Source organism: Ranitomeya imitator, chromosome 4 (assembly GCF_032444005.1).
Source record: "Ranitomeya imitator isolate aRanImi1 chromosome 4, aRanImi1.pri, whole genome shotgun sequence".
NCBI lineage: Eukaryota > Metazoa > Chordata > Amphibia > Anura > Dendrobatidae > Ranitomeya > Ranitomeya imitator.
The window spans coordinates 332,038,975-332,183,153 of NC_091285.1; the positions used below are offsets into that span (position 1 = coordinate 332,038,975).

At 46.3% G+C, this 144,179-nt stretch overlaps 1 protein-coding gene across 1 annotated transcript; it reads left to right on the forward strand.

The window, feature by feature from the left end:
* Positions 1-15,774: 15,774 nt before the first annotated feature.
* Positions 15,775-93,309, forward strand: LOC138676083 (transcriptional regulator QRICH1-like). Its single transcript, XM_069764944.1, has 10 exons — positions 15,775-16,071; positions 54,297-54,418; positions 56,660-57,675; positions 59,691-59,859; positions 63,614-63,768; positions 71,706-71,820; positions 71,906-72,014; positions 79,434-79,585; positions 83,331-83,421; positions 91,953-93,309. The coding sequence occupies exons 3-10, from the start codon at positions 56,671-56,673 to the stop codon at positions 92,140-92,142; spliced, it is 1,986 nt and encodes a 661-aa protein (XP_069621045.1). The 5' UTR covers positions 15,775-16,071; positions 54,297-54,418; positions 56,660-56,670; the 3' UTR covers positions 92,143-93,309.
* Positions 93,310-144,179: the final 50,870 nt, after the last annotated feature.

The window sequence follows — 144,179 nt, forward strand, 5'->3', positions numbered from 1 at the left end:
TCATTACCTGTAGTAATGGCACCTGTTTAAACTTGTTATCAGTATAAAAAAACACCTGTGCACACCCTCAAACAGTCTGACTCCAAACTCCACTATGGTGAAGACCAAAGAGCTGTCAAAGGACACCAGAAACAAAATTGTAGCCCTGCACCAGGCTGGGAAGACTGAATCTGCAATAGCCAACCAGCTTGGAATGAAGAAATCAACAGTGGGAGCAATAATTAGAAAATGGAAGACATACAAGACCACTGATAATCTCCCTCGATCTGGGGCTCCACGCAAAATCCCACCCCGTGGGGTCAGAATGATCACAAGAACGGTGAGCAAAAATCCCAGAACCACGCGGGGGGACCTAGTGAATGAACTGCAGAGAGCTGGGACCAATGTAACAAGGCCTACCATAAGTAACACACTACGCCACCATGGACTCAGATCCTGCAGTGCCAGACGTGTCCCACTGCTTAAGCCAGTACATGTCCGGGCCCATCTGAAGTTTGCTAGAGAGCATTTGGATGATCCAGAGGAGTTTTGGGAGAATGTCCTATGGTCTCATGAAAACCAAACTGGAACTGTTTGGTAGAAACACAACTTGTCGTGTTTGGAGGAAAAAGAATACTGAGTTGCATCCATCAAACACCATACCTACTGTAAAGCATGGTGGTGGAAACATCATGCTTTGGGGCTGTTTCTCTGCAAAGGGGCCAGGACGACTGATCCGGGTACATGAAAGAATGAATGGGGCCATGTATCGTGAGATTTTGAGTGCAAACCTCCTTCCATCAGCAAGGGCATTGAAGATGAAACGTGGCTGGGTCTTTCAACATGACAATGATCCAAAGCACACCGCCAGGGCAACGAAGGAGTGGCTTCGTAAGAAGCATTTCAAGGTCCTGGAGTGGCCTAGCCAGTCTCCAGATCTCAACCCTATAGAAAACCTTTGGAGGGAGTTGAAAGTCCGTGTTGCCAAGTGAAAAGCCAAAAACATCACTGCTCTAGAGGAGATCTGCATGGAGGAATGGGCCAACATACCAACAACAGTGTGTGGCAACCTTGTGAAGACTTACAGAAAACGTTTGACCTCTGTCATTGCCAACAAAGGATATATTACAAAGTATTGAGATGAAATTTTGTTTCTGACCAAATACTTATTTTCCACCATAATATGCAAATAAAATGTTAAAAAAACAGACAATGTGATTTTCTGGATTTTTTTTTCTCAGTTTGTCTCCCATAGTTGAGGTCTACCTATGATGTAAATTATAGACGCCTCTCATCTTTTTAAGTGGTGGAACTTGCACTATTGCTGACTGACTAAATACTTTTTTGCCCCACTGTACGTGTCTGTGCAATATACTAGCTCATAGAATAGACAGCTCATAGAATCCCACGGTTTGCAGTACCATCTCTATGCTGATGACACGCAGATCTACCTCTCCGGACCTGACCTCTCCTCCTTGCTTACCAAAATCCCGCACTGTCTGTCTGCCATTTCAGCCTTCTTTTCTGCTCGCTTTCTACAACTGAACATGGACAAAACAGAATTCATCATCTTTCCCCCATCTCACTCTACCCCTCCACCAGACCTATCCATCAATGTCAATGGCTGCTCACTATCCCCAGTCCCACACGCCCGGTGCCTCGGGGTGATCCTCGACTCTGCCCTCTCTTTCAAGCCACATATCCAAGCCCTTGCCTCCTCCTGTCATCTCAAACTCAAAAATATTTCCCGGATTCGTGCTTTCCTTGACCGCAACACTGCAAAAACGCTAGTGCATGCCCTTATCATCTCCCGCCTCGACTACTGCAACCTCCTACTCTCTGGACTCCCCTCTAGCACTCTGGCACCAATTCAATCCATCCTACACTCTGCTGCCCGACTAATGCACCTGTCCCCCCGCTATTCCCCAGCCTCTCCCCTGTGTCAAGCCCCTCACTGGCTTCCTATCGCCCAGAGACTCCAGTTCAAAACGCTCACACTGACATACAAAGCCATCCACAACCTGTCTCCTCCATACATCTTTGACATGGTCTCCCGTTACCTACCTACACGCAACCTCCGATCCTCCCAAGACCTCCTTCTCTACTCCCCTCTCATCTCTTCTTCCCATAACCGCATCCAAGACTTCTCCCGTACTTCCCCCATACTCTGGAACTTTCTACCCCAACACATCAGACTCGCGCCTACCATAGAAACCTTCAAAAAGAACCTGAAGACTCATCTCTTCCGACAAGCCTACAGCCTGCAGTGATCCTCAACCTACTGAACAGCCGCACAGCCAGCTCTTCCCTCTCCTAGTGTATCCTCACCCAACCCCTGCAGACTGTGAGCCCTCGCGGGCAGGGTCCTCCCTCCTTATGTACTCGTGTGCCTTGTTATCTGCTCATGTTTAATGTATTTGTCTATATTTGCCCCGTATTCACATGTAAAGCGCCATGGAATAAATGGCGCTATAAAAATGTATAATAATAATATACTACGTGGCTGTGCAATATACTACGTGACTGGGCAATATACTACGTGACTGGGCAATATACTACGTGACTGGGCAATATACTACGTCACTGTGCAATATACTACGTGGGCTGTGCAATATGCTACGTGAACATGCATATTCTAGAATACCCGATGCGTTAGAATCGGGCCACCATCTAGTATATATATATATATATATATATATGTGTGTGTGTCTCACTGACATATATATATATATGACAGTATATATGTTTTTACGATTATTTGAGCCCATGGATCCATTGTATGTCCGTATTGCAAGCCTGCGAGAAAATCTCGCAGTACGGATGCCATACGGAGGATGCCATGCGCAAAATACGCTGACACACCCTGCCAACGGATGACATACGAATCTTTATTTTGGGGACTTTTCTGCATATTACGGCCATAAATAACGGACCGTATTTTCATAGGCTGAGTGTGACGCCGGCCTGAGACCCCGCTGCCATGCCTCACTACAGAGCAGCCTGAGGAGATGCCGCCGCCGTGCCTCACTACAGAGCAGCCTGAGGGGAGCCCAGCGTGCCTCACTACAGAGCAGCCTGAGGGGAGTCCGCTGTGCCTCACTACAGAGCAGCCTGAGGGGAGCCCACCGTGCCTCACTACAGAGCAGCCTGAGGGTAGTCCGCTGTGCCTCACTACAGAGCAGCCTGAGGGGAGCGCACCGTGCCTCACTACAGAGCAGCCTGAGGGGAGCGCACCGTGCCTCACTACAGAGCAGCCTGAGGGGAGCCCGCCTCCATGCCTCGCTACAGAGCAGCCTGAGGGGAGCCCACCATGCCTCACTACAGAGCAGCCTGAGGGGAGCCCGCCGCCATGCCTCACTACAGAGCAGCCTGAGGGGAGCCCAGCGTGCCTCACTACAGAGCAGCCTGAGGGGAGTCCGCTGTGCCTCACTAAAGAGCAGCCTGAGGGGAGCCCACCGTGCCTCACTACAGAGCAGCCTGAGGGGAGTCCGCTGTGCCTCACTACAGAGCAGCCTGAGGGGAGCGCACCGTGCCTCACTACAGAGCAGCCTGAGGGGAGCCCGCCTCCATGCCTCGCTACAGAGCAGCCTGAGGGGAGCCCACCATGCCTCACTACAGAGCAGCCTGAGGGGAGCCCGCCGCCATGCCTCACTACAGAGCAGCCTGAGGGGAGCCCAGCGTGCCTCACTACAGAGCAGCCTGAGGGGAGTCCGCTGTGCCTCACTACAGAGCAGCCTGAGGGGAGCCCACCGTGCCTCACTACAGAGCAGCCTGAGGGGAGTCCGCTGTGCCTCACTACAGAGCAGCCTGAGGGGAGCGCACCGTGCCTCACTACAGAGCAGCCTGAGGGGAGCCCGCCTCCATGCCTCGCTACAGAGCAGCCTGAGGGGAGCCCACCATGCCTCACTACAGAGCAGCCTGAGGGGAGCCCGCCGCCATGCCTCACTACAGAGCAGCCTGAGGGGAGCCCAGCATGCCTCACTACAGAGCAGCCTGAGGGGAGTCCGCTGTGCCTCACTACAGAGCAGCCTGAGGGGAGCCCACCGTGCCTCACTACAGAGCAGCCTGAGGGGAGTCTGCTGTGCCTCACTACAGAGCAGCCTGAGGGGAGCCCGCCTCCATGCCTCGCTACAGAGCAGCCTGAGGGGAGCCCACCGTGCCTCACTACAGAGCAGCCTGAGGGGAGTCCGCTGTGCCTCACTACAGAGCAACCTGAGGGGAGCGCACCGTGCCTCACTACAGAGCAGCCTGAGGGGAGTCCGCTGTGCCTCACTACAGAGCAGCCTGAGGGGAGCGCACCGTGCCTCACTACAGAGCAGCCTGAGGGGAGCCCGCCGCCGTGCCTCTCTACAGTGCAGCTTGAGGGGAGCCCACCATGCCTCACTACAGAGCAGCCTGAGGGGAGCCCGCCGCCATGCCTCACTACAGAGCAGCCTGAGGGGAGCCCAGCGTGCCTCACTACAGAGCAGCCTGAGGGGAGTCCGCTGTGCCTCACTACAGAGCAGCCTGAGGGGAGCCCACCGTGCCTCACTACAGAGCAGCCTGAGGGGAGTCCGCTGTGCCTCACTACAGAGCAGCCTGAGGGGAGCGCACCGTGCCTCACTACAGAGCAGCCTGAGGGGAGCCCGCCTCCATGCCTCGCTACAGAGCAGCCTGAGGGGAGCCCGCCGCCATGCCTCACTACAGAGCAGCCTGAGGGGAGCCCGCCGCCATGCCTCACTACAGAGCAGCCTGAGGGGAGCCCAGCGTGCCTCACTACAGAGCAGCCTGAGGGGAGTCCGCTGTGCCTCACTACAGAGCAGCCTGAGGGGAGCCCACCGTGCCTCACTACAGAGCAGCCTGAGGGGAGTCTGCTGTGCCTCACTACAGAGCAGCCTGAGGGGAGCCCGCCGCCGTGCCTCACTACAGAGCAGCCTGAGGGGAGCCCGCCGCCGTGCCTCACTACAGAGCAGCCTGAGGGGAGCCCGCCGCCGTGCCTCACTACAGAGCAGCCTGAGGGGAGCCCACCGCCGTGCCTCTCTACAGTGCAGCCTGAGGGGAGCCCGCCGCCGTGCCTCACTACAGAGCAGCCTGAGGGGAGCCCACCATGCCTCACTACAGAGCAGCCTGAGGGGAGCCCGCCGCCATGCCTCACTACAGAGCAGCCTGAGGGGAGCCCGCCACCATGCCTCACTACAGAGCAGCCTGAGGGGAGCCCGCCGCCATGCCTCACTACAGAGCAGCCTGAGGGGAGGCCGCCGCCGTGCCTCACTACAGAGCAGCCTGAGGGGAGCCCACCATGCCTCACTACAGAGCAGCCTGAGGGGAGCCCACCATGCCTCACTACAGAGCAGCCTGAGGGGAGCCCGCCGCCGTGCCTCACTACAGAGCAGCCTGAGGGGAGCCCACCGCCGTGCCTCACTACAGAGCAGCCTGAGGGGAGCCCACCGCCGTGCCTCACTACAGAGCAGCCTGAGGAGAGCCCACCATGCCTCACTACAGAGCAGCCTGAGGGGAGCCCGACGCCGTGCCTCACTACAGAGCAGCCTGAGGGTAGCCCGCCGCCATGCCTCACTACAGAGCAGCCTGAGGGGAGCCCGCCGCCGTGCCTCACTACAGAGCAGCCTGAGGGGAGCCCGCCGCCGTGCCTCACTACAGAGCAGCCTGAGGGGAGCCCACCGCCGTGCCTCTCTACAGTGCAGCCTGAGGGGAGCCCGCCGCCGTGCCTCACTACAGAGCAGCCTGAGGGGAGCCCACCGCCGTGCCTCACTACAGAGCAGCCTGAGGGGAGCCCGCCGCCGTGCCTCACTACAGAGCAGCCTGAGGGGAGCCCACCATGCCTCACTACAGAGCAGCCTGAGGGGAGCCCGCCGCCGTGCCTCACTACAGAGCAGCCTGAGGGGAGCCCGCCGCCTTGCCTCACTACAGAGCAGCCTGAGGGGAGCCCGCCGCCATGCCTCACTACAGAGCAGCCTGAGGGGAGCCCACCATGCCTCACTACAGAGCAGCCTGAGGGGAGCCCACCATGCCTCACTACAGAGCAGCCTGAGGGGAGCCCACCGTGCCTCACTTCAGAGCAGCCTGAGGGGAGCCCACCGTGCCTCACTACAGAGCAGCCTGAGGGGAGCCCAGCATGCCTCACTACAGAGCAGCCTGAGGGGAGCCCACTATGCCTCACTACAGAGCAGCCTGAGGTGAGCCCACCGTGCCTCACTACAGAGCAGCCTGAGGGGAGCCCACCTCCATGCCTCACTACAGAGCAGCCTGAGGTGAGCCCACCGTGCCTCACTACAGAGCAGCCTGAGGGGAGCCTGCCGCCATGCCTCACTACAGAGCAGCCTGAGGTGAGCCCACCGTGCCTCACTACAGAGCAGCCTGAGGGGAGTCCGCTGTGCCTCACTACAGAGCAACCTGAGGGGAGCGCACCGTGCCTCACTACAGAGCAGCCTGAGGGGAGTCCGCTGTGCCTCACTACAGAGCAGCCTGAGGGGAGCGCACCGTGCCTCACTACAGAGCAGCCTGAGGGGAGCCCGCCGCCGTGCCTCTCTACAGTGCAGCTTGAGGGGAGCCCACCATGCCTCACTACAGAGCAGCCTGAGGGGAGCCCGCCGCCATGCCTCACTACAGAGCAGCCTGAGGGGAGCCCAGCGTGCCTCACTACAGAGCAGCCTGAGGGGAGTCCGCTGTGCCTCACTACAGAGCAGCCTGAGGGGAGCCCACCGTGCCTCACTACAGAGCAGCCTGAGGGGAGTCCGCTGTGCCTCACTACAGAGCAGCCTGAGGGGAGCGCACCGTGCCTCACTACAGAGCAGCCTGAGGGGAGCCCGCCTCCATGCCTCGCTACAGAGCAGCCTGAGGGGAGCCCGCCGCCATGCCTCACTACAGAGCAGCCTGAGGGGAGCCCGCCGCCATGCCTCACTACAGAGCAGCCTGAGGGGAGCCCAGCGTGCCTCACTACAGAGCAGCCTGAGGGGAGTCCGCTGTGCCTCACTACAGAGCAGCCTGAGGGGAGCCCACCGTGCCTCACTACAGAGCAGCCTGAGGGGAGTCTGCTGTGCCTCACTACAGAGCAGCCTGAGGGGAGCCCGCCTCCATGCCTCGCTACAGAGCAGCCTGAGGGGAGCCCACCGTGCCTCACTACAGAGCAGCCTGAGGGGAGTCCGTTGTGCCTCACTACAGAGCAACCTGAGGGGAGCGCACCGTGCCTCACTACAGAGCAGCCTGAGGGGAGTCCGCTGTGCCTCAATACAGAGCAGCCTGAGGGGAGCCCGCCGCCTTGCCTCACTACAGAGCAGCCTGAGGGGAGCCCGCCGCCGTGCCTCTCTACAGTGCAGCCTGAGGGGAGCCCGCCGCCGTGCCTCACTACAGAGCAGCCTGAGGGGAGCCCACCATGCCTCACTACAGAGCAGCCTGAGGGGAGCCCGCCGCCGTGCCTCACTACAGAGCAGCCTGAGGGGAGCCCACCGCCGTGCCTCACTACAGAGCAGCCTGAGGGGAGCCCGCCGCCATGCCTCACTACAGAGCAGCCTGAGGGGAGCCCGCCGCCTTGCCTCACTACAGAGCAGCCTGAGGGGAGCCCACCATGCCTCACTACAGAGCAGCCTGAGGGGAGCCCGCCGCCGTGCCTCACTACAGAGCAGCCTGAGGGGAGCCCACCGCCGTGCCTCACTACAGAGCAGCCTGAGGGGAGCCCGCCGCCATGCCTCACTACAGAGCAGCCTGAGGGGAGCCCGCCGCCGTGCCTCACTACAGAGCAGCCTGAGGGGAGCCCGCCGCCGTGCCTCTCTACAGTGCAGCCTGAGGGGAGCCCGCCGCCGTGCCTCACTACAGAGCAGCCTGAGGGGAGCCCACCATGCCTCACTACAGAGCAGCCTGAGGGGAGCCCGCCGCCATGCCTCACTACAGAGCAGCCTGAGGGGAGCCCGCCACCATGCCTCACTACAGAGCAGCCTGAGGGGAGCCCGCCGCCATGCCTCACTACAGAGCAGCCTGAGGGGAGGCCGCCGCCGTGCCTCACTACAGAGCAGCCTGAGGGGAGCCCACCATGCCTCACTACAGAGCAGCCTGAGGGGAGCCCACCATGCCTCACTACAGAGCAGCCTGAGGGGAGCCCGCCGCCGTGCCTCACTACAGAGCAGCCTGAGGGGAGCCCACCGCCGTGCCTCACTACAGAGCAGCCTGAGGGGAGCCCACCGCCGTGCCTCACTACAGAGCAGCCTGAGGAGAGCCCACCATGCCTCACTACAGAGCAGCCTGAGGGGAGCCCGACGCCGTGCCTCACTACAGAGCAGCCTGAGGGTAGCCCGCCGCCATGCCTCACTACAGAGCAGCCTGAGGGGAGCCCGCCGCCGTGCCTCACTACAGAGCAGCCTGAGGGGAGCCCGCCGCCGTGCCTCACTACAGAGCAGCCTGAGGGGAGCCCACCGCCGTGCCTCTCTACAGTGCAGCCTGAGGGGAGCCCGCCGCCGTGCCTCACTACAGAGCAGCCTGAGGGGAGCCCACCGCCGTGCCTCACTACAGAGCAGCCTGAGGGGAGCCCGCCGCCGTGCCTCACTACAGAGCAGCCTGAGGGGAGCCCACCATGCCTCACTACAGAGCAGCCTGAGGGGAGCCCGCCGCCGTGCCTCACTACAGAGCAGCCTGAGGGGAGCCCGCCGCCTTGCCTCACTACAGAGCAGCCTGAGGGGAGCCCGCCGCCATGCCTCACTACAGAGCAGCCTGAGGGGAGCCCACCATGCCTCACTACAGAGCAGCCTGAGGGGAGCCCACCATGCCTCACTACAGAGCAGCCTGAGGGGAGCCCACCGTGCCTCACTTCAGAGCAGCCTGAGGGGAGCCCACCGTGCCTCACTACAGAGCAGCCTGAGGGGAGCCCAGCATGCCTCACTACAGAGCAGCCTGAGGGGAGCCCACTATGCCTCACTACAGAGCAGCCTGAGGTGAGCCCACCGTGCCTCACTACAGAGCAGCCTGAGGGGAGCCCACCTCCATGCCTCACTACAGAGCAGCCTGAGGTGAGCCCACCGTGCCTCACTACAGAGCAGCCTGAGGGGAGCCTGCCGCCATGCCTCACTACAGAGCAGCCTGAGGTGAGCCCACCGTGCCTCACTACAGAGCAGCCTGAGGGGAGTCCGCTGTGCCTCACTACAGAGCAACCTGAGGGGAGCGCACCGTGCCTCACTACAGAGCAGCCTGAGGGGAGTCCGCTGTGCCTCACTACAGAGCAGCCTGAGGGGAGCGCACCGTGCCTCACTACAGAGCAGCCTGAGGGGAGCCCGCCGCCGTGCCTCTCTACAGTGCAGCTTGAGGGGAGCCCACCATGCCTCACTACAGAGCAGCCTGAGGGGAGCCCGCCGCCATGCCTCACTACAGAGCAGCCTGAGGGGAGCCCAGCGTGCCTCACTACAGAGCAGCCTGAGGGGAGTCCGCTGTGCCTCACTACAGAGCAGCCTGAGGGGAGCCCACCGTGCCTCACTACAGAGCAGCCTGAGGGGAGTCCGCTGTGCCTCACTACAGAGCAGCCTGAGGGGAGCGCACCGTGCCTCACTACAGAGCAGCCTGAGGGGAGCCCGCCTCCATGCCTCGCTACAGAGCAGCCTGAGGGGAGCCCGCCGCCATGCCTCACTACAGAGCAGCCTGAGGGGAGCCCGCCGCCATGCCTCACTACAGAGCAGCCTGAGGGGAGCCCAGCGTGCCTCACTACAGAGCAGCCTGAGGGGAGTCCGCTGTGCCTCACTACAGAGCAGCCTGAGGGGAGCCCACCGTGCCTCACTACAGAGCAGCCTGAGGGGAGTCTGCTGTGCCTCACTACAGAGCAGCCTGAGGGGAGCCCGCCTCCATGCCTCGCTACAGAGCAGCCTGAGGGGAGCCCACCGTGCCTCACTACAGAGCAGCCTGAGGGGAGTCCGTTGTGCCTCACTACAGAGCAACCTGAGGGGAGCGCACCGTGCCTCACTACAGAGCAGCCTGAGGGGAGTCCGCTGTGCCTCAATACAGAGCAGCCTGAGGGGAGCCCGCCGCCTTGCCTCACTACAGAGCAGCCTGAGGGGAGCCCGCCGCCGTGCCTCTCTACAGTGCAGCCTGAGGGGAGCCCGCCGCCGTGCCTCACTACAGAGCAGCCTGAGGGGAGCCCACCATGCCTCACTACAGAGCAGCCTGAGGGGAGCCCGCCGCCGTGCCTCACTACAGAGCAGCCTGAGGGGAGCCCACCGCCGTGCCTCACTACAGAGCAGCCTGAGGGGAGCCCGCCGCCATGCCTCACTACAGAGCAGCCTGAGGGGAGCCCGCCGCCTTGCCTCACTACAGAGCAGCCTGAGGGGAGCCCACCATGCCTCACTACAGAGCAGCCTGAGGGGAGCCCGCCGCCGTGCCTCACTACAGAGCAGCCTGAGGGGAGCCCACCGCCGTGCCTCACTACAGAGCAGCCTGAGGGGAGCCCGCCGCCATGCCTCACTACAGAGCAGCCTGAGGGGAGCCCGCCGCCGTGCCTCACTACAGAGCAGCCTGAGGGGAGCCCGCCGCCGTGCCTCTCTACAGTGCAGCCTGAGGGGAGCCCGCCGCCGTGCCTCACTACAGAGCAGCCTGAGGGGAGCCCACCATGCCTCACTACAGAGCAGCCTGAGGGGAGCCCGCCGCCATGCCTCACTACAGAGCAGCCTGAGGGGAGCCCGCCACCATGCCTCACTACAGAGCAGCCTGAGGGGAGCCCGCCGCCATGCCTCACTACAGAGCAGCCTGAGGGGAGGCCGCCGCCGTGCCTCACTACAGAGCAGCCTGAGGGGAGCCCACCATGCCTCACTACAGAGCAGCCTGAGGGGAGCCCACCATGCCTCACTACAGAGCAGCCTGAGGGGAGCCCGCCGCCGTGCCTCACTACAGAGCAGCCTGAGGGGAGCCCACCGCCGTGCCTCACTACAGAGCAGCCTGAGGGGAGCCCACCGCCGTGCCTCACTACAGAGCAGCCTGAGGAGAGCCCACCATGCCTCACTACAGAGCAGCCTGAGGGGAGCCCGACGCCGTGCCTCACTACAGAGCAGCCTGAGGGTAGCCCGCCGCCATGCCTCACTACAGAGCAGCCTGAGGGGAGCCCGCCGCCGTGCCTCACTACAGAGCAGCCTGAGGGGAGCCCGCCGCCGTGCCTCACTACAGAGCAGCCTGAGGGGAGCCCACCGCCGTGCCTCTCTACAGTGCAGCCTGAGGGGAGCCCGCCGCCGTGCCTCACTACAGAGCAGCCTGAGGGGAGCCCGCCGCCGTGCCTCACTACAGAGCAGCCTGAGGGGAGCCCGCCGCCGTGCCTCACTACAGAGCAGCCTGAGGGGAGCCCACCATGCCTCACTACAGAGCAGCCTGAGGGGAGCCCGCCGCCGTGCCTCACTACAGAGCAGCCTGAGGGGAGCCCGCCGCCTTGCCTCACTACAGAGCAGCCTGAGGGGAGCCCGCCGCCATGCCTCACTACAGAGCAGCCTGAGGGGAGCCCACCATGCCTCACTACAGAGCAGCCTGAGGGGAGCCCGCCGCCATGCCTCACTACAGAGCAGCCTGAGGGGAGCCCGCCGCCGTGCCTCACTACAGAGCAGCCTGAGGGGAGCCCGCCGCCGTGCCTCACTACAGAGCAGCCTGAGGGGAGCCCACCGCCGTGCCTCTCTACAGTGCAGCCTGAGGGGAGCCCGCCGCCGTGCCTCACTACAGAGCAGCCTGAGGGGAGCCCACCGCCGTGCCTCACTACAGAGCAGCCTGAGGGGAGCCCGCCGCCGTGCCTCACTACAGAGCAGCCTGAGGGGAGCCCACCATGCCTCACTACAGAGCAGCCTGAGGGGAGCCCGCCGCCGTGCCTCACTACAGAGCAGCCTGAGGGGAGCCCACCGCCTTGCCTCACTACAGAGCAGCCTGAGGGGAGCCCGCCGCCATGCCTCACTACAGAGCAGCCTGAGGGGAGCCCACCATGCCTCACTACAGAGCAGCCTGAGGGGAGCCCACCATGCCTCACTACAGAGCAGCCTGAGGGGAGCCCACCGTGCCTCACTTCAGAGCAGCCTGAGGGGAGCCCACCGTGCCTCACTACAGAGCAGCCTGAGGGGAGCCCAGCATGCCTCACTACAGAGCAGCCTGAGGGGAGCCCACTATGCCTCACTACAGAGCAGCCTGAGGTGAGCCCACCGTGCCTCACTACAGAGCAGCCTGAGGGGAGCCCACCTCCATGCCTCACTACAGAGCAGCCTGAGGTGAGCCCACCGTGCCTCACTACAGAGCAGCCTGAGGGGAGCCTGCCGCCATGCCTCACTACAGAGCAGCCTGAGGTGAGCCCACCGTGCCTCACTACAGAGCAGCCTGAGGGGAGTCCGCTGTGCCTCACTACAGAGCAACCTGAGGGGAGCGCACCGTGCCTCACTACAGAGCAGCCTGAGGGGAGTCCGCTGTGCCTCACTACAGAGCAGCCTGAGGGGAGCGCACCGTGCCTCACTACAGAGCAGCCTGAGGGGAGCCCGCCGCCGTGCCTCTCTACAGTGCAGCTTGAGGGGAGCCCACCATGCCTCACTACAGAGCAGCCTGAGGGGAGCCCGCCGCCATGCCTCACTACAGAGCAGCCTGAGGGGAGCCCAGCGTGCCTCACTACAGAGCAGCCTGAGGGGAGTCCGCTGTGCCTCACTACAGAGCAGCCTGAGGGGAGCCCACCGTGCCTCACTACAGAGCAGCCTGAGGGGAGTCCGCTGTGCCTCACTACAGAGCAGCCTGAGGGGAGCGCACCGTGCCTCACTACAGAGCAGCCTGAGGGGAGCCCGCCTCCATGCCTCGCTACAGAGCAGCCTGAGGGGAGCCCGCCGCCATGCCTCACTACAGAGCAGCCTGAGGGGAGCCCGCCGCCATGCCTCACTACAGAGCAGCCTGAGGGGAGCCCAGCGTGCCTCACTACAGAGCAGCCTGAGGGGAGTCCGCTGTGCCTCACTACAGAGCAGCCTGAGGGGAGCCCACCGTGCCTCACTACAGAGCAGCCTGAGGGGAGTCTGCTGTGCCTCACTACAGAGCAGCCTGAGGGGAGCCCGCCTCCATGCCTCGCTACAGAGCAGCCTGAGGGGAGCCCACCGTGCCTCACTACAGAGCAGCCTGAGGGGAGTCCGTTGTGCCTCACTACAGAGCAACCTGAGGGGAGCGCACCGTGCCTCACTACAGAGCAGCCTGAGGGGAGTCCGCTGTGCCTCAATACAGAGCAGCCTGAGGGGAGCCCGCCGCCGTGCCTCACTACAGAGCAGCCTGAGGGGAGCCCGCCGCCGTGCCTCTCTACAGTGCAGCCTGAGGGGAGCCCGCCGCCGTGCCTCACTACAGAGCAGCCTGAGGGGAGCCCACCATGCCTCACTACAGAGCAGCCTGAGGGGAGCCCGCCGCCGTGCCTCACTACAGAGCAGCCTGAGGGGAGCCCACCGCCGTGCCTCACTACAGAGCAGCCTGAGGGGAGCCCGCCGCCATGCCTCACTACAGAGCAGCCTGAGGGGAGCCCGCCGCCTTGCCTCACTACAGAGCAGCCTGAGGGGAGCCCACCATGCCTCACTACAGAGCAGCCTGAGGGGAGCCCGCCGCCGTGCCTCACTACAGAGCAGCCTGAGGGGAGCCCACCGCCGTGCCTCACTACAGAGCAGCCTGAGGGGAGCCCGCCGCCATGCCTCACTACAGAGCAGCCTGAGGGGAGCCCGCCGCCGTGCCTCACTACAGAGCAGCCTGAGGGGAGCCCGCCGCCGTGCCTCTCTACAGTGCAGCCTGAGGGGAGCCCGCCGCCGTGCCTCACTACAGAGCAGCCTGAGGGGAGCCCACCATGCCTCACTACAGAGCAGCCTGAGGGGAGCCCGCCGCCATGCCTCACTACAGAGCAGCCTGAGGGGAGCCCGCCACCATGCCTCACTACAGAGCAGCCTGAGGGGAGCCCGCCGCCATGCCTCACTACAGAGCAGCCTGAGGGGAGGCCGCCGCCGTGCCTCACTACAGAGCAGCCTGAGGGGAGCCCACCATGCCTCACTACAGAGCAGCCTGAGGGGAGCCCACCATGCCTCACTACAGAGCAGCCTGAGGGGAGCCCGCCGCCGTGCCTCACTACAGAGCAGCCTGAGGGGAGCCCACCGCCGTGCCTCACTACAGAGCAGCCTGAGGGGAGCCCACCGCCGTGCCTCACTACAGAGCAGCCTGAGGAGAGCCCACCATGCCTCACTACAGAGCAGCCTGAGGGGAGCCCGACGCCGTGCCTCACTACAGAGCAGCCTGAGGGTAGCCCGCCGCCATGCCTCACTACAGAGCAGCCTGAGGGGAGCCCGCCGCCGTGCCTCACTACAGAGCAGCCTGAGGGGAGCCCGCCGCCGTGCCTCACTACAGAGCAGCCTGAGGGGAGCCCACCGCCGTGCCTCTCTACAGTGCAGCCTGAGGGGAGCCCGCCGCCGTGCCTCACTACAGAGCAGCCTGAGGGGAGCCCACCGCCGTGCCTCACTACAGAGCAGCCTGAGGGGAGCCCGCCGCCGTGCCTCACTACAGAGCAGCCTGAGGGGAGCCCACCATGCCTCACTACAGAGCAGCCTGAGGGGAGCCCGCCGCCGTGCCTCACTACAGAGCAGCCTGAGGGGAGCCCGCCGCCTTGCCTCACTACAGAGCAGCCTGAGGGGAGCCCGCCGCCATGCCTCACTACAGAGCAGCCTGAGGGGAGCCCACCATGCCTCACTACAGAGCAGCCTGAGGGGAGCCCACCATGCCTCACTACAGAGCAGCCTGAGGGGAGCCCACCGTGCCTCACTTCAGAGCAGCCTGAGGGGAGCCCACCGTGCCTCACTACAGAGCAGCCTGAGGGGAGCCCAGCATGCCTCACTACAGAGCAGCCTGAGGGGAGCCCACTATGCCTCACTACAGAGCAGCCTGAGGTGAGCCCACCGTGCCTCACTACAGAGCAGCCTGAGGGGAGCCCACCTCCATGCCTCACTACAGAGCAGCCTGAGGTGAGCCCACCGTGCCTCACTACAGAGCAGCCTGAGGGGAGCCTGCCGCCATGCCTCACTACAGAGCAGCCTGAGGGGAGCCCGCGGCCATGCCTCACTACAGAGCAGCCTGAGGGGAGCCCGCCGTGCCTCACTACAGAGCAGCCTGAGGGGAGCCCGAGGCCATGCCTCACTACAGAGCAGCCTGAGGGGAGCCCGCCGTGCCTCACTACAGAGCAGCCTGAGGGGAGCCCACCATGCCTCACTACAGAGCAGCCTGAGGGGAGCCCACCATGCCTCACTACAGAGCAGCCTGAGGGGAGCCCACCGTGCCTCACTTCAGAGCAGCCTGAGGGGAGCCCACCGTGCCTCACTACAGAGCAGCCTGAGGGGAGCCCAGCATGCCTCACTACAGAGCAGCCTGAGGGGAGCCCACTATGCCTCACTACAGAGCAGCCTGAGGTGAGCCCACCGTGCCTCACTACAGAGCAGCCTGAGGGGAGCCCACCTCCATGCCTCACTACAGAGCAGCCTGAGGTGAGCCCACCGTGCCTCACTACAGAGCAGCCTGAGGGGAGCCTGCCGCCATGCCTCACTACAGAGCAGCCTGAGGGGAGCCCGCGGCCATGCCTCACTACAGAGCAGCCTGAGGGGAGCCCGCCGTGCCTCACTACAGAGCAGCCTGAGGGGAGCCCGAGGCCATGCCTCACTACAGAGCAGCCTGAGGGGAGCCCGCCGTGCCATAGACTACAATGAGCGGTCACTTCTAGTCAGGTGCTACAATACACTAGCTGTGCTCACACTGCTCAGCAGTCACCAGCGCTCCCTCCCGACAGAGCTGGCTGCTGCATGTGTCGGGAGCGCGCATTGTACCGTTGTGTGATGTAGTGACGTTAGGCGCGTCCACCGCACACTCGGGCTAAGGCCTAAGGAATACTGTGTATTCGGGGTCGAAGTTCGTGGGTAAATGCAAGATGGCTGCCGGCGCGCCCCGGACCGCCCGCCGCCGCCTCTGACAGCGGTGACTGTGCGTGTGTGCGAGGCAGCTGCGGGAGGAGGCGGATCTCGGGCACTGCTCGTACAACCGTCCTCCGTGCCCCCTCCTCGGATGTAGATGAGGCTGCTCACACTCCCGGGAAGCTGCAGCCACCCCGGAAACAACAAAGAGGTAAATGAGGAATGTCCCGGAGCGGGCAGCCGTGATTCAGCGGATTGTAGCATCTTCTCCAGTCCCAGCAGCGGCTCCGCTGCCCCGTGCACGCTGCGCTCACAGCAGAGGCCCCTTTAAAAGGAAGGGGTTAAACAGCTAATTTGGGGGGGAGAGGGAACATCCACCGTGGCCATTCGCGGTCCTCCAGGCAAAAGGCGACGTCCGCAAAGTTTCCTCATAAAATGGAAATCCGCCATCCGCTCCATTTTGGGCAGAGCTTGTTTGTTCTGCTGGGAAATGAATAAAATGGGACGTGGCGAGCAGTGCGGGAGCCGCATGGTGTGCATGTGGCCGAGGGGGCACCAGGGGAAGGGCTGCTGGCACCTCTGGTACTACTGGGGCGTGTGGAGCGGGCTACCTGGCTGCATGGCCTCACCTGCGGGGTGTAGGAAGTCAGGACTACTAAAAGTGTGTGTATATATATATATATTTCTGTATTCTTATAGTAGTACTAGTTATTACGGTAAGTCAGGCTTTGTCCGTAGTATATAGTACCAGTTATATTATGGTAAGTCAGTACTATTTATATTTTATAAAGTATGTTATATTATTATTATTTATTGTTATAGCGCCATTTATTCCATGGCGCTTTACATGTGAGGAGGGGTATACATAATAAAAACAAGTACAATAATCTTGAACAATACAAGTCATAACTGGTACAGGAGGAGAGAAGACCCTGCCCGCGAGGGCTCACAATCTATAAGGGATGGGTGAGGATACAGTAGGTGAGGGATTATGGGGATTTATTACTATTTATATCTAGTATAATTGTACCAGTTACATTACGGTAAGTCAGTATTTTTACATGCATCTGTAGTATAGTATTGCACGCTGTATTATGTGCGTGGTCTGTGGCATAGTAGAACCAGTTATATTATGGTAAGTCAGTACTATTTATATGCTCTGTATTAGGCTGTGTGCGCATGTTGTGTATTTGATGCGTTTATCCACGGATAAATGGTCCAAAAATGCAATGGAGTACTTACGCAAGGTAATTCAATGACAGTCCTGAAGTGCTGTGCACATGATCAGTACATTTCTGTCCGTATCTGCAACATGTCAATTTATTGTGCGTTTGTGCGCGATTTTGACCCATTGAATGCACAGGGAAAAAATGCACCAAAAGCACAGCGTATTTTTCCGCATCGTTTTTTCTGCCAAGAGAGGCAGACACCTTGCGGAAATCAATGCAAGCAAATACACAACTTGCGCCTGTATCCTTACAGTATTGCAAGTTATATTACGGTATGAGTACTATTTGTCTATAGTTTAGTAGTGCTAGTTATTATAGTAAGTCAGTACTAGTTATATGTTCTGTTGTATAGTAGTACCAGTTTTGTTACGGGAAGTCAGTACTATTTACAGCGGCAGGTAAACATTTGGGCACCCCTGGTAAAATTATTTAAGCAAGTTGCAGATGAAATTATTTCTAAAAGGCCTTAAGTTAAAGATGACAAATTTCCTTTGTATTTTAGGCAAAAAAATGTATTTTCATTTTTTACATTTTTCCGCGCTATATTTTCCGCAGCATGGGCACCTTGGATTTGGTTTTCCATAGGTTTACATGGTACTGTACAACACATGTAAAACTGCTGTAAGTCCGCAGCTGCCGATCCACAGGCAAATCCGCAACGTGTGCACATACCCTCAACCATTTTTCATTGGAAAATTCTTCCAGTTGTGTGAGATTCCTGGGTTGTTTTGCGTGCACTGCTATTTTGAGGTCTAGCCACACATTTTCAATGATGTTCAGATTGGGGGACTGTGAGGCCCATTGCGGAAGCTTCAGCCTGCCCCTTGAGTTAGTCTGTTGTGGATTTTGACGTGTTTAGGATCATTATCCATTTGTAAAAGTCAGCTTTTTTTCAGATGGTGTTATGTTTGCATCAAGAATTTGTTGAAATGTCATTGAATCCATTCTTTCCTGTAGCTGTGAAATGTTCCCTGTGCCATTGTCTGCAACACAACCCCCAAAGCATGATTGATCCACCTCCATGCTTAAAGGGAACCTGTCACCCCCAAAATGGAAGTTGAGCTAAGCCCACCGGTATCAGGGGCTTATCTACAGCATTCTGTAATGCTGTAGATAAGCCGCCAATGTTACCTGAAAGATGAGAAAAAGAGGTTAGATTATACTCACCCAGGAGCGGTCCGGTTCTGGTCCGATGGGCGTCGCGGTCTGGGGCCTCCCATCTTACGATCATGTCTTCTTCTTGTTTTCACGCTGCAGCTTCGGCGCAGGCGTACTTTATCTGTCCTGTTGAGGGCAGAGCAAAGTACTGCAGTGCGCAGGCTGCGGGAAAGGTCAGAGAGGCCCTGCGCAGTGCAGTACTTTGCTCTGCCCTCAACAGGACAGACAAAGTACGCCTGAGCCGCAGCATGAAGACAAGAAGAGGACGTCATCCTATGAAGATAGGAGGCCCTGAACTGCGACGCCCATCGGACCAGACCGCAGCGGGAACGCCCCTTGGTGAGTATAATCTAACCTCTTTTTCTCATCTTTCAGGATACATCGGGGGCTTATCTACAGCATTACAGAATGCTGTAGATAAGCCCCTGATGCCGGTGGGCTTAGCTCAACTTCCATTTTGGGGGTGACAGGTTCCCTTTAATGGTTGGTGAGATGTTATTTTCCTGAAATTCTGTGTCCTTTTTTTTTCTCTCCACGCATACCTCATTTTGGCCAAAGAGTTCTGTTTTAACCTCATTGGTCCACAGCACAGGTCTTGTTTCCAAAATGCACCAGGCTTGTTTAGATAATAATATAAACAGAATCCACCTATACATATTTAAAGTCAATTAGGGTATAATACCTCTATGACAAGGACATGATCATATTGATCACGGACACTCCCAAATACATATTTCCTACAAAGACTCATGGAGTAATGTCCACATTGAATGAATGAATGATAGAAATAGCTTTATTCACAGAATTAACAAAATCAAAAAATCCAACAAACTAGTAACACAAAAAAATAACATGTTAAAACAGCTTATCATGGACAAAGTACACACAAAGGGGGTCTTCATGCGTTAAGCCACATGAACAGGCAAACACTGAGTATATGTAAGGCTAGCAAACAGGAAATGATGTATCCAGTAGTATCGCTAAAGTGCATTGTGCATTAAAATAAAGAGCCAAAGTAAACATTTGGTTCTGATAACCATAACCTAGCGTACCACAAAATATATCTAGAGGGCAAGCGGGTGGGACAGGAGGAAGTGTGCACAAATCTGCTGTTCAGAGCATTCCGCCCCCTGATCACATAGTATACCCACCGTGTCACCAGACCAGAAAAATCAAATCCTGCTTACCCATATAAGGCTGTCAGTGAATGCATCCAGACAGTCCCGACGCTCGTTTCGCGTGGGCTTCCTTGGGGGGACCATGGCTGTGTGTGACACAAAAACCCTCCACCCTTATAACTACATTCTTCATGTGTCCAGCATCAGCGGCGCAATTAGACGGCGCATGCGCACTGGATCCCGAGTCCCATATGGGCACCACTCCCCCAAGCCTCCCATGTGACACAGATGGTCAGAGGGAAATCCCTCGTGACGTCACAGACCGGCCGCGTCACTGACGGATGCCGGAAAGATGCGCCAAGGACACGGGCACAGCAGGCATGCGCACACGCCCGGTTATGCCATGGAAGACAAAACAAAAGGGAAATAGAAAGAAATCCTATATGTAAGGGAGGAGCTCTGCATTCCGGTGTTAGTCATGTGATAGCAAATGCGGGAGCAGATGCATACAGTCCGCAGATTTCAAAATTTCCGGCACTGTGCTTCTCTGCACTGGCTGTGAGCGCCGGCCAGCCGGAAAGCACAGCGGTGACGTCACCGCTCTGCTTTCCGGCCGCTGTGCTTACAGTCAGTGCAGGAAAGCACAGCACCGGGGACAGACAGCGGAATGTAAGTATGTAGTGTTTGTTTTTTTTACTTTTACGATGGTAACCAGGGTAAACATCGGGTTACTAATCGCGGCCGATGTTTACCCTGGTTACCGGCATCGTTGGTCGCTGGAGAGCTGTCTGTGTGACAGCTCTCCAGCGATCGACATCGTTGTCGGTATCGCTGCAGCGTCGCTGAGTGTGAAGGTGCCTTAAGAATTGACCAGTGTCTACTCATGATGCTACGTATGGTTTCCCATTGATGGTTATAGGTAGTGATTTATCTTAGATTGTTCCTGTGGTTTATTAAATCTTTCTTCCTTTTTCCCCACAAGGAGATCATGTCTCCTTGAGTTCCTGGCACAGGCATAGCCACGCTTTATGCTTCTCTTACTATATCCCCGTGCCCGGAACCTCTCCCCAAGGTCCACGGACTGTCTCTCAAACGCTTCCTCAGATGTGCAAATTCTCCTCGCACGTAAAATTTGACCAATGGGGATGGCCCCAATTGTTCAGCTGGTATGAGAGGAGGATGCATGAAGAAGGGCATTTACCGATGTTTCCTTTCGGAAAACATCAGTATGTATAGCCCCATCTTCCTGAACAAGCAACCTAATGTCGAGAAACGTAATAGCCCAGAACCTGGGGGATGGAGCGTGCGCCTTCCTGAAACACACCCCTCTCCCAGAACCCCAGAAAAAGATTGGCATAAGAGGGTGCACACGTCGGCCCCATGGCAGTGCCACGTTCTGGAATGCTGCATTCTGACAAGGTGGCTCTTTTAGTTCTGGGTACTGTAACTGCCGAAATAATCAGTTTTGTAATTTGTCCTAAATACCTTTTCTTCAGTCAAGGAGGCAGGCCTTTCCCCCCTGCTGCAGACTCCACACAGCCGTCACTCAAATCTTCTTGGCGCCGCCTCCTCAGCGCTGTTTTGAAATCAGCCGGCGCCTGCTCTCTTTTGTTATGCCTTGGGCAGGCGCAGTGAGCGCTGCCCGTCCTTTGGCCTCATATGCAGTCCAGCTGACTCTAGTACAATAGTGCAAGTTATGACACTTAAGTCAGTACTATTTACAACCATAATTCCAAAAAAGTTGTGATTCTGCATATAATGTAAAGAAAATATGAATGTAGTAATTTAGAAATCTGTTTTATTCATAGCAGACCATAGAGCACATACCAAAAGTAGTAAACAATTTTATTCCCATTTTAAACAACTCATTCTAAGATGACCACCATACAGGTCCTAGAGGAGAGATACAGTTGTGTGAAAGTGTTCGCCTCTTCCTGATTTCTTATTCTTTTGCATGTTTGGCACAATTAAGTGTATAAGGTCTCCAACGAATATGAATATTAGACAAATATAATAACACAACTAAACACAAAATGCAGTTTTTAAATGAAAGTCTTTATTATTAAGGGAAAAGGAAATCCAAACCTACAGGACCCTGTGTGAAAAAAATTATGGCCCCCTAAATCTAATAACTGGTTGGGCCACCCTTGGCAGCAACAGCTGCAATCAAGTGTAATGCGATAACGTTCAATCGGTATTTTATAACGTTCTGCAGGAATTTTGACCCACTCATCTTTGCAGAATTGTTGTAATTCAGCCACATTGGAGGGTTTCAGAGCATTAACTGTCTTTTTCTTAAGTCATTCAGAGGTAGACTTGCTGGTGTGTTTTGGATCGATGTCCTGCTGCATATCCCAAGTATGCTTCAGCTTGAGGTCAAGAACAAATAGCAGGACATGATCTTTGCTAGACAGCAGAATTCATGGTTCCATTTACCACAAGCAAGTCTTCCAAGTCCTGAAGCAGAAAAACAGCCGCAGACCATCACACTACCACCACCATATTTTATTGTTGTTCCCTAGTGTTTGATTCCCTTTCCCTTATCCCTTAATGTTGCACTTAGCCTTTCCTATATTGTGGTGACAATTTTACCGTTGGTATGATGCTCCTTTTCTGAAATGCTGTGTTACTTTTACATCAGATATAATGGGACACACAGCTTCCCAAAAGTTCAACTTTTGTCTAGTCAGTCCACAGAGTATTCTCCCAAAAGTCTTGGGATTCATCAAGATGGTTTCTGGCAAAACAGAGACAAGCCTTTGTTTTTATTGCTCAGCAGTGGTTTTTGTCTTGGCACTCTGGGCAAAAATGGTCTGCATGGCAGTCTTTCTTATGGTGGAGTCATGAACACTGACCTTAACTGAAGCAGGTGAGGCCTGCAGTTCTTTAGATGTTGTTGTGGGGTCTATCGTTACCTCTTGGATGAGTCAGTGCTGCACTCTTGGGGTAATTTTGGTCAGCAGGCCACTCCTGGGAAGGTTCACCACTGTTCCATGTTTTCAGCATTTGTGGATAATAGCGCTCACTGTGGTTTGCTGGAGTGCCAAAGCTTTAGAAATGGCTTTATAACCTTTTTCAGACTGGTGGATCTCCAATTAATTTTCTCATTTGTTCCAAAATTCCTTTGGGTCACGGCATGATGTCTAGCTTTTGAGGATCTTTTGGTCTTCGCTTTCAGTCAGGTCCTATTTAAATTATTTCTTGGTTGAGAACAGGTGTGGTAGTAATCAGACCTGGGTGTGGCTAGGGAATTTTAAGTCTACTTCCCAAAGATGTGATAAACCACAGTTAACCCCTTCATGACCCAGCCTATTTTGACCTTAACGACCTGGGCGTTTTTTGCAATTCTGACCAGTGTCCCTTTATGAGGTAGTAACTCAGGAACGCTTCAACGGATCCTAGCGGTTCTGAGATTGTTTTTTCGTGACATATTGGGCTTCATGTTAGTGGTAAATTTAGGTCAATAAATTATGTGTTTATTTGTGATAAAAACGGAAATTTGGCGAAAATTTCGAAATTTTCACAAAAAGCTGCACCCCTCAAGGTACACAAAACCACATTCAAGAAGTTTATTAACCCTTCAGGTGCTTCACAGCAGCAGAAGCAACATGGAAGGAAAAAATGAACATTTAACTTTTCAGTCACAAAAATTATATTTTAGCAACAATTTTTTTGATTTCACAATGGTAAAAGGAGAAACTGAACCACGACAGTTGTTGTCCAATTTGTCCTGAGTACGCTGATACCTCATATGTAGGGGTAAACCACTGTTTGGGCGCAGGGCTTGGAAGGGAAGGAGCGCCATTTGACTTTTTGAATGAAAAATTGGCTCCACTCTTTAGCGGACACCATGTCACGTTTGGAGAGCCCCCGTGTGCCTAAAAATTGGAGCTCCCCCACAAGTGATCCCATTTTGGAAACTAGACACCCCAAGGAACTTATCTAGATGCATAGTGAGCACTTTGAACCCCCAGGTGCTTCACAAATTGATCCGTAAAAATGAAAAAGTACTTTTTTTTTCACAAAAAAATTCTTTTAGCCTCATTTTTTTCATTTTCACATGGGCAATAGGATAAAATGGATCCTAAAATTTGTTGGACAATTTCTCCCGAGTACGCCGATACCTCATATGTGGGGGTAAACCACTGTTTGGGCACACGGCAGGGCTCTGAAGGGAAGGCGCGCCATTTGACTTTTTGAATGGAAAATTAGCTCCAATTGTTAGCGGACACCATGTCGCGTTTGGAGAGCCCCTGTGTGCCTAAACATTGGAGCTCCCCCACAAGTGACCCCATTTTGGAAACTAGACCCCCCAAGGAACTTATCTAGATGCATATTGAGCACTTTAAACCCCCAGGTGCTTCACAGAAGTTTATAACGCAGAGCCATGAAAATAAAAAAAAAATTATTTTCTCAAAAATGATCTTTTAGCCTGCAATTTTTTATTTTCCCAAGGGTAACAGGAGAAATTTGACCCCAAAATTTGTTGTCCAGTTTCTCCTGAGTACGGTGATACCCCATATGTGGGGGTAAACTACTGTTTGGGCACATCCCGGGGCTTGGAAGTGAAGTAGTGACGTTTTGAAATGCAGACTTTGATGGAATGCTCTGCGGGCGTCACGTTGCGTTTGCAGAGCCCTTGATGTGGCTAAACAGTAGAAACCCCCCACAAGTGACCCCATTTTGGAAACTAGACCCCGAAAGGAACTTATCTAGATGTGTGGTGAGCACTTTGAACCCCCAAGTGCTTCACAGACGTTTACAACGCAGAGCCTGTAAAAATAAAAAATCATTTTTCTTTCCTCAAAAATGATGTTTTAGCACGCATTTGTTTATTTTCACAAGGGTAACAGGAGAAATTGGACCCCAGTAATTGTTGCGCAGTTTGTCCTGAGTATGCTGGTACCCCATATGTGGGGGTAAACCACTGTTTGGGCACACGTCGGGGCTCGGAAGTGAAGGAGCACCATTTGACTTTTTGAATACAAGATTGGCTGGAATCAATGGTGGCGCCATGTTGCGTTTGGAGACCCCTGATGTGCCTAAACAGTGGAAACCCCTCAATTCTACCTCCAACACTAACTCCAACACACCCCTAACCCTAATCCCAACTGTAGCCATAACCCTAATCACAACCCTAACCCTGACCACAACCCTAATTCCAACCTAACCCTAACCGTAAGGCTATGTGCCCACGTTGCGGATTCGTGTGAGATTTTTCAGCATCATTTTTGAAAAATCCGCGGGTAAAAGGCACTGCGTTTTACCTGCGGATTTACCGTGGATTTCCAGTGTTTTTTTGTGCCGATTTCACCTGCGGATTCCTATTGATGAACAGGTGTAAAACGCCGCGGAATCCGCACAAAGAATTGACATGCTGCGGAAAATACAACGCAGCGTTTCCGCGTGGTATTTTCCGCACCATGGGCACAGCGGATTTGGTTTTCCATAGGTATACTTGGTACTGTAAACCTGATGGAACACTGCTGCGGATCTGCAGCCAAATCCGCACCGTGTGCACATGGCCTAATTCTAAAGGTATGTGCACACGCTGCGGAAAACGCTGCGGATCCGCATTAGTTTCCCATGAGTTTACAGTTCAATGTAAACCTATGGAAAACAAAAATCGCTGTACACATGCTGCAGAAAAACTGCACGGAAATGCAGCGGTTTACATTCCGCAGCATGTCGCTTCTTTCTGCGGATTCCACAGCGGTTTTACAACTGCTCTAATAGAAAATCGCAGTTGTAAAACTGCAGTGAAATGCGCAGAAAAACCGCGGTAAATCTGCCATAAATCCGCAGTGGTTTAGCACTGCGGATTTATCAAATCCGCAGCGGAAAAATCCGCAGAGGACCAGAATACGTGTGCACATACCGAAACCCTAACCCTAGTTCTTACCCCAACCTTAGTGGAAGAAAAAAAAAAATCTTTATTTTATTATTGTCCCTACCTATGGGGGTGACAAAGGGGGGGGGGGTCATTCAGTATTTTTTTTATTTTGATCACTGCGATAGGTTTTATCGCAGTGATCAAAATGCACTTGAAACGAATCTGCCGGCCGGCAGATTCGGCGGGCGCACTGCGCATGTGCCCGCCATTTTGGAAGATGGCGGCGCCCAGGAAAGAAGACGGACGGACAACGGGAGGCTCGGTAAGTATGATGGGGTGGGGGGGGGAACACGGGGGGTGGATCGGAGCATGGGGGGGTAAATCGGAGCACGGGGGGTGGATCGGAGCACGGGGGTGTGCATTGGAGCATCGGGGGTGGATCGGACTGCAGGGGGGGTGGATCGGAGTGCAGGGGGGGTGGTTGGAGCACGGGGGGGTGATTGGAGCACGGGGGTGAGCGGACAAGAGCACGGGGGGGAGCGGACAGGAGGACGGAGGGGAGCGGAGCAGTGTAAAGGACAGATCGGAGGGCTGGGGGGGCGATCGGTGGGGTGGGGGCACATCAGTGTTTCCAACCATGGCCGATGATATTGCAGCATCGGCGATGGCTGGATTGTAATATTTCACCAGTTATAATAGGTGAAATATTACAAATCGCTCTGATTGGCAGTTTCACTTTCAACAGCCAATCAGGGCGATCGTAGCCACGGGGGGGTGAAGCCACCCCCCCTGGGCTAAACTACCACTCCCCGTGTCCCTGCAGATCGGGTGAAATGGGAGTTAACCCTTTCACCGAATCTGCAGGGACGCGATCATTCTGTGACTCAGCATATGCGTCACAGGTCGGATTGGCACCGACTTTCATGACGCATACGTTGTGTCACAGGTCGGGAAGGGGTTAATTTATGTTTTAAGGGGGTGGAGGGCAAACACTTTTTCACACAGCAAGACCTTGTAGGTTTGGATTTTTCTCCCTTTATAGATACCCTCATTTAAATACTGCATTTTGTGTTATCTTTGTCTAATATTTAAATTTCTTTGTTGATCTGAAATATTTAGGTGTGGCAACATGCAAAAGAATAGGAAATCGGGAAGTGAGCAAGCACTATTTCACACAACTCTATGTATCATCCAGGTTGGTAGCCTCGGTGATATAAGCCCGGAAATGCAGACTCCAGCAGGTATAGTGCTGACAGAGTTAATAGGGCGTGTCAGGTCCTGGTTTACGAGCACTCCGAAACATGGGTGGGACTAGCTGCTCACATATCCCCATCGGGGCAGGGTATGGCAGATAAAAAGGAGACTAGTTGTCTCATTTAATGCATGTGAGTGGAGGTGAACAGACCTCCAGTGTTGTTTGTCTTTGCCAAGGACTAAAGAGCTGGACACTTGGCCGAGCGGGCGAACACACACTATGGTATGGATTATTTACCGTATATACTCGAGTATAAGCTGAGATTTTCAGCCCAAATTTTTGGGCTGAAAGTGCCCCTCTCGGCTTATACTCGAGTCACGGTGCGCGGCAGGGTCAGCAGGTGAGGGGGAGAGGGCGCTGAGGCATACTCACTCACCTAGTCCCGGCGCTCCTGACGCTCCCCCTGCCCTTCCCACGGTCTCCGGGTGCCGCAGCTCTTCCCCTGTTCAGTGGTCACGTGGGACCGCTCATTAGAGAAATGAATATAGACTCCACTCCCATAGGGGTGGAGCCACATATTCATTCCTCTGAGCGGTGCCAGTGACCGCTGACAGGAAGAGCTGCGGCACCCGAAGACAGTGTGACAGGCAGGGGCAGCGTCAGGAGCGCCGGGACTAGGTGAGTATTTTATATTCACCTGTCCGCGTTCCACACGCCGGGCGCCGCTCTGTCTTCGCGTCCTCTTGCACTGACTGTTCAGGTCAAAGGGCGCGATGACGCATATAGTGTGCGCGCCGCCCTCTGCCTGATCAGTCAGTGCAGAGAGACGTCGGGACGGGACGCTGAGGAGCTTCAAGCAAGAGAGTATGGCATTTTTTTATTATTGCAGCAGCAGCAATGGCACAGCTTTATACGGAACATCTATGGGGCAAAAATGAACGGTGCAGAGCACTATATGGCACAGCTATGGGGCAAGAATGAACGGTGCAGAGCACTATATGGCACAGCTATGGGGCAAGAATGAACGGTGCAGAGCACTATATGGCACAGTTATGGGGCAATAATGAACGGTGCAGAGCACTATATGGCACAGCTATGGGGCAATAATGAACGGTGCAGAGCACTATATGGCACAGCTATGGGGCAATAATGAACGGTGCAGAGCACTATATGGCACAGCTATGGGGCAATAATGAACGGTGCAGAGCACTATATGGCACACCTTTCTATGGGGCAATAATGAACGCTGCAGAGCACTATATGGCACAGCTATGGGGCAATAATGAACGGTGCAGAGCACTATATGGCACAGCTATGGGGCAATAATGAACGGTGCAGAGCACTATATGGCACACCTTTCTATGGGGCAATAATGAACGCTGCAGAGCACTTTATGGCACAGCTATGGGGCAATAATGAACGGTGCAGAGCACTATATGGCACAGCTATTGGGCCAATAATGAACGGTGCAGAGCACTATATGGCACAGCTATGGGGCAATAATGAACTGTGCAGAGCACTATATGGCACAGCTATGGGGCAATAATGAACGGTGCAGAGCACTGTATGGCACACCTTTCTATGGTACATCTATGGGGCAATAATGAACAGTGCAGAGAACTTTATGGCACAGCTATGGGGCAATAATGAACGGTGCAGAGCACTATATGGCACAGCTATGGGGCAATAATGAACGGTGCAGAGCACTATATGGCACAGCTATGGGGCAATAATGAACGGTGCAGAGCACTATATGGCACAGCTATGGGGCAATAATGAACGGTGCAGAGCACTATATGGCACAGCTATGGGGCAATAATGAACGGTGCAGAGCACTATATGGCACACCTTTCTATGGTACATCTATGGGGCAATAATGAACGGTGCAGAGCACTATATGGCACACCTTTACATTTCAAACAATTCTCCACATGGTTAACAAAAGGCTGGAAAAGTAACTAATACTAATACATTTTCAACTTAGTTACATACTGTGTATAAAAATAGCATGTTGGTGAGGCAGTTTTTCAGAAACAAACATGGTCAACGTCAGGAAAACATACAATTGCAAAAACTTTTAATATTCCACCATCTACAGTACATAATATCAAAAAAATTAAGAGATTCTGAGGAAATGATGTGTACAAGGGAAAAGGTTGATGGATAAAGATTTTCGGGATAATGAACGGCCTAGATCTACTACGGGACTTTATGAACCGTGAAACCCACCTATTTGATGCTAGACTGCAGTTATATAGGGCCCCAAAGGCTGAAACTTGAACCTTAAGGGTGCTAGTTGCTAACCCGAGCTGCAACCCTGCTTGCAGAAATTCATATCCCCAACGGTTCACCCAGGAAGTCGAGAAACTTCTTCCATGTTCTACCATAGATTCTAGATGTTATCCCGAAAATCCCTACCTGGGATCTGAATCTAGTCTTAGAGTCCTTAACCAGAGACCCCTTTGAGCCTTTGTAGGAATTGTCACCAAAGTTACTCTTAAAACAGTGCTACTGGTAGCCTTAACAACAGCCCGTAGGGTGGGTGATTTACAGGCCCTGTCTATATGCCCTCCATATACTCAAATTTTTGAAGACTGAATAGTTCTAAGACCAGATCCGGCTTATTATTATTGTTATTATTTATTGTTATAGCGCTATTTATTCCATGGCGCTTTACATGAGAGGAGGGGTATACATAATGAAAACAAGTACAATAATCTTAAACAATACAAGTCATAACTGGTACAGGAGGAATGAGGACCCTGCCCGCGAAGGCTCACAATCTACAAGGGATGGGTGAGAATACAGTAGGTTAGGGTAGAGATGGTCATGCAGCGGTTTGGTCGATCGGTGGTAGCTGCAGGTTGTAGGCTTGTCTGAAGAGGTGGGTCTTCAGGTTCTTTTTGAAGGTTTCGATGGTAGGCGAGAGTCTGATGTGTTGTGGTAGAGGGTTCCAGAGTAGGGGTGATACGCGAGAGAAATCTTGTATACGATTGTGGGAAGAGGAGATAAGAGGGAAGTAGAGTAGGAGATCTTGTGAGGATCGGAGGTTGCGGGTAGGTAAGTACCGGGAGACGAGGTCACAGATGTATGGAGGAGACAGGTTGTGGATGGCTTTGTACGTCATGGTTAGGGTTTTGTAGTGGAGTCTCTGGGCAATGGGGAGCCAGTGAAGGGATTGACAGAGGGGAGATGCCGGGGAATAGCGGGGGGACAGGTGGATTAGTCGGGCAGCAGAGTTTAGAATAGATTGGAGGGGTGCGAGAGTGTTAGAGGGGAGGCCACAGAGCAGGAGGTTGCAGTAGTCAAGGCGAGAGATGATGAGGGCATGGACTAGGGTTTTTGCAGATTCATGGTTGAGGAATGAACGGATTCGTGAAATATTTTTGAGTTGAAGTCGGCAGGAAGTGGAAAGGGCTTGGATATGTGGTTTGAAGGAGAGATCAGCGTCAAGGATTACCCCGAGGCAGCGAGCTTGTGGGACTGGGGAGAGTGGGCAGCCATTTACTGTAATGGATAGGTTCATTGGGGGGGTCGCGTGAGATGGGGGAAAGATGATGAATTCTGTTTTGTCCATGTTAAGTTTCAGAAATCTAGCGGAGAAGAAGGATGAAATAGTGGACAGACATTGAGGGATTCTTGTTAGAAGGGAGGTGATATCTGGTCCAGAGATGTAGATCTGTGTGTCGTCAGCATAGAGGTGATACTGAAAGCCATGAGATTCTATGAGCTGTCCCAGGCCAAAGGTGTAAATGGAGAAGAGCAAGGGCCCAAGGACTGAACCTTGTGGGACTCCGACAGATAGAGGGCGAGGTGAGGAGGTGGTGTGTGAGTGGGAGACGCTGAAAGTCCGGTCTGTTAGGTATGATGAGATCCAGGATAGGGCCAAGTCTGCGATGCCAAGGGATGAGAGGGTTTGTAATAATAGGGAATGGTCCAATGTGTCAAAGGCAGCCGACAGGTCGAGGAGGAGGAGGAGGACAGAGTAGTGTCGCTTGCTCTTGGCGGTTAAGAGGTCATTGGTGACTTTAGTTAGGGCAGTTTCGGTGGAATGGTGTGACCGGAAGCCAGATTGTAGGCGGTCAAAGAGGGAGCAAGAAGAGAGATGGGAGGACAGTTCAAGGTAGACGTGTTGTTCCAGTAGTTTGGAGGCATAGGGGAGAAGTGATATAGGGCGATAGCTAGATACAGAGGATGGGTCAAGTCCCCTAGGTAGTCCTTAAATTCCATTGGAGTCAGGAGATTACTTTACCATCATTCTGTAATAATCCTTGGAATCTTGGGGAACAAAAGTTCCATACGTTAGACGTAAGGAGGTCCATGTTACAATACAGATCCATAACCAGTCAGTAAAGGAAATACCAGATCCTTTTCGTAGCCTTTCAGGGTAGCAGAAGAGGGTGCAGGGTAGCTAAAAGTACCATTGCCAGATTGATCAGGGAGGCCATTAGTTTATCCTACTCTGCGAGTGGCACTCTGGTTCCTGAAGGCATCAACGCTCAATCCACCAGAGCCGTGGCTACCTCCTGGGCAGAAAAAGCTGGGGTATCAATTGATCAAATTTGTAAGGCTGCTACCTGGTCCTCACCCTCAACTTTTTTCAAACACTACCGGCTAGATCTATCCTCCACTGCTGACCTAACCTTTGGTAGAAGGGTGCTGCAAGCGGTGATCCCTCCCTAAGGTGTTTCATTCTACAAAAGTCTCTCAGATGTGCTGTCATAGGGGGAACGGAAAACACCAAGGTTACTTACCGGTAGCCAGTTTTTACGGAACCAATGATGGCACCCGTATATCTCCCCCCTCCGACCCCCCCCATGATCATCCATTCGGTGTGCACTATAGTTTTCAGTGTTTTTTAGTTCATATGATGTGGTGATGGTTTTGCCATGAGTACTAACCAGGCGGGCCTCTCATGCTCTGTAAATCAACTGAAGCGACTGAGAGGTACCGCCCTCTTATTTTCAGTAGGGTTCCTGTCCTGACTGACTGATCCCCTCTCTCAGGTGTGCTGTCATGGGTTCTGGATAAACTGGCTACCGGTAAGTAACCTTGATGTTTTGCTATCTTAGATAGGTCCATCAGGGTCTTCCTTACCTTGACCGTTATCTCGATAATATCAAGACTTTGGGTTTCTGGTCTCCCTCTTCACCGTGTTCTTTTATTCTTCCAACTATGATGTCCTTCTTTAGTGATTAGCTTCTCGTATGATGTGTCCAAAGTAGGCAAGTCGTAGCTTAGTGATCCTTTCTTCGAATTACTTGTCTGGCTTGATATTTTTTTTTTTTCCCCAAAAATTAATTTTTGTTTTTCTTAACCCCTTACCGGCATCGGACGTACTATACCGTCCGATGCCGGCTCCCCTGCTTTGATGCAGGGCTCCGCGGTGAGCCCGCACCAAAGCCGGGACATGTCAGCTGTTTTGAACAGCTGACATGTGCCCGTAATAGGCGCGGGCAGAATCGCGATCTGCCCGCACCTATTAACTAGTTAAATGCCGCTGTCAAACGCAGACAGCGGCATTTAACTACCGCTTCCGGCCGGGCGGCCGGAAATGACGTCATCGCCGACCCCCGTCACATGTCCGGGGGTCGGCGATGCGTCTCCATTGTAGCCATAGAGGTCCTTGAGACCTCTATGGTTACTGATTGCCCGTCGCTGTGAGCGCCACCCTGTGGTCGGCGCTCACAGCACACGTGCAATTCTGCTACATAGCAGCGATCAGCAGATCGCTGCTATGTAGCAGAGCCGATCGTGCTGTCCCTGCTTCTAGCCTCCCATGGAGGCTATTGAAGCATGGCAAAAGTTAAAAAAAAAAAAGTTTAAAAAAATGTGAAAAAAATAAAAAAAACATAAAAGTTTAAATCACCCCCCTTTCGCCCCAATCAAAATAAATCAATAAAAAAAATATCAAATCTACGCATATTTGGTATCGCCGCGCTCAGAATTGCCCGATCTATCAAATAAAAAAAAGTATTAACCTGATCGCTAAACAGCGTAGCGGGAAAAAAACTCGAAACGCCAGGATTAAGTTTTTTTGGTCGCCGCGACATTGCATTAAAATGCAATAACGGGCGATCAAAAGAACGTATCTGCACCGAAATGCTATCATTAAAAACGTCATCTCGGCACGCAAAAAATAAGCCCTCAACCGACCCCAGATCACGAAAAATGGAGACGCTACGAGTATCGGAAAATGGCGCAATTTTTTTTTTTTTTTTTTTAGCAAAGTTTGGAATTTTTTTTCACCACTTAGATAAAAAATAACCTAGTCATGTTTGGTGTCTATGAACTCGTAATGACCTGGAGAATCATAATGGCAGGTCATTTTTAGCATTTAGTGAACCTAGCAAAAAAGCCAAACAAAAAACCAATGTGGGATTGCACTTTTTTTGCAATTTCACCGCACTTGGAATTTTTTTCCCGTTTTCTAGTACACGACATGCTAAAACCAATGATGTCGTTCAAAAGTACAACTCGTCCCGCAAAAAATAAGCCCTCACATGGCCAAATTGACGGAAAAATAAAAAAGTTATGGCTCTGGGAAGGAGGGGAGCGAAAAACGAACACGGAAAAACGAAAAATCCCCTGGTCATGAAGGGGTTAACATCCGTAGTATTTTTAACATTCTTCTCAAGTATTACATTTCAAAGGCTTCGATACTTCTTATTTCTTGGTTCTTTATTGTCCAGGTTTTGCATCTGTTTGTTACCACAGAAAAGACCAATGTTATAGCCGTGTGTCTTCATCGCCAGTAAAATGATCCTTGATATTTATTATACGTTTTTTTATTTTCCATGGCAATTTACATGTGAAAAGTTGGCAAATATAGACACATACAATAAACATGAGCAATAACAATGCACCAACAGGTACAGAAGGAGAGAGGACCCTGCACACGAGTCTACAGGGGATGGGTGAGGATACACTAGGAGAGGGTAGAGCTGGTTGTGTAGGTTGAGGATCACTGCTGGTTGTGATATAATGTGAAGACTTTGTCCAGTTGTTGATTTGCACATAGCCATTCTCCTATTGACTTCCAGTGTCGTCTCTTCTTATGTTATCATCAAACTGAGTAAAGGTATGTTCACACTGGGCATTTTTGCTGCGTTTTTTAATGCAAATTTTTAGCTGCTTTTTACAGTACCAGCAAAGCCTATGATATTTTAGAAATCTCATGCACACACATTGGTTTTTTGTGTCATCAGGATTTTGTGCTTTGCTACTTTTTTTGGACATGGAGCATGTTACTTCTTTCAGCGTTTTTGCAGCGTTTTTCACCCATTGGCTTGAATGGGTGTTTAAAAAACGCTGCAAAAACGCAGGTATCATTATTTGCAGAATTTTTTTCTGCAGAAAAGTCAATGGACATTAGTATGGACAGAGACACAAAAACGCACCAAAAATGCACCTTAACCTGCGTTTTTGCCACTGCTTCTTTGCTGCCAAGAAATCCGGTTTTGCAGCAAAAAAAGCAGCAAAAACGCCCAGTGTGAACTTACCCTTAGTTTTTAACTTCCAGTTCGTCGCCATCCATCTCATATCTGTCCTGATCGCACCTGGCAGTAGTCCTGTAGTAATCCTTGTCGTCTTTTTATTGAGTAACAGTTCATAATCTCCCAAAACTCCAGCAATTGGGCTCCTCATTTCCCAGACATTTGCAGCCTGGGCTAAGCCCGTCCCAATTTTTTTGAGATTTGTTGCTGCCATCTGTTTTTAAATCTGTTAATAATTTCAAATGAAATGGAAAAATGTCTATTTTTTTTATCTTCTGATATGTGGTGTATGCTCTGTTGTGAATAAAATATGGCTATACTATTTACAACGTATTGCATACTTGTTTTCTTTTCATCTTATTCAGTGTCCCAACTTTTTGGGAATTGGGTTTGTATATGCATCTGTAGTATATTGGTAAAAATTGCAATGTGGAAAATTAAAGGGGACTTGTGCCCCCACCCTCCCAGGCATTTTTAACTAAAAGACCCACACTAATGCTGCATTCTGTCAAGGTGGCTCTTTTAGTTCGGGTCCCTGCAAGTGCTGAAATACTCGCTTTTTATAATTTGTCCCTGATACCTTGAAATAGACTTGGGCCATGTCTTTTCTCCTGGACAGAAACACCTCACAGCCGTCACTCAATACTCTGCGCGCCGGGCTCCGCCTCCTCTGCCTTCATTAACGTTCCACTGGAGCTCCCGGATTTACCGCCTTGTCAGTGACCACCGTGGTGTGTCCCTCATTTCCCAGACGACCTTCCGCGGTCGGAGCAGCAACCGCAACAGCGACCACTTTGAGGAAGTCAACAAACAGCAGTCGCCCGTGTGTTCTGCTGCGGCGCCTGCGCTGTAAGTTCGAAGGGCAGCGCAAACTGTGCATGCCCGAAAAAAACTTTTGCAGGGACCCAAACTAAAAGAGCCATCTTGACAGAATGCAGCATTAGTGCTGCACAAGGTGGCTTTTAGTTAAAAACGCCTGGGGGGTGACAGGTTCCCTTTAAGTATTTGATACACTGACAATTTTGCAAGTTTTTCCACTTACAAAGAATGAAAGAGGTCTGTAATTCTTATCGTAGGTACAGTTCAACTGCGAGAGACAAAAACTTAAAAAAAAAAAATAAATCTCACTGTATGATTTTTACATAATTTAATTTTCATTTTATTGCATGAAATAATTATTTTATACAATAGAAAAACAACTTAATATTTGGTACAGAATCCTTTGTTTAGAATTAGGTCAGACATGTCCTGTAGTTCTCGACCTACATTGCACACACTGCAGAAGGGATTTTGGCCCATTCCTCCATACAGATCTTCTCCAGATCTTTCAGGTTTCAGGACTGCTGCTGGGCAACATTGAATTTCAGTTCCCTCCAATGATTTCTATTGGTTTCAGATCTGGAAACTGTCTAGAACACTTCAGGATCTTGAAAGGCTTCTTAAGGAGTCACTCCTTAGTTGCCCTGGCTGTGTGTTTCGGGTTATTATTACGCTGGAAGCCCCAGCCACGACCATCTTCATTTCTCTTACTGAGGGAAGGAGGTTGTTTGTCACAATCTCGCGATACATGACCCTATCCATCCTCCCTTCAATACGGTGCAGTTGTCATGTTCCCTTTTAAGAAAAGCACCCCCAAAGTATGATGTTTCCACCACGGTTCACGGTTGGGACTGTGTTCTTGGGGTTTTACTCATCCTTCTCCTGCAAACACGGTGAGTGGAGTTGATTAGTGATGAGCGAACATGCTCGAATAACATCTTATCTGTGCACGCTTGGGTGTTATCCAAGCAGGTGGGCGTGCTCGTATATTATGTTCAAGCCTCTGCGGCTGCGTGATTTGTGGCTGCTAGATTCAACATACCGTATGTTGATATTACGTACTAGTCAATCCCCACATGTGTTTAAACCAACAGCTGCAAATCATGCAACCACAGAGAATTTGACATAATATTCCTGCACCCCCACGTGCTCAGATAAGACGTTATCCGAGCTTATTCGCTCATCACTAGAGATGATACCAAAAAGTTCTATTTTGGTCTCATCTGACCACATGACCTTCTCCCATGCCTTCTCTGGTTCATCCAGATGATCATTGGCCAACTTCAATGGGCCTGGACATGTACTGGCGTGACGAGGGGGACCTTGCGTGCCCTGCAGGATTTTAATCCATGACGGTGTAGTGTGTTACAAATGGTAATGTTTACTACTGTGGTCTCAGCTCTCTTCAGGCCAGTTACCTGGTCCTCCCTCGTAGTCCTGGACTGATTCCTGACCTTTCTCAGAATCCTCCTTTCCCCATGCGACGAGATCTTGCACAGAGCCCCAGACCGAGGAAGATTGACAGTCATCTTGTGTTTCTTCTATTTTCCAATAATTGTGCCAACAGTTGTTGCCTCCTCACCAAGCTGCTTTCCTATTGTCTTGTAGCCCATCCCAGCCTTGTGCAGGTGTACAATTTTGTCTCTGGTGTCCTTAGCTCTTTGATCTTGGCCATGGTGGACAGGCTGGAGTGTGATTGATTGTTTGGACAGGTGTCTTTTATACTGGTAACAAATTCAAACAGGTGCAATTAATACAGGAAATGAGTGCAGTGTATACTATGGTAAGTCAGTATCATTTCTTTATACACTGTGTGCAAAATTATTAGGCAAGTTGTATTTTGATCACATGATACTTGTTGTCCTACTCCAAGCTGTTCAGGCATGAGAGCCAACTACCAATTAAGTAAATCAGGTGCTGTGCATCTCTGTAATGAGGATGGGTGTTGTTTAATGACATCAAAACCTTATATAAGGTGTGCTTAATTATTAGGCAACTTCCTTTCTTTTGGCAAAATGGGTCAGAAGAGAGATTTGACGGGCTCTGAAAAGTCCAAAATTGTGAGATGTCTTGCAGAGGGATGCAGCAGTCTTGAAATTGCCAAACTTTTGAAGCGTGATCACCGAACAATCAAGCGTTTCATGGCAAATAGCCAACAGGGTCGCAAGAAGCGTGTTGGGCAAAAAGGTGTTAAATAATTGCCCATGAATTGAGGAAAATCAAGCATGATGCTGCCAAGATGCCATTTGCCACCAGTTTTGCCATATTTCAGAGCTGCAACGTTACTGGAGTAACAAAAAGCACAAGGTGTGCAATATTCAGGGACATAGCCAAGGTCAGGAAGGCTAAAAAACAACTACCTTTGAACAAGAAACATATGATAACACGTCAAGACTGGGCCATGAAATATCTTAAGACTGACTTTTCAAAGGTTTTATAGACTGATGAAATAAGAGTGACTCTTGATGGGCCAGAGGCTGGATCAGTAAAGGGCAGACAGCTCCACTCCGACTCCGATGCCAGCAAGGTGGAGGTGGGGTTCTGGTATGGGCTGGTATCATCAAAGATGAACTTGTGGGACCTTCTCGGGTTGAGGATGGAGTGAAGCTCAACTCCCAGACCCTACTGCCAGTTTCTGGAAGACAACTTCTTCAAGCAGTGGTACAGGAAGAAGTCTGTATCGTTCAAGAAAAACATGATTTTCATGCAGGACAATGCTCCGTCACATGCCTCCAACTACTCCACAGCGTGGCTGGCCAGTAAAGGTCTCAAAGGAGAAAAAATGACATGGCCCCCTTGTTCACCTGATCTGAACCCCATAGAGAACCTGTGGTCCCTCATAAAATGTGAGATCTACAGAGAGGGAAAACAGTACACCTCTCGAAACAGTGTCTGGGAGGCTGTGGGGGCGGCTGCTCGCAATGTTGATCGTAAGCAGATCAAGCAACTGACAGAATCTATGGATGGAAGGCTGTTAGTGTCATCATAAAGAAAGGTGGCTATATTGGTCACTAATTTTTGGGGGGTTTGTTTTTGCATGCCAGAAATGTTTTTCTAAATTTTGTGCAGTTATATTTGTTTACCTGGTGAAAATAAATACGTGAGATGGGAATATATTTGGTTTTTATTAAGTTGCCTAATAATTCTGCACAGTAATAGTTACCTGCACAAACAGAGATCCTCCTAAGATAGCCAAATCTAAAAAAAACCACTCCAAAAATATTAAGCTTTAATATTTGAGTCTTTTGGGTTGATTGAGAACAACTTGCCTAATAATTCTGCACACAGTGTATGTAGTTGTAACTTTGTATGAATTATGTTTGATGTTTTAGTTATAATGCGCTATAAATGTATTTTCAAGTGTTTTATTTGAAAGTAAACTAGCTTATCAATTTAGTAAAAGATAAGATTTGCACAATTCTTTTTGGTGTAGTCTGTATTAAAATCCACGTGTGGACCTATAAACAGAAAAGTATAAGGGTAAGTACACACAAGACGTTTTTTTCTGCTTTTTTTTTTCTGCAGCAAAACCTGATCATCTTGGCAGGAAAAAAGCTGCGTCAAAAACGCAGGTTTATGTGCGTTTTTGTTGCGCTTTTTGGTTTGTTTTGTTTTCTTAGTCCATGCTAATGTCCTTGAATTTTCAGCAGCAAAAACGCAGCAAATAATGATACCTGTGTTTTTGCTGCGTTTTTTCAACACCCATTCAAGTCAATAGGTGAAAAAAGCTGAAAGAAGTGACATGCTCTGTGTCCCAAAAATGCAGAGATGAACAAAATACTGATCACACAAAAAACCAATGTGTGTGCATGAGATTTCTGAAATCTCATAGACTTTGCTGGTACTGTAAAAAGCAGCTGAAAATTAGCATAAAAAAAACGCCGTGTGAACTTACCCTAAAGGTACCGTCACACTAAGTGACGCTGCAGCGATACCGACAACGATGTCGATCGCTGCAGTGTCGCTGTTTGGTCACTGGAGAGCTGTCAGACAGACAGCTGTCCAGCGACCAACGATCCTGAAGTCCCCGGGTAACCAGGGTAAATATCGGGTTACTAATCGCAGGGCCGCGCTTAGTAACCCGATGTTTACCCTGGTTACCGTTGTAAATGTAAAAAAACAAACACTACATACTTACATTCCCGGTGTCTGGTCAGGTCCCTCGCCTTCAGCTTCCAGCACTGACTGAGTGCCGGCCGTAAAGTACAGCGGTGATGTCACCGCTGTGCTGTGCTTTACGGCTGGCCGGCGCTCACCAGTCAGTGCGGGAAGCTGAAGGCGAGGGACCTGACCAGACACCGGGAATGTAAGTATGCAGTGTTTGTTTTTTTACATTTACAACGGTAACCAGGGTAAACATCGGGTTACTAAGCGCGGCCCTGCGCTTAGTAACCCGATGTTTACCCTGGTTACCAGTGACGACATCACTGACTCGGCGTCACACATGCCGATTCAGCGATGTCAGCGGGAGATCCAGCGACAAAATAAAGTGCTGGACTTTCCCCAGCGACCAACGATCTTCCAGCAGGGGCCTGTTCGTTGGTCGCTGTCACACATAACGATTTAGTTAACGATATCGTTGCTACGTCACAAAAAGCAACGATATCGTTAACGATATCGTTATGTGTGACGGTACCCTAAAGGAGAACCTGATACATCTCTTTTGAAGCTACAGTTCAGGTGATAAGTTTACCCATTCAGAGTCATGTTGTCTGACTTTGAAAAGGAAGCAAATGTTTCTTTATTAATTTCTTTGTTTGGGTACTTTCACATTGCATTTAGTTATGCGTTCAGGGTCATTTCGGATTTGGAAGTATGTGCTGACGGGGCTATAGACTATAAAGGTGGCCGTAGAGCGAACGTGTAACCTACTGGAGGCGGACACTGCGTGCTCATGCTCACAGAGCAAGAAGAGATTAAAGGGCTGCTGACCATCAAAATACAACTGCCGGCCAAGCATTGCAGTCCCTGGGAATCTGCCCGGTGGACGGAGAAAAGGTAATAGAGGGCTGTAAACAGCCAGCGGATCTGAGGTTACCCACCGCTGCCGTAGGCACTAATACAGTCCCATACCATCAGAGAGGCAGGATTTTGAACTTGAACTGTGCACTGATAACAAGCTGTCCCTGTACTTTTCCATTTTTCCTGAATTTTAATTTCTTTGGAACACAGAAGACAGCAGAGTTTCTGGTTTGGTGTTACCCGAGTGACTGTAAATCAAGAGCATCCAATGTTGTCCATCAACCTTTTCTCTTGTACACATGGATTTCTTCAGAATTTGTTTTTTGGTTTTTTTTGTTTTTTACCATCTACTGTATATGGTGGGGTATTTAAAAGTTTTTTTTCAATTAAATTGTAAAGGAAGTAGGGCTTCTACTTAGTCAGTTGCGTTTTGAGGTAGGCATGGGAAGCTGTTTCAATAAAATGTCCGGGCTGATTTATTAAGATTCCATAAAACGGTCAGGATAACACTCATTTGAGATAATTAACAGATTTAAAAATAGTTAGCAACATCTAGAAAAAAAAGGGGTGTCTGGGGCTTTGTCTGTCATTGTATAGCATTCCCCTCTTCTTTTTATAAGGCTGCTTTCACACATCAGTTTTTTGCCGTCATGCACAATCTGGCGAATTTTGAAAAAAAATCAGATCCGGCAAAAGTTGCAGCTGGATCCGTTTTTTTCTCATAGACTTGTATTAGCGACGGATTGCGACGCATGGCCTCCCGTTTCATCCATTTTTTGCCAGATCCGTCAAATTTATTTTCCAGCGGCCGGAGAAAATGGACATAGGAACTTTTTTTGTGTCCGTTGAAAAAACAGACAGCGACGGATTCATTGCTGTCCGTCGTTTGCTATAATGGAACACTATGGCGCCGGATCTGTCAAATGATGGAATCCGGCGCCGGATCTGTCAAATGATGGAATCCGGCGACGGATTACATTTTTTTTAATCTAAGCATGCATTTTCCATTCTGGGTCACTCGCGCGCTCTCTCTCTCTCACAGTTTGCAATTGTCTGGGAAATGAGGAGACTAATTACTGGAGTTTTGGATTATTATGCTACTCAATAAAAAGGCGACAAGGCTATTGACTACTGTCAGGTATGAACAGGCCACATTTGAGATGGATGGCGATGAACTGGAAGTTGTAAACCTAATCGGATTGATCTTTAAATTAAGATGAAGCGACTACATAGACTATAGGAAAAGGAAAGAATTTACTACGGCACTCCCATCCTGATAAAATGGTAACGTTTATTGATTCAAGTTTAAAAAAAACAAACACGAGATCTGATGTGTTTCTGGCACAAAGAAATGCACCTAGTCATAAGATAAGGAAAAAGAAATAAACATGAACATATAAAGAAAACTTTGACCAATCCTGGAAGCCCATTGATTAATTTGAAATGCAAATAGGTGAGACAAAAACACACTGACGGCAGTATCTGACAACCAGCAGTGATTTAAGAAAATCATATAGGGTTAGTAAATGTAATACAGATCGTTTCTAGAATTCATTCCGTTAGGCAACTTTGTATTTAGGCGTAAAATGAAATCTACTTCTCTAAGAGCAAGTTCCCTTTTCCAGTTACCCACCACGTTTATGACACGACACCTTTTCCATACCAAAAAAAAACGCAAAGTGGGACAGATCACTGTTGTGAACAAAGACAAAATGTTTACATGCCCCAGAATATGCCATGTTTTTATTATTGATGTTGGCTATGTGCTCTGCAATTCTCGGTTTCAATTTTCTAATTGTTTGTCCCACATAATAAACTTTGCAGGTTACACACGCAATGCAATAAACTACATATTTGTTGTTGCAGTTTATAGAAGAACCAATCGTATATGGGATATTCGGAATACAGCCTTCAAATGTACTTTGTCCATTTTACTACAGAAAGGCACCCGCCTTAGTATTATTTCCACTATGCTCCATAGATGGTTATTACCTGACCATCTAATGCTTCCAATTTTTCCATGGGCCCTCCAAAACCCACAATGGTACCTTCAATCAACCCACAATGGTACCTTCAATCGCCCTATCATCTCGGGGATAGGTTCCCTTAATGAAGATTGAAGCCAGTGGTTTGATGAGCACCTCCAGCCCTAATTGATAGGACCCCAGGATATCTCAGACATTACAACAGTGCAGGTTTTTGACACCTTTGAATGGCATGATAATTTTGTCCTTTGTAACTAGTGATTTCATAAATTTATACTCTACTATCCCCCATTCTCTAGCCCTAGCAGCTATCAAACACTATCTTGACATACAGTATATAGTGCATATTTCCTTTCCTTAAAATAGTTCTTTCTGGCCGCTCTAAATTTTCTTCAGCATAATTTTTTCAGTTTCAATGAAAAATTTTAGTTACAGGTATTAGGTGCCCCGATGGGTTTGACTTTTTCCCCCTCTTTAGAAATCCTTTGCATGTCTTGGTGGGAAGAAAAATATATTTTTACTGACCGCAATCTTTTTGGTTTGGCAGATATGTGGACGATTTGCTGTTGGTTTGGGAAGGTTCCACCAACACATTCGTGGGATTCCTATCATATATTCTAATGAATTAAATTCACGGTTCACTGTCAATACTCCTTCTTTTCAGACCCCCGTTCTTAGATATCATAATCAAGGGGAACCCTGTAACCAAAAGGGTGTAAACATCTTTTTACCACAAGAACGTCTCAAGTAACATTATTCTCCTCTCCAGTAGCTCCCATCCCCGTCATGTCACCTAAGCCATCCCCCAGGGGGGAATTTATTCTTCCCAAAATGACATAACAAGGTTTGCCAAAATTTGGCCCTCATAGGGGAGTTTCTATGTTGAAGGTAGAATTTATGATCAAAAAAGTAGCCAGCACCTTTAGCAGCTGCCATTTTAATGCATATCTGCGGTCGCTAAGGGGTTGTTCGGGCTTTTCACCAAACCCTGCAGTCCCTCTGAGACTGCAGGCTTGGAAATCCTGTGAAGTTTCTCCAGTGCCAGCATCCAGACTGAGCGATCATGTGACCCAAAGCATGCGGTATGTGTACTCCTGGCCTCTTTCTAACTAGGCATGTGCAGCCTCGCTCATTTTCCTTGTATTGAGTGAGGCCGCGCTTGGTCTCGCCGCTGGCATGGGAGAATCCTCACAGCGCGTGCTGCACGCAATATGAGGATTCATAACTCTGTAGTCACAAGTGACTGCAGACTTGTGATTAGCCTGGACAACCCCTTTTAAATAAGTCTTCAGCAATACTTTGTACCAAATATAGTCAGATATTCACTTCATATACGCATGCATTCACAAAGGCAGTATTTCTTATGTAGGTGTTTTAGAAACTGACAGCACACAGTATTTAAATGTTTTTTGTCAAGTTTTGAAGCTATTACCTATCACTCGTATTGAGGGTGTATTTACGATCGCTGGGGGTCAGACTACTTTCCCGCCCTCCGATTCCGACAAAGGAGCTGTGGAGAGCCCTGTCTTAATGGAACGGCATTTGAGCATGTACAACCCCACTTCATTCATATTCTATGGAACTACTGGAAATTGCAGAGTATACCTATCTAAGGCTAGGGTCACACGACCTTCCTCCTCCCCCCCCCCCCCCCTTTCATCCACGAAAATATGTCCTATTAATGCTAATTTAATTCTAATCGCATTCTGATCATAGACCGTGTGAGTTTCTCAGATGCGGAGGCGCAAAACAAAAAAAGTTTCCATCTTATGCTGTGTGTATGTCAAAATCCGAACTCTCTCGGATGTCATCCAAGTATGGTTCAATGTTTTCCACGGACTCATCGACATTCAGTATCATCAGGTTATCAGAGGCACCTCATTCATGCTGCAATTTTTTCCTTGAACTGAATCGGTGTGAGAAAAAAACTTGGACATTAGCACTGTCTCATTGAATAACTTGGGGACCACTGCTATTCATCAAAATGACGGATCACACTTTTCAGATTTTTACTGTCATGTGCACGAGCCCTTAAAAGGTGGTTCGAAAGATAAATTAATTTCATCCTAAATCCTCATTTTTTTTAGTGCCATAATCTAATCTATTTTCTAATATACTTTAATTAAAAATTCCCTATAATTCCCTAACTACACTGTGACATGCGAGGACAGTGGTAGTCTTTGCAAGCTAGATATGTCTTAGGCTTCTTTCACACTTCCGTCTTCCAAATCTTCACAGGATCCATCAAGATGTTGAAATGACGGATCCTGTGCAGATTGTGGAAAACGTGTGCACTGGGCCCGTCTTTCTGACGGACCCGTCGAGCCTATGTGCACCTGTTGTGTATGCGTCTTCGCAGCGGTTTTCAGCTGCGAAAACACATACACAACACAAACAAGGTTAAAAAATTTTCTTAAAAATCACAGTATTCTCACCTACCGACGTCCCGCGCAGCGATGCACCTAGCATTCCTAGTAATATATTGTGAAATCTTCTCGCGAGATTTTGCAATGTATTACTAGGAACGCTAGCTGCCGGGAGCATCGGTGACGCTGAGCGGGACGTTGGTAGATGAGAATATTGCGATTTTTTTTTTTTTTTTTTTTTTTTTTTTTAACATATCTTGTTACTATTGATGCTGCATCGGCAGCATCAATAGTAAAAAGAGAAAGCGAGCGAGAGAGGATTTCCCTGACGGGAAATTCTTTCAAGCATGCTCAGTTTGAAAAGGCGGGACCGTCGCTGGATTCCTGCTTTTCACAGTCAGCGACGCATCCTGCGCCCATAGGCTTCCATTGTAGCCAGTGACGGGCAACGCAGGATGCGTCACTGACCGATTTTCCGACGTGCAGAAAAAATGTTCCTCTGAACATTTTCTCTACCCGACGGACCATTTTTTTATGCAGGATACAGTGCATGACGGATGAAACGGATGGCCATCCGTCACAATCCATCACTAATACAAGTCTATGAGAAAATGCAGGACCCTGCAAATTATTTTGCTGGGTCCTGCATTCTCAAAAATCGACGGATTGTGATGGGAGCTGAAAGACGGAAGTGTGAAAGAGGCCTAAACAACATGCAGTGACAGTGCGCTATGTGGCCGACTCATTACTATTTATCTGAGCGCACTGTCTTTATGCACATTGCGCAGTCATGGAGCAGTGACTAGTTCAGCTACTGAAACAGAAGGTCACTAGTGACACAAAAAACAGAAAAAAAGTGTTTCAGCTGCGCAGCTACGCAATGTACTGTGTGGGCTGCGCAATGTACTGTGTGGGCTGCGCAATGTACTGTGTGGGCTGCGCAATGTACTGTGTGGGCTGCGCAATGTACTGTGTGGGCTGCGCAATGTACTGTGTGGGCTGCGCAATGTACTGTGTGGGCTGCGCAATGTACTGTGTGGGCTGCGCAATGTACTGTGTGGGCTGCGCAATGTACTGTGTGGGCTGCGCAATGTACTGTGTGGGCTGCGCAATGTACTGTGTGGGCTGCGCAATGTACTGTGTGGGCTGCGCAATGTACTGTGTGGGCTGCGCAATGTACTGTGTGGGCTGCGCAATGTACTGTGTGGGCTGCGCAATGTACTGTGTGGGCTGCGCAATGTACTGTGTGGGCTGCGCAATGTACTGTGTGGGCTGCGCAATGTTCCGCGTGGGCTGCGCAATGTTCCGCGTGGGCTGCGCAATGTTCCGCGTCGGCTGCGCAATGTTCCGCGTGGGCTGCGCAATGTACCGCGTGGGCTGCGCAATGTACCGCGTGGGCTGCGCAATGTACCGCGTGGGCTGCGCAATGTACCGCGTGGGCTGCGCAATGTACCGCGTGGGCTGCGCAATGTACCGCGTGGGCTGCGCAATGTACCCCCTGGGCTGCGCAATGTACCCCCTGGGCTGCGCAATGTACCCCCTGGGCTGCGCAATGTACCCCCTGGGCTGCGCAATGTACCCCCTGGGCTGCGCAATGTACCCCCTGGGCTGCGCAATGTACCCCCTGGGCTGCGCAATGTACCACCTGGGCTGCGCAATGTACCACCTGGGCTGCGCAATGTACCACCTGGGCTGCGCAATGTACCACCTGGGCTGCGCAATGTACCACCTGGGCTGCGCAATGTACCACCTGGGCTGCGCAATGTACTACGTTGCTGTGCTATATACTACGTGGGCCGTGTTACACACTGCGTACGTGGGCCGTGTTACACACTGCGTACGTGGGCCGTGTTACACACTGCGTACGTGGGCCGTGTTACACACTGCGTACGTGGGCCGTGTTACACACTGCGTACGTGGGCCGTGTTACACACTGCGTACGTGGGCCGTGTTACACACTGCGTACGTGGGCCGTGTTACACACTGCGTACGTGGGCCGTGTTACACACTGCGTACGTGGGCCGTGTTACACACTGCGTACGTGGGCCGTTTTACACACTGCGTACGTGGGCCGTGTTATACACTGCGTACGTGGGCCGTGCTATATACTCCGCGACAGGCCGCGAACAATCAGCGACAGGCGTAGTCCGGCCGCGAATTGGCGCGGGATTTGAACCACGCTTCGCTAATTGGTCACGGTTGGCCGAATCCTGTGTATTCAATGTATTCTAAAATCTTCATAAATAAACTACATACATATTCTAGAATACCCGATTCGTTAGAATCGGGCTACCATCTAGTATCTACATAATACACAAACTATTATAGTATTTTTTTATATACAATTCTTACTGTAACTGTGAAATTGCAACCCCTAGAAAGAAGAGGCATGGAATTATCAAAATCGCCTGTTAATGAACAAACGGAAAAATTCAAAAACATGCACTTGTGCTGTGAGCAACCTGCATGGTCTAAAAATGCTACCTTCGCCTGCAGTGTCTCTGGACTTGTCGCCCATCAAGCACATTCTAGACGTTGTTGAGCAGCAGTTAATAAAGAAAGCTGCCAGCAGCGGATCTTGATGATTTGCATACTTAAAGGGAACCTGTCACCCCGTTTTTTGAGATTGAGCTATAAATACTGTTTAATAGGGCCTGCGCTGTGTGTTCCTATAGTGTATGTAGTGTACCCCGATTCCCCATGTATGCTGAGAAATAACTTACCAAAGTCGCCGTTTTCGCCTGTCAATCAGGCTGGTCAGGTCGGGAGGGCGTGGTGACATCGCTGGTTCTTCCTCAGCTTTACGTTGGTGGCGTATGGGCAAACTCGGCTGGTTCTTCCTCAGCTTTACGTTGGGGGGGGGGAGATGCAAACTCGGCTTTGGGAAAATGGCCGCCGCGATCTCTAATGCGCACGCGCGGCATCCCGCGGCCATTTTCCTGAAGCCCCGTGCAGCAGAGCACTCGATCTGCGCACGCGCGGCCCCAGGAAGATGCGCGGCCCCACCGACGAAAGGGATGACAGCGCAGATCGCGCGCTGTGTCTTCACCACTACGCCACCAACGTAAAGCTGAGGAAGAACCAGCGATGTCATCACGCCCTCCCGACCTGACCAGCCTGATTGACAGGCGAAAACGGCGACTTTGGTAAGTTATTTCTCAGCATACATGGGGAATCGGGGTACACTACGTACACTATAGGAACACACAGCGCAGGCCCTATTTAACAGTATTTATAGCTCAATCTCAAAAAACGGGGTGACAGGTTCCCTTTAAGTGCATTCAGGGTGGCAGAACATTCCTCCGACAACCAATAAAGGGAACCCGACAGATGATACCTGATTCCTGCCATGTGTATGAGACACTGGCTACGTAATTTTAGCCAGGTGTGTTTGAAAAACATACTTTTAAAGCCATTTGGGACCAAGCTGTACAGAGGACTAGTTGGACAGGCATGTCCCAGACTGCTTCATCCCACCCACTCCCCTGTAGCTGGAGTGACAGTTGTCTCCCTATACATGTATGCAGTGAGAAGCCATTGGGGATCTGCCTGTCTGACAAGCCTCCCTTTTGGATCTGCTTTTAAAGTATGTTTTTACGCCACATCCTTTCAGATTCAAACATTACTGATGAAATCATGTATCCAGTGTCTGATACACGCTGCCTGTGGATGAGGCTGTATGTATTAGCCGTATGGTTCCCTTTTAATACCCTCACGCTAAGCATGCAAAGGAATGTGTATGTTTGCGTGCGGCTCTCCTGCTTGATAGTGAATAAGAAAATTTTAACATTTTGGTTTTCATCATTACGTATTACGTGTCTATTGATCTTGTGATTTCTATAATTCCACAAATTTTCCTTCATGGTGTTTTTTAATTTCAGTGTTGAGAAATGTATGAACAATAGTTTCTAATCAATGCTAGATCGTTATTTTTTTTTTTCACTTTTACACTGGGCAAATATTGTTTTGATTGCAAGAAACTTTTGTTACAGGTTCAGAGATACATACCAGCAGGATAGGATAAGTTTGTATTAAAATATCCTGTTGAGGCTCCTTTATTAAATTTACATGCAGATTATATTAATGTATTGAATCCATTCCCTTTTCAAGTGTTTCCATAAAACATCATGACATAGTAAGAATAAATATTGCTGGGCTCCTACTTAGTGCACATGAAAGAAATCAATATATATAATTACGTGAAGAGGTTTCTTTCCTCATAGCACATGCTGGCTAGGCAGAACGACTGCTCAACTTAATGGTGTGCAGCTTCATCATAACTCCTCGTTGCTTCTTTTATTATTTACTAATGTTAGTCTCCAGCTTAAAGATTGCATGCATTTGCTTAGAATGCTGACTTTAGTAGTATTTAGCCAATTTCATGTTGTGTAATTAAAACTTGCTCTAAAAATGGATTCCTGAATACTTATTGAGTATTGAAACCAACTGTGTATCCAATGACAGCTTTCATGTGTCGGAATTCGTCATCTTTCTTTTTATAAGGAATTCGAGAATATTCGGGTATGCGCATATGTCGTTCTCTTTACAGAATTGTTTCCGGTGTATATTTTTTTCTACTAATGGAATGAATATATTTACAACAAGGTCTGTGTGACTTTGAATTTTCTTTATACACATTGTGTGCTCATTAGGGGGAAAGCAGGGATAAGGGTATGTGCAAATATTTCTATTGCAAAAACAAGACTCGTTTTTGGACGCGCGGAATTGCTTTAAATCCGCAGTGTAGTGCACAGCCAATGTTAATCAATGGGAAATCTAGAATTAGTGCGCACATGCTACGGAAAAATCCATTTGGATTTGCAGCGTTTTATTTTTCGCAGCATGTCAATTCTTTTTGCGGATCTGCAGCGTTTCTGCACCCATTGACTTTCATTGAGTTAGTCAAAACCGCAGATGTAAAAAGATTTGCAGTTTTGCTGCATAGTTGCTTGCGAAAAACACTGCAGATGGGGAGGAGGAAGGGTGGTGGGCGGAGACTGCGTGGGGAAGAGATGTGCGTGTGTGTGTGTTCGGGGGTGTGATCGGGGGTCTGCGGGTGTGTGTGTAGATGAACAATATTGGCGCTCTAGGGACTTTCCCTTAGCTTCTCAGTAATGTCTTCAGCAGATAGTCGCTGATTGGCCATTTGGCAGCTTGCGGGCTGCTCTGAATAATGATGTCAGCGGTCAGTGTGTTAACAGATGACAGACCTGAGTGGGGACTTGATTTTTTATGGATTGAGTTGAAACTTTTATTAGGAATATATTTTCAGAACATTTATCCTGCGCTGAGCTCTAACATCGGGATTTCCATTTAAATCTCTGAGTGACGTGATTCAGCTGAAACCCCTGAGGAATCCATTCACTGTAGTGAAACAGCAGAGTTACTCTGGACTCTGTCTGGCCTCTGTTCAGAGTTGTTTTTTACAGCAGTGCACAAAATTAGTCGACTGCGCTTATATGCATACCTTTAAAGGGAATCTGTCACCACATTTTGCCGCTATAAACTACGGCCACTGCCATTAGGGGCTTATCTACAGCATTCTGTAATGCTGTATATAAGCCCCCGATGTAACCTGACAGATAAGAAAAACAGAGACAAGACAGATCAATATCAGGTGAAGAACTGTTGTTTTTTTTTTGTTTTGTTTTTTTGCCGTTCCTCATGCGGTATAAGTGATTAGACAAATTTAATCTTCGGGTCGGTGCGATTACAGGGATGTCCAATTAATGCTTTTTTTTTTTTTTTTTTTTTTTTTAGGTTAGACAGCTCTAACTAAAAGACATGTTTGGGTTTTTTGTTTTTTTTTTTGCAAAAAAACGCTGCGGAATCCGCACAAAGAATTGACATGCTGCGGAAAATACAACGCAGCGTGTCCGCGCTGTGTTTTCCGCAGCATGGGCACAGCGGATTTGGTTTTCCATATGTTTACATGGTACTGTAAAAGTGATGGAAAACTGCTACAAATCCGCAGTGGCCAATCCGCACCGTGTGCACATAGCCTAATTCTAACCCTAATTCTGACCATAACCCTAATTATAACCCCAACCCTAACCCTAATTGCAACCCTAAACCTAGTTCTAACCCTAACCCTAGTGGAAAAATAAAAATAAATATATTTTCTTTATTTTATTATTTTCCCTACCTATGGGGGTGATAAAGGGGGGGGTTATTTACTATTTTTTTTATCTTTTTATTTTGATCACTGTGATGGGATGTATCACAGTGATCAAAATGAATGAACGAATCTGCCGGCCGACAGATTCGGCGGGCGCACTGCGCATGCGCCCACCATTTTGGAAGATGGCGGCGCCCATCCTAACAGAAGGACGGACACCGGGAGGGACCACAGGACTCCGGAGGTACGAGGGGATGGGATCGGACAGCGGGAGGGGCGCCAGACAGGATGGAGGGGATACGAGGGCGCGGAGGACAGGACGGAGGGGTAGGAAACACTGGCGGTGGCTGCAGATCGCCGCCGTCAGTCGGTGGCGGGGGTGGATCGAGGTCTCCAGCTGTGGCCGATGATATTGCATCATCAACCATGGCTGGATTGTAATATTTCACCAAGTTGCATTGGTGAAATATTACAAATTGCTCTGATTGGCTGTTTCAACAGCCAATCAGAGATCGTAGCCATGTGGGGGCAAAGCCACCCCCCATGGGCTGAAGTACCACTCCCCCTGTCCCTGCTGGTCGGGTGAAATTGAAGTTAACCCTTTCACCCGATCTGCAGGAACGCGATCATTCTGTTACACAGCATATGGGTCACAGGTCGGATTGGCACCGACTTTCATGACGCATACGCTGTGTCACAGGTCGGGAAGGGGTTAAGCGAGGGCGCCATTGTTGTATCTTTGGATGCCAATCTCCCTGGTTAAAGGGAACCTGTCACCCCGTTTTTTGAGATTGAGATATAAATACTGTTAAATAGGGCCTGTGCTGTGCGTTACTATAGTGTATGTAGTGTACCCTGATTCCCCATGTATGCTGAGAAATACATTACCAAAGTCGCCGTTTTCGCCTGTCAATCAGGCTGGTCTGGTCAGATGGGCGTGTTCACAGCGCTCTTTTCTTCCCCAGCTTTCCGTTGGTGGTGTAGTGGTGTGCGCATGTCCAAGGTCCGGATTCCCTGCGCCAACGTGAAGACACAGCGCGCGATCTGCGCTGTCATCCCTTTCATCGGTGGGGGCGGCCATCTTCCTGGGGCCGCGCGTGCGCAGATGTAGTGCTCTGCTGCACGGGGCTTCAGGAAAATGGCCGCGGGATGCCGCGCGTGCGCAGAAGAGATCGCGGCGGCCATTTTCCCAAAGCCACCGATGAAAGGGATGACAGCGCAGATCGCGCGCTGTGTCTTCACGTGGGCGTAGGGAATCCGGACCTTGGACATGCGCACACCACTACACCACCAACGGAAAGCTGGGGAAGAAAAGAGCGCTGTGAACACGCCCATCTGACCAGACCAGCCTGATTGACAGGCGAAAACGGCGACTTTGGTAATGTATTTCTCAGCATACATGGGGAATCAGGGTACAATACATACACTATAGTAACGCACAGCACAGGCCCTATTTAACAGTATTTATATCTCAATCTCAAAAAACGGGGGTGACAGGTTCCCTTTAAATAGGGATAGACATTAGGGAAATTCCAGGGCCCCTGTAAAAACTCTGTCACCCTACCATTATAAAAATGTATTTTACTGTGTCCTGTAGAGTGTAGAAGACCTAATTTAGGTAAAAAAATGGGGGGGAAAAGCAAACAAATAGGCAAAGGTATGTAGTACCTTATCTTATATAGTAATATATTGTGGCATGATACTAATATCAAGAGAAGCATGGTGGTATTGAAATGAAGCCACTGAGCAGTCATTATGTAAGTATAGGCTAATGAGAGATGATTTTAAAGCTTGTTACCAGATTATACAACAAAACTGCATAAATTATGAAATAGATTTCTTATACTTGGTGAAGCTGGTGTATTTACTTTGAAAATTCCATGTCAGAATGGCTGTATACGTCTGATATTGATATAAGCATTTTACGAGTCCAGCTGGAGTTAAAATGAAATGATCTTTTCAATATTAGGAGATTTTAGACCAGATCTAATCATCCATTCTGTCAAAAAAATTTAAAGTAGTTACACCAATCTCATCAGATCAGATGTGAGAAATCTATGTAATGTATGCAGTTTATAATGTGAAAGCTGATGATGGGTCTTTCTTAAGATATGTAAAGCTGAGTTGATAAAACTTGTAGAATGGATGTGAGATCTTGGTTGCCAGTGCCTGATACATGCAGCCTGTGGGTCGGGCAGCATGTATCCGCTGTCAGGTTCATTTAAGGGCAATGCAAATGACAAGCAATTAATTGTTCTGCTGAATTATTCTTTAATTTCTTGTTGAAAATTCCAGTATTCATATGCGATGGTAAAAGAAATCCACTCTGATTTTAATGTGATTGTCAGATTTGTTCATCGTCTTTCAGCTGTGTTAGGATTTGTACCAGAGGCTCCTTGAGGAATTTCTGGTGCAGAGTTGTTCAGAAAGCCCAACCTTATGATGGAAACTTGATGGAACCTCATTATTGTAGCAGTAGTAGTAGTTTTTTGTAGACTTGGTTTATAAAGGCTTGGTTTTTGGTGGGTGAGTTGTATAATAAGTTTCTTACTGGTTAAGTTCTTCTTTTTGTAATAAAAAATTTTTTAAAAGAAAATATTTTTTTTGTAATGTATTATGCCAGTCAGTGTTATACTAATAGAATAATGTATTCTGCATTATCCCTCATTCTGTAACACTACTGAGCTGCCATGGTTGGTTTTGGCAATGGCATTTAAGTGCATTTTTGCCTGATCAGCAAATAAGATCTGTACAACTATCAGTATAAAATAGCAGTTGTCTGGAGTTTTATAAAACATAGTTAATATTGAATAACATTTTGTAAGGTCCCCATATACATTAGATTCAGCTTAAAGGGCCTCTGTCACCCCCCTCCAGCCGTTATAAACTAAAAGAGCCACCTTGTGCAGCAGTAATGCTGCATTCTAACAAGGTGGCTCTTTTAGTGGACCTGTGGAGCGTCTGACAAGCGCAGTGCGCATGCCCAGGAATCCCAGCCCCGCACTGTGCATACTGCATAACACAGTGCGGGGCGGGGATTCAGTAACAGGCTGGCCGCACTGACCGCACAGGCGCAGAAAGGAACCCGGCACCAGCGCTCGGACGGATAATGCTCTATGCGCCTGCGCAAGGCAGAAGAGCAGAGCGCAGGCGCCGGATTTCACACAATAATAGCGCTCAGGGGGCGGCGAAAATCAACCCAACAGATGACTGACGGCAGTTGGGCGCTTCTAAGAGGAGGCTTCAGTCCCGCCTCCAGGTACAAAGATAGGTATTTCAGCCTAATTATAAATACATTTATTGGGGCAATAACAGAGACAAAAACTAAAAGAGCCACCTTGTTAGAATGCAGCATTACTGCTGCACAAGGTGGCTCTTTTAGTTTATAACGGCTGGAGGAGGGTGACAGTGGCCCTTTAACTCCGGATATCCGTGTGTGTTTCGGGCGCATGCTGACTGATGATTAGGCGAGCTGTCGAACACACATGTCCGTTTTGGGACTGACAATTTAAGCTGCCAGTCTACGTGTCAGTCGTTGGCTTTCTCATAGGCCATGTTCACACATTCAGTATTTGATCAGTATTTTACATCAGTATTTGTAGCCAAAACCAGGAGAGAGTGATAAATACAGAAGTGGTGCATATGTTTCTATTATACTTTTCCTCTGATTGTTCCAATCCTGATTTTTGGCTTAGAAATACTGATGTAAAATACTGACCATGTGGACATGGCCTTGGAGTACACCGTAGTGCTCAGATGAGCGAGCGCTCCTGTGTATGGGAGTGTCATCTACCAGCCATCTAATGTGTATGGCTCACCTTATTGTTCTAGTCCTGGGAGGGGATGGAGATGAGGGTTGATTGACTAAAAGAAATGATGAGAAAAAGGCGCCGCATATGAACCAGACTATATAAGTCAATGTAGAAGAAAAGATGGTTCAGTATAGCTTGACATTTGATCATAATAAGATTAAATAATCATTCATGTGACTTGTAGGGAAAAAAAGGAATCCTGATGCTAATTTTATCAGAGCCCAACTATACACAATTTACCTCCTTTATTAAATAAGAATTTGAAAAATGCCTAATAATCTAGTTTGGTTTAACACACCCTAATGTGCTTAAAATAGTTCAACATCTTCTTTTTCTTCCTCTTAGATTAGAGCCGAGGATAAAGCAGAAAATTTGAATCTGCCCCTGATCTGCTAATCCTTCCGACTTCCCTGGACAGTGGTGGACATGAGGACAGCAGATTTCAATATTTCAAATGCCACAATAAGGTATAGAAACCTTTTTTGCTTGAGGTTTTTTTTCTTTGAAAGTGAATATACATGTACATTTACTCAGTCATGCCAAGTTATATTTGTACAATTTTAGGAAAATGGCATCATGTTAAATTAAAAGTATTTTGCATGTGGTATTCCTGGCTCCACACAGGTTTTGTACTTTTTTACATTAAGCAAAAACCAAATAATTGAGGTATCTCCAATACAAGTAGTACCAGATTATGTGTAAGAATCATCTCTGCACATGATTATATAGCGTCATTCTGCAAAAATCAGATATACCGTATTTTCCGCTTTGTAAGACGCACTTTATTTCCCCCAAATTTGGGGGGGAAATGGGGGTGCGTCTTACAAAGCGGATATACCACTTACAGGCTGGGATGAGGGGGTGTCCGCCGCTGCGGCCTGCCGCCCGCTACCACTGTCACCGGTGCTGCAGGGGGCTCTGGCGACATTTTGTGAAAGACCAGAGCCCCCCGGCACTTCTTCCATGCGTTCCTGTATGACTGACTCCGGGAAAATGGCCGCCGGAATCTCAGGAGCGTGGCCATTTTCCCGGAGTCAGTCATACAGGAATGAATGGAAGATCTCATCTCCTGAGGTTACGGCGGCCATTTTCCCGGAGTCAGTCATACAGGAACGCATGGAAGAAGTGCTGGGGGGCTCTGATCTTTCGCAAAATGTCGCCAGAGCCCCCCGCAGCACCGGAGACAGCCCTGCAGCACCGGAGCCCCCCTGCAGACCCTCTCATCCCAGCCTGCAGCACAGGAGCCCCCTGCAGACCCCCTCATCCCAGCCTGCAGCAATGCTCCACTCCTGCCTCCAGCAACGACCCTGGGACCCTGATCCACCGCAGCCACAACCCCTGGTAAGTAATAAGACGCATGGATTATAAGACACCCCACCAATTTATTAAAAAAAAGTTTTTTCCTATTTTTCTCCTCAAAATTTGGGGTGCGTCTTATAATCCGTAGCGTCTTACAAAGCGAAAAATACCCATAGGGCCAAAATGAAAAGCTTTGACAAAGTCGTGGGCCAACCTTGATATTTATTTAAAAAGTCTATACCGTAATTGAGGAACTTTTTTCTTATTAAATATAATGATGAACTTTTTGATATGGAAACAAACTTAAAGGGAACCTGTCGCCTGTTTTGGCCACAATAAGATGCAGCCACTGCCTTTTCAGGGCTTATATACAGCATCCTGTAATGCTGTAGATAAGCCCCGACCTGCAAGTGAGCAAGTTTTATTATACTCACTGGGGGGGGGGGGGGTCGATCCGGTCCGATGGGTGTCTCTCCCCTTGGTCCAGTCCATTTTAGAATGCCGTAGATAAGCCTTAAAAGGCAGTGGCCGTATCTTATAGCGGCCAAAACTGCTGACAGGTGCACTTTAAAACTTATCACACAAGCAAAGTATATTTTAATGAATTGATTTTTGCAATAATATAATGGTATGTATGACTATTAAAAATAATATGACCCAGTGGCTTAATTTAAATGTGATGTCAAAGAATAAAAAATCTTTCATAATACAGATTGTAGGATACCTCCACAGTAAATTCCTCTACGAGCTTGGTAGGATGACCCCACTGAACCCCCCTCCTACAATCCTTCCAACATGAATCTCCAACTGTAATTCGCACACTGCGCCCCTAACGGTAGAATGGACACAAAGTGTTCCTTACAGTATAATGGGCCGCTCATAGCCATCCACACGTTACAATGGCCCCACATAGCGCTCCATGCAGTATATTGGGCCCACATTGAAAACAAAAAACTACTCGCTGCTTCACTGGTCTCTTCATGGTATCTTCAGATCCTCTGCACAACAGGCATATTATAATGATGACATAGCTCCCGCTGCACTGAGATGTCAGACGCAGAGGGGGGAATGATATGAGAGGTAGCATCAGCTGACGCTCCCTCCTCCACCATTGCTTTCAACTGTATCGGCATCCAGGATGTTGATATAGTTGAAAGTGTGATTCCAATCGGGGGACTGACTCCCCCCAATCACTTCACCCCACACACACCCCTGCTCCCCCACCCTGGTGTCGTGGGCCAAATATACCCGGGGGACCCGCCTGGTGTCGAAGATCAAATATACTCACCCTGCTGGCCAGAGTTTGACATGGTCTGTACATGGAAAGTATCTCATCTTTTATTTCTTGTAATTTTGTGTTCCCAGCTTTCTGTAATAAAATGTTTGCTTTCGACTTTGATTTTTTCCAGTTGCCAGAAGGATGAGCCATTCCTTGGAAAACTCCATTCCGTATGAAGACTATCTGAGAATGAAAGCCCAGACTATTCCTCCTCACCGCATGAAAGATTTTTTAGATTCACTCAATGGGAAGGGAGCAGAGGAAATGCAACAGTTTGTTCATTCTCCAATTTCCGTATATCAACAAAGAAATCATTACTTTTACATGGACAATACCGATGTGGCTGGTTCGTTGCTGGAGCTAGCTAGGCCAATCGCTTCTCCTCTGCAACACTCTGTTAGTCCTGGCATCCCTCTTGATCAGCATCATGTCCCTGTGCATCATGTCCATTTGCGACAGGGCCACAATATTGATGTTCAGCCAGGCCAACCAAATAAGACTCTCCAGCAACAGGTTGATGGGCAATCTGTTTCTGATGGCCAGAATGCCAGCATTGTTGGTACATCTGCTTCTCAAGATCGAAGAGCTTGTTCTTCAGGATTATCCCAGCCAGTTAAAAAGAGAAAATTTGATGTGCCCATTGAGGACAGCTACACTATTAACCACACATCTTTACAAAACACTCCTGCTACAGTTGTGGCACTGCCTTTGCAAAGTCAGCAACAGGCTTACATTCCTCTTCGACAGGAGCTGCTCACTGTGGATAGTAGTCAGCTGTATGGACTCGTACCTGCCAGTACTTCACCATCAGGACAACTGCCCAATGTTGAATCTTGGGCAATATTCTCTGCCCATGCTACCTGTCCTGATTCTCAGACTCTAATAAACACTTCTGTACCTCAGGACAGCTGTGGACTAGTTCCAATGGGGGAGAGTCCAATGCACAGTAGTAGTGTTAAACTAGAAGAGAGCAAAGAGAGCTTTGATGTGAAAAAGAGCATCTCCGACAAAACAATGCATGCTGCTGGTACGTCTGGGTTTCCCATGCAATTGTTAAACATGAATGGTAACATTCAAATTCCCTTATCCCTACAAACAGGTGGACGTGTCTACCAGTCTTCAAAATACTGGGATCAGCATGTACAGGTAATCATTTTGTTACTTTCCTTATGCATTGCAGAAGACCATGTCTGAAATTACTGCTTGTTTCAGTCTCCATTTCAGTTACAGGTTATCCTACTCTTGGGACCGCCAATAATTGGCTCCCCTGCAGCATCACTACAGGCAAAATAAAGCATTATATGGTAGCCATTGAAGTTGCTATACCAGTTGCATAATGCATGGACTTGTTCAGTTGTTAATAGACAGAGGTGCTTTTTTTTCCCAAATACTCCACTATGATGAATGGTTGGGCTCCATTTTAAACAGATGAGTTTCCTCTGCCTCTAGTATATACCATTTAGCTCGTATATTTCTTGTAACTAAAGACAAAATGCGTGTATTTATACAGTTTATCTTACCACGTAAGGTGGCTGTACATAACAGGTAGAGGTTAGTCAAGAGGTGAGTCTGTTGAGACTCGCCCATACACTACACTAAGCTAAGCATACAGTTTGCTAATCATGCGTGTTCTTTCATTGGAAAGCTGGAGTAAGCTGCTGGCAGACATCTTTGGCAACAGCTTATCAGCTGTGGAAAGAAAAGGATTTAAGGTTGTAATTCAACATGCCTCTTTCTTTTTTTCTACTCACATCACGTGCCAGAAGGCCACCATATATAGCACATTCTGCTGACTTTATTCTGTATGATGCCCATTAGCCTGTTCACATAGTTTTCCAGTATTGAAACCAAAAAAATCACTCAGAAATCTTTCACACTATTGCCACAATACAATCATGATTTCTTCATGAAGTGCAATTAATTTTTGTAACTACCACTAGATGAAAGTAATCAATATTAGATGGGCAGACCTGGCACCCCTGCTAATCAGCTCTTTTAAATGGTTACAGCACTCTTGCATCTGCAGACTCTACCCTCTGTTTTCTAGTCATCAGCTTTGTATTTTAATATCGTCTCTAAAATGGTGTTACAGTTCAGTCCCCTTCATTAGAGATGGGCGAATCCGAACTGTAAAGTTCAGCGTCTGTACCAAACACCTACTGTTCGGGCACGCACGCCAAACACTGACTTCACCAGGAAGTCAGTGTTACTGTTTGGGTTCAGCCCCCCGAACATTGTGTGTTTGTCTCACAGTCATGTGCACAGACATCGCGGCAAACACCGCTTCTGATCAATGGTAAAATCATTACTGCCGGTCAGACAACGGCGGTTCTCATGCTGTCAAATGACATCACAAGCCTGAAGCTATGATCGGAGGTATAAAGTTCACCTCCTGCTACTGTCATCTGCTGATGGGACTACTGCACCTATCAGCCTTCGCCTGCTGCTGTTAATAACAGCGTCTTATAGAGCTTGATGTCACCGGACAATACAAAGATGACATCAAACAAATACTGCCTATCAGAGGCAGTGTTTGCCGTGCTGTCATGCACATGGCGTGTTCACTCTGTCATTTGACATTGTGGGAACTGCAGTTCTCTAACCGGCAGTAATGATTTTACACCTATCAGAGGCAGTGTTTGCCGTGCTGGCATGCACATAATAACTTGGCAAATACTGGATGTTCTGGCCCCCCGATTCAAGTGAATGGGGTCCGGGTTCAGGCTTGGGTACTGTGAAGGTACTAGAACTGAACCTTTTTTAAACTGTTCAACACTGTGCATCATAAGATCATGGTGCATGTCTTGACTTAGCAATATTAAAACACACAATGACTTTGGAGGCCTAGATGCAGATATGTGGCGCACAATAACTGATTAGGTGGGTATTTATTTTAATTAAAAAAAAAAAAAAAATCTCTTAACGTTCATAAAGAGTCATACGTAAGTCAAATGTTTTGTAAGTCAGGGACTGCCTGAATTCATAATGAAGGCGTCAATGGGGATATTGCATCTGTTGCTTAAAATCAAATAGGTCTGTGATTAAGTACTCCTGATGTTAAAAGCAAAAATGATGCATGTTTGTTTTGGATCTAAAATATTCTGCTACTCTTACAACTCCAGAATGTTTAATATTTGTGTTTTGTTCCCTTTGTTTTTAAGCCTCAAGGTGTACAGTGTCCGCCATCTGAGCCACAGCTGCGGTTACAAAATACAGATTTTCCCTGCTCCCTTAGGCCAGAAGAAGGAGCTTTGTTTTGGAAGACTTGGGCACAGGTTAAGAATGCAGAGATTGTAAAAGAAGCTGAGAACAAACCATCGTGGTTAGGAAGTACGCATACATATTAAGATTTTGGCAGCATATTTCAGAAACCTTTACAGAAATGTAATAATACATGATGATGTTGAAACACATGCAGGTTTATGGTATATTTAATGTGGCAATAGAATAGTGTTGCTCACTAGACAGCGTCGGACTGGAGCACCATGGGCCCACCAGAGAAAATCATTCTTTGGGCCCACTATGTAGCTACGTAGAAATAAATACAAGACCACCGATTGTACCGTAAAACACGTTAATATCAGGGTATAATATAAGGTTGTACGCGTTTTAATCATATAGCAGGGGTTGGGGTAGCCCCCCTCATAGAATATAATGTAGCTCCCTCATAGAGTATAATTCCCCCCCATAGAATATAATGCAGCCCTCATATAGTATAATGCAGCCCCCACATAGAATATAATGCAGCCCACCTCACAGGGTATAATGCAACCCACCTCATAGAGTATAATGCAGCCCCCCTATAGAATATAATGCAGCCCCCCAAAGAATATAATACAGCCCACCTCGTATAGTATAACACAGCTCTCCCCCATAGAATATAATGCAGCCCCTCATAGAATATAATACAGCCCACCTCATAGAATATAATACAGCCCACCTCATAGAATATAACGGAGTCCTACAGAATTATGGCCACCACGTTGGGGATAGGACAGTGGCCTGTCTCCTAATGTTGTTGCAAATGTGGTGAAACATGTTGGGGGAACTAGTGTGATAAATTTGTATGTCCTATTCTGCCAAATAAGTGTTAGCACTCCATGGTGTTACCCATTAAGTATAAGAAATCGAGCACTTTACTGACAACAAATTTAGGCAGATTAGGGACCTCAATTTTTAGACCCTAAAGCAATTTTTAACATTTAATATAATAAAAGTTAAATTTTTATAGTTGGCGTTTATTTGAGTTCTCCCCAATTTGTTAATAATGCACCCCTCCAAAACCTTTTTCTATCCTCAAATAAGAAAAATAGATACGGTATGTGTCTGTGAATTTTGCACAGACACACGGTCTGTGAAAATATGAGACAATTGAACAGCCCCATAGGCTATAATAGATTTTGAAAAAAAATAGGGACCTGTTGTATCTGAGAAAACCACAGACAGAACATGTACATGCAACATGGATGTCTGAATGAGGTCTAAACACTGATGCTGCAGTTCATCACTTACACCGCTGCAGCTGATGCCGATACAACTAAAGGAGCCGTCTGGTCAAAACACAGTGATGAGCTATTCATCAATATTATGTTGTTTGTGGTCAGATTCCCATGCCGACCAACTGTTGGCGGCAGTATGTAAACACTTTCCATAGAATTGCAAAATGCGAGAGCTGCTGTGTAGCAGGCGCTGCAGAACGGCTGCACTGTAAGAGCTGGTCTGTTGTACCCAGCAGTGGCTGCTACACATTCAATGGAATGACTATTGCAGCTACATTCATCACTATAGCTGACCCAAATAACAGCAGATCAGTGGTGTGGGGGCTGGATGTTGGACACCAATAACCGCATTATTATAATTGGACCCCTGGATAGGTTATCAATCAAGTTTTGACTGTCCAACACCAATAAATTATACAATTTCTCACATAGAAGTTAGATAGTGAACACAATCACCCTTTAGAAAACTTTCCATTGAATCCATGGCAATTTTGCTGTTCTGGAAGCGATTGGACAAAGCTTCCTGGCCACATGTTCTGCTTATCTGAGAGACGGGTGAAGGATTTATGGCTCCCTCCCTCTGTCTGAACATAGCTGCCCTCCTCCTCAGGGCACTGCAGTGTAGTGAGGGGCTGCCAGACACAGGAGGGACAGAAACAAACATGGTTTCCTTACAGCAGGTCTGTACTTTTCCTACTGCTAGTGAGGCTAGTAATGGTGCACAGGCACCAGTCTGCTCTCCACCAGTAATAGACGTCATGAACTACATCAGCCTATCACCACTGACGAGCAGTCTCCCTGCCTGTGCGGCCATTACTACCACTGACTATGAAAGCAGTGGATATAGGAACACTTTAGCAGTTTTCTCACCTCTTTAGTCTGCTGCTCCCAGTTACTGCTCTACTGGTATGTTAGTGATCCTGATGGCTCCCAGGCGCTCCTCTCATGCCGGCAGTGTGAGAGAGGCCTGTCTTCTGTATAGGAATGAAGCCCGATTTAAAGGAGCAGCATGTCTAAAGCATGAGACAGCCCAAAACTGCCTCAAAGACCAGCCTGGGTGGCATTAAGTCTTCTTCTTCTTTAATAGCAGGCAGTGATAGCCGGCTTCTTAAGGCTGATCAGGTGTGCTGCTTCGAAAGAGAAATGGGCGTGGAAAGCAGTGAATATTCATTTCTCTTTAGCAGCGGGCACAGGGTTAGCCTCAGCAGCCGCTCCTGCCTCTGTAACCCGCTGCTCCCCCTTCCCTCACTCATGGGTTTCTTAGTGTGCCGTTGGGGCACTTAAGGCAGCAGGGGCCCAAGGTAGCTGCCAACCCTGTGTGCCAGCAGGTGTCAGTGCCTGGGCCCACCTGAGGATCCTCCGGTTCTCCGGTGGGCCAGTCCGACCCTGTCACTAGGTTGAATGGTCATTTCCTGTGAATTGAGATAGGAACAGACCAGGAGGGACCCACCAAGTGTCAGAACAGCTGCTTGACATCAGTGACATATTGCTTCTTTTTCCAGCGGTGTAAAATAAAAATCACTTTAGTGTGGCTGTACACAATTTGTCCAGCCACAGCTGCCCAAGAATTAGATCTGGTATTACAGTTCAGCTCCACCAATGAGACTGAACACCGATACCACACACAACCTGTGGACGGGTCAGCACTGTTTTTGAAGTAAAACAGCTTTGTTTTTCTAATCTATAAAACCATTTAATCAAATAACTGTCCACATAGACATGTCAGGGCTTGTTTTTTGCAGGATGAGTTGCACTTTTGAATGATGTAATTTGTTTTACCACACATTGTACTGAAAAACGAAAAAAAAAAAATCCAAGTGTGGTGAAATTGTGAAAAAAAAAATCCTGCAATTCTGACTGTTTTTGTGGTGTACTAATTTTTGTGTTCCATCGCCATTTTCCTGAGACCCGTGTCATTTTTATTTTTCAGGCGATGGAGCTGTCTAATGGCGGAGAGAATGATGCGCAAGCATGTTGGCGCTTGGTAAAAGCTGCTGTCAGAGATTGACAGCTGCATTTTTAGCAGACTAAAAAAATTGTGTTGAGCAGGTGCTGGATGTAATACAGAGCCATCACCTGCCGGTAGGGGGCGAGCTCGCTGCGAGAACCCACCCCGTACACCCGCTTCTGATATGCACCGTACATGTACGGCGGATGTGGTGAAGGTGATAATCCCTTCAGGGCCTCAAATTAAAAAAAAAAACAATTCATGCTCCTCTCCCACAGGGACACCATTCTTGTGATGTTGGAAATGCTTTTCTCGGTGGGTCAAAATACCTTATTGAGCCACTTGACCACTGCAACCCATCAGTGAATGCTGATTGGCTGCAGCCTTTACGATGCTTGTGGAACAGATGTCCGCTCTGGCAGAATACTGAAGGGCAGCAACTAATCGGTGGTCGCTGATTGGCTCCAGTGTTCATGTGACTCAATAATGTCACATGACTTGCTGAGACTAGCCGTGCAAACATCGCAGGAATGGTGACGCACTGGGAGACATGTATTAATTTAGTTTGTTTTTGTTTTTTTGTACCTCACACACTTCTATTTATAATGAAACAATGTTGTTTTATTTACTTTTGCAGAAAGAAGACCTTTAATTTTTAAAGAAGATGTGCTCTCTGTTCCAATCGCTGAATTAAATTATGGATTATGTTTAATAACCAAAGAAGCCAAGAGGCATGATGGTTCTCCATATGATGCAGATATGATGTTTTATTTGCTCCTTTGTGTACAGAAGGTATGACTGCTCTTTTATTCTAGCTTTAGCGGTGTAAGTCTTGATTACTAGTGTTAACGGTAAATCAGTGTCTTTCTACATTTCTGATCATTGAAATTGCAGCATCAACAAGGAAAGGTTGTGGTATGGAAATCACAGGATTTACAGGCATATTAACCCCTTTACCCCCAAGGGTGGTTTGCACGTCAATGACCAGGCCAATTTTTACAATTCTGACCACTGTCCCTTTATGAGGTTATAACTCCGAAACGCTTCAACGGATCCTGGTGATTCTGACATTGTTTTCTCGTGACATATTGTACTTCATGATAGTGGTAAAATTTCTTTGATAGTACCTGCGTTTATTTGTGAAAAAAACGGAAATTTGGCGAAAATTTTGAAAATTTCGCAATTTTCAAACTTTGAATTTTTATGCAATTAAATCACAGAGATATGTCACACAAAATACTTAATAAGTAACATTTCCCACATGTCTACTTTACATCAGCATAATTTTGGAACCAATTTTTTTTTTTTGTTAGGGAGTTATAAGGGTTAAAAGTTGACCAGCAATTTCTCATTTTTACAACACCATTTTTTTTTAGGGACCACGTCTCATTTGAAGTCATTTTGAGGGGTCTATATGATAGAAAATGCCCAAGTGTGACACCATTCTAAAAACTGCACCCCTCAAGGTGCTCAAAACCACATTCAAGAAGTTTATTAAACCTGCAGGTGTTTAATAGGAATTTTTGGAATGTTTAAATAAAAATGAACATTTAACTTTTTTACACAAAAAATTTACTTCAGCTCCAATTTGTTTTATTTTACCAAGGGTAATAGGAGAAAATGGACCCCAAAAGTTGTTGTCCAATTTGTCCTGAGTACGCTGATACTCCATATGTGGCAGTAAACCACTGTTTGGGCGCATGGGAGAGCTCGGAAGGGAAGGAGCGCCGTTTGACTTTTCAATGCAATAATGACAGGAATTGAGATGGGACGCCATGTTGCGTTTGGAGAGCCACTGATGTGCCTAAACATTGAAACCCCCCACAAGTGACACCATTTTGGAAAGTAGACCCCCTAAGGAACTTATCTGGATGTGTGGTGAGCACTTTGACCCACCAAGTGCTTCACAGAAGTTTATAATGCAGAACCGTAAAAATAAAAAATCATATTTTTTCACAAAAATTATATTTTTGCCCCCAATTTTTTATTTTTCCAAGGGTAAGAGAAGAAATTGGACCTCAAAAGTTGTTGTCCAATTTGTCCTGAGTACGCTGATACCCCATATGTGGCAGTAAACCACTGTTTGGGCGCATGGGAGAGCTCGGAAGGGAAGGAGCGCCGTTTGACTTTTCAATGCAAAATTGACAGGAATTGAGATGGGACGCCATGTTGCGTTTGGAGAGCCACTGATGTGCCTAAACATTGAAACCCCCCACAAGTGACACCATTTTGGAAAGTAGACCCCCTAAGGAACTTATCTGGATGTGTGGTGAGCACTTTGACCCACCAAGGGCTTCACAGAAGTTTATAATGCAGAGCCATAAAAATAAAACAAAATTTTTTTCCCACAAAAATTATTTTTTAGCCCCCAGTTTTGTATTTTCCCTAGGGTAACAGGAGAAATTGGACCCCAAAAGTTGTTGTCCAATTTGTCCTGAGTACGCTGATACCCCATATGTGGGGGGGAACCACCGTTTGGGCGCATGGGAGAGCTCGGAAGGGAAGGAGCGCCATTTGGAATGCAGACTTAGATGGAATGGTCTGCAGGCGTCACATTGCGTTTGCAGAGCCCCTAATGTACCTAAACAGTAGAAACTCCCCACAAGTGACACCATTTTGGAAAGTAGACCCCCTAAGGAACTCATCTTGATGTGTTGTGAGAGCTTTGAACCCCCAAGTATTTCACTACAGTTTATAACGCAGAGCCATGCAAATAAAAAATATTTTTTTTTCCACAAAAATTATATTTTAGCCCCCAGTTTTGTATTTTTCCAAGGTTAGCAGGAGAAATTGGACCCTAAATGTTGTTGTCCAATTTGTCCTGAGTACGCTGATACCCGATATGTGGGGGGGAACCACCGTTTGGGCGCATGGGAGGGCTCGGAAGGGAAGGAGCATCATTTGGAATGCAGACTTAGATGGATTGGTCTGCAGGCGTCACATTGCGTTTGCAGAGCCCCTAATGTACCTAAACAGTAGAAACCCCCCACAAGTGACTCCATATTGGAAACTAGACCCCTCAATGAACTTATCTAGATGTGTTGTGAGAACTTTGAACCCCCAAGTGTTTCACTACAGTTTATAACGCAGAGCCGTGAAAATAAAAAATCTTTTTGTTTTCCCACAAAAATTATTTTTTAGCCCCCAGTTTTGTATTTTCCCAAGGGTAACAGGAGAAATTGGTCCACAAAAGTTGTTGTCCAATTTGTCCTGAGTACGCTGATACCCCATATGTGAGGGTAAACCCCTGTTTGGGCACACAGGAGAGCTCGGAAGGGAAGGAGCACTGTTTTACTTTTTCAACGCAGAATTGGCTGGAATTGAGATCGGACGCCATGTCGTGTTTGGAGAGCCCCTGATGTGCCGAAACAGTGGAAACCCCCCAATTATAACTGAAACCCTAATCTAAACACACCCCTAACCCTAATTCCAACGGTAACCCTAACCACACCTCTAACCCTGACACACCCCTAACCCTAATCCCAACCCTATTCCCAACTGTAAATGTAATCTAAACCCTAACCCTAACTTTAGCCCCAACCCTAACTGTAGCCCTAACCCTAGCCCTAACCCTAGCCCTAATGGGAAAATGGAAATAAATACATTTTTTTTTATTTTTCCCTAACTAAGGGGGTGATGAAGGGGGGTTTGATTTACTTTTATAGCGAGTTTTTTAGCGGATTTTTATGATTGGCAGCCGTCACACACTGAAAGACCCTTTTTATTGCAAAAAATATTTTTTGCAATACCACATTTTGAGAGCTATAATTTTTCCATATTTTGGTCCACAGAGTCATGTGAGGTCTTGTTTTTTGCGGGACGAGTTGACGTTTTTATTGAAAACATTTTTGGGCACGTGACATTTTTTGATCGCTTTTTATTCCGATTTTTGTGAGGAAGAATGACCAAAAGCCAGCTATTCATGAATTTCTATTGGGGAAGGCGTTTATACCGTTCCGCGTTTGGTAAAATTGATAAATCAGTTTTATTCTTCGGGTCAGTACGATTACAGCGATACCTCATTTATATCATTTTTTTATGGTTTGGCGCTTTTATACGATAAAAACTATTTTACAGAAAAAATAATTATTTTTGCATCGCTTTATTCTCAGGACTATAACTTTTTTATTTTTTTGCTGATGATGCTGTATGGCGGCTCGTTTTTTGCGGGACAATATGACGCTTTCAGCGGTACCATGGTTATTTATATCTGTCTGTTTTATAGGTCGGGTCGTTACGGACGCGGCGATACTAAATATGTGTACTTTTATTGGTTTTTTTTTTTTATTTAGATGAAGAAATGTATTTATGGGAATAATTTTTTTTTTTTTTTTCATTATTTTGGAATATTTTTTTTAATTCTTTTTTACACATTTGGAAAAATTTTTTTTAACTTTTTTACTTTGTCCCAGGGGGGGACATCACAGATCAGTGATCTGACAGTTTGCACAGCACTCTGTCAGATCACTGATCTGACATGCAGCGCTGCAGCCTTCACAGTGCCTGCTCTGAGCAGGCTCTGTGAAGCCACCTCCCTCCCTGCAGGACCCGGATCCGCGGCCATCTTGGATCCGGGGCTGGAGGGAGCAGGGAGGGAGGTGAGACCCTCGCAGCAACGCGATCACATCGCGTTGCTCCGGGGGTCTCAGGGAAGCCCACAGGGAGCCCCCTCCCTGCGCGGTGCTTCCCTGCACCGCCGGCACATCGCGATCATCTTTGATCGCGGTGTGCCAGGGGTTAATGTGCCGGGGGCGGTCCGTGACCGCTCCTGGCACATAGTGCCGGATGTCAGCTGCGATAAGCAGCTGACACCCGGCCGCGATCGGCCGCGCTCCCCCCGTGAGCGCGGCCGATCGACTATGACGTACTATCCCGTCCAGGGTCAGATAAGCCCAGGGCACCTCGACGGGATTGTACGTCTAAGGTCACAGAGGGGTTAATGATATGCAAGGATGTAAAAATTGAAAGTCTTCAAAATGTATTCCGTATTGAGCATGGGTGCCATGTACAGAAATACACTCACTTACACACCTTGGCATGCTCTCAGTGAAGTTATTAATGTTTCTTTGAGGAATGTTCTTCCACACTGAATTCTCTTTGGCACACAAATAATCAAGATCTGCTGCTGGCAGTTCCCTTTGCAATTGCTGTTTTCTAATGATGTCCTATATGTGCTCATAGAGACAAGTCCACAGACATAGCACGTTTGGGTCATGCAGACTGCTCACAGTAACAAGAGCAACATTCAGGCTGATGTTGAAATGTGGCTGTACCACCATCACCAATCAATGTAACACCAAGCTGTTAGTCTACCTGGAATGAAAATTAACGGGGCTTGACTACCATACATTATGGCACCACACACTATAGAATGTGTGAAAATGTTGTCTTGGATGCATTGATAGCCTGAGATTGGTCTGAGACCACATGGGCAGCCCCAGGAAGAGGCTCCCAGGAAAGAACATAAACTCCTACCACTCCTGGGGCTGAGGTGTGGGATGACACATTGTATGGACCCCTCTAGTTTTCACTCCAGGCACTCACAGTTCAGCGTTACATTGATTTGGTGCTAGAACCAGTGGTATGGCCAGTTCTCTAAAGTGTGCTAGGAGACTCTTTTTTTTTTTTTTTTTTCTTCATTCAACCTGAACAGTGGCACTGAGAAAAGACACATAGGGGTCGAGTCATTAACCCCTTCATGACCTTGGGATTTTTCGTTTTTCCGTGTTCGTTTTTCACTCCCCTCCTTCCCAGAGCCATAACTTTTTTATTTTTCCGTCAATTTGGCCATGTGAGGGCTTATTTTTTGCGGGACGAGTTGTACTTTTGAACGACCTCATTGGTTTTAGCATGTCGTGTACTAGAAAATGGGAAAAAAATTCCAAGTGCGGTGAAATTGCAAAAAAAGTGCAATCCCACACTTGTTTTTTGTTTGGCGTTTTTTCTATGTTCACTAAATGCTAAAACTGACCTGACATTTTGATTCTCCAGGTCATTACGAGTTCATAGACACCTAACATGACTAGGTTATTTTTTACCTAAGTGGTGAAAAAAAATTCCAAACTTTGCTAAAAAAAAAAATTGCGCCATTTTCCGATACCCGTAGCGTCTCCATTTTTCATGATCTGGGGTCGGTTGAGGGCTTATTTTTTGCGTGCCGAAATGACGTTTTTAATGATAGCATTTTGGTGCAGATACGTTCTTTTGATCGCCTGTTATTGCATTTTAATGCAATGTCGCGGCGACCAAAAAAATGTAATTCTGGCGTTTCGAATTTTTTTCTTGCTACGCCGTTTAGCGATCAGGTTAATGCTTTTTTTAGTTGATAGATCGGGCGATTCTGAGCGCGGCGATACCAAATATGCATAGATTTGATATTTTTTTTAATTGATTTATTTTGATTGGGGCGAAAGGGGTGTGATTTGAATTTTTATATTTTTTTTATTTTTTTCACATTTTTTTAACTTTTTTTTTTTTTTTTACTTTTGCCATGCTTCAATAGCCTCCATCGGAGGCTAGAAGCAGGCACAGCACGATCGCCTATGCTACATAGCAGCGATCTAATGTTCGCTACTCCGTATTAGAAATGCAGGTGTGCTGTGAGCGCCGACCACTGGGTGGCGCTCACAGCCACCGGCGATCAGTAACCATAGAGGTCTCAAGGACCTCTATGGTTACAATTCTGAAGCATCGCCGACCCCCGATCATGTGACGGGGGTCGGCGATGACGTCATTTCCGGCCGGTAGCGGTAGTTAAATGCCGCTGTCTGCGTTTGACAGCGGCATTTAACTAGTTAATAGGCTCGGGCAGATCGCGATTCTGCTCGCGCCTATTACGGGCACATGTCAGCTGTTCAAAACAGCTGACATGTCCCGGCTTTGATGCGGGCTCACTGCCGGAGCCCTACATCAAAGCAGGGGATCTGACCTCGGACGTACTATCCCGTCCGAGGTCCCAAAGGGGTTAAGACTGGTGTTGTGCACGCCACTCTAAATGAAGAGCTTGCTGGAGCACGATGCACCAAATTCATTAAAAAGCAAGAGCTACTTATTGAATTCGGTGCATCTTCTCAGTAGAGTGAGCCTTTTCAGAAATGGTTACGCAGTCTGGGACTGGCGTAGCATGTATGGCGTAAAAACTCAGTATCTGTGGACGAATGTAACGGGCATAGCCATGCCCTCTTCTGCTCCTGTTTTTCGCTAGCTATGCCTGTTTTGGCAAAGCTGCTTGAAAACACCAAAAGTCATTGCCTAAAGGATTTGTTACTTATCAAAGTATTTTACATCGGTTTTCTGATGTAAAGTCTGAATGGGTGCCAAGAGGTGTATTAACAAATATAGTACCCACTGAGGCTGATTAACTAAAGCTACCTAATTTAGCCAAGAGAGTCTTAATATACGCCAGATTTCTCAAAATAACTCTTCAGCTATGCAATCTAAAGAAGCCCCAAATCAAAGTTTACATCCTTTAGTTGGCTTACTTTGGTTAACTAAGTTACTCCAAATTTCAGTGCACAGGAACAAAATTTAAGATCTACTCAATGCAGAATTCACTAAATCATCCCAGACAGATGTCTTTCCAGCCTCTGTTTGAAGACTTCCATGGAAGGAGAAATCACCACCTCTCGTGGCAGCCTGTTCCACTCAGTGGTCACCCTCACTGTTAAAAAGTTTTTCTAATATCTAATCTGTATCCTCTCCCTATCAGTTTCATTCCATTGCTTCTCGTGATTCCATGTGCAAATGAGAATAATGATGATCCTCCTACATACTGACATCCCTTCAGATATTTGTAGAATTGTATTAAGTCTCCTCTTAGCCTTCTTTTTTGCAAGTTAAAAATTGCCAGATCCTTTATCCGTTCCTCACAGTACATACTCTGCAGGTCTACTCACCATCCTGGTCGCTCTTCTCTGAACTTGCTCCAGTTTTTCAATGTCGTTTTTTAAAATGTTCTGCCCAGAACTGGACACAGTATTCCAGATGAGGCCTGACCAAAGAGTAGAGGGGGATAATTACTTAATGTGATCTAGACTCTTCTCTTAATGCATCCTAGAACCGTTTGCCTTTTTTGCTGCTGCATCACAGTGTTGACTCATGTTAGTTCCTTTTTTTTGTATTTTTTGTTAAACATTTTTCCTGATTTATGGGTTAAGCTCCTATTGCTGCTGACATTTAAGAGAGTTAGATAGTGTCCGAGGAAAGCGGTAGGCAACACTGTTTTTGACCTGTTGTCAAGCCTCCTAATAGCAGGGTGTATACCCACTCTTCTGTATTGCCCAATTAATTCAGCTAGAAAGCGATTTTATGTTAAGTATAAAATCCAATTTTTGCATAGTGGTAGAAGAATTGTGTAGTTGTACCCATCAAAAGTGGTCTGAGGAAGAAGGGGAACCGGTAAGTTGGCACAAATTGCTAAAAAAGGTAGCGGTATTCCCCTTTCAGCCTACATTATTGTATAGGGAGTGTGGATTTTGCCAATGGAAGGACCTGTATCTGTTTAAACAATCGGGCCCTGACACTTGCCACTGTCAATGGCGAAGGTAGTCTGAATTCATATTCATTTGTTTTCATATGCTATAAAAATAACTTCTGATTCCTAATACTGATAATATGCAAGATTAATCATCTTCTCTTCTCTTTGAATTTCGAGATAGTTTTTAGGTGAAATTTAAAGTAACTTTAGGCTTATACCAGGAGAATAATGATATCTTTTATTCCATTTCCAGCACATGTTTGACAACAATCGGATTGATAACATATTTGCCGATCTTTATTATTCTAAGTTTCTGGAAAAACTTCATGAAGTGCTGAAGGGATATTGCCCTCGTGTAAATCCATTTGGTAGGTTTATTTTATTGTTGGTTCATTTATTGCTGTATTTCTGACTTAGTTTTGTTAGTGATTTATGGAAATTTCTCCTCCACAGGTTATGTAATATCCAGCTGCATTTCGGAAGAAATGTTGTGGGACTGTAAGCAATTGGGTGCCCATTCACCTACTACTCTTCTTTTTACACTAATGTATTTCAACACCAAGTAAGCACATAATGGAAATGTATGTTTTCATAGTCCAGTGTCAGTGTCTGCTTTAATCATTTCTATTTTACGAAGAAATGGTCTACACTTCCCTAGTATTTTTGTACCCATTAGTTTGTCACGCTAGTCACCAAAATTGTATAGGTATATTTAACAGAATGTACTGTCTTTAAAATATGATTTGGCTTTCGGCTAAAATTCTGGCATGTTTTTATGAGTTGACTTTCAACTTTCTAATTTTTTATTGCTCGAGAAAATGTTTCGGGTCTGTTAAATAAAATTCATAACCCCATCATCTAGTTTGTGCTGAGAAATCAAATGTATCTTAAATATGTGATTCTAGGCCACCATAAGATAATTAAACCCACCACAGTAATGTTTCAGTGAAGAAACAAATCTTAAATCCAAGAATCTTTTAAATAACACAACATTTATAGATTGATTATAGATTGTGAATCCTTGTGTCCAGCTTCTTATATCCCCAGCAAACTGCTGATTCCAACATTTCCGTTTGCAGCCATTGCAGGAATTGAGCAAAAAAATGCAAATAAAGCTCATAAATAGTGATGAGCGAGTATACTCGTTACTTGGGGGTCTCCGAGTATTTGTGAGTGCTCGGAGAGTTAGTTTGCCGCAGCTGCATAATTTGCGACTTCTAGACAGCTTGAATACATGTGGAGGTTGCCTGTTTGTTAGGGAATGCCCACATGTATTCAGGCTGTCTAGCAGTCGCAAATCATGCAGCTATGGAGACAAAAACTAAATCTCCTAACATCCAAATACTCAGAGATGACCTGAGCATGCTCGGGAGAACCCGAGTGACAAGTATACCCCCTCATCACTGCTCATAACAAGTGAGAAAGGAACCCCTTCCTTTCTCTATTTTACTAAGATCCCCAATTTGTAATTGCAATTTCCCATACAGTATATACTTTTTTTTTTTTCCCTGCTATGTGAAACAACCTATCCTGTTAGTGGTTTTCCATTACTTTTTGAAAATTTAACAGAAGGAAGGGATCCGTATGGAAAGAAAGAAGCAATGCTTTGTACTGGAATCCACACTATTTCCATTCACAATGCTTCTAATGTAGTACGCAGCGTTTTGGACCCAGCGCAGATGAGCTACGTCCAAAACAGTGCTCTTCCGGATCATGGGCACGTGTACCTTTATGATTTGTGGTTCTGTCGCCTGAAAAATGAAAGGTTATGGTGCTCAAAATATGCAAAATATTTTGGTTTTAGTGTGTAAAAGTAGCAAAACATTTAAAAAAAAAAAAACAACATACAAATGTGCAATCGCTGTAATTGTACTGACCCGAGAAAGAAAATAAAAATAATTTTTTTTTTTTATTATTTAAACTGGACCAGCACGATGGCTCAGTCCTTAGCACTATTGCTTTGCATCTCTGTGGTCCCGGGTTCAAATTCCACCAAAATACAACATTACAACATTTGCAGGAAGTTTGTTTGCTCTCTCCATATTTGTGTAAGCTTTCCCCACACTCCAAAGACTGATAAGGAATTTAGATGGAGCCCCAATGGAGAAACTTGATGATGGTGTCTGTAAGACACGGTGGAATATGATCTACTATATAATTGTCTAAGGGTATGTTTCCACGTTCAGGAAGCGCTGCATTTTTGACGCTGCGTTGAGCCGCAGCGTAAAAAACGCAGCGTCCAGATGTTACAGCATAGTGGAGGGGATTTCATGAAATCCCGTCTCCACTATGCATTAAAAGACGCATGCGGCAGACCCACGGAAACGGACATGTGGCACATCTTTTAAGAACGCAGCATGTCCTTACATTGCAGAAAAAACGCAAGGACAACGCAGGTGACCTGCAAGTGACCTCAGGTGCAGATTTGGTCAGGATTTTACCTGCATAAAATCTTGACCAAATCCTGACACATACCCTAAGGGTCACTTCCTTCTTTCTGTCATGGATATTCATTGGTCGCGGCCTCTGTCTTTCATGGAAATCCAAGTCGCTGATTGGTCGCGGCAAAAGAGCCACGACCAATCAGCGACGGGCACAGTCCGGAAGAAAATAGCTGCTCCTTACTCCCCGCAGTCAGTGCCCTCATACCCCCCTCCAGTCACCGCTCACACAAAGTTAATGCCGGCGGTAACGGACCGCGTTATGCCGCGGGTAACGCACTCCGTAACCAGGCCAGATAAATTTCTTGAGGGGTGTAGTTTTCAAAATGCGGTCAATTGTGGGAGGTTTCTGCTTTTTTGGCGCCTCAGGAACTCTGCAGATGTGATATGGCTCTCGCAATCTGGTGAAGCCAAATTTGCAATTCTGAGCCTGGCCGTGTGTATAAACGGCACTTTTTTTGCCAAATGTTATACTAGATGGTGACCCGATTCTAACGCATCGGGTATTCTAGAATATGTATGTAGTTTATTTATGAAGATTTCAGAATAATGCAATGATTACACAGGATTCGGCCGGCCGGGCGCGACCAATTAGCGAAGCATGGTTCAAATCCCGCGTCAATTTGTGGCCTTACTGCATCTGTCGCTGATTAATCAGTGAAGCCAGGGCCAGCTCCAGGTTTTTGAGGGCCTCGGGCGAAAGAGTCTCACAGCCCACGTAGCATATAACACAGCCCATGTAGTATATAGCACAGCTACATAGTATATAGCACGGCCCACGCAGTATATAGCACGGCCCGCGCAGTATATAGCATGGCCCGCGCAGTATATAGCACGGCCCGCGCAGTATATAGCATGGCCCGCGCAGTATATAGCACGGCCCGCGCAGTATATAGCACGGCCCGCGCAGTATATAGCACGGCCCGCGCAGTATATAGCACGGCCCGCGCAGTATATAGCACGGCCCGCGCAGTATATAGCACGGCCCATGCAGTATATAGAGGAAATAATGGTGTGCACTCAGGACAGAGGTAAGTAGGTGCTGATAAAACAGACCGTGTGGTCCAAAACAGTCCAATATCAAAAATTACCGCACACTTGAAGCTGGTATGATGCAAATATATAGCAAGTTTATTGTGTTCACAAAACAGGTTGCTACAAAAAGGAAACAAAAAGTGCAGATAGAAACCCAACGTTTCGACCCTCCCGGGCCTTATTCATGGGGTTACTTAACCTGGAACAGGCTGGGAATATGCTGTTTTGTAATGCAAAGCGATAGTGGCACACAGAGGCTGTGACATCCGTAGTGGGCCTGTGTATAGCTGGATGACCCGTGTGGGCAGCACTCCTGAGGCTTGTAGTGACGTGAATGGAGGGTGCTGGATGAGTGGCGCTCCTGCGCCCTGCTGCTGCGGCAAAACAGCATATTCCCAGCCTGTTCCAGGTTAAGTAACTCCATGAATAAGGCCCGGGGGCAACCTGTTTTGTGAACACAATAAACTTGTTATATATTTGCATCATACCAGCTTCGTGTGCGGTAATTTTTGATATTGCACACAGTATATAGCACGGCCCACGCAGTATATAGCATGGCCCACGCAGTATATAGCACGGCCCACGCAGTATATAGCATGGCCCACGCAGTATATAGCACGGCCCACGCAGTATATAGCACGGCCCACACAGTATATAGCAGGGCCCACGTAGTATATAGCAATGTGGGCACCATATCCCGCTAAAAAAAGAATTAAAATAAAAAATAGTTATATACTCCCCTTCTGGCGGCCGCCGGATCCAGCCCAGGCCTTTAGCGATGCTCGTCGCAACTCTCCGTTCCCAGTGATGCCTTGCGGCAATAACACGTGATGATGTAGCGTTCTCTCGAGACCGCTACGTCATCTGGAGTCATTGCCGCAATGCATTCTTGGGACCGGAGCATCGCGAGGGGTGGGAAAGGCTGCCGCGGACGCCGGAAGGTGAGAATATAATTTTTTTTTTTTTTTAATTATTTTTAACATTATATGTTTTTACTATTCATGCTGCATAGGCAGCATCAGTAGTAAAAAGTAGGTAACACTTACAGGGGTAATGGCAGCCGCGGTGTAACGCAGTCCGTTTAACGGACTGCTAACGTTATGTGGGCGCTGACTGGAGGGGAGTATGGAGGGGGCACTGACTGACCAAAGGTGGTTTGCACGTTAATGACCAAGCCAATTTTTACAATTTTGACCACTGTCCCTTTATGAGGTTATAACTCTGGAACGCTTCAACTTATCCCGGTGATTCTGACAGTTTTTCTGAGACATATTGTACTTCATGATAGTGGTAACATTTATTTGATATTACCTGCGCTTATTTGTGAAAAAAAACGGAAATTTGGCGAAAATTTTGCAATTTTCCAACTTTAAATTTTTATGCCCTTAACCCCTTAGTGACGGAGCCAATTTTTTTTTAAATCTGACCAGTGTCACTTTATGTGGTAATAACTCTCATTCTTCAACAAATCCCAGTGCTTTTGAGACTGTTTTTTCGTGACACATTATACTTTATGATAATGGTAAATTTAGGTTATGTTTTGTTTATTTATAAAAAATATCAGAAATTTGAGAAAAATGTAAAAAAATTTAGCAATTTTCAAACTTTGAATGATTATCCCTTTAATCCAGATAGTCATACCACAGAAATACATTAATGAAAAACATTTCCCACATGTCGGCTTTACATCAGCACCATTTGTAAAATGTTCTTTTATTTTGTTAGCATTTTAGGAGGTTTAAAAATGTAGCAGTAATTTTTCATTTTTTTTCAAGGAAATTTACAAAAGTTATTTTTTAGGGACCTATCCATGTTTGAACTAACTTTAGGGGTCCCATATATTGGGAAAACCCCCAAAGTTATACCATTTTAAAAAAAGCACCCCCTGACATATTGAAAACTGCTGTCAGGTAGTTTATTAACCCTTCAGGTGCTTTACAGGAATTAATGTAAAGTGGCATAACAGAAATGAAAATGTGCATTTTTACTACCTAAATGTCGGTAAATTCTGAACAGATTACAACAGCCGTCAGACTCTAAGGCCGCTATTTGGTCATGAATTGCCATGGCAAACACCAGGACCACAAAATCATGATCTGAGGGCACCAATTGGGATAAAAAGGAAGCCCCCACACTCTGTTAACCATTTATATGATGTAGTCACTATTGACAGCAGCATCTAAGGAGTTAAAGAAAGTTGGGCGGGGCAAACACTGATCGTGGCTGATACAGCAAGTTATCAGCTATAGTGGACAACAGACAGCTTCTGGATTGTCACCTGTATGGGGAAGCTATGCTCTTATATCTCAGGTCAGTTAAAAGACGTATTGGCTGTCATTAAGGGGTTAAATGACAGATATGTCACACAAAATACTTAATAAGTAACATTCCTCACATGTCGGCACAATTTTGGAAACAAAATTTTTTTTGTTAGGGAGTTATAAGGGTTAAAAGTTGACCATCAATTTCTCATTTTTACAACACCATTGTTTTTCAGGGACCACGTCACATTTGAAGTCATTTTGAGGGGTCTATATGATAGAAAATACCCAAGTGTGACACCATTCTAAAAACTGCACCCCTCAAGGTGCTCAAAACCACATTCAAGAAGTTTATTAACCCTTCAGGTGTTTCACAGGAATTTTTGGAATGTTTAAAAAAACAAAAAAAAAAAAAACTTTCAGCTCCAATTTGTTTTATTTTACCAAGGGTAACAGGAGAAAATGGACCCCAAAAGTTGTTGTACAATTTGTCCTTGGTACCCGGTAAACCACTGTTTGGGCGCATGGGAGAGCTCGGAAGGGAAGGAGCGCCGTTTGACTTTTCAATGCAAAATTGGCTGGAATTGAGATGGGACGCCATGTTGCGTTTGGAGAGCCCCTGATGTGCCTAAACATTGAAACCCCCCACAAGTGACACCATTTTGGAAAGTAGACCCCCTAAGGATCTTATCTAGATGTGTTGTGAGAGCTGTGAACCCCCAAGTGTTTCACTACAGTTTATTACGCAGAGCCGTGAAAATAAAAATTTCACAGTAAAGTGACAGATCGCTGAGCAGGTGCTTGGAAGCCACCTCCCTGCAGCCCCGTAGCCATTTTGGATCCAGGTCCTGCAGGGGGAAGAGGTAGGAGACCCTCAGAGCAGCGCGATCACATCACGTTGCTCCGAGGGTCTCGGGGAAGCAGGCAGGGAGCCCCCTATACCGCCGTAACACTGCGATTATGTTTGATCGCAGTGTGCCAGGGGTTAGGGGGCGGTTCTTGACCGCTCCTGGCACACAGTGCCAGATGTCAGCTGCGATAGTCAGCTGACACTCAGCCGCGTTCCCCCCCGTGAGCGCAGCCGATTGCTATGACGTACTATTCCGTCGGTGGGCATACGGGCCCACCCCACCTCGACGGGATAGTACGTTTAATGTCAGAAAAGGGATATAGATTGCCATGTTCAGGAAAAATGACAAAACAAATTTTGGGGTTCATCTTCTATTTACCTCTTGTGAAAAATTAAAATTTAAACTAAAGTAGCATTTTTTGGAAAATTATTTTACTTTTTACTTTCCTATGTTATAAACTTTGATTAAACATTTATGGATCCAAAATGGTCACTCCACTTCTAGATTAATTTATTGAGGGGTATAGTTTCTAAAATGTGGTCACTTGTGGGGGAGGTTCTGCTATTTTGGCACCTTTTAGGAGCTCTGCAGTTTGTCATTTCGACTCTTAATTGATTCCAGCCAAAATTTTTCTTCAAAAGTCAAATGGTGCTCATTGACTCCCAAGCTCTGTTGTCAATAACATATGGGCCATTGCTGCGTTTGGGAGAAATGTAATAATAAATTGCGGGGTTCATTTTCCCCTATTACCCCTTATGAAAATAAAAAAGTGGGGCTAAAGCAACATTTTAGTGGGAAAAAATGTGACTTCTCTTTTTTCATGTAATCCACTTTGTTTTTGTTTCAATGCAGCACCTGAACAGTTAATATGCTTTCTGGCAGCAGTTTTGATTAGATTGAGGGGGTGCAATTTTTAAAATGGTATTACTTTGGAGTGGGTGGGGAGAGGCGTTAACCAGAAACTAGGCCCCTCATAGTTCCTTCACACCTGATTAGCTCTGTAAAAAAATAAAATTTGTAAATTCACCAGGGGGGAGAAAAAATATTGCTGCAACATTTTTTTAACCCTTCAAACATCCTACCAAAATAAACCATAATTGGAAGAATGATGGTGATGTAAAGTATTTATATGGGAAATGTTATTTATGAAATTTTGTGTGGTATGACTATGCAATAAGGATAGGAAAAATTTAAATTAAAAAATTCAGAATTTATGCAAGTTTGTCAAATTTCATGTATTTTCCTAAACGCAAATTTTATTAGCCCGATGATACTACTACCATGAAATACAAATCTCAGCAGCACTAGAATATGTAGTTTAATTAGTTATTGCAACTTAGTGACACATGACAAGTAATGATTGCTGATGATTTGCATATTTGCTTTCTTTTAGGTACTTTATTTTGAAAACTGTAGAGCAACATTCACAGTTGGCTTTTTCCAAGATCACAAAACAGACGAGAAAAAGCCCAGGAATAGGAAAAGACAAGAACTGTACAATTCGCTTTTTGCGCCTGTATGGACAAGTTCAGAGTGGCTTGAAAGGTGAAGAACCGTAATAGTTGGTAACTTTTAATGAAAGGGTTTGGCCACTACTTTTTTTTATTGATCATGGAGGTGTGATACTCTGCACTCTTGCCGATCTGCTATTACTTGCCTCTGCCGGATGTCCTAAGATGGTGTAGATCCACCCTATATTAAAATTAATAGGGGTAGATTTCTAGTACACGGCTGCTGCCTCTATAGTTTTCATGGAGCTGCTGTGTTTCCGGCAGCACCTGAGAACTTCCTGCTGGCATTGGTAACAGGTGATTGGTGGAAGTACCAGGTTTCACAACCCCACCTTTAAAGGGAATCTGTCAGCAGGTTTTTGCCACTTCATCTGATAGCAGCATAATGTAGCTAAAGAGACACTGAATCCAACAATGTATCACTTAGATTCCTGGGTGCAGCCGATCTGACACAATCAGAGCTTTTAGATTTAGAATGAAGCAGAGCTGAGAAAGATAACCCCGCCCACACCAGGCTCTCTGTGTACAATGTCTATAGACAGTGAGGTGATTATCACAGGATGGGACATTGCAGGACTAGTTAATCTCAGTGATAAATCCTTCACAGTTACTAGACAACAGCACACGCCTTGACAAGTGACACATCTCTAAATTCTGTCTTTCAGCCTCTATTGCCTGTTGTCTTCAGATTACATAGCAAAAACCTGCTGACCGATTTTCTTTAACCCCTTACCGACCTCTGCCGTACTATTACTGCGGAGGTTGGATCCCCTGCTTTGATGTGGGGTCCGGCGCTGAGCCCACCTCAAAGCCGGGACATGTCAGCTGTTTTGAACAGCTGACATGTGCCCGCAATAGCGGCAGGTGAAATCGCGATTCACCCGCCGCTATTAACTAGTTAAATGCCGCTGTCAAATAAGCCCGTTTTAGCAAAGTTTGGAATTTTTTTTTACCACTTAGATAAAACGTAACCTAGACATGTTTGGTGTCTATGAACTCGTAATGACCTGGACAATCACAATGGCAGGTCAGTTTTAGCATTTGGTGAACCTAGCAAAAAAGCCAAACAAAAAACAAGTGTGGGATTGCACTTTTTTTGCAATTTCACCGCACTTGGAATTTTTTTCCCGTTTTCTAGTACACGACATGGTAAAACCAATGATGTTGTTCAAAAGTACAACTCGTCCCGCAAAAAATAAGCCCTCACATGGCCATATTGATGGAAAAATAAAAAAGGTATGGCTCTGGGAAGGAGGGGAGTGAAAAACGAGAACGCAAAAACGAAAAAGGGCAAGGTCGTGAAGGGGTTAAAGACCAGTCTGGTACTATGTACAAAGTTTATTTAATGCTGTACAAGGGGAGTTTTTTTTCCGGTGACTGTAACAGGCAAATGTTGCAATAAAGCTTGATGCACACTGAAAATCTAACGTTTCAACAAAAGAATGAGCCTCACTGATCACAAGAATGCGTGCTGAGTCCGCTGTTAGTGAGGCTGCAGTTGAGCATGCCCACAGCGGGTCAATTTAAATGACTGCTCAAACCAAAAGCAGATACTTGTTTGTGTGGCTAAACACTTCGGTGATCATACCTGTTATGTGTATATCATCACTAGTGTTGAGCATTCCGATACCGCAAGTATCGGGTATCGGCCGATACTTGCGGTATCGGAATTCCGATACCGAGATCCGATACTTTTGTGGTATCGGGTATCGGTATCGGATACATAGAGATGTGTAAAATAAAGAATTAAAATAAAAAATATTGATATATTTACCTCTCCGGCGGCCCCTGGACTCAGCGCGGGTAACCGGCAGGCTTCGTTGTTCAAAATCAGCGCTTTTAGGACCTGAGAATCACGTCCCGGCTTCTGATTGGTCGTGGGCCGCCCATGTGACCGCCACGCGACCAATCACAAGCCGCGACGTCACCGCAAGCTATTAACGCGCTCATTTTTAAAAATGAGCGCGGTAATGACTTTCAAAGACGTAGCGGCTTGTGATTGGTCGCGGCCACGCGACCAATCACAAGCCACGACGTCACCGCAAGCTATTAACGCGCTCATTTTTAAAAATGAGCGCGGTAATGACTTTCAAATACGTAGCGGCTTGGTCGCGGCCACGTCACAAGCCGCTACGTCTTTGAAAGTCATTACCGCGCTTATTTTTAAAAATGAGCGCGTTAATAGCTTGCGGTGATGTCGCGGCTTGTGATTGGTCGCGTGGCGGTCACATGGGCGGCCCGCGACCAATCAGAAGCCGGGACGTGATTCTCAGGTCCTAAAAGCGCTGATTTTGAACAACGAAGCCTGCCGGTTACCCGCGCTGAGTTCAGGGGCCGCCGGAGAGGTAAATATATCAATATTTTTTATTTTAATTCTTTATTTTACACATCCCTATGGATCCCAGGGCCTGAAGGAGAGTTTCCTCTCCTTCAGACCCTGGGAACCATGAGAATACCTTCCGATACTTGATGTCCCATTGACTTGTATTGGTATCGGATATCGGTATCGGCGATATCCGATATTTTTTGGGTATCGGCCGATACTATCCGATACCGATACTTTCAAGTATCGGACGGTATCGCTCAACACTAATCATCACCCATCTCTGACTCCTGTAAAGCAGAAGCTGTCACGCAAGGAAGAGGAGATGGGTGAAGTGCATAGAACTGTATGGCCATGCCTAGGGTGCACTAAGCGCCTGTGCGTGGTTTGTAACCTGTCAGTAATGGCACCCCTGCATATGCCAAGGCTGTGCAGGAGAGATGGCAGTGTGACTCCTGACCAATACATATCCCAGAAGCATCCTCTGCTGTTACACTGAGATTCAGCTGTTATTGATGGGCATATTAGTGTGGCGAGTGCATTGGCCTATCTGTGCACTTAGCCTATGGCACTCTGTGTCTTCCTGCCAGGCACCAGCACTTCCACTTTTAGATTAACTGAGGTGCTGCTGCGTAATGGCACCTCTGCTCTCGTATGTCAGTCAAAGAGCAGTGAGAAGTGAGGACCCCAGCATTCAGAAATGTCACTTGCCATATGAGGGAACGCGAGTCACAAACGTTTCCACATTCTTGTCTTTAATATAGTAATTGTACATATTAGTGATGCTGCTTGAGAAGAAAACTGATGGATTATTTTACAGTCATTGTTGATATGATGAGCACTTTTGCTTTGTCATTCGGTTTTACTTACTTTACGGGCAAGCACGGTGGCTCAGTGGTTAACACTGCAGCCTGGAGTCCTGGGTTCAAATCCAACCAAGGACAACATCTGCAAGGAGTTTGTATGTTCTCCCCGTCTTTGTGTGGGATTCCTCCGGGTACTCTGGTTTCCTCCCACATTCCAAAGATATACTGATAGGGAATTCAGATTGTGAGCCCCATCGGGGACAGTGATGACAATGTGTGCAACCTGTAAAGCGTTGCGGAATATGTTAGCGCTATATAAAAATAAAGATTTTATTATTACTTCTCTGTTTTTGATGTATTTTTACGTAATGGAATATGCCCAAAGTTTGCTATTTTTGCTGCTCCTTCCATAAAGGAAGGAAAAAATTGTGAAATAAAAACACATATGTTTAAATATAATGACTTTCTTATTAGGCCTGAAATTCTATGATCAAACAACTTAAATAGATGAAGCAAAAAGAGATATGCCTAAAACAGAACCAATATTAAAGCCATGAATACGTAGGCATGACATCGCATGAATTAAAATGCTACATGAAATTGCTTTCTTTTTTTTTTTTTAATAAACATAACATTTCTTTTGTTTTTAGTTGCAGAAGAAACCTACGTGGAGCAACTTGAAAATCCAGATAACCCACTGCAGTGTCCAATAAAACTGTATGACTTCTATCGCTTTAAATGGTAGGTCCTAAACAACTTTTTGCAAATGAAAGTAATGGGTAGCCATTGCTCAGTGCCGCCATGTGGGTTAGAACCAGGTTCTGGGACATGTTATGTTGTGTTAAGATGGAAAGCGGCCTCAATAATAAGTGTTCTGTTCCAGTAGTGCAGCTGAAGCTGGAGAAGGAACGTGCTCCCCTCCTCTTAGCCGTGCTTGGATCCTCCTTGTAATTCAGAAAGACATAAATGATCATAAAGAGGCTTCATTTTCAAACATACTCTTGGAACATAACAGCAGAAGCATGGTTGCCATGGGCAACAGTGACACTTGTCGTAGAGCAGTCTTTGTGTTCCGGCATGTTGTTACTTTATTATAGCTCCTCAGACACCTTGTGTTGTGTTTAAGCCTTTCTCACAGCTTCTGTGTTTTATTCAATGTTTTCAGCATCACCCCAGAAAAACAGAAGGACAAAACGGAAGAGTGGAAAAAGAAAACCTTTTTTTTTTTACAATTGTCATCACTCTCTAAAAGAATGGCATGTTGCCCATCATACTGTTTTACGTTCAAAGAACATTTTGTATGATGTGTAATACATAACTCAATCCCTTCTGTTATAGTGACCTAATATGTGCTACATATTTATTGTAGAAATCATTTGTACAAGCTGCTGCGATAGTTACTAGTGATGAGCGAACGTGCTCGAATAAGGTGATATCTGAGCATGCTCGTGTGCTAACTGAGTGACTACTGCATGCTCAAGAAATATGTACAAGTCGCCGCGGCTGCATGTCTCGCAGCTGCTCAACAAGTGCAACACATGCCTGTTTTTTAGGCAAGCCCTGCAGTTGCAGGTACAACTTGACCCCCAAAAACAAGCCCTCACATGGCCATATTTTAAAAATAAAAAAGTTATGGCTCTGGGAAAAGGGGGAGCAAAAAACAGAAACTGAAAAACCCAAGGTCGTGAAGGGGATAACATATAAAGGGTCATCCCAGCTATTTCCAGAGACATTATTGGTTGAGCTAAGCGTTCCTGTGTATGGTTGTCGGGAGACATGGTTGTAGAATTACACAGTTGTACAAAAAGAAAAAAAAATTCCTGGGCCATGGTTTTTTGAAGGGATTTTGAGTATCTTGAGGGTGCCGAGTTCCAAAATCCCATTACTTCTGCTGAATTGGCTTTAGTTTTTTTTAGATAATTCATCCATTAAAAATAATGGACTCCTTCAATGCGACTTGTGTGTGATAACAAATGCAATCTATTTTGTTTTTTTGGTCTGTCTTTTGACTCTAACATTGTCTTAGGTAGCAATGAATTATCCCATATAATTGTTTTGTGTTTTAATTTGTTGGCTTACAGTGCTATAAAAGCAACTTTTTGAAGCCAGAATTACACTGTAATCAATTAACAATTAAAAATCTCAGAAACGAGAGCCAATCTGGCTAAGCAGTCATATATTCTTACAATCCGCTCCGTAAACTTAATATAAAACCATTCAGACATCGTTGGCACCAAAATCACTGTATACCAGTGTTAACGTTCAGATGACAGCTGCATGTGGTCAGCTGTAGTCATCTGGAGGTTTTTCCATCTGGTCTGCATTTTTCACAAGTACGGTAGATTAATTTTTTTGTTTGTTCCTCTTTTGTCTCTTGCATACTGGTATCTTGTGGCTTTGTGAAGTTTCTTTATACAGTCTTTCCCATGTTGAACATTTTCCTATAAGACCCACCTGCATTGACAACTAATCTGCCACTTTTACTTATTTGAGGTTTTGCTGGTGGATGAGTTTATACAGGAAAATAGGAAATAACCGTTTGTTCAGTTTTCAGACAATCCTTTAGGGTATGTTTCCACAGTCAGTCCACAGCGGCCAGATGTTACAGCATATTGGATGGTATTTTATGAAATCCCATCTCCACTATGGTTTCAAAGACGCAGGTGGCAGGCCTGCGTATACGCACATGTGGCGCGTCTTTCTAGACCGCAGCAAGATTAAATTACAGAGTCTATGTATAGGATGCAGTGAGTCCACCTGTGTTCAATGAACATATGCGGAATCTCCACACGTACAAAAGCCGGCAGCACTAAGGGCGAGCTGCGTCCAAAGCGCTGCATATACTTAATATGGAAACATACCCTTACAGTCCTTTACAATTCAAGAAAGCCATTGGTGAAGTGTTGTAACCACTTGAAACATTCTTGTATCTACATTACATGAAAACAACCATTTTTTGTATTTTTTTTACTTATTACCTCCACACTCTTTGCCTCTTCTACAACCATAATATCCAAAGATGTAGAGGAGAGATGGACTGTTTCAAAATGAACAGCTTATAACCTTGTGTAGAACGTTTCTGCTAGACAGGTCAAACATACGTTATATGTTGCTAACTGCAAAATGTGTATATATTAACAGGATGCCTCTATGGTTCAATCCTACAGCCATTGACTTCTATTATGAAAAAAAATTGAATTAAAGACCGTATGCATCTGTATATTGTTTTTTTTTCGACAGGACAGAAAAGTGCAGCTTGATGAGTTTTTCTCTGTCTGAAAAAGCCCCCAAATTTTTGCGACTTTTGTTTCCATGCCAGTCCCGGCCAGCTCCACCAAAATGAGCAGATCTGTGTTGGGATGGGGGCATGGCAACACCAGGTCATGTAATTCATTATCAGACGTGTCTTCCCTAAATGGAGTAACATTTGTGGCAAGGCGCACGTCGCTTGTAATATGTGCCTGATTCATCAAGTGACGGATGCCTCTAAATGAATCTGGGTCCTCTTACTCAGCTACAGCCCATCGTGAAGACTGGCGTGTAAAACAGGGCCATAGGTGTTTTTTTTTTTTTATCATAGCAGCATCATCAAACTGTCTATTTTATATACATCCTGTCCATTTTTTTTATGTTATTGGGGAAAAAAAATGCCTCGGCTACAATCATGCGAAGAACTAAGTGCTCCTTCTGTGTATTCTATGTTTTTTTATATCAGGACTAGTGTTGAGCATTCCGATACCGCAAGTATCGGGTATCGGCCGATACTTGCGGTATCGGAATTCCGATACCGAGATCCGATACTTTTGTGGTATCGGGTATCGGTATCGGATCCATAGGGATGTGTAAAATAAAGAATTAAAATAAAAAATATTGATATATTCACCTCTCCGGCGGCCCCTGGACATCACGCTGGTAACCGGCAGGCTTCTTTGTTTAAAATGAGCGCCTTTAGGACCTGCGAATGACGTCGCGGCTTCTGATTGGTCGCGTGCCGCTCATGTGACCGCCACGCGACCAATCAGAAGCCGCGACGTCATTCTCATTCACTAAACTCCTAATTCTAGGAATTAAGGACCTGCGAATGACGTCGCGGCTTCTGATTGGTCGCGTGGCGGTCACATGAGCGGCACGTGGCCAATCAGAAGCCGCGACGTCATTCGCAGGTCCTAAAGGCGCTCATTTTAAACAAAGAAGCCTGCCGGTTACCAGCGTGATGTCCAGGGGCCGCCGGAGAGGTGAATATATCAATATTTTTTATTTTAATTCTTTATTTTACACATTAATATGGATCCCAGGGCCTGAAGGAGAGTTTCCTCTCCTTCAGACCCTGGGAACCATCAGGATACCTTCCGATACTTGGTGTCCCATTGACTTGTATCGGATATCGGTATCGGCGATATCCGATATTTTTCGGGTATCGGCCGATACTATCCTATACCGATACTTTCAAGTATCGGACGGTATCGCTCAACACTAATCAAGACATAAAAAAAATGAAAGCATCTGATTCTTGGGGAGTCCTAAAATTAAGGAAATGCAACCTCAAATGAACAAAACATGACAAATTACATGGTCAACAAATGTTGTTAAAATGCAGAATTAGTGAGTGAAAAAAAATAAGTACCGTATATACTCGAGTATAAGCCGAGATTTTCAGCCCAAAATTTTGGGCTGAAAGTGCCCCTCTCGGCTTATACTCGAGTCAAGGTGGGTGGCAGGGTCGGCGGGTGAGGGCGCTGAGGCATACTTGCCTAGTCCCAGCGATCCTGGCGCTCCCCCTGCCGTCCCACGGTCTTCGGTGCTGCAGCTCTTCCCCTCTTCAGCGGTCACGTGGGACCGCTCATTAGAGAAATGAATAAGCGGCTCCACCTCCCATAGGGGTGGAGCCGCCTATTCATTTCTCTAATCAGCGGTGCCGGTGACCGCTGATAGAGGAAGAGGCTGCGGCACCGAAGACAGCTGTGACAGGCAGAGGGAGCCGGACGCCGGGAGCAGGTAAGTATATAATATTCACCTGCCCGCGTTCCAGCCGCCGGGCGCCGCTCCATCTTCCCGACGTCTCTCTGTCTTCGCGTCCTCTTGCTCTGACTGTTCAGGTCAGAGGGCGCGATGACGCATATAGTATGCGCGGCGCCCTCTGCCTGATCAGTCAGAGCAGAGAGACGCCGGGAGCTGCAAGCAAGAAAGGTGAGTGTGTTTTTTTTTTTTTTATTGCAGCAGCAGCAATGGCAGAGATATATGTGGAGCTCTATGGGGAAATATGAACTGTGCAGAGCACTATATGGCACAGCTATGGGGAAATATGAACGGTGCAGAGCACTATATGGGGCACAGATATGGGACAATATGAACAGTGCAGAGCACTATATGGGGCACAGCTATGGGACAATATGAACGGTGCAGAGCACTATATGGCAAAGATATGGGACAATATGAACAGTGCAGAGCACTATATGGGGCACAGCTATGGGACAATATGAACGGTGCAGAGCACTATATGTCACAGATTTATGTGGAGCTCTATGGGGAAATATGAACGGTGCAGAGCACTATATGGCACAGATTTATGTGGAGCTCTATGGGGAAATATGAACAGTGCAGAGCACTATATGGGGCAGAGCTATGGGGAAATATGAACGGTGCAGAGCACTATATGGCACAGCTATGGGGAAATATGAACGGTGCAGAGCACTATGTGGCAGAGCTATGGGGCAATAATGAACGGTGCAGAGCACTATATGGCACAGCTATGGGGCAATATGAACGGTGCAGAGCACTATATGGCACAGCTATGGGGCAATATGAACGGTGCAGAGCACTATATGGCACAGCTATGGGGAAATCTGAACGGTGCAGAGCACTATATGGCACAGCTATGGGGCAATAATGAACGGTGCAGAGCACTATATGGCAGCTATGGGGCAATAATGAACGGTACAGAGCACTATATGGCACAGCTATGGGGAAATATGAACGGTGCAGAGCACTATATGGCACAGCTATGGGGCAAGAATGATCTATTTTTATTTTTGAAATTCACCGGTAAATGCTGCATTTCCACCCTAGGCTTATACTCAAGTCAATAAGTTTTCCCAGTTTTTTGTGGCAAAATTAGGGGGTCGGCTTATACTCGGGTCGGCTTATACTCGAGTATATACGGTACATTCCTACTGCTTGCATAGGAATTAAGAGGGTAAGTAGGGTAACTGCCAGGAGCTGCTCATCAAATGCCCTTGATTGATTTTTCATCAACATGAGTGACCAACTCTATAAAATCAGAAGTTGTCGCTGAATGCTCCAGGCCAGCAAACTGGATTGTGTTAACACAATGCTAAAGAGGCAAGACTTCAGAAGTGATCTTAAATAAGCAATTGTTATTGCCTATCAATCTGGGAAGAGTTATAATGCTATTACCAAATAATTTAGAGCCCATTATTCTACAGTGAAAAAGATCATTCACAAGTGAAAAACATCCAAGAGCTACAGCTCAGAATCTAAAGGCATCATCATGCTACATGTTCAAGATCTTGACAGTTTACAGTCAAAAAACGACTAAAAAAGGTATGGCTACTTTAGAAAGAATGCTTTCTCCTGGCTACCCTTCAAAATAAAACATGGCAGCATGGCTAAATGTTACAAAATTGCATCTGAACAAACCACAAGAATTTGCAAAGTTCTTGTGTTTTTTGCAAACATCTCCTCTCTGGCCTCGTTTTGTCCAAACACAGCATCTCTGCAAACACATTATACTAACTCTATAGCACAGTGATGTAGGGGTGATGATTTGAGCTTTTTTTTTAAGCCTTTGTACTTGGACACTGAGTAGTCATTGAGTTGACGGTCAAGCAGCAGGACTTAGATCAGCGGCACACCAGCAAATCTACATCAGAATTGCTGAAAATGAAAAGAATAAAAGTACTGCAAGGGCTCTGTCAAAGTCCAGGTATCGCCAAAATTGAAGTGCTGTCGTGGGACCGTAAGAGAGCTGTGCATAAATAGATGCCCGCAAATATGAATTTACTTTACAACATTGATTAAAGTTAAGAGTCGGCCAAAATTCCTTCAGAATGACATGTGACTGATGAAGTAATTGTTTTCTGCGTAACCTAAAGTTGTTTTTGCTAAAGGTGGGTACTACATGCTATTGATTCATGCAGTGTACTTAATTTTTCGCACAAGCTGCTGCATTTTGGTCTAGTTTTTGTTAGATACTGCAATTTGTCATTTGTTGCTGCTCATCTGAGTTTGTGTTTTCCCTCATTTAAATGGAACCTGTCACTAGAAATAACGCTGTTAATATAAAAATATGAACATAGCCGTAATTTAACAAGTAGTAATAAGTAAATGTTGTGGAGAAAAAACAAACAAATTGGAACACTGAATACATAAAAATTGTCTGTAATTTGGTAATAAGTGTGTTGGATTCTTCATTGTAGGTTCCATCACATTTGATAGAAAAGTGTCTGTGGTTCAGGTGTAAACGCTTGCAAAATGGTGTGTGCCAATAGATTTGTGCATCTGATGCATTAGCTAGCAGAGCATTGCCTCTTTTAGATATAGTCCGAAAAATACGGTACAAGACAACACCGGACCATAAGACGCACCCCAAATTTTGGGGTGGAAAATAGAAAAAAGATTTTTATAAGATGGGGGTACGTTTTATTGTCTGAATTTAATGTATCTTACCTAAGAGCTGGCGGTGGTACAGAGGGGTCACAGAAGGCAGGGTCCCTTCCTCAGGAAGCCGGCGGCGGCAGAGTTGGGGCAGTGCTGCAGTCCCGGGTGCAATGCTGCGGGTCCAGTGTCAGCGGCGAGGCAGAGCTTAGAGCAGGGTCCCATCCTCTGGATGCCAGCTGCGGCAGAAGGGGAGCAATGCTTCAGTCTCCGGGTGCGATGCTGCAGATCATGGAGCAGAGTCACCTCTTCAGGATATCGGCAGCAGAAATGTGGTATTCCGGTGAGCAGAGCAGAGTGCATCACCGGTTTCCCTGCGGCCATCTTCTGGAAGCCGTGGGTTACCGGAAGCAGTGCTTGCGCAGATTGAGATCTCTGAGGCTTTTTTCCTGAGGCAGAGTGCCGCCGAGATTTCAATCTGCGCACGCGCGGCCTACGGTGGCCATTTTCCTGAAGCCTCAGGCGGCCCACGGCTTCAGGAAGATGGCCGCTTGGAAACCGGTGATACTCTGCTCACCATGGACACCGGGCTGTGGCGCCGCCACATTTCTGACACCGGCATCCTGAAGAAGGGACCCTTCTCAGGTGCACTCTGCACCGCCGCAGCATCGCCTCACGTCTGCCGCAACACCCCCTTCCCCCCCATAAGCCTACTTTTGCACTATAAGATGCACCCCCCCTCCCCCCCCCCCCATTTTTCTCCCAAATGTTTTGAGGAAAAAGTGCGTCTTATAGTCTGAAAAATACGGTAACTGTATTCTGATGTGTTGGAGTACACGATACGCAAGGCCTAGCATCTGCTCCCGGGCTCTAATAATCTAGTGGAAATTCATCTAGGAAGAGTGAAGGTTCCTGTATCCGCAAAGGTCGCAGAATCCATGTTCTTGCCCATGGAATGCAGTGGTCTATAAGCATATATAGATGTTATGTTATGTTATGAAGGTGCACTTCTACTTCTAGGCATGTTATGTTTCTTTGTTCCCTGAGAGAAAAAATTTTTGTAATGGGGTATTTTTATGTAATTTATTTTACATAAAGAGGAGAATATATAACCTATCAATTAGGTGATGTGCATTTTCTAATTATAGGAAAAATGATCTCTGCATTGTGAGTTCCAGATTCATCAGAGCAATTTTGTCAGAATTCTGGCATTAATTGCTTTGAAAAGCCGCAATTTTTTGCTCAATTCAGGGAAGTGAAAATTTTTTGTACTACTTGGTGTTTTCACACAAGTTTCTTCCCCACTCTGTCAAAACGTCTGGGTATGGCGGGGGCGCAACGCCCTAGTCCAATTCTTGCAGAGCTGCGGTGTTTCTCACGTGTGCGCCTCTTTTATGCTTAATATGTCAGGAGTATCTGATTCCACACACCTCAAGACCAGCGTCAACATCACTATTCTTCAAGAATCTGTTCCTTTGTCCCCATAATAGCTACTGGGGTCTCTTCAGCCGAGACGAGACCTTAGTAGTCTTGAGTTTGTAATCACCCTTTCAACCACTGATGAATCTCAACTTATTGTTCATGTAAATATTAGTAAGTTTTCGGTTTTATCATGTGCCTGATATGTTCCTTTTATTTACTGCTACTTTTCTTTTCAGTCCTCAGGGAGCCCGAGGACCCACAGATGCCTTCTATTTGGTCCCTGAGCCAGTAGTCGCACCTAATAGCCCCATTTGGTACTCTGGACAGCCTGTCAATGAGGAGGTGATGGAGCAAATGCTGACTCGTATTTTACTTGTCAAAGAAGTCCAGGAAGCACATGCTTCATCCCGCATTTCTGCATACTGACGAGCTGCTTGTACTGTATATCTGTACTTTCAACTACTTGTATATACAACTATTTGTAAAGCATGAAAAAGCTGTGTAGCCTCATTACTGTAGTGTACTTTATTCCACAGGAAAAGCGATTGCTTTACACAAAACATTTACTGACCACAATCTGATATGTTTGCAATGTACAAAAAGCACATTCTGCATTTTTTTTTACATATAATTTATGCTGACACTACATTGCGCACTCTAAAACACTGTATATGCAGTGCGTTAATCACTTGTATGGAGTAAATTTCCACTCCAATTTACTTATGATTTTGTAATGTAAATATTTTATTTTGTTAATTTCCCTTTTGTGTGCATTTAAGCAAATACATATAAGATAAATTCTTATCTGAAGTCTTATGATTGAGAAAGATGTACTACATGAAAGACTGTATGTATGACATTGTAACGAGCGCTTAGCATTTGTATAATTTATTAATCAGTTTAGTGCAATGCAACCATAACCATGTTCCAAATGAAACATGCTGAACTTATGGAATCGTACTGTTTTTTTCCTTGATAAAAGGAGAAGGCTTCCATGACTGGCCTACTTGCAGATAGAAGTCCTCAGGTCTTTGCAAGAATACAGACATTACAAACATGACTGTGTTTATTGGGGGATAAAACCATGTTATTCTGTTTTATGTTCATTATTTGCTGTTCTGAAAGCAAGTGTAAGCTGGGTTCATGGCAAGCTTCAATGCTGTTGGATTAGTTCCAGCCTTTGTGTTTGACGTAGTAGGTGTAATTTGTGCCTAAGTAAAATGTCACTACAGATCTGACACTTCTATTGGTTAACACCTACATTTGTGTTTGCACAGAAGGATTGCACATCAAGCTGAGAAAAATAACTATACAACCTTACCTCAAAAATCCAGTCATGCCGTGCCTTAACACAATCCAGGCACTTGGATTTCTTTCAGTGGTGACTGTAATGTAAATTTTGATTACTTGTGTTTTTAGTAAGTTCACTTTTACAGGGAGATTTGTATATTTTCACAGAAGATTTAACATGGAAATCACTAATAGGTAAATGAGTTTGTTATATCTGATGTATGCTAGATTTCTGGTATCTTTGTTATTTAATACAGATTGAGCACTAATTTTGATTTGAAATAAAAATTGCAATTGAATGTATATTGTCGGTTGTAGAAACCTGTTTAATTTGTTTCCATACGATTGTTTCAGTCTCATCGCTAGGCATGCTTTGGTGCCTTTAAATTAGCGATTATCGGGAAGACGCGAGCCTAGGCTGCCAGTAACACCATGAATGAGCAAAATACGTGTTTGTCCTGTGAAATGTATTATATTTAAGCTTGCCGTGTAAACAAGCTGTGGTGCCAAGAACTGCGATAGTTCGGTGCACATAGCCTATCATTTTGTGCGCATGGTAAGTGTGGTCAGCCTAAGCAGCCTGTTGACCATCAATGGGCTTCTGTTTATCCAATCAGTTGTTTAATGACAGTGTAAATTAATCAGAAGGCTTAAATTCATGCAGCAGTTTGGTCCCTACGAAATATGAATAGTACTGTCGTTTTCAGAAAACCGAATAAGAACAGGAAAAGCTAAATTATTTAAAAAAAATGTGTTGTGTGCCTCTTAAATCCATTGCCTTTCCAGCCCCTTCGATCTGGCGATCCCCCTCTTATCCTGTAGTGATCACATCACCTACATCATTGATGTGACTGCTGCAACTAATCACATGAATGATGTACTTGATGATATTGCTGCAGGACTGGCGTGGGATGTCATGTGTGAATAATGTTTTTTTTATCTAATAACATTTCTTGCCTTTAGGTTCTGATTTTTACATCAACACCACTTGCATCTCTGTACATATTTTGATCCAGAATAGTATTGATTTTTCAAGTTACTAAGTTGAGCACCTCTTTATTTCTTCAAATTTACACAATGTAGGTTTTAAAATGTCTTGTATAGTCAGAAGTTCAGTAGTCTGACAGCTCAGTTCTTAATGATGTAGGTTCCAGAATTATGCTAACTGTTCTGTTGCCCTATTAAGGTTTCAAATTCTTCTTGTAGACAATCACCCTCTTCCTAAATTTTTATTTTTTCTTGCTTTCTTGTTTTAGTTTATACAATATATATGCACCTCCATGAAAATATAAATTGGTAGAGTCCAAAGTATGTAGTGAAGGAATAAGAGCTTGTACCGATGGCTTTACCTGGGTACAAGCTGTATAGTTTCTAACAGTGGGATTTGATCATTATATCTATGGCTTTTCCAACTGAACTGCATTATGGCTTTGTGCAAATGCCCTATGAGTTATATGAAAAGGACCACTCCCATCAAAACCTTTATTCTCTAAACCTTTCTAAATGTTTGTAATGTAGTTGTATTAAAACTGATCATATTCTTCTCTGGTTTCCAGCTCCATTCCACTCCTGGTCTGACTTGCATGACTGCAATTCTAACTCAACATTGTAATAGTGTTGTAAATAATCCTCAGTGTGATCCAGTAAGTCTATGAAGTTGTGTTCCAACTCTCCATAGGCCTACATTCTAAGAAGCAAGTTTCAGTTCCCACATCAACCTCAGTGTGATCCGGTGATTCAGAATTAGTCCTGTGAATCGGAAGAAGCTCGAAGCACTAGAAACTGGAGAAGGCTGTATGATTTGTAAATATTTTAATGCCACAACACTACACATTTAAAAAAGCTTAGGGAATAAAAGTTTTGTCTGAAGTACTTGTTTCAGTGAGAGTTGAGAAGAACTGACAACCAATAGCCAATCAGTTGATAAACTAATGTAAAACCAGCTTGAATACCATAAAAATAATGTACTGTCTATACCCGTGTGTAAGCTAAGATTTTCATCAAATTTTTTAGTGCCGAAACCGCCCTTCTTGACTTATACACGAGTCATTGTCCAGAAAGCCAGCGAGGGGGAGCAGTGGCAGGAGCCGGCGGCTGTGGCACAGTGACATCTGCAGCTGCCAGATTCGAGAAGACATAATCGCCCTCCTTGCGCTGTCGCTACATCTCTGTCCCGGTGCTGGCCGCTCTTCCCCTGTGCTGAGTGGTACTGCTCATTAAGGTAATGAATATGCACATGTCTCCACTCCCATAGTCGTGGAGCGCATATTCATTACCTTAATGAGCGGTACCACGTGACCGCTGAGCACAGGAAGAGCTGCTGATGCCGGGACAATGGTGATGCAGCAACAGCGTGAGGAGGGTGAGTAGGACGGGGGGAGCCATGCATAGCAGGACTGGGATAATGCATACCTGGCTTATACTCGAGTCGATAAGCTTACACAGTTTTCCGTGGCAAAATTTGCCTCGGCTTATACTCAAGTATATACGGTAAGTGCATTATTCCTCATGAATTCCACCATTTTATTTTTTTTTGCCTTTAATATTGGAATCCATGTGAGAGCTCTTTCACAGGTCAATGTGTCTTGTACATGTGACAGTTTTCACACATACCGGAAACACACATGTAGAACCATTCAAGTGAATGGGTTTGCACACGTCTGTGTTTCCATGTGTAAGGGGGTGGGGGGTCCCCTCAGTTATTTCCTCCTTATGACCTCCCGTGCCTTTCATGGAATATATGTGTGATGTTCACGATATGTCTATCATACCCTGTATTGTCATGTGTTTCCAATGTATTACTGTTATGCACCTGTTTACCGTGTATTATAATGTTCTCCTTTAACGGCTATATTCTGCCTGTTGTAAGCTTAGGGAAAGCAACAGTTAATCTAGTGAGCTGGCCAGCAGCAGAGGTGCTGGGCTTGCAGCCACAAGGTGAAAGGAAGCTGCATCTCAGAACTGCCTGGAGCCTTTGACCAGAGCAGACATCCTTGACAGACGGGGCACTGCCAGACCCTCTGGATGGGAGAGGTCTGTTGCCCAGGGCTAAACCAAAGGAACTCAGGAATGCAACACAGGCCCCTAGGACTGTAAAGGGCCTTTGCTGAAGGGGTCTCATGCCAGCTGTTGGAGGACTGTGAATCTCAGCTACTCCGTTTTCCCTGTTGGAGGACTGTGAATCTCAGCTACTCAGTTTTCCCTGTTGGATCTCAGCGGTGACCAGAGGAGAGAAGGTAATCGGTGGGGAAAATCTGCATCACATCCATCTTAAAAAAGAGAAAGAAATGTCCAGCTTCACCGAGTCCGTAAAAAGGCGATTTCTTTATTAAACTTTAAACATGGAGGATACAGACTTCAGCACAACCATATGGGTAAGAATCTCAACGCGTTTCTGGAGACTAGGCTCCCTTAATGATGATTAAGGGAGCCTAGTCTCCAGAAACGCGTTGAGATTCTTACCCATATGGTTGTGCTGAAGTCTGTATCCTCCATGTTTAAAGTTTAATAAAGAAATCGCCTTTTTACGGACTCGGTGAAGCTGGACATTTCTTTCTCTTTTTTTTGGATCTTGCACGCCTGGAAACAGCGGGTCCGTGCTCCCGAGGTTTGGTTGCTGAATCATGGGTGAGCTGGTTTATGTTCCTTATCACATCCATCTTACATGTACAAGGGGTCGGGGGCGCTCACTGACCGTTCTGTGGATTGTATCTAAACACTGTGCCTCAGCCACAACTACACCCCCCCAGTGCCCTTGTTACACTTTGCATAGTTGGCAGGATGGCCTTCCGCAGTCTTACATCCCTGGGACTGATGGAGTGTATGGAACATGTGGGACTTGTAATTCTGAAGTGCCCATAATAGACGTGTAGATGGCAGCTGACTGGGACTATTACTCTGAAGTGTGTGATGTGCTGCCTGAGCTGGAAGATATGGAGCTGACAGCGACCCTGAGACTTATGGCGAATTTGGGACTTGTGTTTTGTTGCCCGCCGTTACAGCATTGCAGGTGGATGTTGCTGAGTTACAAATGGAGCTGACTGCTGAAAAGATGGCACTCGTTGGTGCGAAAAATGGGGAAATTGTTGCCTTTTGTGGGCATCATACAGAGAATTTGGTGCCAGAAGAAAATGGGCCATACCCCGTTGTGATGGATGACCGCCCTAAATGGGTGCAGGCGAAGACAGAACTCCCGCCCCCACAGTTGAACTTGGAGTAACGGGTGGAGCCACAGGAAGTGACTCCACCAATGAATGGGTGGAACCTGAAAGAGATGGACCGTCTACCAAAGGATGAGCCACCATTGCCGGCTGACATGGCTGCCAGGATTGGAGACACTCCAAGACCCGTGTGGAGGCAGGCTTACGGTTCGAGGCCTTGTGGCCTGAAGAATGGGAGGACCCCGTTTCGGCAGCTGCAACAGCCACCTGTGGAGGCCGACGAGGAGTACAAGTACATGGTGATGCCTCGACAGGAGCCTGCGGGAGTCCGGAAGGTGCTAGAAACGGCTCTGCAGGGCATGATGTCAGCCACAATCAGGGATGTGGGCAGCCGCGCCAGACTGCAGATGGCTGTGGCAGTGAGAAATCCCTGCCATCTTGCTGCCCTGCCCGTGGCTCTTACCTTCTGTGGCTCCGCGATCATCGGTGATGTCAGAACCATCTGCCCCTTCACCGTCATCAGATGCGCCCCAACCGCAGACTTCGCCGCAGTGATGGACCTTGCGCTTCCTCGGGCCGCCCTAGTTCCGGCTATTGCCCGTGGTAGAGAAGTAGAGCGGCCCCGTACACCTGTGGCCACGGAGACCCAGGAGGTCATCTGGGAAAAGAGGCGGTGGGAGCGTCAGATTGTCTGGGAACTACAGCGCCCTGGCTGAGGGACCACAGCAGGCCGGATGACCCACGGCCTTATCCGATATTTGAACAGGAAGCAAGGTAACAGCTTTGTGCAGGAGTTAGAGACCGGAGCCAAGGTCTATATTAACGCTGGCTCCCTCATGTTTCGTGGTCTCCTCAGAGGAGGATTACATCTTCATCAAGGAAGGACACCGAGGGCCCTACGCTGTGGCCAAAAGAATGGCCTCTGACATTGATACCAGTCCACCGCAGGTGGAATGGCCGGCTGCTGCGGCCGTAGTTGTCCCGGCTGCAAAGGAGCAAGTGCCTTGGCGCAGTGAGGCAGCCGCAGAGGTGTTCAGAGATGAAGGCACAAAGAGTTGCAGGACCATCACTAGAAGGAGTGCAAAGCTGAAAGAATAGTGGTGACACATCCAGTGGTCCTCCAATGTGTACGTGGTAGTGCAGGGTCCCCATGTGGCTCGCCGTGTCCAGACTGATGTGGTCTCGTTAAGGAAAGTGATGTTAATAGGTGCCAGTTGCACCCCCAGCTGTTCTAAGGGACTGCTCTACGTCTCCAAGAGGTCAGTCATCCCTCCATGGCCCATGAAGGACAATGGCGCTTGATATGGCTGCAATTGTTTGTTTTCCCCCTCTGTTTCATTTGCACCCGTTGGTGCCTCCCTTACTGGATCACTGGACCAAGACCCCATCTGGGTTAATGACAGTGGACTCTGGATGTGGCTGTCGAACTGACTGTTCCTAAACTTTGTCCCCAGTCTTACCCTTAGACTTGCCTCATGTTTAAATGCAGCCCACCACTGTCAAAAGGGGCCCTTGACCTGCCACAAGGAGTGAGGGGGGAGACTGTCCTTAGAGGGGCCAGGGTCATGTGGACCCCTACACAAAGGACTGTCGGATCTGCAAGCGGCCCACATCAAAGACTGGCCGCCCGTATTAAAAGATGATTATAAAAGTTACATAAACTGCTGTTTTATGTTTTTGCCAAGTTTGCCATGGCCAGGGACAGCCATACTTAACTGAGAGGTCCTGCCACCCCCTTACACTCCCCCCTCCTTATGACTTCCCGTGCCGTTCATGGAATATATGTGTGATGTTCACTTTGTCTGTCATACCCTGTATTGTCATGTGTTTCCAATGTATTACTGTTATGCACCTGTTTACCGTGTATTATAATGTTCTCCTTTAACTACTGTATTCTGCCTGTTGTTAGCTTATGGAAAACAACAGTTACTCTAATAGACTGGCCAGCAGCAGAGTGGCTGGGCTAGCAGTCACTAGGTGAAAGGAAGCTGCAGCTTCCTCAGAACTGCCTGGAGCCTTTGACCAGAGCAGACATCCTTGACAGTCGGGGTACTGCCAGGCCCCCTGGACGGGAGAGGTCTGTTGCCCTGGACTAAACCAAAAGAACTCAGGATTGCAATACAGGGCCCCAGGACTGGAAAGGGCCTTTGCTGAAGGTCTCAGGTGCCCAGATACCAGCAGTTGGAGCACTGAATCTCAACTACGTTGTGGGTATAGACGTGGATAGTGTCAGGGAAAGAGTAGGAATCCAGTGTTGTGCCTTCGTTTCTACCATCCATGCTTTATTTTATATTCTTTTATAAAAATAACGGATAAAGTTTTCCCTGTTGGATCCCAGCAGTGATCCTGGACTCATTATCTGGACTGTGGTGACCAGAGAGAAGGTGGTGGGAAAAATCTGCATCACCTCCATCTTATATGTACAAGGGGTCGGGAGCACTTACTGACCGTTGTTCAGTGGACTTTAAACTCTGTGCCTCTAAATACCTCGGCCACAACTCCCCGGTGCCCTTGTTACACACGTACTGTGTGTCTAAGCAAAACATGGTGATATGCCCATTTTTAGCAGCAGCAGGGCCTGCAAAGCGTCCCGCACACTGACATGGATTACATCCGTGTGCCATCAGTGTGACACCTACCGGCACCTGGGAATCAGCAGTACTGTTTGTGCTGTTATCCGGCTCCAGGTGCTGAACACAGCTCACATCATTTTCCAATGGACAGGTGAGGGATATAGTTGTTTTTCATTTGTTTGTTTACAGGGGACAATGGCTTCATTAGATAGTGTTAGGGCTGCCGTCATACTAGCAGTATTTGGTCAGCATTTTACATCAGTATTTGTAAGCCAAAACCAGGAGTGGGTAATAAATGCAGAAGTGGTGCATATGTTTGTTATACTTTTCCTCTATTTGTTCCACTCCTGGTTTTGGCTTACAAATACTGATCAAATACTGACCAAATACTGCTAGTGTGATGGCAGCCTTAAGGTGAGTATAATGTGATTTTTTATTTTATTAATTTTACACTGTAATACAACTCATAACATTGTCCTTATCGCAGACAGAGCAGGAAACAATGATGCGAGTTGTCTTCAGGACTTGGCCCCTGAGAACAGCGCAATCTATGCCGGCTTTTCTCAGGCTCTGGTACGTGTGATACTGATGTGACACGTATGAAACACATGGATAGCTCCGATACTGTTTTTTCCAGTACCGGAAATATCAGTACGTGTGAAAGAGCCCTCAGATGGATTGAAAAACAGATCCAAAATGATTAAATTTTCATTTCATTCACAAAAACAAAAATGTAGTCTCCCAAAATGTTTTGAATAGAATTGCAATCTAAACTTGCAACAGTAAATCTGAAAATAACTCAAAGGGTTATTCTCATCATCTCAAAGGGCAAATTTTGTTATTTAAAACCTTTGTTTTCAAGAGCGGAGGTATTTTTAAGTATAATATTTCCATCTCACTGCTTGGGTTACTAGCTACCCTTGCACTGAACATGCACATTGCTTACTAGCACTTCCCAATAGAGTTTGTAAGCACTGATGTGAAGCTGGCACTTTTAGATGTTAGTCCTTCACTTCACAGGAGGCAGGTGCGCCTAGTGTTCTTACTGAAGAAGATGGATATAACTCTTTATGGTTATAGCATGCCAGTTTCCTTCCTGCTGTGTGTTGAGGGATTCGCCAGCAAATTCTTTTGGGAGTATGATTTGCTCAGTATGCAGCAGAAAAGCTTGGTTCATCTGCCCCGTAATGTGAATATAAAAGTGAATAAATTACATAATTAGTGCTCGATGTGAATAGTGAATATTTTTCTGGCTAACACGGTACCACAATACAATTTGTTATTGTACATCATAATTAGTGCTCGGAAGTGTACCTCATTTCACACAAAATGTGCAAGGAGAGAATCTGGTTGCCTACATGCACATTAATTAAACAACATTTATAGCTTATACTATATACTCAATGTGTCAAATAATGAAAATAGTTTCTTACAGCCATATTCTTTTATCAGGTGCTGACATTGTTCCATACAGTTTACTACAATAAGATGACGATTAGCAACATTGGCAGTTAATCTCTGTAGAACCTATAGTATCTGCATAGCTACTTAAAGGGAATCTGTCACCTCATTTTGCCGCTAAAAGCTGCGGCCACCGCCACTAGGGGCTTATCTACAGCATTCTGTAATGCTGTAGATAAGCCCCCTATGTAACCTGAAAGTTGAGAAAGAGGTTACGAATGAACAGACATAAAATGGAGAGGCGGCTGGTAGAAGTTTAGGGTGCGGGAGGGAAGAAAAGGATGACGGCCGTTTCGCGCTTATGCGCTTCTACGGGTCCAGGTGCAAGAATCAAGTACGTCATATCCTATATAGGGAACTAAACGACTAAATGTGAACAGGTGAGTAATAAAAACAATTCAGATACAAACACCAAATCACGTTAACAAGCACATAAAACAATTTAAATTAGACATTTCTTATTATGAACAAGATCTTCATAGAAAAATGGTCATATCCAATTTATCATTTAACCCGTTGGGTCCCTGTGCATTAGTTTCCATGCTCCATCTAGCCTCACATTGTAAAAGGAGTTTATTACGATCGCCTCCATTGAGTGGGTTTTTTACTATCTCTAAACCAGCGAATCGTAAAACATTCGGGTTCGCATTATGTATATCTCTCATATGCTCAATAAATCGGAGGCATCCTTTACCTGATGAGACCGAGTTGCAATGTTCTCTAAATCTATGAAACATTGGGTGTATGGTCTTGCCAATGTAAAAGAAATGGCAGGGACAGGTGATGAGATAAACCACGTACTGGGTTTTACATGTGACCAATTGGCGGACTGTGTGACAAACGGAACCTATGCGAATAGGATTATCTAGGAGTCTCAAGTGACAAAACTTACAATTCCCGCATTTATAATTACCAGTAGGCTGTGATTTTCTTAACCAATTGCTATTATCTGTTACTACAAGGCGGTTTTTAACAAGGAGATCACCTAGATTCTTTGTACGTTTGTATGCGAAAGTTGGATGGTGCACTGTTAGGGGTAATAATTCCCTATCATTTTCCAGCACATGCCAGTTTTTATTAATTGCCGCATAGATTTCCTTGTCCATAGGACTATGTGTAAATGTAAATACGAATTTCCTATTATTATCCGCTTTCTCTTTGGGGGAATGTGAAGATTTCCTACGATTTTTTAGTAGATTTTGTTGTGTAAGTTTTTTTTACTCTACTTTCAGCCCTTGACAGAATTTTGAGAGGATAATTTCTATTTAAAAAGTTGGTCTTCAGTTTAGTTATTTGTTCTTTAAATATTGTTTCGTTATTATTAATTTTTCTATAACGGACCATCTGGCTATAAGGTATGCTATTTTTTGTGTGAAAAGGATGAGCGCTATTAAAATGTAACAAATTATTTGTTGCAGTGGGTTTTTTGTGTACACATGTATTAATTTTACCCTCTGCTATATCAATTTTCACGTCCAGAAAATCGAGCGAATCGCCCCCAAAACAGGCTGTGAACTGCATATTATCCTTATTGATGGTATTAAGATGGAAAACAAAATTATCAAAGTCAGTTCTCGATCCGTCCCACACAATAAAAATATCGTCGGCGAATCTCAAGTACGCACGACTATGCTGCAAGAATGGGTTGGTAAAGGATGTTATATATTTTTCCTCAAAAACCGCAAGGAACAAATTAGCAAATACACACGCGACGGGCGTACCCATCGCGGTTCCTGTGCGTTGAATGAACCATTTATCGATGAATTTAAATGCATTGTGTGACAACACAAATTCCAGGCTCTCAGTGATGAAGTCAATGAAATCTTGATCTTTGTTGGTATTTAACAAAATTGTACGAATGGCTTCAATGCCTTTATCTTGAGGAATTCTTGTATACAAGCTGACAATATCGATTGAGACAAGAGAGAAGGTAGGTTGCCAGTCTAGGGCTTGTAAAGCCAATAAAAAATCCCCCGAGTCTTTTACAAAAGATGGAATTTTTTGCAGCAGTGGTTTGAGCAACCAATCAAGGAATTTGGACAAGGGTTCTGTTAACGATCCAATACCAGATATTATAGGACGCCCAGGCGGCTTAGTAGCATGCTTATGGATTTTAGGTAAACTATACCAATTTGGAGTGATGGGATGTTCTGGTAGAAGTTTTTCTGCTTTATTTTTTAATAGCACACCTTTTGCAACATATTTATTTAAAAGTGTTCTTAATTTCTCCTTATATTTACTGGTAGGATTATGATCTAAAGCAGGGCTCCCCAACCTGTAGCTCGGGAGCCACATGTGGCTCGCGGTCCCATGAATTGTGGCTCGCGACTGTCTGCCAACTTGTTGCATTAGGTCCAGGTCTAGCAAACAGGTATGAAGAGTACATCTCAAAATGGTGAACTTTGTGAGTAGCCCTGCACAGAAGTGCAGATCTGGATGCACATTTACTGGTCTTTGGGGTTTAGAGATGTTTTAGGTATGGTACGCTGGAGGTTGGTACTACATGTTAGAGGAGGTGCTCAAAGCTGGATGTGACAGTGTGTTGGGAGTCCTTGCTGGGAGAATAGTGAATGGGGGTATTGTGGGAACCTCTAGATCTCAGTCTACTGCTTTGGAGTGATTTCTGTGGAAAAGCTTTGGTTATCATTATACCCGTAATGGGGGCTTTGGTTGACCCTACTTTGAAGGGGGTGGGAGCTGGATGTGGCTCACAACCCTCTCTCAGTGCTGAATGTGGCTCTCAAGGTCAGAAAGGTTGGGGATCACTGATCTAAAGGAGCGTAAGTGGCTTTATCATTTAATTGGGACATCGCTTCCTCAATGTAATATTTTCTATCCAAGATAACTATATTGCCACCCTTGTCCGCTTTCCTTATGATTATATCATCCCACTGCTGCATTTCACGTTTTGCTTTTTCTTCATGATACGAAAGATTTTTTGGGGGGCGATGATACAATAAAGCTTCCACGTCTTTCAACACTAAGTCCTGGAACAAATCAATAGCATTCCCTGGAGAAATGGGGGGCATAAATGTGGACTGTGTGCCGCCTTTAAATGGTTCAAAATTAGAATCAATATCGCCATCTGTATTTATATTCTGTATTACGGTGGTGGACTTGTAAGAGGGTGAACTGTAGTCCCACTGAGAGGGCACTAGGACCCTGTGGTTTTTGTCTGTTGCAGCAGAGGACAGACCTCCCAGAGACAATGTGTGCTGCGGGGTGGGGTCTAGTGTCTCGAGTGTAAAGTGAAAGTAGGAAGTGAGAGCTGAGAGAGAAAAGGCGGGAAGAAAAGGAGAAGCTTCTGTGAGATCTTAAAAAGAGACTGTGTGGATTTACTGCAAGTGTTTTTGGAGGAAAGGAAGCTTTTGAGAGACTTTTTGTTGCTAACGTTCCCCTGGAGAAGAGCTAACCTTTTGTTTAACTCTGTGAGAGACTTGTGTTGCTAACGTTTCCTGGACAGGAGCTAACCCTTTATCTAAGAAAAGACGGAGACTTTGCTAAGAACCCAGTACGAATTTGGAAGTCTGTGGATTCCCTGTGCATTGAGTGGAGGAACAAGTCTGGACAGACTGCTGATACAGAGGCGGACGGATTGTCGTGGAACCATTCCTAGGAGCTACAGAAGCAGAGACTACATAGTGAGACCACTAACTAAGTCCCCGGCGTTTGGGCTTGGCATCGGCCGACAAGACAAGAGGAGCTTGCTGTAACTTATTGGCGCTGAAGATATGAACTGGCTACAGCCTCTGCGGATTCCTGCCTGAGAGGAAATCCATCTCAGGATACGGTACCATAGTTATAGATACCCGGGTATCTCTGCTCAGAGTGTTAAATTGTTAATATAGAGGTGTATCTTATATTAGAGTTGTGTAAGTTATACTCAATGTGCCATTCCAGGGGCTCCCTTAATAACACTACATTCAATTTACACTTGTTCCTGTTTTTAGTTGCCTGTTAGGTAAATTTCTTACTAGTCTGTTGTAGTACACAGTTCTCAGGAGACCTTTGAGTGGCACAGTGATTTCAGCTGCTGCTGACTTAGTGTATCTTTGGGGTGCATCTGCCTTAATATTCTCCATATTACCTTGATTAATTTGCCTTTGAGTAAATACCGTTGGAGATTTCTGCCTTGGTCTTGGTTTGTGACTCACTGGATCTTATTCGGACCTCTGGTCATTACATTTTTGGCGTAGTCGGCAGGATCCAGTGTTTGTCATGGACGGGGGCGAGGGTGGAAATGACCCCGCTGTATCCGCATCCTCCTCGGGGGTTGGGGTTCCCCTGGCAGCCGCTGCGACTCCGGGAGGGTATGTACCTGTAGGAGCTTTACTTCAGCACATGCCGAAATACGATGGGCGCAATATGGCGTTGCAAGATTGGGCTGAGAAAATCCGGAGTATTCTGCGCATGTGTAATTTGACCCCCGCGTTACGCGCTGAGCTGGCATTAAATGCACTGGAGGGTGATATTAGGCGTATGGTGATGGTGTGCCCAGAATCAGAGAGGGATACATTAGAAAAGATTTTGGAACTGTTAGAGGGGAGTTTGGGGGGCCGAGCGCGTGTGGCCCAGCTTCGGTCCCTATTCTTTAATCGTCCCCAGAGAGAGTGTGAGTCTCTGATGCTTTACTCTAATATTTTACAAGAGATGTTGAATGAGATGCAGCGACTAGACCCGGGGGCCATGAGGGCGTTCCGGGAGGTAGACCGCTTGCTCCGGGACCAATTCATCACCGGTTTAGCCCATAGACTTCTCCGGGACAAGCTGTTGGAAATGGCCCGGGTTGCACCAGAGTTATCTTTCTGGCAGATTTACCGAGCTGCAGTGGAAAGGGAAGAGAAATCAGCCTATGTTCCCGAGGGATCAGTGAACAGTGCCCAGCTGGAGGAAGGTGTGTCATCAGGGTCGGGGGGAGAGGGGCTTGTAAGCGTGGTACAAGCTTTGCGTGCTGAGGTGAAGGAGTTGAAGCTGAAATTGTCTCAACTGACAGTTGATCCCGCCTCTACCACCTCACGGGAACCTCCTGCCCCACCCCCTGGAACGGTGACCCCGCAAATGGCCAGGTCGTCCTATCAGAATGAGTCAAGCCCTCGCCCGCGAGGAACAATCACCTGCTGGAAGTGTGGCCGCCAGGGACACATCTCGCGTTACTGCCGGGCGCTTACAGCCCCAGAAACCCCGTCGCCGGCTTTAAACTTCCGGCCGCTGCCATGAGAGGGCAAGCAGCAGCGGCCCCACCCACACAAAGCCCTCGACGGAATGAACAAGATTTGTTTGCATGTAGTCCAGTGATAGAAGCAGAGTTTGAAGGGCGGAAGATGAGGTGCTTGGTTGACACGGGATCCGAATGTACTATAATGCCTCTAGAAGTATATGAGAGATACTTCAGTCGACTAGTGATTCCAGAGGATGGCCGAGTGATACGACTGACCGCCGCAAATAATGGTCAATTGTCAGTCAAAGGGATCGTGTGGATGCAACTAAAAATGTTTGGTCAAGAGCTGGGGCAGAAAGGGGTAGTACTGGTGGATTACCCCCCTAGAAGAGGGATGGAAGTGACGCTCGGAATGAACGTGCTGCGAGATTTGAATCACCAGATGTATGCCAGTGAAGGACCCCGATACTGGGCCCGTGCGACAAGACACCGACCCACACAGAGAATTCTACACCGTCTAGTGCTGAGTTGCGACTTGCTGAAAAGTGCGGTCCCAGGTGGCCGGGTGGGCCGGGTCCGAGTGACTTCGAGGGCCCCGATCCTGCTGGAACCCAGACAAGAGGAACTCTTAATGCTGCCTGTGGGAGCTGCACAGAGATTGAATGGGCTTGAAGTGCTACTTGAGCCCGCCCGAGAGGGTTCCTCATTTGCCAAGGTACATGTGGCCCGGTCTTTGGCGATTGTGAAGAATGGACGAGTGCCGGTCCGATGCATCAATGTTTTAGATGAAGCTGTTGCAATTCCCGCTGGGACCATACTGGCTGAACTGTTCGTGCCGGCAGAGAAGGTGCCGGAAAATGCAGGGTTCGAATTGCGACCAGACCAACAGTCATCCTGGACATTCGCGGTCGAGGTAGGCCGGACTGAACCTCCTACGGAGGAATGGAATAGACTTGAACAAAGAAGACCCAGGAAAACATACTCAGATGGGAGGTAAGAACATTTCTAAAACAATCCACAGCAAGGAGATTGGAACAAAACAAAATCCTCTAAACTGCATGCTCGCAAACGCCAGAAGCCTGACAAACAAGATGGAAGAACTAGAAGCAGAAATATCTACAGGTAACTTTGACATAGTGGGAATAACCGAGACATGGTTAGATGAAAGCTATGACTGGGCAGTTAACTTACAGGGTTACAGTCTGTTTAGAAAGGATCGTAAAAATCGGAGAGGAGGAGGGGTTTGTCTTTATGTAAAGTCTTGTCTAAAGTCCACTTTAAGGGAGGATATTAGCGAAGGAAATGAGGATGTCGAGTCCATATGGGTCGAAATTCATGGAGGGAAAAATGGTAACAAAATTCTCATTGGGGTCTGTTACAAACCCCCAAATATAACAGAAACCATGGAAAGTCTACTTCTAAAGCAGATAGATGAAGCTGCAACCCATAATGAGGTCCTAGTTATGGGGGACTTTAACTACCCGGATATTAACTGGGAAACAGAAACCTGTGAAACCCATAAAGGCAACAGGTTTCTGCAAATAACCAAGAAAAATTATCTTTCACAATTGGTGCAGAATCCAACCAGAGGAGCAGCACTTTTAGACCTAATACTATCTAATAGACCTGACAGAATAACAAATCTGCAGGTGGTTGGGCATCTAGGAAATAGCGACCACAATATTGTGCAGTTTCACCTGTCTTTCACTAGGGGGACTTGTCAGGGAGTCACAAAAACACTGAACTTTAGGAAGGCAAAGTTTGACCAGCTTAGAGATGCCCTTAATCTGGTAGACTGGGACAATATCCTCAGAAATAAGAATACAGATAATAAATGGGAAATGTTTAAGAACATCCTAAATAGGCACTGTAAGCGGTTTATACCTTGTGGGAATAAAAGGACTAGAAATAGGAAAAACCCAATGTGGCTAAACAAAGAAGTAAGACAGGCAATTAACAGTAAAAAGAAAGCATTTGCACTATTAAAGCAGGATGGCACCATTGAAGCTCTAAAAAACTATAGGGAGAAAAATACTTTATCTAAAAAATTAATTAAAGCTGCCAAAAAGGAAACAGAGAAGCACATTGCTAAGGAGAGTAAAACTAATCCCAAACTGTTCTTCAACTATATCAATAGTAAAAGAATAAAAACTGAAAATGTAGGCCCCTTAAAAAATAGTGAGGAAAGAATGGTTGTAGATGACGAGGAAAAAGCTAACATATTAAACACCTTCTTCTCCACGGTATTCACGGTGGAAAATGAAATGCTAGGTGAAATCCCAAGAAACAATGAAAACCCTATATTAAGGGTCACCAATCTAACCCAAGAAGAGGTGCGAAACTGGCTAAATAAGATTAAAATAGATAAATCTCCAGGTCCGGATGGCATACACCCACGAGTACTAAGAGAACTAAGTAATGTAATAGATAAACCATTATTTCTTATTTTTAGTGACTCTATAGCGACAGGGTCTGTTCCGCAGGACTGGCGCATAGCAAATGTGGTGCCAATATTCAAAAAGGGCTCTAAAAGTGAACCTGGAAATTATAGGCCAGTAAGTCTAACCTCTATTGTTGGTAAAATATTTGAAGGGTTTCTGAGGGATGTTATTCTGGATTATCTCAATGAGAATAACTCTTTAACTCCATATCAGCATGGGTTTATGAGAAATCGCTCCTGTCAAACCAATCTAATCAGTTTTTATGAAGAGGTAAGCTATAGGCTGGACCACGGTGAGTCATTGGACGTGGTATATCTCGATTTTTCCAAAGCGTTTGATACCGTGCCGCACAAGAGGTTGGTACACAAAATGAGAATGCTTGGTCTGGGGGAAAATGTGTGTAAATGGGTTAGTAACTGGCTTAGTGATAGAAAGCAGAGGGTGGTTATAAATGGTATAGTCTCTAACTGGGTCGCTGTGACCAGTGGGGTACCGCAGGGGTCAGTATTGGGACCTGTTCTCTTCAACATATTCATTAATGATCTGGTAGAAGGTTTACACAGTAAAATATCGATATTTGCAGATGATACAAAACTATGTAAAGCAGTTAATACAAGAGAAGATAGTATTCTGCTACAGATGGATCTGGATAAGTTGGAAACTTGGGCTGAAAGGTGGCAGATGAGGTTTAACAATGATAAATGTAAGGTTACACACATGGGAAGAAGGAATCAATATCACCATTACACACTGAATGGGAAACCACTGGGTAAATCTGACAGGGAGAAGGACTTGGGGATCTTAGTTAATGATAAACTTACCTGGAGCAGCCAGTGCCAGGCAGCAGCTGCCAAGGCAAACAGGATCATGGGGTGCATTAAAAGAGGTCTGGATACACATGATGAGAGCATTATACTGCCTCTGTACAAATCCCTAGTTAGACCGCACATGGAGTACTGTGTCCAGTTTTGGGCACCGGTGCTCAGGAAGGATATAATGGAACTAGAGAGAGTACAAAGGAGGGCAACAAAATTAATAAAGGGGATGGGAGAACTACAATACCCAGATAGATTAGCGAAATTAGGATTATTTAGTCTAGAAAAAAGACGACTGAGGGGCGATCTAATAACCATGTATAAGTATATAAGGGGACAATACAAATATCTCGCTGAGGATCTGTTTATACCAAGGAAGGTGACGGGCACAAGGGGGCATTCTTTGCGTCTGGAGGAGAGAAGGTTTTTCCACCAACATAGAAGAGGATTCTTTACTGTTAGGGCAGTGAGAATCTGGAATTGCTTGCCTGAGGAGGTGGTGATGGCGAACTCAGTCGAGGGGTTCAAGAGAGGCCTGGATGTCTTCCTGGAGCAGAACAATATTGTATCATACAATTATTAGGTTCTGTAGAAGGACGTAGATCTGGGGATTTATTATGATGGAATATAGGCTGAACTGGATGGACAAATGTCTTTTTTCGGCCTTACTAACTATGTTACTATGTTACTATGAATGTTCATGTGATCATGGAGCAGATGGGAGTGGATCGGGAGAAGCTGACCCCCGTGCAGTTGGAGCAGTTGGAGAGAGTTTTGTGGGAACATCAAGAGACATTTTCCCGACATGGAGAGGACTTCGGGTGTACCCAGACGATTGAGCATGAGATTCCAACGGGGGATACTCCACTCATTAGAGAAAGATATCGTCAAATTCCTCCGGCGCTCTATCAAGAGGTGAAGAGCATGGTGGCCAGTATGCTGGACAACCAAGTGATCCGAGAGAGCCGGAGTCCCTGGGCGGCCCCTGTAGTCTTGGTCCACAAGAAGGATGGGACACTCCGATTTTGTGTGGACTATCGGAAATTGAATGCCCACACCGTACGGGACGCATATCCTTTACCCCGTATTGAAGAATCCCTGTCGGCCCTGGGTCGGGCCAAGTATTTCTCAACGTTGGATTTGGCAAGCGGGTACTGGCAGGTCCCAATGGCTGAAAAAGATCGGGCCAAGACGGCGTTTGTCTTGCCAATTGGGCTCTTTGAGTTCAACCGGATGCCCTTTGGCCTCGCTACCGCCCCAGGAACCTTCCAACGCCTGATGGAACATTGCTTGGGCGATCTAAATTTTGAATCAGTCCTGATATATCTAGACGACATTGTGGTGTTCGGAACCTCATTTGAAGATCATCTGGAGAAACTGCGTCAAGTTCTCCGGCGGCTCAAGAGCTACGGCCTGAAAATAAAGCCAAAAAAATGTCAACTGTTACGAAACCAGATTGAATATTTGGGGCATCTGGTGACCCCGGACGGGGTACTACCTTTAGCCAGTAAGATTAAGGCGGTACAAGAGTGGCCACCTCCTTGTGACCTGCGAGAAGTGCGGGCCTTCCTGGGCCTAGCAGGATACTATCGGCGGTTTGTGCCTAAATTCTCACAAGTGGTGAGTCCCTTGAATTAACTTTTGAGAGGGACAGCGCTGGGTCCTCGAAATCGCCCCATTCCATGGGGGCCCCTACAGAAAAAGGCATTTGATGGAGTGAAAACCGCCCTAACGAGTGCCCCATTGCTGGCCTACGCCCGGTTTGACACCCCTTTTTTGTTGTATACCGATGGTAGTCTTCATGGGTTGGGGGCAGTACTAGCACAGGTGCAGGACGGCCGAGAACGAGTGATTTCTTATGGCAGCAGATCTTTAAGAGACTCCGAGCGAAATCCGGCTAACTACAGCTCATTCCGGCTGGAATTGCTGGCCCTGGTGTGGGCAATGACAGAACGCTTCGCCGAGTATCTAACAGGGGCTGAGGTGCTAGTCATGACAGATAACAACCCGCTAGCTCACTTAGAGAATGCAAAACTGGGGGCGTTGGAGCAGCGGTGGGTCGCCAGACTGGCCAAGTTCAATTACCGCATTAAATTTCGCTCTGGTCGAGAGAACGGCAATGCAGATGCATTGTCAAGGGTGCCCCTTGGGTCATCCGGGGAAGATGTTGATGAACAACTTGAGGATACTGAAACTCCAGCTTTGGGGCAGATACCTATCTTCCAAAGTGTGGTACACTCAAGTGGGGTGGCCACCGGGATGCCCTGTGTCCTGGGTAAAACACCCTCAGATTGGACAAGAGTCCAGGATGAGTGTCCGGACATTGCACTTGTGCGCCGTTGGGTACAAAACAAGGCCTGGCCCAGTGCAGAGGACAAGGCTCAGTTGTCCATGGAAGGAATGAAACTCCTTCGACAATGGGATAAATTGTGTGTGGAGCAAGGTCTTTTGTATCGTAAGGTGTACCTGCCATCGGAGCTGCAGCATCGGTACCAACTGATAATTCCTGTGGGGATGGGGCCAGTGGTCGCTCGTGAGGCGCATGAGAAGGGGGCCCATTTTGGAAGTGAAAAGACACTTCAGTGGTTGCAGCGAGTCCTCTACTGCCCTGAGTTGGGAGGGATGGTGGCCGACGCGTGTCGGCAGTGCCGAATTTGTGGGCTCAACAAAAGCCCTGAGCAGCGGGCTCCCACACAGTCTATTAAGACTTCAGCTCCACTGGAGCTACTCATGATTGACTACGTGTTGATAGGGTACTCTACGTCAGGGTACTCCTATTGCCTGGTGATGACAGATCACTTTACCAAGTATGCTGTAGCGGTGCCGACAAGAGATCAGACGGCCAAGTCGGCGGCTGAGGCAGTGTGCCGACATTTCTTCCAAGTGTTCGGGTGTCCGCAGAGAATACATTCAGATCAAGGGGCCTGCTTTCAGGGGACGCTGATGAAAGAGTTGCACCAGCTCTATGGTATCGAGCAGTCGAGAACAACGCCTTACCACCCTCAGGGTAACGGGGCGTGTGAGCGTTTTAATCGGACCCTGTTGCAAATGTTGAGGTCCTTAGAGAGTCAGCAACAGACATGCTGGCCTGAGTATCTCCCCGAATTGGTGTGGGCTTACAATAACAGGGTGCACAGTACTACTGGTTACTCACCACACATGTTGATGTTTGGTAGACCTGGCCGAGACATTGAGGATTTGAACATGCCAGATCCCTCCTCCGCCCCCCTTCGGACTGCATCCGAGTGGGTACGAGAGCATCGGCGGCGGTTGAGGGTGGTGCATCAGGTGGTGGGCGACCGCCTTCGACAGGTGGTCCATAAGGACACGCGACCTGTACAAACAGAGCTGTTCTCTCCGGGGGACAGAGTGTTGGTGAGGACAAAACGACGGTCAGGAAAGCTAAATGACCGATGGGAGGCGATACCGTATCTGATAAAAAAACAGGTGAACCCTGAGATTCCAGTGTACGAGGTCGAACCGGTGGGGACAGGGGGGCCAACCCGTAATTTGCATCGTAACATGTTACAACGGTGCTGGTTTGAAGATTCGGCGCCTACCCCCCTAGAGCCAGAGGCCATGTTCCAAGGGGCGGAAGCTCTGAATGATCTTGAGTTTGATGGTGTGCTTACTCCTGCGCCTGCTTATTTGCCCCCTGTGACCGATCTGGCCTCGGGTGATGAGAATGTTGGGGATATGGAGGATGTTGTTGAGGAGAGTGCATCAGGTCAACTGCTTGGTCCTGACGCTGTATCACAGGACATCGAGCCGCAGGAGGAGACAACTCCACTTACGCCCACTAACACGACCACGGAAGAGACTCTAGCTCCCTCTAAGGTCGCACCTGTTGATGTAGGACTCGGGAGAACTACACGATCTACGGCAGGAATACTTCCTCAGCGATATGCTCAAGATGAATTTGAGTGGGAAGGTATGTCGAGGATGCCAACCTCTAGTGGGGTGGCATGTAAGAGGGTGAACTGTAGTCCCACTGAGAGGGCACTAGGACCCTGTGGTTTTTGTCTGTTGCAGCAGAGGACAGACCTCCCAGAGACAATGTGTGCTGCGGGGTGGGGTCTAGTGTCTCGAGTGTAAAGTGAAAGTAGGAAGTGAGAGCTGAGAGAGAAAAGGCGGGAAGAAAAGGAGAAGCTGCTGTGAGATCTTAAAAAGAGACTGTGTGGATTTACTGCAAGTGTTTTTGGAGGAAAGGAAGCTTTTGAGAGACTTTTTGTTGCTAACGTTCCCCTGGAGAAGAGCTAACCTTTTCTTTAACTCTGTGAGAGACTTGTGTTGCTAACGTTTCCTGGACAGGAGCTAACCCTTTATCTAAGAAAAGACGGAGACTTTGCTAAGAACCCAGTACGAATTTGGAAGTCTGTGGATTCCCTGTGCATTGAGTGGAGGAACAAGTCTGGACAGACTGCTGATACAGAGACGGACGGATTGTCGTGAAACCATTCCTAGGAGCTACAGAAGCAGAGACTACATCGTGAGACCACTAACTAAGTCCCCGGCGTTTGGGCTCGGCATCGGCCGACAAGACAAGAGGAGCTTGCTGTAACTTATTGGCGCTGAAGATATGAACTGGCTACAGCCTCTGCGGATTCCTGCCTGAGAGGAAATCCATCTCAGGATACGGTGCCATAGTTATAGATACCCGGGTATCTCTGCTCAGAGTGTTAAATTGTTACTTTAGAGGTGTATCTTATATTAGAGTTGTGTAAGTTATACTCAATGTGCCATTCCAGGGGCTCCCTTAATAACACTACATTCAATTTACACTTGTTCCTGTTTTTAGTTGCCTGTTAGGTAAATTTCTTACTAGTCTGTTGTAGTACACAGTTCTCAGGAGACCTTTGAGTGGCACAGTGATTTCAGCTGCTGCTGACTTAGTGTATCTTTGGGGTGCATCTGCCTTAATATTCTCCATATTACCTTGATTAATTTGCCTTTGAGTAAATACCGTTTGAGATTTCTGCCTTGGTCTTGGTTTGTGACTCACTGGATCTCATTCGGACCTCTGGTCATTACAGACTCATCTAAATTGGCCAACAGCCACGTGTTCTCAATGTCTTTTGGATCTGTAGGTGGAAACGCCATAAAGCCCAAACTTCCAATTGAAGCAGGACTTTCTGTGGAAATATTAGCGACAGAATTTTTATTATTTTTAACATTAGAAAAAACATTTTTTAAATGTAATTTTCTTGTGGCTTTAAATAAGTCAATTTTGAACTCCTTAAAATGAAATTCCTGCGGGATACAAAAATTCAATCCCAAAGATAACACATTTTTTTGTTCGGTGGTAAGGACCTTGCTAGATAGATTAATTATCTGGAGTTCACTATTATTAATTACTATCTCCTCCAAGACACTTGTTTGCGTTTCTTTTGGCCGTTTGTTTTTCCATCCACCTCGTCTGATCTTTTTCCTAAAGTGATTTCCGTTTGTAGAGCAGATGCTGCGACGTTGACATTTTCCACTGTCTCCTCAATACCGCTGGAATCGGAGTCAGTTACCCATCCATCTTTTTGCGACTTGCGTTTGTTACATTTTCTAGAGGAATAATTTCTTTGAAAATTTCTTCTTTTATTTCTGTTCCAAGAAAAAATCTGCCCTGTGACAAAATCGTTTTTATCTCTTAAAAATGTATCTTTTTTCTTCTGTTTGGTTTCCATCTGAATTAACACCAGTTTTTTATCAAGTTTTTTGAAAAACAGTTTGCTCTGATTATCTGTGACACGTGAATTAAATTCTTTTTTAGCATTATCTAATTGTTCACATAAAATCGCATACTTTTTTCATTTTGAGTAATAACCAGCGCCAGAAGATTCCGTGAACATTGTAGGTGGATTTCCTCCCAAGCTTTGTGAAAAGACTCATCCCCAGCGAATTGGGAGATTTCATTATAAACACGAAGTCCTCTTGGGACCCATCCACAATCCACATAGGATTTCAAAGATTTGATAGTCCAATAGAGTCTAATTTCTCTCTCAGCCAGAGAGTATATTTTTATTTCCAGTGTTTTAGTGCTAATCAACGATAATTTGTCTTTATGGCAATATAGTTATCTTGGATAGAAAATATTACATTGAGGAAGCGATGTTCCAATTAAATGATAATGCCACTTACGCTCCTTTAGATCATAATCCTACCAGTAAATATAAGGAGAAATTAAGAACACTTTTAAATAAATACTAGCTGAAGAGCCCGGCGTTGCCTGGGCATAGTAAATATATGTGGTTAGTTATAGCACCTCACTTCTCTTATTTTCCCATCACGCCTCTCATTTTCCCAATCACATCTTTCATTTTCCCCCTCACATCTCTCATTTTCTCCCTCACATCTCTCATTTTCTCCCTCACTCCTCTCATTCCCCTCTAACACTTGTCATTTCAACCTCACATCTGTCATTTTCTGATCACTCCATTATTTTTCCTCACTCCTCTCATTTTGCACTCACACCTTTTCATTCTCACCTCACACCTCTCATTTTCACCTCATCACCTCAGTATATACATGTTTGTCATCTCCCTTATATATAGTATACATCTGTAGGTCATCTCCTGTATATAGTATATACCTGTATGTCATCTCCCCTGTATATATTATATGCCTGCTGTGTGTCATCTCCCCTATATATAGTATATACCTGAATGTCATCTCCTTCTATATATAGTATATACTTGTATGTCATCTCCTCCTGTATATAGTATATACCTGTGTGTCATCTCCCCTGTATATAGTATATATCTGTGTGTCATCTCCTCCTGTATATAGTATATACCTGCATGTCATCTTCTATATATAGCATATACCTGTATGTCATCTCCTGTATATAGTATATACCTGTAGGTCATCTGCTCCTGTATATAGTATATACCTGTGTGTCATCTCCTCCTGTATATAGTATATACCTGTATGTCATCTCCTCCTGTATATATATGTACCTGTATGTCATCTCCTCCTCTATATAGTATATACCTGTGTGTCATCTCTCCTGTATATAGTATATATCTGTGTGTCATCTCCCCTGTATATAGTATATACCTGTGTGTCATCTCCTTCTGTATTAGACCTCGTTCACACGTTATTTGCTCAGTATTTTTACCTCAGTATTTGTAAGCTAAATTGGCAGCCTGATAAATCCCCAGCCAACAGGAAGCCCTCCCCCTGGCAGTATATATTAGCTCACACATACACATAATAGACAGGTCATGTGACTATGACAGCTGCCGTATTTCCTATATGGTACATTTGTTGTAGTTTGTCTGCTTATTAATCAGATTTTTATTTTTGAAGGATAAGACCAGACTTGTGTGTGTTTTAGTTTCGTTTGTCAAGTTGTGTGTGTTGAGTTGCGTGTGGCGACATGCATGTAGCGACTTTTGTGAGATGAGTTTTGTGTGGCAACATGCGTGTAGCAACTTTTTGTGTGTCGAGTTGCATGTGACAGGTTAGTGTAGCAACTTGTGTGCAGCAAGTTTTGCGCATGGCGAGTTTTGCGCGTGGCGAGTTTTGTGTGGTGCCTTTTGAGTATGTGCAAGTTTTGTGTGAGGCAAATTTTGCATGTGTTGCAACTTTTGTGCATGTGGCAATTTTTCCGCGTGTGCAAGTTTTGCGTGTGGCGAGTTTTCCATGAGGTGAGTTTTGCACTTGTGGCGAATTTTGCAAGAGCCTAGTTTTTGCATGTGGCGAGTTCTGCGCGTGGCGAGTTTTGAGCGGCGACTTTTGTGTTTCGACTTTTATGTGGCGAGGTTGGAGAATGTGTGGTGAATTGTGTGCTGAGGGTGATATGTGTTCAAGCACGTGGTAGTGTGTGGCGCATTTTGTGTGTGTGTTCATTTCCCCGTGTGTGGTGAGTATCCCATGTCGGGGCCCCACCTTAGCAACTGTACGGTATATACTCTTTGGCGCCATCGCTCTCACTCTTTACGTCCCCCTTGTTCACATCTGGCAGCTGTCAATTTGCCTCCAACACTTTTCCTTTCATTTTTTCCCATTATGTAGATAGGGGCAAAATTGTTTGGTGAATTGGAAAGCACGGGGTTAAAATTTCACCTCACAACATAGCCTATGACGCTCTCAGGGTCCGGACATATGACTGTGCAAAATTTTGTGGCTGTAGCTTCGACGCCTCCAACACTTTTCCTTTCACTTTTTTCCCCATTATGTAGATAGGGGCAAAATTGTTTGGTGAATTGGAACGCGCGGGGTTAAAATTTCGCCTCACAACATAGCCTATGACGCTCTCGGGGTCCAGACGTGTGACTGTGCAAAATTTTGTGGCTGTAGCTGTGACGGTGCAGATGCCAATCCCGGACATACATACACACATACACACATTCAGCTTTATATATTAGATGTTGCAAAAGGTGTGCTATTAAAAAATAAAGCAGAAAAACTTCTACCAGAACATCCCATCACTCCAAATTGGTATAGTTTACCTAAAATCCATAAGCATGCTACTAAGCCGCCTGGGCGTCCTATAATATCTGGTATTGGATCGTTAACAGAACCCTTGTCCAAATTCCTTGATTGCTTGCTCAAACCACTGCTGCAAAAAATTCCATCTTTTGTAAAAGACTCGGGGGATTTTTTATTGGCTTTACAAGCCCTAGACTGGCAACCTACCTTCTCTCTTGTCTCAATCGATATTGTCAGCTTGTATACAAGAATTTATCAAGATAAAGGCATTGAAGCCATTCGTACAATTTTGTTAAATACCAACAAAGATCAAGATTTCATTGACTTCATCACTGAGAGCCTGGAATTTGTGTTGTCACACAATGCATTTAAATTCATCGATAAATGGTTCATTCAACGCACAGGAACCGCGATGGGTACGCCCGTCACGTGTGTATTTGCTAATTTGTTCCTTGCGGTTTTTGAGGAAAAATATATAACATCCTTTACCAACCCATTCTTGCAGCATATTCGTGCGTACTTGAGATTCGCCGACGATATTTTTATTGTGTGGGACGGATCGAGAACTGACTTTGATAATTTTGTTTTCCATCTTAATACCATCAATAAGGATAATATGCAGTTCACAGCCTGTTTTGGGGGCGATTCGCTCGATTTTCTGGACGTGAAAATTGATATAGCAGAGGGTAAAATTAATACATGTGTACACAAAAAACCCACTGCAACAAATAATTTGTTACATTTTAATAGCGCTCATCCTTTTCACACGAAAAATAGCATACCTTATAGCCAGATGGTCCGTTATAGAAAAATTAATAATAACGAAACAATATTTAAAGAATAACTAAACTGAAGACCAACTTTTTAAATAGAAATTATCCTCCCAAAATTCTGTCAAGGGCTGAAAGTAGAGTAAAAAAACTTACACAACAAAATCTACTAAAAAATCGTAGGAAATCTTTGCATTCCCCCAAAGAGAAAGCGGATAATAATAGGAAATTCGTATTTACATTTACACATAGTCCTATGGACAAGGAAATCTATGCGGCAATTAATAAAAACTGGCATGTGCTGGAAAATGATAGGGAATTATTACCCCTAACAGTGCACCATCCAACTTTCGCATACGAACGTACAAAGAATCTAGGTGATCTCCTTGTTAAAAACCGCCTTGTAGTAACAGATAATAGCAATTGGTTAAGAAAATCACATCCTACTGGTAATTATAAATGCGGGAATTGTAAGTTTTGTCACTTGAGACTCCTAGATAATCCTATTCGCATAGGTTCCGTTTGTCACACAGTCCGCCAATTGGTCACATGTAAAACCCAGTACGTGGTTTATCTCATCACCTGTCCCTGCCATTTCTTTTACATTGGCAAGACCATACGCCCAATGTTTCATAGATTTAGAGAACATTACAACTCGGTCTCATCAGGTAAAGGATGCCCCCGATTTATTGAGCATATGAGAGATATACATAATGCGAACCCGAATGTTTTACGATTCGCTGGTTTAGAGATAGTAAAAAACCCACTCAATGGAGGCGATCGTAATCAGAGGCGTAGCTAGAGCTTTTGCCGCCCGGGGCTGTTCCCGAGCTTGGCGCCCCCCCCCAGCAGGAATAAGACCTCAGATGGAGAAGTTAAATTGTTTCGCCGGTGAATGTTACCATCACATGATCGGGACTGCAAAAAAAAAAAAACAAGTTCTGCTTACCTGACCGCGCTCCTGCTCTTTCCACGCAGCTGAAACGTGCACTCGCCGGCGACATGCACACTGGGACTGACGTCAGCTGCCAGCCTCAGATTGGCTGGCGGCTGTTAACTATTGACGTGCAGGCGCTGGCCCGCACGTCAATAGCGTTAAACAGCTGCAGCGCCGGCCCAGTGACCCACCCCCAGGGCTGGCTCCAGGTTTTTGAGGGCCCCGGGCAAAAGAGTCTCAATGGGTCCCCCCTTTAACACATACCACGATTCATGATGCCCAGATACGGCAGAGAAATCTAGGTATAGTACAATACCAGATTTCACTTCTAACATGAGTGACAGCTATTGCAAATTCTACAGTGTATATATACAGGATAGGAGGAAAGGTACTGTGCAGTGTATATATACAGGGGAGTGATGGTACTGTGCAGTGTATATATACAGGAGGAGTGGTACTGTGCAGGGTATATATACAGGACAGGAGGAGTGGTACTGTGCAGTATATATACAGGGCAGGAGGAGTGGCACTGTGCAGTGTATATATACAGGAGGAGTGGTACTGTGCAGTGTATATATACAGGAGGAGTGGTACTGTGCAGGGTATATATACAGGAGGAGTGGTACTGTGCAGTGTATATATACAGGACAGGAGGAGTGGTACTGTGCAGTGTATATATACAGGGCAGTGGTACTGTGCAGTGTATATATACAGGGGAGTGATGGTACTGTGCAGTGTATATATACAGGAGGAGTGGCACTGTGCAGTGTATATATACAGGACAGGAGGAGTGGTACTGTGCAGTGTATATATACAGGAGGAGTGGCACTGTGCAGTGTATATATACAGAAGGAGTGGTACTGTGCAGTGTATATATACAGGAGGAGTGGTACTGTGCAGTGTATATATACAGGACAGGAGGAGTGGTACTGTGCAGTGTATATATACAGGAGGAGTGGTACTGTGCAGTGTATATATACAGGGCAGTGGTACTGTGCAGTGTATATATACAGGAGGAGTGGTACTGTGCAGGGTATATATACAGGAGGAGTGGAACTGTGCAGTGTATATATACAGGACAGGAGGAGTGGTACTGTGCAGTGTATATATACAGGGCAGTGGTACTGTGCAGTGTATATATACAGGAGGAGTGGCACTGTGCAGTGTATATATACAGAAGGAGTGGTACTGTGCAGTGTATATATACAGGAGGAGTGGTACTGTGCAGTGTATATATACAGGACAGGAGGAGTGGTACTGTGCAGTGTATATATACAGGAGGAGTGGTACTGTGCAGTGTATATATACAGGGCAGTGGTACTGTGCAGTGTATATATACAGGAGGAGTGGTACTGTGCAGTGTATATATACAGGACAGGAGGAGTGGTACTGTGCAGTGTATATATACAGGAGGAGTGGTACTGTGCAGTGTATATATACAGGGCAGTGGTACTGTGCAGTGTATATATACAGGAGGAGTGGTACTGTGCAGGGTATATATACAGGAGGAGTGGAACTGTGCAGTGTATATATACAGGACAGGAGGAGTGGTACTGTGCAGTGTATATATACAGGGCAGTGGTACTGTGCAGTGTATATATACAGGAGGAGTGGCACTGTGCAGTGTATATATACAGGAGGAGTGGTACTGTGCAGTGTATATATACAGGAGGAGTGGTACTGTGCAGTGTATATATACAGGACAGGAGGAGTGGTACTGTGCAGTGTATATATACAGGAGGAGTGGTACTGTGCAGTGTATATATACAGGGCAGTGGTACTGTGCAGTGTATATATACAGGAGGAGTGGTACTGTGCAGGGTATATATACAGGAGGAGTGGAACTGTGCAGTGTATATATACAGGACAGGAGGAGTGGTACTGTGCAGTGTATATATACAGGGCAGTGGTACTGTGCAGTGTATATATACAGGAGGAGTGGCACTGTGCAGTGTATATATACAGAAGGAGTGGTACTGTGCAGTGTATATATACAGGAGGAGTGGTACTGTGCAGTGTATATATACAGGAGGAGTGGCACTGTGCAGTGTATATATACAGAAGGAGTGGTACTGTGCAGGGTATATATACAGGAGGAGTGGTACTGTGCAGGGTATATATACAGGAGGAGTGGTACTGTGCAGTGTATATACAGGACAGGAGTGGTACTGTGCAGTGTATATATACAGGAGGGGTGGTACTGTGCAGTGTATATATACAGGAGGAGTGGTACTGTGCAGGGTATATATACAGGAGGAGTGGTACTGTGCAGTGTATATATACAGGACAGGAGGAGTGGTACTGTGCAGTGTATATATACAGGGCAGTGGTACTGTGCAGTGTATATATACAGGAGGAGTGGTACTGTGCAGTGTATATATACAGGGCAGTGGTACTGTGCAGTGTATATATACAGGAGGAGTGGTACTGTGCAGGGTATATATACAGGAGGAGTGGTACTGTGCAGGGTATATATACAGGAGGAGTGGTACTGTGCAGTGTATATATACAGGACAGGAGGAGTGGTACTGTGCAGTGTATATATACAGGGCAGTGGTACTGTGCAGTGTATATATACAGGAGGAGTGGTACTGTGCAGGGTATATATACAGGAGGAGTGGTACTGTGCAGGGTATATATACAGGAGGAGTGGCACTGTGCAGTGTATATATACAGAAGGAGTGGTACTGTGCAGTGTATATATACAGGAGGAGTGGTACTGTGCAGTGTATATACAGGACAGGAGGAGTGGTACTGTGCAGTGTATATATACAGGAGGAGTGGTACTGTGCAGTGTATATATACAGGGCAGTGGTACTGTGCAGTGTATATATACAGGAGGAGTGGTACTGTGCAGTGTATATATACAGGACAGGAGGAGTGGTACTGTGCAGGGTATATATACAGGAGGAGTGGTACTGTGCAGTGTATATATACAGGACAGGAGGAGTGGTACTGTGCAGTGTATATATACAGGAGGAGTGGTACTGTGCAGTGTATATATACAGGAGGAGTGGTACTGTGCAGGGTATACAGTGGGGCAAAAAAGTATTTAGTCAGTCAGCAACAGTGCAAGTTCCACCACTTAAAAAGATGAGAGGCGGCTGTAATTTACATCATAGGTAGACCTCAACTATGGGAGACAAACTGAGAAAAAAAATCCAGAAAATCACATTGTCTGTTTTTTTATCTTTTTTTTGCATTTTATGGTGGAAAATAAGTATTTGGTCAGAAACAAACAATCAAGATTTCTGGCTCTCACAGACCTGTAACTTCTTCTTTAAGAGTCTCCTCTTTCCTCCACTCATTACCTGTAGTAATGGCACCTGTTTAAACTTGTTATCAGTATAAAAAGACACCTGTGCACACCCTCAAACAGTCTGACTCCAAATTCCACTATGGTGAAGACCAAAGAGCTGTCAAAGGACACCAGAAACAAAATTGTAGCCCTGCACCAGGCTGGGAAGACTGAATCTGCAATAGCCAACCAGCTTGGAGTGAAGAAATCAACAGTGGGAGCAATAATTAGAAAATGGAAGACATACGAGACCACTGATAATCTCCCTCGATCTGGGGCTCCACGCAAAATCCCACCCCGTGGGGTCAGAATGATCACAAGAACGGTGAGCAAAAATCCCAGAACCATGCGGGGGGACCTAGTGAATGAACTGCAGAGAGCTGGGACCAATGTAACAAGGCCTACCATAAGTAACACACTACGCCACCATGGACTCAGATCCTGCAGTGCCAGACGTGTCCCACTGCTTAAGCCAGTACATGTCCGGGCCCGTCTGAAGTTTGCTAGAGAGCATTTGGATGATCCAGAGGAGTTTTGGGAGAATGTCCTATGGTCTGATGAAACCAAACTGGAACTGTTTGGTAGAAACACAACTTGTCGTGTTTGGAGGAAAAAGAATACTGAGTTGCATCCATCAAACACCATACCTACTGTAAAGCATGGTGGTGGAAACATTATGCTTTGGGGCGGTTTCTCTGCAAAGGGGCCAGGACGACTGATCCGGGAACATGAAAGAATGAATGGGGCCATGTATCGTGAGATTTTGAGTGCAAACCTCCTTCCATCAGCAAGGGCATTGAAGATGAAACGTGGCTGGGTCTTTCAACATGACAATGATCCAAAGCACACCGCCAGGGCAACGAAGGAGTGGTTTCGTAAGAAGCATTTCAAGGTCCTGGAGTGCCCTAGCCAGTCTCCAGATCTCAACCCTATAGAAAACCTTTGGAGGGAGTTGAAAGTCCGTGTTGCCAAGCGAAAAGCCAAAAACCTCACTGCTCTAGAGGAGATCTGCATGGAGGAATGGGCCAACATACCAACAACAGTGTGTGGCAACCTTGTGAAGACTTACAGAAAACGTTTGACCTCTGTCATTGCCAACAAAGGATATATTACAAAGTATTGAGATGAAATTTTGTTTCTGACCAAATACTTATTTTCCACCATGATATGCAAATAAAATGTTAAAAAACAGACAATGTGATTTTCTGGATTTTTTTAACTCAGTTTGTCTCCCATAGTTGAGGTCTACCTATGATGTAAATTACAGACGCCTCTCATCTTTTTAAGTGGTGGAACTTGCACTATTGCCGACTGACTAAATACTTTTTTGCCCTACTGTATATACAGGACAGTGGTACTGTGCAGTGTATATATACAAGAGGAGTGGTACTGTGCAGGGTATATATACAGGACAGTGGTACTGTGCAGTGTATATATACAGGACAGGAGGAGTGGTACTGTGCAGTGTATATATACAGGGCAGTGGTACTGTGCAGTGTATATATACAGGAGGAGTGGTACTGTGCAGTGTATATATACAGGAGGAGTGGTACTGTGCAGGGTATATATACAGGACAGTGGTACTGTGCAGTGTATATATACAGGAGGAGTGGTACTGTGCAGGGTATATATACAGGGCAGTGGTACTGTGCAGTGTATATATACAGGAGGAGTGGTACTGTGCAGTGTATATATACAGGAGGAGTGGTACTGTGCAGTGTATATATACAGGAGGAGTGGTACTGTGCAGTGTATATATACAGGACAGGAGGAGTGGTACTGTGCAGTGTATATATACAGGGCAGTGGTACTGTGCAGTGTATATATACAGGAGGAGTGGTACTGTGCAGGGTATATATACAGGACAGTGGTACTGTGCAGTGTATATATACAGGAGGAGTGGTACTGTGCAGGGTATATATACAGGGCAGTGGTACAGTGCAGTGTATATATACAGGACAGGAGGAGTGGTACTGTGCAGTGTATATATACAGGGCAGTGGTACTGTGCAGGGTATATATACAGGAGGAGTGGTACTGTGCAGGGTATATATACAGGGCAGTGGTACTGTGCAGGGTATATATACAGGAGGAGTGGTACTGTGCAGGGTATATATACAGGAGGAGTGGTACTGTGCAGGGTATATATACAGGGCAGTGGTACTGTGCAGGGTATATATACAGGACAGTGGTACTGTGCAGGGTATATATACAGGACAGTGGTACTGTGCAGTGTATATATACAGGAGGAGTGGTACTGTGCAGTGTATATATACAGGAGGAGTGGTACTGTGCAGGGTATATATACAGGGCAGTGGTACTGTGCAGGGTATATATACAGGACAGTGGTACTGTGCAGGGTATATATACAGGACAGTGGTACTGTGCAGTGTATATATACAGGACAGGAGGAGTGGTACTGTGCAGTGTATATATACAGGAGGAGTGGTACTGTGCAGGGTATATATACAGGACAGTGGTACTGTGCAGTGTATATATACAGGGCAGTGGTACTGTGCAGGGTATATATACAGGACAGTGGTACTGTGCAGTGTATATATACAGGAGGAGTGGTACTGTGCAGTGTATATATACAGGAGGAGTGGTACTGTGCAGTGTATATATACAGGAGGAGTGGTACTGTGCAGTGTATATATACAGGAGGAGTGGTACTGTGCAGTGTATATATACAGGACAGGAGGAGTGGTACTGTGCAGTGTATATATACAGGGCAGTGGTACTGTGCAGGGTATATATACAGGAGTATATATACAGGAGGAGTGGTACTGTGCAGGGTATATATACAGGGCAGTGGTACTGTGCAGGGTATATATAGAGGGCAGTGGTACTGTGCAGGGTATATATACAGGACAGTGGTACTGTGCAGTGTATATATACAGGGCAGTGGTACTGTGCAGTGTATATATACAGGAGGAGTGGTACTGTGCAGGGTATATATACAGGAGGAGTGGTACTGTGCAGGGTATATATACAGGGCAGTGGTACTGTGCAGGGTATATATACAGGACAGTGGTACTGTGCAGGGTATATATACAGGACAGTGGTACTGTGCAGTGTATATATACAGGAGGAGTGGTACTGTGCAGTGTATATATACAGGAGGAGTGGTACTGTGCAGGGTATATATACAGGGCAGTGGTACTGTGCAGGGTATATATATACAGGACAGTGGTACTGTGCAGGGTATATATACAGGACAGTGGTACTGTGCAGGGTATATATACAGGACAGTGGTACTGTGCAGTGTATATATACAGGGCAGTGGTCCTGTGCAGTGTATATATATAGGGCAGTGGTACAGTGCAGTGTATATATACAGGGCAGTGGTACAGTGCAGTGTATATATACAGGAGGAGTGGTACTGTGCAGGGTATATATACAGGACAGTGGTACTGTGCAGTGTATATATACAGGGCAGTGGTACAGTGCAGTGTATATATACAGGGCAGTGGTACTGTGCAGTGTATATATACAGGGCAGTGGTACTGTGCAGTGTATATATACAGGAGGAGTGGTACTGTGCAGGGTATATATACAGGACAGTGGTACTGTGCAGTGTATATATACAGGGCAGTGGTACAGTGCAGTGTATATATACAGGGCAGTGGTACAGTGCAGTGTATATATACAGGGCAGTGGTACTGTGCAGTGTATATATACAGGGCAGTGGTACTGTGCAGTGTATATATACAGGGCAGTGGTACTGTGCAGTGTATATATACAGGAGGAGTGGTACTGTGCAGGGTATATATACAGGACAGTGGTACTGTGCAGTGTATATATACAGGGCAGTGGTACTGTGCAGGGTATATATACAGGACAGTGGTACTGTGCAGTGTATATATACAGGAGGAGTGGTACTGTGCAGTGTATATATACAGGAGGAGTGGTACTGTGCAGTGTATATATACAGGAGGAGTTGTACTGTGCAGTGTATATATACAGGACAGGAGGAGTGGTACTGTGCAGTGTATATATACAGGGCAGTGGTACTGTGCAGTGTATATATACAGGAGGAGTGGTACTGTGCAGGGTATATATACAGGACAGTGGTACTGTGCAGTGTATATATACAGGAGGAGTGGTACTGTGCAGGGTATATATACAGGGCAGTGGTACAGTGCAGTGTATATATACAGGACAGGAGGAGTGGTACTGTGCAGTGTATATATACAGGGCAGTGGTACTGTGCAGGGTATATATACAGGAGTATATATACAGGAGGAGTGGTACTGTGCAGGGTATATATACAGGGCAGTGGTACTGTGCAGTGTATATATACAGGAGGAGTGGTACTGTGCAGGGTATATATACAGGAGGAGTGGTACTGTGCAGGGTATATATACAGGGCAGTGGTACTGTGCAGGGTATATATACAGGACAGTGGTACTGTGCAGGGTATATATACAGGACAGTGGTACTGTGCAGTGTATATATACAGGAGGAGTGGTACTGTGCAGTGTATATATACAGGAGGAGTGGTACTGTGCAGGGTATATATACAGGGCAGTGGTACTGTGCAGGGTATATATACAGGACAGTGGTACTGTGCAGGGTATATATACAGGACAGTGGTACTGTGCAGGGTATATATACAGGACAGTGGTACTGTGCAGTGTATATATACAGGGCAGTGGTCCTGTGCAGTGTATATATACAGGGCAGTGGTACAGTGCAGTGTATATATACAGGGCAGTGGTACAGTGCAGTGTATATATACAGGAGTGGTACTGTGCAGTGTATATATACAGGGCAGTGGTACTGTGCAGGGTATATATACAGGACAGTGGTACTGTGCAGTGTATATATACAGGGCAGTGGTACTGTGCAGTGTATATATACAGGGCAGTGGTACTGTGCAGTGTATATATACAGGGCAGTGGTACTGTGCAGGGTATATATACAGGACAGTGGTACTGTGCAGGGTATATATACAGGGCAGTGGTACTGTGCAGTGTATATATACAGGGCAGTGGTACTGTGCAGTGTATATATACAGGGCAGTGGTACTGTGCAGTGCATATATACAGGAGGAGTGGTACTGTGCAGGGTATATATACAGGACAGTGGTACTGTGCAGTGTATATATACAGGGCAGTGGTACTGTGCAGGGTATATATACAGGACAGTGGTACTGTGCAGTGTATATATACAGGAGGAGTGGTACTGTGCAGTGTATATATACAGGAGGAGTGGTACTGTGCAGTGTATATATACAGGAGGAGTGGTACTGTGCAGTGTATATATACAGGAGGAGTGGTACTGTGCAGTGTATATATACAGGACAGGAGGAGTGGTACTGTGCAGTGTATATATACAGGGCAGTGGTACTGTGCAGTGTATATATACAGGAGGAGTGGTACTGTGCAGGGTATATATACAGGACAGTGGTACTGTGCAGTGTATATATACAGGAGGAGTGGTACTGTGCAGGGTATATATACAGGGCAGTGGTACAGTGCAGTGTATATATACAGGACAGGAGGAGTGGTACTGTGCAGTGTATATATACAGGGCAGTGGTACTGTGCAGGGTATATATACAGGAGTATATATACAGGAGGAGTGGTACTGTGCAGGGTATATATACAGGGCAGTGGTACTGTGCAGGGTATATATACAGGGCAGTGGTACTGTGCAGGGTATATATACAGGACAGTGGTACTGTGTAGTGTATATATACAGGGCAGTGGTACTGTGCAGTGTATATATACAGGAGGAGTGGTACTGTGCAGGGTATATATACAGGGCAGTGGTACAGTGCAGTGTATATATACAGGACAGGAGGAGTGGTACTGTGCAGGGTATATATACAGGACAGTGGTACTGTGCAGTGTATATATACAGGGCAGTGGTCCTGTGCAGTGTATATATACAGGGCAGTGGTACTGTGCAGGGTATATATACAGGACAGTGGTACTGTGCAGGGTATATATACAGGACAGTGGTACTGTGCAGTGTATATATACAGGAGGAGTGGTACTGTGCAGTGTATATATACAGGAGGAGTGGTACTGTGCAGGGTATATATACAGGGCAGTGGTACTGTGCAGGGTATATATATACAGGACAGTGGTACTGTGCAGGGTATATATACAGGACAGTGGTACTGTGCAGGGTATATATACAGGACAGTGGTACTGTGCAGTGTATATATACAGGGCAGTGGTCCTGTGCAGTGTATATATATAGGGCAGTGGTACAGTGCAGTGTATATATACAGGGCAGTGGTACAGTGCAGTGTATATATACAGGAGGAGTGGTACTGTGCAGGGTATATATACAGGACAGTGGTACTGTGCAGTGTATATATACAGGGCAGTGGTACAGTGCAGTGTATATATACAGGGCAGTGGTACTGTGCAGTGTATATATACAGGGCAGTGGTACTGTGCAGTGTATATATACAGGAGGAGTGGTACTGTGCAGGGTATATATACAGGACAGTGGTACTGTGCAGTGTATATATACAGGGCAGTGGTACAGTGCAGTGTATATATACAGGGCAGTGGTACAGTGCAGTGTATATATACAGGAGTGGTACTGTGCAGGGTATATATACAGGACAGTGGTACTGTGCAGTGTATATATACAGGGCAGTGGTCCTGTGCAGTGTATATATACAGGGCAGTGGTACAGTGCAGTGTATATATACAGGGCAGTGGTACAGTGCAGTGTATATATACAGGAGTGGTACTGTGCAGGGTATATATACAGGACAGTGGTACTGTGCAGTGTATATATACAGGGCAGTGGTACTGTGCAGGGTATATATACAGGGCAGTGGTACTGTGCAGTGTATATATACAGGGCAGTGGTACTGTGCAGTGTATATATACAGGGCAGTGGTACTGTGCAGTGCATATATACAGGAGGAGTGGTACTGTGCAGGGTATATATACAGGACAGTGGTACTGTGCAGTGTATATATACAGGGCAGTGGTACTGTGCAGGGTATATATACAGGACAGTGGTACTGTGCAGTGTATATATACAGGAGGAGTGGTACTGTGCAGTGTATATATACAGGAGGAGTGGTACTGTGCAGTGTATATATACAGGAGGAGTGGTACTGTGCAGTGTATATATACAGGAGGAGTGGTACTGTGCAGTGTATATATACAGGACAGGAGGAGTGGTACTGTGCAGTGTATATATACAGGGCAGTGGTACTGTGCAGTGTATATATACAGGAGGAGTGGTACTGTGCAGGGTATATATACAGGACAGTGGTACTGTGCAGTGTATATATACAGGAGGAGTGGTACTGTGCAGGGTATATATACAGGGCAGTGGTACAGTGCAGTGTATATATACAGGACAGGAGGAGTGGTACTGTGCAGTGTATATATACAGGGCAGTGGTACTGTGCAGGGTATATATACAGGAGTATATATACAGGAGGAGTGGTACTGTGCAGGGTATATATACAGGGCAGTGGTACTGTGCAGGGTATATATACAGGGCAGTGGTACTGTGCAGGGTATATATACAGGACAGTGGTACTGTGTAGTGTATATATACAGGGCAGTGGTACTGTGCAGTGTATATATACAGGAGGAGTGGTACTGTGCAGGGTATATATACAGGAGGAGTGGTACTGTGCAGGGTATATATACAGGACAGTGGTACTGTGCAGTGTATATATACAGGGCAGTGGTCCTGTGCAGTGTATATATACAGGGCAGTGGTACTGTGCAGGGTATATATACAGGACAGTGGTACTGTGCAGGGTATATATACAGGACAGTGGTACTGTGCAGTGTATATATACAGGAGGAGTGGTACTGTGCAGTGTATATATACAGGAGGAGTGGTACTGTGCAGGGTATATATACAGGGCAGTGGTACTGTGCAGGGTATATATATACAGGACAGTGGTACTGTGCAGGGTATATATACAGGACAGTGGTACTGTGCAGGGTATATATACAGGACAGTGGTACTGTGCAGTGTATATATACAGGGCAGTGGTCCTGTGCAGTGTATATATATAGGGCAGTGGTACAGTGCAGTGTATATATACAGGGCAGTGGTACAGTGCAGTGTATATATACAGGAGGAGTGGTACTGTGCAGGGTATATATACAGGACAGTGGTACTGTGCAGTGTATATATACAGGGCAGTGGTACAGTGCAGTGTATATATACAGGGCAGTGGTACTGTGCAGTGTATATATACAGGGCAGTGGTACTGTGCAGTGTATATATACAGGAGGAGTGGTACTGTGCAGGGTATATATACAGGACAGTGGTACTGTGCAGTGTATATATACAGGGCAGTGGTACAGTGCAGTGTATATATACAGGGCAGTGGTACAGTGCAGTGTATATATACAGGGCAGTGGTACTGTGCAGTGTATATATACAGGGCAGTGGTACTGTGCAGTGTATATATACAGGGCAGTGGTACTGTGCAGTGTATATATACAGGAGGAGTGGTACTGTGCAGGGTATATATACAGGACAGTGGTACTGTGCAGTGTATATATACAGGGCAGTGGTACTGTGCAGGGTATATATACAGGACAGTGGTACTGTGCAGTGTATATATACAGGAGGAGTGGTACTGTGCAGTGTATATATACAGGAGGAGTGGTACTGTGCAGTGTATATATACAGGAGGAGTGGTACTGTGCAGTGTATATATACAGGAGGAGTGGTACTGTGCAGTGTATATATACAGGACAGGAGGAGTGGTACTGTGCAGTGTATATATACAGGGCAGTGGTACTGTGCAGTGTATATATACAGGAGGAGTGGTACTGTGCAGGGTATATATACAGGACAGTGGTACTGTGCAGTGTATATATACAGGAGGAGTGGTACTGTGCAGGGTATATATACAGGGCAGTGGTACAGTGCAGTGTATATATACAGGACAGGAGGAGTGGTACTGTGCAGTGTATATATACAGGGCAGTGGTACTGTGCAGGGTATATATACAGGAGTATATATACAGGAGGAGTGGTACTGTGCAGGGTATATATACAGGGCAGTGGTACTGTGCAGTGTATATATACAGGAGGAGTGGTACTGTGCAGGGTATATATACAGGAGGAGTGGTACTGTGCAGGGTATATATACAGGGCAGTGGTACTGTGCAGGGTATATATACAGGACAGTGGTACTGTGCAGGGTATATATACAGGACAGTGGTACTGTGCAGTGTATATATACAGGAGGAGTGGTACTGTGCAGTGTATATATACAGGAGGAGTGGTACTGTGCAGGGTATATATACAGGGCAGTGGTACTGTGCAGGGTATATATACAGGACAGTGGTACTGTGCAGGGTATATATACAGGACAGTGGTACTGTGCAGGGTATATATACAGGACAGTGGTACTGTGCAGTGTATATATACAGGGCAGTGGTCCTGTGCAGTGTATATATACAGGGCAGTGGTACAGTGCAGTGTATATATACAGGGCAGTGGTACAGTGCAGTGTATATATACAGGAGTGGTACTGTGCAGGGTATATATACAGGACAGTGGTACTGTGCAGTGTATATATACAGGGCAGTGGTACTGTGCAGGGTATATATACAGGACAGTGGTACTGTGCAGTGTATATATACAGGGCAGTGGTACTGTGCAGTGTATATATACAGGGCAGTGGTACTGTGCAGTGTATATATACAGGGCAGTGGTACTGTGCAGTGCATATATACAGGAGGAGTGGTACTGTGCAGGGTATATATACAGGACAGTGGTACTGTGCAGTGTATATATACAGGGCAGTGGTACTGTGCAGGGTATATATACAGGACAGTGGTACTGTGCAGTGTATATATACAGGAGGAGTGGTACTGTGCAGTGTATATATACAGGAGGAGTGGTACTGTGCAGTGTATATATACAGGAGGAGTGGTACTGTGCAGTGTATATATACAGGAGGAGTGGTACTGTGCAGTGTATATATACAGGACAGGAGGAGTGGTACTGTGCAGTGTATATATACAGGGCAGTGGTACTGTGCAGTGTATATATACAGGAGGAGTGGTACTGTGCAGGGTATATATACAGGACAGTGGTACTGTGCAGTGTATATATACAGGAGGAGTGGTACTGTGCAGGGTATATATACAGGGCAGTGGTACAGTGCAGTGTATATATACAGGACAGGAGGAGTGGTACTGTGCAGTGTATATATACAGGGCAGTGGTACTGTGCAGGGTATATATACAGGAGTATATATACAGGAGGAGTGGTACTGTGCAGGGTATATATACAGGGCAGTGGTACTGTGCAGGGTATATATACAGGGCAGTGGTACTGTGCAGGGTATATATACAGGACAGTGGTACTGTGTAGTGTATATATACAGGGCAGTGGTACTGTGCAGTGTATATATACAGGAGGAGTGGTACTGTGCAGGGTATATATACAGGAGGAGTGGTACTGTGCAGGGTATATATACAGGGCAGTGGTACTGTGCAGGGTATATATACAGGACAGTGGTACTGTGCAGGGTATATATACAGGACAGTGGTACTGTGCAGTGTATATATACAGGAGGAGTGGTACTGTGCAGTGTATATATACAGGAGGAGTGGTACTGTGCAGGGTATATATACAGGGCAGTGGTACTGTGCAGGGTATATATACAGGACAGTGGTACTGTGCAGGGTATATATACAGGACAGTGGTACTGTGCAGGGTATATATACAGGACAGTGGTACTGTGCAGTGTATATATACAGGGCAGTGGTCCTGTGCAGTGTATATATACAGGGCAGTGGTACAGTGCAGTGTATATATACAGGGCAGTGGTACAGTGCAGTGTATATATACAGGAGGAGTGGTACTGTGCAGGGTATATATACAGGACAGTGGTACTGTGCAGTGTATATATACAGGGCAGTGGTACAGTGCAGTGTATATATACAGGGCAGTGGTACTGTGCAGTGTATATATACAGGCAGTGGTACTGTGCAGTGTATATATACAGGAGGAGTGGTACTGTGCAGGGTATATATACAGGACAGTGGTACTGTGCAGTGTATATATACAGGGCAGTGGTACTGTGCAGGGTATATATACAGGACAGTGGTACTGTGCAGGGTATATATACAGGACAGTGGTACTGTGCAGTGTATATATACAGGAGGAGTGGTACTGTGCAGTGTATATATACAGGAGGAGTGGTACTGTGCAGGGTATATATACAGGGCAGTGGTACTGTGCAGGGTATATATACAGGACAGTGGTACTGTGCAGGGTATATATACAGGACAGTGGTACTGTGCAGTGTATATATACAGGGCAGTGGTCCTGTGCAGTGTATATATACAGGGCAGTGGTACAGTGCAGTGTATATATACAGGGCAGTGGTACAGTGCAGTGTATATATACAGGAGGAGTGGTACTGTGCAGGGTATATATACAGGACAGTGGTACTGTGCAGTGTGTATATACAGGGCAGTGGTACAGTGCAGTGTATATATACAGGGCAGTGGTACTGTGCAGTGTATATATACAGGAGGAGTGGTACTGTGCAGGGTATATATACAGGACAGTGGTACTGTGCAGTGTATATATACAGGGCAGTGGTACAGTGCAGTGTATATATACAGGGCAGTGGTACTGTGCAGTGTATATATACAGGAGGAGTGGTACTGTGCAGGGTATATATACAGGACAGTGGTACTGTGCAGTGTATATATACAGGGCAGTGGTCCTGTGCAGTGTATATATACAGGGCAGTGGTACTGTGCAGGGTATATATACAGGACAGTGGTACTGTGCAGTGTATATATACAGGGCAGTGGTCCTGTGCAGTGTATATATACAGGGGAGTGGTGGTACTGTGCAGTGTATATATTTCAATAGCCGCCCAGCCCAGGCCCCCAGCACCTGTCCTGTATATATATTATATATACTGTCATGCAGGCTGTACAGATACAGTATATACATATACAGGACAGGTGCTGGGGGCCTGGGCGGCTGCTGAAGTATATATATATCAGCTGTGGCCGCCCCAGGTCACCCAGACTGTCAGAATACAAAGATACATCGCACTCACTCAGGGCGGCAAGGAAGAAGCTCCTCCGGAATCTGCCTGTCCTAATAAGTGTTCACTTCACAGCAGCCAGGGAGGGGCGGGCGGAGGAGCAGAGCAAGAGAAGTGCTCTCTCCGCCCACAAACAAAGTCACGCTGCATTCTTCTTAACCCCGATGTGCCTGCACTGCCTGGCCCTGCACTGAATGAAAAGATGCTTGTGCCAGCAGGGCTAGATGCCCGCCCCCCGCATTGTGCCGCCCGGGGCGGCCCGCCCCCCCCCCCTCGCACCCACCTTCCTATGCCACTGATCGTAATAAACTCCTTTTACAATGTGAGGCTAGAAGGATCATGGAAACTAATGCACAGGGACCCATCAGGTTAAATGATAAATTGGAGATGACCATTTTTCTATGAAGATCTTGTTCATAATAAGAAATGTCTAATTTAACTTGTTTTATGTGCTTGTTAACGTGATTTGGTGTTTGTATCTGAATTGTTTTTATTACTCACCTGTTCACATTTAGTCGTCTAGTTCCCTATATAGGATATGACGTTCTTGATTCTTGCACCTGGACCCGTAGAAGCGCATAAGCGCGAAACGGCCGTCGTCCTTTTCTTCCCTCCCGCACCCTAAACTTCTACCAGCCGCCTCTCCATTTTATCTGTTCATTCATTTTCTGAATAAAGGACACTATTTTTCAGCAACTTCAGGGTGAGTGCCACTTTTATTTTTTCTTTATGTGGATTGTTACAATACCTTGTGGTTGAGCACCACCCACTAGTTGCTGCTTCAGTTTTGTGCCATATATGTCTTAAATAGAATCCTACGCTTAAGAGTGAATTGTTTGCCTTAGTGCCTTCCTACTTTCAGCTCTTTTGAGAAAGAGGTTAGATTGTACTCACACAGGGGCGATTTGGTCCGATGGGCGTCGCAGGTCTGGGTCCTCCCACCTTCCTCTTCCGTGCAGCTCCTGCACAGGCGTACTGATTTGCCCTGTTGAGGGCAGCATAAAGTACTGCAGTGTGCAAGCGCCGGGCCTCTCTGACCTTTCCCGATGCCTGCGCCCTGCAGTACTTTGCAGAAGGTCGCTTACCTTCGAAACACGTTGGTCACCCTGTCTTGGTCCTAACACCGCTCCGTAGCTTTGTGACGGCACAATCTGGCAAGCGTGAGTAGGTATCAAGGAAAAATAGTGAAAAACCAGCTCACCTATTAGGCATTTGTTGTGGGGAAGCCCGGATACCGTGCAGTCATCACGTGGAACGATAAGGCAAACAGTTTGCCTTATCGTTCCACGTGAGTAGGTATCGGCAGCCAATTTTTCCCCAGCTGTAAGCGGGAACACCTACGGCTGAGGCCTCCTTGGTAACATACAGCTGAGGTGTGCACGCCCCCCGCTCTCCTTACCAGCTAACAAGCCATGGTCGGCCCTGCACACACAGTGCCGCCGAGCCAGATGACTTCCTGTTAGGTAAGCGTTTAACACTGCAATTTGCCCATATAACTTGCTGAACATTAAGAGGTGTTTTTCAGTTACATTGTTTGCTGAGCACTTGTGCATTTGCACGGTTGATACACACTGTTGAGATATTATTTAATCAGATTCATGACCTACCCCTGAGCGCAGCGTTATATATTGTGGTATTCAAATGTAAAAACAGGCAGGGAAATAGTTTATCTCAGAGAAAGCATCAGTGATCCCGTGCTGTAATATCTATATTTTCTTTTGTTTCCCCCGCCCAGGAGCTGTGGTATGATCAGACTATGTCCCTGCACGGTCAGGCACAGCCATTACACAGTACACAGCAGGGGCACATTTATAAGATTATCTCGGCACAGAACATTTTATTTACACACATTTAATTGGGGAAGTTATTCCAAGATCTCTTGATTAAAATTAACTTTGTTCATGGGAAAACCTCTTAAGCATCAGCTGATTGTGACTTATATTGGCCAATGAAAAAAAAAGCATTGGTTAAAATGCATCAATCATTTCTGTTGTAAAGAACATTGCTTCACAATAAAAAGAAAAACAAATGTTCGCAGTTGTAGGCAAACAGCAAATAGGACAAAATAACTGAAAACTTCAGTGGGCATAACTATTCACCCCTCTAATGTCCGTACTTTGTATCAGGGCTGTGACGTAAGCCAAACCACCAACTCTGACTCCCCAATTTCACTGACTTCCACCTCCACAGCATTGCCTCACTACTGAGCATGTAAATAAAGTGCAGCACAGATTCATCAACTAAAACCTTAACCCCTTCAAGACCCAGCCTATTTTGACCTTAAAGACCTTGCCGTTTTTTGCAATTCTGACCAGTGTCCCTTTATGAGGTAATAACTCAGGAACGCTTCAACGGATCCTAGCGGTTCTGAGATTGTTTTTTCGTGACATATTGGGCTTCATGTTAGTGGTAAATTTAGGTCAATAAATTCTGCATTTATTTGTGATAAACACGGAAATTTGGCGAAAATTTAGAAAATTTCGCAATTTTCACATTTTGAATTTTTATTCTGTTAAACCAGAGAGATATGTGACACAAAATAGTTAATAAATAACATTTCCCACATGTTTACTTTACATCAGCACAATTTTGGAAACAAAATTTTTTTTTGTTAGGAAGTTATAAGGGTTAAAATTCGACCAGCGATTTGTCATTTTTACAACGAAATTTACAAAACCATTTTTTTAGGGACCACCTCACATTTGAAGTCAGTTTGAGGGGTCTATATGGCTGAAAATACCCAAAAGTGACACCATTCTAAAAACTGCACCCCTCAAGGTACTCAAAACCACATTCCAGAAGTTTATTAACCCTTCAGGTGCTTCACAGAAGCAGAAGCAACATGGAAGGAAAAAATGAACATTTAACTTTTTAGTCACAAAAATTATCTTTTAGCAACAATTTTTTTATTTTCCCAATGGTAAAAGGAGAAACTGAACCACGAAAGTTGTTGTCCAATTTGTCCTGAGTACGCTGATACCTCATATGTGGGGGTAAACCACTGTTTTGGCGCACGTCAGGGCTTGGAAGGGAAGGAGCGCCATTTGACTTTTTGAATAAAAATTGGCTCCACTCTTTAGCGGACACCATGTCACGTTTGGAGAGCCCCCGTGTGCCTAAAAATTGGAGCTCCCCCACAAGTGACCCCATTTTGGAAACTAGACGCCCCAAGGAACTTATCTAGATGCATAGTGAGCACTTTGAACCCCCAGGTGCTTCACAAATTGATCCGTAAAAATGAAAAAGTACTTTTTTTTCGCAAAAAAATTCTTTTAGCCTCAATTTTTTCATTTTCACATGGGCAACAGGATAAAATGGATCCTAAAATGTGTTGGGCAATTTCTCCTGAGTACACCAATACCTCACATGTGGAGGTAAACCACTGTTTGGGCACATGGTAAGGCTCGGAAGGGAAGGAGCGCCATTTGACTTTTTGAATGAAAAATTATTTCCATCGTTAGCGGACACCATGTCGCGTTTGGATAGCTCCTGTGTGCCTAAACATTGGCGCTCCCCCACAAGTGACCCCATTTTGGAAACTAGACCCCCCAAGGAACTAATTTGGATGCCTAGTGAGCACTTTAAACCCTCAGGTGCTTCACAAATTGATCTGTAAAAATGAAAAAGTAATTTTTTTTCACAAAAAAATTCTTTTCGCCTCAATTTTTTCATTTTCACATGGGCAGTAGGATAAAATGGATCATAAAATTTGTTGGGCAATTTCTCCCGAGTACGCCGATACCTCATATGTGGGGGTAAACCACTGTTTGGGCACTCGGCAGGGCTCGGAAGAGAAGGCGCGCCATTTGACTTTTTGAATGGAAAATTAGCTCCAATTGTTAGCGGACACCATGTCGCGTTTGGAGAGCCCCTGTGTGCCTAAACATTGGAGCTCCCCCACAAGTGACCCCATTTTGGAAACTAGACCCCCCAAGGAACTTATCTAGATGCATATTGAGCACTTTAAACCCCCAGGTGCTTCACAGAAGTTTATAACGCAGAGCCATGAAAATAAAAAATAATTTTTCTTTCCTCAAAAATGATTTTTTAGCCTGGAATTTCCTATTTTGCCAAGGATAATAGGAGAAATTGGACCCCAAATATTGTTGTCCAGTTTGTCCTGAGTACGCTGATACCCCATATGTGGGGGTAAACCACTGTTTGGGCGCACGGCAGGGCTCGGAAGGGATGGCACGCCATTTGGCTTTTTAAATGGAAAATTAGCTCCAATCATTAGCGGACACCATGTCACGTTTGGAGAGCCCCTGTGTGCCTAAACATTGGAGATCCCCCAGAAATGACCCCATTTTGGAAACTAGACCCCCAAAGGAACTAATCTAGATGTGTGGTGAGGACTTTGAACCCCCAAGTGCTTCACAGAAGTTTATAACGCAGAGCCATGAAAATAAAAAAAAAAATTATTTTCTCAAAAATGATCTTTTAGCCTGCAATTTTTTATTTTCCCAAGGGTAACAGGAGAAATTTGACCCCAAAAGTTGTTGTCCAGTTTCTCCTGAGTACGCTGATACCCCATATGTGGGGGTAAATCACTGTTTGGGCACATGCCGGGGCTCGGAAGTGAAGTAGTGACGTTTTGAAATGCAGACTTTGATGGAATGCTCTGTGGGCGTCACGTTGCATTTGCAGAGCCCCTGATGTGGCTTAACAGTAGAAACCCCCCACAAGTGACCCCATTTTGGAAACTAGACCCCCAAAGGAACTTATCTAGATGTGTGGTGAGCACTTTGAACCCCCAAGTGCTTCATAGAAGTTTATAATGCAGAGCCGTGAAAATAATAAATACGTTTTCTTTCCTCAAAAATAATTATTTAGCCCAGAATTTTTTAATTTTCCCAAGGGTAACAGGAGAAATTTGACCCCAATATTTGTTGTCCAGTTTCTCCTGAGTACGGTGATACCCCATATGTGGGGGTAAATCACTGTTTGGGCACATGCCGGGGCTCGGAATTGAAGTAGTGACGTTTTGAAATGCAGACTTTGATGGAATGCTCTGCGGGCGTCACGTTGCGTTTGCAGAGCCCCTGATGTGCCTAAACAGTAGAAACCCCCCACAAGTGACCCCATTTTGGAAACTAGACCCTGAAAGGAACTTATCTAGATGTGTGGTGAGCACTTTGAACCCCCAAGTGCTTCATAGAAGTTTATAATGCAGAGCCGTGAAAATAATAAATACGTTTTCTTTCCTCAAAAATAATTATTTAGCCCAGAATTTTTTATTTTCCCAAGGGTTACAGGAGAAATTGGACCCCAAAAGTTGTTGTCCAGTTTCTCCTGAGTACGCTGATACCCCATATGTGGGGGTAAACCACTGTTTGGGCACACGTCGGGGCTCAGAAGGGAAGTAGTGACTTTTGAAATGCAGACTTTGATGGAATGGTCTGCGGGTGTCACGTTGCGTTTGCAGAGCCCCTGGTGTGCCTAAACAGTAGAAACCCCCCACAAGTGACCCCATTTTAGAAACTAGACCCCCCAAGGAACTTATCTAGATATGTGGTGAGCACTTTGAACCCCCAAGTGCTTCACAGACGTTTACAACGCAGAGCCGTGAAAATAAAAAATCATTTTTCTTTCCTCAAAAATTATGTTTTAGCAAGCATTTTTTTAGATTCACAAGGGTAACAGGAGAAATTGGACCCCAGTAATTGTTGCGCAGTTTGTCCTGAGTATGCTGGTACCCCATATGTGGGGGTAAACCACTGTTTGGGCACACGTCAGGGCTCGGAAGTGAGGGAGCACCATTTGACTTTTTGAATACGAGATTGGCTGGAATCAATGGTGGCGCCATGTTGCGTTTGGAGACCCCTGATGTGCCTAAACAGTGGAAACCCCTCAATTCTAACTCCAACACTAACCCCCCCACACCCCTAACCCTAATCCCAACTGTAGCCATAACCCTAATCACAACCCTAACCCCAACACACCCCTAACCACAACACTAACCCCAACACACCCCTAACCCTAACCACAACCCTAATTCCAACCCTAACCCTAAGGCTATGTGCCCACGTTGCGGATTCGTGTGAGATATTTCCGCACCATTTTTGAAAAATCTGCGGGTAAAAGGCACTGTGTTTTACCTGCGGATTTTCCGCGGATTTCCAGTGTTTTTTGTGCGGATTTCACCTGCGGATTCCTATTGAGGAACAGGTGTAAAACGCTGCGGAATCCGCACAAAGAATTGACATGATATGGAAAATACAACGCAGCGTTCCCGCGCGGTATTTTCCGCACCATGGGCACAGCGGATTTGGTTTTTCATATGTTTACATGGTACTGTAAACCTGATGGAACACTGCTGCGGATCCGCAGCCAAATCCGCACCGTGTGCACATGGCCTAATTCTAAAGGTATGTGCACACGCTGCGGAAAACGCTGCGGATCCGCAGCAGTTTCCCATGAGTTTACAGTTCAATGTAAACCTATGGGAAACAAAAATCGCTGTGCACATGCTGCGGAAAAACTGCACGGAAACGCAGCGGTTTACATTCCGCAGCATGTCACTTCTTTGTGCGGATTCCGCAGCGGTTTTACAACTGCTCCAATAGAAAATCGCAATTGTAAAACCGCAGTGAAATGCGCAGAAAAAAACGCGGTAAATCCGCCATAAATCCGCAGCGGTTTAGCACTGCGGATTTATCAAATCCGCAGCGGAAAAATCCGCAGAGGACCAGAATACGTGTGCACATTCCTAACCCTAACCCTAGCCCTAACCCTACCCCTAACCCTACCCCTAACCCTACCCCTAACCCTACCCCTACCCCTACCCCTAACCCTAACCTTAACCCTAACCCTAACCCTAACCCTAACCCTACCCCTACCCCTAACCCTAACCCTAACCCTATTCTAACATTAGTGGAAAAAAAAAATTTCTTTATTTTTTTTATTGTCCCTACCTATGGGGGTGACAAAGGGGGGGGGTCATTTATTATTTTTTTTATTTTGATCACTGAGATAGATTATATCTCAGTGATCAAAATGCACTTTGGAACGAATCTGCCGGCCGGCAGATTCGGCGGGCGCACTGCGCATGCGCCCGCCATTTTGGAAGATGGCGGCGCCCGGGAGAAGACGGACGGGACCACGGCTGGATCGGTAAGTATGATAGGGTGGGGGGGGACCACGGGGGGGGGGATCGGAGCACGGGGGGGGGGAATCGGAGCGCGGGAGGGGTGGAACGGAGCGCGGGGGGCGTGGAACGGAGCACGGGGGGGCTGGAATGGAGCACGGGGGGTGGAACGGAGCACGGGGGGGTGGAACGGAGCACGGGGGGGGGGTGGATCGGAGTGCAGGGGGGGTGATTGGAGCACGGGGGGGTGATTGGAGCACGGGGGGAGCGGACACGAGCACGGGGGGGAGCGGAGCACAGGACGGAGGGGAGCCGGAGCAGTGTACCGGCCAGATCGGGGGGGTGGGGGGGCGATCGGAGGGGTGGGGTGGGGGCACACTAGTATTTCCAGCCATGGCCGATGATATTTCAGCATCGGCCATGGCTGGATTGTAATATTTCACCCGTTATAATGGGTGAAATATTACAAATCGCTCTGATTGGCAGTTTCACTTTCAACAGCCAATCAGAGCGATCGTAGCCACGAGGGGGTGAAGCCACCCCCCCTGGGCTAAACTACCACTCCCCCTGTCCCTGCAGATCGGGTGAAATGGGAGTTAACCCTTTCACCCGATCTGCAGGGACGCGATCTTTCCATGACGCCGCATAGGCGTCATGGGTCGGAATGGCACCGACTTTCATGACGCCTACGTGGCGTCATGGGTCGGGAAGGGGTTAAATAGGGGTGGAGCCACATATTCATTACTGTAAATGAGCGGCCCCACGTGACCGCTTATACAGGAGAAGGTGTGGCCAGGACAGGAAGCAGCGCCAGCGAGGGAGCCGTGTGAGTATTTTAAGAACAGCGGGCGGGCGCACAGGGGGTGGGAGGGGTCATGGATCTTTATTTTAAACACGAGAAACAAAAAAAAAAAAGGAATATTCATATCTTCTCTACAGCAAACGCTGCTGCAGAGAAGATATCAATGGCGGCTTCAGCACCAGATGCAGGGGACAGCGCTAAACTTTAGCGCTGTCTCCTGCACGGTGCGTGTGCCACACTGATGTGCCACATGGGCGGCACACGTGTGCTGCACGTGTGCCACAGAAACACTGATAATTCCGGTACCGATTTTTCCGGTACCGGAATTATCTGGACGTGTGGGATTGCCCTTACCAAGAAGTCCCTGCAAAGTCCCCACTTAAAAAAAACACACCAAAAAACCACAAACGTACTGAAGTGGATACAATTTGCCAAAGAACAAAGCAATTGGCGTAAAGAGAATTGGAAAAACATTTTGTGGACTGATGAAAGCAAAATTGTTCTTTTTGGGTCCAAGAGCCGCAGACAGTTCGTCAGACGACCCCCAAACTCTGCATTCAAGCCACAGTACACTGAAGACAGTGAAGAATGGTGGTGCAAGCATTATGATATGGGCATGTTTCTCTTACTATGGTACCAAACCTATTTGCCGCATACCAGGGATCATGGACTGCTTTGCATATACTAAAGTAAATGAAGAGGTCATGTATCCTTACACGGAAGAGGATATGCCCTTGAAATGGGCATTTCAACAAGACAACGACTCTAAACACACTAGTAAACGATCAAAATCTTGGGTCCAGTCCAACAATATCGCGGTTATAGAGTGACCAGCTCAATCCTCAGACCTTAATCAGATAGAACACTTGTAGGGTGACATTAAAAATGTTGTTTCTGAGGCACAGCCAACAAATGGCAAAACATTGTGGGATGTAGTCTGAGCATCCTGGGCTGGAATAGGTGATGGGCCAGAAGTTGGTTGACTCTATGCAACATAGAAGTGAAGCAGTTCTAAAAAACAAACAAAAAAAACTGTGTATACAACTAAGCATTAGGTTAGTGATTCATAGGAATACAAATGCAGACACTTCTATTTTTTAGAACCCAGTGTTCATTTTATATTTTATGTAAAGTAGTTAAAATTTATATATTATATTTCTCTTCATGTTTTGTATTAAAAAACAGTGTGCAATGTTCCCAGTGCATGGAA

Bases quoted from the DNA above. Each gene is read 5' to 3' on its own strand.
- LOC138676083 (XM_069764944.1), top strand. From the start codon at position 56,671: ATGAGCCATTCCTTGGAAAACTCCATTCCGTATGAAGACTATCTGAGA. The intron at 57,676-59,690 runs GTAATCATTTTG...TTTGTTTTTAAG, and splicing joins ACTGGGATCAGCATGTACAG to CCTCAAGGTGTACAGTGTCC. The intron at 63,769-71,705 runs GTATGACTGCTC...TTCCATTTCCAG, and splicing joins TGCTCCTTTGTGTACAGAAG to CACATGTTTGACAACAATCG.